General features: G+C 38.4%; 2 protein-coding genes across 2 annotated transcripts in view; both read right to left on the reverse strand.

The window, feature by feature from the left end:
• Positions 1 to 5209: 5209 nt before the first annotated feature.
• Fap (fibroblast activation protein alpha) lies at positions 5210 to 81377 on the reverse strand. The gene is made up of 27 exons (XM_059258840.1): positions 81293 to 81377; positions 81029 to 81179; positions 77875 to 77885; positions 60381 to 60479; positions 59395 to 59489; positions 58041 to 58115; positions 56159 to 56211; positions 52199 to 52271; positions 51400 to 51520; positions 50344 to 50498; positions 48088 to 48191; positions 45974 to 46109; positions 41225 to 41269; positions 37572 to 37676; positions 37403 to 37473; positions 35144 to 35197; positions 33346 to 33470; positions 29438 to 29485; positions 23788 to 23886; positions 23258 to 23327; positions 22310 to 22504; positions 17722 to 17776; positions 9191 to 9290; positions 8016 to 8080; positions 7443 to 7515; positions 7097 to 7170; positions 5210 to 5550 (listed from the first exon to the last, which is right to left on the reverse strand). The coding sequence occupies exons 1-27, from the start codon at positions 81375 to 81377 to the stop codon at positions 5446 to 5448; spliced, it is 2442 nt and encodes an 813-aa protein (XP_059114823.1). The 3' UTR covers positions 5210 to 5445.
• Positions 81378 to 107948: 26571 nt separating this feature from the next.
• The window catches only part of Ifih1 (interferon induced with helicase C domain 1), a 50899-nt gene continuing 14668 nt past the window's right edge, over positions 107949 to 144179 (reverse strand). Inside the window, exons 4-16 of the mRNA XM_059259159.1 lie at positions 133280 to 133384; positions 127146 to 127366; positions 121691 to 121901; positions 120410 to 120627; positions 119458 to 119574; positions 117802 to 117925; positions 117030 to 117305; positions 116277 to 116536; positions 113818 to 113967; positions 112076 to 112237; positions 109581 to 109771; positions 108970 to 109060; positions 107949 to 108874 (exon numbers count right to left, since the gene is read on the reverse strand). Coding sequence (XP_059115142.1) covers positions 108695 to 108874; positions 108970 to 109060; positions 109581 to 109771; positions 112076 to 112237; positions 113818 to 113967; positions 116277 to 116536; positions 117030 to 117305; positions 117802 to 117925; positions 119458 to 119574; positions 120410 to 120627; positions 121691 to 121901; positions 127146 to 127366; positions 133280 to 133384 — 2306 coding nt within the window. The 3' untranslated portion in view covers positions 107949 to 108694. The remainder of the gene's footprint in view (positions 108875 to 108969; positions 109061 to 109580; positions 109772 to 112075; positions 112238 to 113817; positions 113968 to 116276; positions 116537 to 117029; positions 117306 to 117801; positions 117926 to 119457; positions 119575 to 120409; positions 120628 to 121690; positions 121902 to 127145; positions 127367 to 133279; positions 133385 to 144179) is intronic.

A 144179-nucleotide genomic window follows, 5' to 3' on the forward strand; every position in this document is an offset into this window, starting at 1 on the left:
GGATTGATTCAGCAAATATTCATTGAGCTTTCTCTGCTTCATTTCAGGTACCGTATTGGTATGTGAGGTAGAGAGATAAGTAACAGATGAAGTTTCTGGTATTTGAAAGGACAGAATAACACACACACACACACACACACACACACACACACACACACATACACACACACATAAGTAAGATAACCTCTGTTATCTCTAAGTACTACCAAGAAAGTAAAAGTAGGGAACGTGGTGAACGGTTCTGACTGTGGTAAAGGCGACATTAAACTTGGTGGCCAGAGACATTCTTTCAATAGTGGTGACATCTAAGCTGAGACCTAGATAAGGACATAACCAAGGGCCAAGCAGATAAAAGATGTCCAAGTTCTAAACCAAAATAAGGTTGATGAACAAAACTCATAAAGGTCATCAAAGTGTGTCTCTCTAGTGTGTTGTGGACCACACAAGAAGTGGATGCATGGGCCTTCACCTGTATATTGCTCTGGCAGTTTGTGTTCCTCCAAGGTGATTATCACACATCAGACCTTAAAGGTGGTATCAAACATTAGGCTTTGCAGACAGATAGTGGCTGAGATAAAAGAGTAAATCACGTATTCAGGGTAAGTGCCAAGGCAGGTGAGCTTCCTGGAGACTTACAGCCTTAATGTTAGTCATTCTTAAATGGCCATTGTTCTAGAAGTATGTGGAGAATTCCATATAAATGAGTAAGGATTCTAACCCATATTAAACCTGTTGAGATGAGAAAGAAATTATTGACTATAGACTCAAGCTATCAATTTCCCAAGAGTTACATTTTTTAAAACAATGAAAAGTGGTTTTTTTTATGTGTTAAAAAAAACCACAAAATTTCCTATGAGCTAGACAGCATTAGTTCTACAAATAGTATCTATTTTAAGCTTCCAATAGAATGGGAAGTATGATTATGTCTGCTTCACTTTCAAGGAAAAGGAAACAGCGAGAATGTATTAAAGTTAATACATATAGCTAGTAACTGGGATTTAAACCAGGCATTCTAACTTTGGCTCCTATGACCTTATTGTCTATAGTGGACTTCTTCTAAAGTGAGCCTTTATGAACTGGTTGTATTAAAGGAATGGCATGTGATATATGCTATATTTAATTTGAAATAAAAGGATTTTTCTATAATGGAAAGCATATTGCTTTAATCTTCTAAAGGAAACAAGATAGCAATAATGTTTCCTATAGGTACAAAAAGCTGTATATATTGAAATCTGTATTTAGCCATCATTTCTTTTAAAATTTTTTATTAGTTCTTTGAGAGTTTATACAATGTATTTTAATAATCACTTCTTAACATTGGAAAAGTAACTTACTGTCAGCATGATATAAAACATTTATAACACATTCAAAGGCTATTTGAAAGCATTGTTCAATAGCAACTTAAATCATGTGTGAGTGGATTTTTTTATATATACTGATCAGTTTTATGCTCTATTATGTGTTTCATTAAGGCATATATTTCCAAAGTTTACTTTCTATTGTAGTGAAAAACATTCTTGTTTTCCAGCAATTAATGACTGGCACAGACATCTATGTCTTTTCAGATCAATGAACAGTAATTACCAAAGAAGGAAGCTGGGCTGTCAGGCCATTGTGCTGTGACCTCTGCTTGACTGTGTCTCTCTCTCATTCACAGAACACAGGCTGTCCAGAACCCATAGAGCAAAGAATGCCATGCTGTACCAACAAATATTTGTTAAAACGTAGGGTGTCAAAACAGTTCTTTAAAGAAAGTAGTCAGTAATGGAGTATTAATTAGAAGCCAATGAAATGGAATCATACCGCTCTGGCTTGCCAAAGACGTTACCTGTGTGTCAAAAGAAGTGTTTGTGAGCAGCATGCTGGGATTGCATGCCAATGATCCGAGCAGGTGGTCATTAGAGGCTTTTCCTGCAAGCCAGATCATTTTCTCCCTGAATAGCTTGGTGAGGTCCAGGCACTAATTTCTCCCTGAATTAAAAATTATCCCACATCAAATTGCCAAGGTACCTGTCCATTATGCCAAGGAAGTGTTGCTTTCTCAGGCTGCGAAGGGTTTACTGCACTCACAATCTTTCAATCTGTCTTATTGGGTAAACTCAGAATATCTGCCTTATTGATTCAATTTGAAATCTCTGTTAGGTACCTTCTTTCTTCCTTACAAACAGCATAATTGAAAGCATTGTTTTGGTACAATCTTCTAAGAAGACCACATAATCACCATTTAAATTAGTCCTAATTCATTTTACATTTGCTTATTTTACTTTCCCAGAACTAATTTTTTTTTAAACAATTAGAACATCTGAATTTTAATTACATTACCATCAAGAAGCTCATTAAAGTCACTTAATTGGCAACATTTCCAAAAAAACCTTAGCTGGGTTTAATATATTTTAAAGAGTTACTGTCAAAGTATAATTTCACCATTACAAACAGCTTGGCAACAACATTTGCATAAAGATCTGTCAGCTTCTGAAAAAATGCTTAAATGTTGGGAAAATCAGATTCGTTAAGTCGCCTTTCCTGAAACAGCCTACAAATGGAGAAATTGTCACATACATTCATCTTTGTAACCCCTGAAGTACACACACCATGCCAACACAGAGAGTCAGTACATGCTCCTTGAAGGAAATAAATAATACACTTTGTACTCCGAGGTAGATTTTTTTTTTTATTAAAACATCAGTAGAAAGTTCCTGCATTTGTGTTAAGTTTAACCAAATTTCTCATGCACCTGCTTCTGTTTCCTCACTCTCTCTAAGAAATATTACATTATCATTTAAAACTTTGAAATCTTTATAAGTGGTTGGAGGGCCAGTACCACAGTGGGGAAATTGAGATTATCTTTTTAAATACTTCTATGATTTCCTCTTATTGTGTATGAGTGTTTTGTTTTTCTTTTAGTCACCATAGTACATCAAATAGTGATTTGCATCTGTTAATGAATGAACTGATGAAACTCTTGGTTGTGTTAGGTGGGTACTTTGTAATGTGCACTTTGTAACACTGAGACATCCCTCTTCAAATACATCCCAGAGTAAAATGTGGATAAAAAAATAGAAGTATTACTGTGTTCCTTTTTTGAAAGAAAAGAGGTACAATGTTCTAGAAGTATCCATTTAATTGGGCATTTTCTACTTAAAATAGCTCCCATTGTCCTTTTCAGTCCTTCTACTCTTCCAAGCCCAAAGGATAATCTAGTGAGGCAGAATAAAATGTAAATATTAAAGAATTTCTAGTCAAATTCCTGCCTTTCGCTCCCCAGTGTATTGCAATGTCTGGTACACAGCCAGATTCAACAAATGTCTGTTGAATGAACCAGTCAATGAATGAACATATACAATAAAAGCCCCAGGGAAGACCTAGATGCTTCTACCTAGGGGGTCAGGCTAAGCTCCATTAAAAGTGATGCAGGAAACCTCTGTCTCCCATAAGTATAGAGGTGTAAATTTAATAAACTGCTGGTGAGCTTTCTCTGTTATAATACGTTGTAGGATTCAGGCCATGGACATGGCTCTAGGGTATGGTTGTTCATTACTGCTTCCTGTGCTGATGTAAGTAACTTGTGTCTACAGTGTCTCTCATGGTACTTACTACTCCACGTGGCGAGTATGGTTAAAGTGCTATATTTTAATGTCATCTCATTTTTAATCATTTAAATCAAGATAGCCACAAGTGGTTAGTGGCGACACTAAATTTTCACAGCGTGGTGAGATGTGAAGGAATATGGTATCTTAGGAGAAATTCAGGTCTTATGGAGACTGATGACCGGAGTAAGGTGAGGAAAAATCTGCATGGGAAAGACTGTCAAAGGCTCCATGTGTCCATGTGCCGTGCAGTTGAGGTTAAAGATTCTTTTGTAGACTGGGAGAATCCCTGGATATTTCTAAGTAGGGAAATGACCTGATTGCATTTGTCTTTTGGAAGTCACTTCTGTGAGCACAGAAGCAAAGGTCTGAGGCTCAAAGTTACTTTCTGTATGTTAATATAGAAACTGGTTTTTCAAATCCCACAAGAAGGTGAAACTTGTTGATGTAAGATTTCTGTTAGTCATCTTGTCTGTAACTCTTAGGCAGAGTACTGCTAGGAAATGCCTGCTGGTTATTCTCTTCTCCCAAGCTGGGAAACAATGAAGACCCTTCTGGGCTTGCTTCAGAGACTGTGCTGTGGAGGACTGAAACTCAGGGACTAGCATTCTCTGTGGCCCAGCACATCAGCCACTCTGTGTGCTGAGACACAGTCTTCTGGATGTGTAAAGTGCCTTCCAGCTCGTATCTACTCTGCAGTCCTGTCTCTGTGGGAGGAAAGACTGTGTGAAGGGAGAGGGTTTCAAGACTGGGTAGTAGAAAGGTTTTGGGGATGAGAAGTGTCTGAAAAATCTAGAAAATACTGTGACCTGTGAACCTTCAAGCACCTATTCCTCGCTTGGATTGTTTTTTTCAACTGTAAAAATGAGAAGAGGCTTTGAGGACACGGAACCTGTAACCAGAAAGGAAGACTTAAATTTGGGGTAGAGGTGGAGTACCCAGGGTATTTGCAATCCAAAACTGGGAAACATAAATGAAGTGCCCTCCAGACAGAGGCTTAGGGACTGCTTCCAATTCATTCCCATGTGTCTGCTAGTATCCTGGTATGGCTCTTTTTAATTTCCAAGGCAATCACAGAGATAGATGGTAAGCTACCCAAAGGTTCTAATTGACGATAGTCATTGTAGCTTTCTGGTCTTTGAAATGAACTTTAGAGTGTAAAACTTCAGAGAGCTCTTATAGATAAAAAAAATTCCTTGTTTAGAGATTGTTGTCCATTTTAGTTTTGTTAGTTTAACTTAGTAATCTAAGGTAGAGTTTATTACTAATTCTACAGAAATTCAAAGTAATATCACTCGCAGATTTAATGTATTTCTTAAAAGGAGCCTTGAACCAAAAGTCTTTATCCTTACCTAACACATTTGGCAATGTTGGGGAAAATCTTTGAAATTAAAGTTAATAAAGATTTCTTGGAGGGACAGCAGAAAGTGCAGACATCTCACTGTGCCTTTCTGTACTCTGTGCTATTTGTCCCAGTATTTGGGGTTCTCATTACAAAACCCCAAAACGGCATTAGTTTATCCTCATCTATGACCACCATACTAGTCATGTATTTTTCCTGTAGAAGCATTTTCCACAGTAGAGCACACAGCCCGAAATTAGTGCACACAAACGACATGACATAACTTGAGCTTCTGACTTTATTTCCCCCAAAGTGAACAAGAGATAAAACATTGTGTCCAAAGTGAGACACGTGGCTCCCTTTTCCTCTTCTTTCCCAGAGTATAAGAAAATGTAAACAATATTGAGCTTGAACTTCTGAGCCCTCTGTAGTTATCAGCAGCCTTTACAATATTCACAGTCCAAGTCATCCACGTGAAGCTTTCAGACTGGGGTATAGGCTAATACCCATGTTGATTCAGTCGGATAAAGAAAAGCATTGTTTGAGGAAGTGGGTCATGTGGATATATAAGTGGTTCGTGGATCCGCGAGATGATATGCCATGGTTCTGGTCAGAATACCACTGCAACAAAAGGAAAGAACCACGCTTCATTCCTGGAGCTACAAAACATGTCTAGCTTTGGCTTTCTTGTGCTCTAAAATCACAGTATGTTTCCTAATACTTTTGGAAGACTCTTTTAGGAACCCTTGAATAAATACAATCGTTTGCATGCAAACATTTGGAGCAGGAAAAAGTAGAGTTCTTATTAACATCCAGTACTGTTTTATATTCTTTAGTTGTAGGTTTAACATCTTAAAGGATGAGCTGTTTTAATGACCAGTATCCTGGGGATTAGAATTGAGAGTCTTGGGTCCCAAAACTGGTGCATTAGGTCTGTTACTTGGGTTCTCAGGTACTTTGATTTTTCATGTGAAATGTAAAAACACTATATTTAATTTTCCTTAGGATCATGGTAGCTCAAAAGTTCAATGAGGCTTTTGGCTTATAAATCTAATTCTCTGTTTCAGAAAAATCCATCATGTAATATATCACATATAACTATAAATACCTTTTTTTTATTTTTTGTTTTTTTTTTTTTGGTTTTTTGAGACAGGGTTTCTCTGTGTAGCTTTGCGCCTGTCCTGGAACTCACTTGGTAGCCCAGGCTGGCCTCGAACTCACAGAGATCCGCCTGACTCTGCCTCCCGAGTGCTGGGATTAAAGGCGTGCGCCACCACTGCCCGGCCCATAAATACCTTTTATAGGACTTTAACATATCATTGTAAAAGAAAAAAGAGGGGATGTAACATAACTTTATACTTTATTGTTGGAGAGATTCAAGTAGGATTACTGTTTTCATTGCATAAGGGTGGCAAAGGTTATGATGTAATGCTATAAATTTACTAAGTTCTTTTAGAAAGTCCCAATAAACAAAGGCCATAAAGACCTCATCTCACTTCTTGTAAATTATATTTTAAAAATATAAACTTCTAAAAGCTAAGGACCTCCCCTCCTGAAGTCCTGTCCAACAGAAGCAATTGAGGGAGAAAAAACATTTACTGAAGCCAGGAAACCGAGGCTACCAAGGACTGTTCTCACTCTGGGCCTTATTGCTCCTCTGATCCCATTCTGCATTCTTCTTGCAACCTGGAATGCATGTGCCAGGCACTGAGCACACACAGATCAACTGTTTCTCTAACTGAATGGAACTGTGGAAATTCACTGAGATTCTGGTAACATTTTGCAAATGCTTCTTCCTGAATAAACAGAACCTTTTAGCTGCTCTGTGACTCCTAGGTTCTATAGGAACTCTTGATGTACCTACACTTATGCACACAGGACTGCAGAACCATTAGATATTTGAGCTGTTTAATCTTGTAAATTACCTTATTTTATATGATTCCGGTCATTTTATATGACATAAGTGATTGGGCTTACCTCCGGCCCTTGAGAAGATTCAGAAAAAGTCCAGGATTCATTTACTAATATGCTCCTTTCTCTACTCACCAGCTGTGTTTTCAGGTTTTACCAAATAAATAACTATATATATATATATATATATGTAAGACCCCTTTCTTTTAGTTTGGTGGCCAAAGGCCATGAACAAGGATAAAACAGAATCATGTACCATGGCCTGGAAATCCACTTGTGCATTAACCAAAGCTTTAGCAATCTGTGCTGAGTTCTGAAAGTGCACATTATCTGCAACAAAGAGAGAGAGGGAGAGAGAGTTAAAGTGCTGCTAAACACCAGAAAGCCTAGAGTGACAATGTTCTGCCTGGAAATGAACACCAACAATTATCTAGTCATGCATCTGACATTGTCAGCAGCGAGCGATCACGCTCAGATATGGAAATGTCCCTGACTCTTAGGTACTGACCCTGAGCACAGGCATAGGAAGATGCTTAATGTTTCTTAAACAAAGTGATGCTGGCTCAGTATTTTTATGTGTAAGAGTCTTGCTTAAACCTCACCATCTGCTGTTCCGTGGATGAGAAGATAGTCTACATTTCTGAAATATTCTGCTCTTGCCATCACAGTTGAATTCTGGAAAAGAAGAAAAATTAACATTTTAGTTGCTGCAAGTTCTAATAGAAAACTAGCTAAATCATTGTGCAATGGACTTCGCACCAATACTGAAATTATGTATTGCTTTGGTTGATAAATATTTAAGAGTCAGAGCAACACATTTTCATCATCATTTGCATTACTTCCATCTGATTCTTAGTTTGAAAAACTGAAAGTTTATGTGTCATATGTTACATATGAGTGAGACCTTAGGCATAAATGATGCCCGCTCAAGCTGTGTAGGCATTGGGGGTGGGGAGGGGAGATGAGGAAAAGGAGGTTAGGGAAAGGAGGATGGTGACAGAATAGAATCCCCAAAGACTACAATTTCATTCTAGTGATGCTTTCCAGTTAACAAAAGATCATAATTTTTGCCTGGGGATCCAGAACTGAATCTGCAAAACTCTGAATCACTGTTTTAAAATTACTTAACACATTTGAAATAAATTAGTGACCTAGATGCAATGGGAAATGCTTACTTTATAGTGCTCAAGATTATCATCCTTTGTTGGGAGGCCCATGAATCGCTCTGTGTAGATAGATGCTATGAAAATACATCAGAATATGTTATTTCCACTTTATACATGTCATTTCACTACCTTACATAACTCCTCCATTAGTAATTGTGCCCCTGTCCTCCCATGTGGAGCTTTTGAGGCATGCTCTTGTTTTACTTGATATCATGGTTGGCCTCAGTGAAGGTGTCCTCTAGGTAACTCACCTCAGTGAGGCTGGAGAAACAATGTAGAAAATTATAGAAACATGAGTATCTAAGCATTTCCTTTCACAGGCTGCTCTTAAGCTTCTTCACATACTTTCCTTGGGGGAATGTTGAGATGGGAACGGCCTCATTATATTTTAAAATAAACTGCAAAATCCACCACCTCTGGTCCCTTCACTGGTATCTTGTTGCATCTGGGATGGAAATGTGTCTCCCATATTTACTCGGCTCAACATCATACACACATATTCAAACACACAAACACACACCTACCTTTCTGAATAAAGAAAGATTCCTTGTAAGGCATGAATATCTCATTTTTACCCCAGCATGGGAAAGAGAGTCTAGAAAAAGCTGTTTTTTTTAATTTTTTGCACAATTATTAGAGTTATTTTCAAATAATCATTCTGTATTGAGGTTAATCATGAAAACAGGCATACACAGAAATGCATACTTCCCAACTACACACACACACACACACACTCCACACACGTGTATTTTTTTCTGACTTGTGAAATAAAGGAGCTGTGCTCCACAACTGTAGTGTGAAGGTGAATTCCTTGGCCCCCAGCCTGATTTTGCAAAAGATATGCTTAAAAGCCATCATTGCTGGAGTTATGTGCCTTCAAAAACAGAGTTAGCTCTGGTGTTAAAGATTTCTTTCAACAGGGGCTCAAAGTTTCTGGGACAAAATAAGATATACTGGATTTCTGAAGAATCCTTCTCTTAAGATCTTGAAGAGATCTTAACCACTAAAGGTGGTTACAGCAAAATAATAATGGGTTACATGAACAACCTCGTTTATAGATGATGTTTTTCCCCAGTGATGCTGGGGTGAACTTTACCACATAATTTGTTTTCCTAGCAACCTCAAATATAGAGTAATTATGTGTTAAATGTTTTCATGGCAACATTTATGAAATGTTTCCATACCGTAATATTCCCAGCTGGAGACAGGAGCCACTGCTATTCCACATTTGAAAAGACCGGTTCCGGATGCAAGGGCCAGGGATGAAACATAACCTCCGTAGGACTGTGGAGACATTGTTATTGGTCAGCTCCGGACATGCTCAGAAGCTTCTCTGTGTTTTTAAAGCGAATCTACTCACAATAAAGATGGAGGAGAGCTGGGGGTATTTGTAGAGTAGCACCTCAGCGGCAAGCGCCAATAGTAATTTTATCTCTGATAAATCAGGAAAAAGTTAAGGTCCTGATCATAACAAACTCCCTGAAAACAGGGTAGGCAAAGTTTAAGAGATAAATGTAATTACATGGTTTCTATAAAAAACACAACCCCCCCCCCTTTTTTTTTAGATCTTTCTGACTAGGACTTTGTTAAAAAAACAAACAAACAAACAAACAAACAAACACCCCTCCCCCCCAAGCTTCTACTGGAAAGAGACGTACAGGAAAAGGAAACTGTTTCCAAATGCAAATGTATGATACTTTCTCAAGTTCACAAAAGTCCTGTGAGGCAGAATTGGTAGCTCCGTTTTTACTGCCTTCATTACCAGGGAGGGCATGGCTGGAGTTGGTGCTGTGTAGTTAGTTACACATGCTGTTTCGAGGCATTCTGACACAGCAGCTCAAAAGAAGGATAACTGTTGGTGTCTTTCACAACTTCACATTTCTTCTTTCCCATTTCACAAGAATGTAAAGAAACACTAATGGAGATAGATGGAAGGGCAGAGCTGGGAGTAGTCTGGGTCTTCACAGAGTTCTTTCCTCAAGGAATGGGGCAGGGGGTGTTTCACCCTGCACACAGAACTTCCACGTGACTTGGCTAGTGACTCTTTTCAAAAATGTGAAGAAACAAACAGGATATCACAAGGGGGTTTCATTTCCTCTGGGGAAGCAAATCTTGCCTGTACAGATATGCTTGGAAGAGATGCTCCCCTGGGAACATGGACTAAGTTGTCCCCTGGAATATGGACTAAAAGCAATGTTCACAGGAGATGAGTCTTTAGACAGGGATGGGGCGTGGTTGGAGCAAAGAGGGGCAAGTGGGCCCATTCTTAACCCGTGAAATATAAGGAGTTGGAAGGCTAGCTAAGAATCGTGTTGAATTCAACAGTTAAATGAAGAATCTTCTAAGTAGTTTGTGGTTTTATGTTTCCATCTCTGGGGAATTTTATTGAGGGCCTTTGGCTGCAAAACCCAGAATAAAATAGGCTACTCCAATTATACCATGGCCTCTTTTTATTATATTTGGAGGAGAACTAAACTAGGTTTTAATAGGGGAAAATATATTTCAAAAGCAGAAGGAACATTTGGGTTTTAAAATCACTTTGGTAAGTGAAATTCTCTATATGATTTGAAATTTCACTTATGAAAATAATTTGCTTTAATTAGTAGGACTGTAGGAACTGCTCCTAGATGAAAAGGGTCTCCTCCCTCTTTAATTTTAATTTCAAATGAGAGCAGAGTAAACCTGAGAGCTTCATTAAATACTATTGTTTATGATTTAATTGGAAAAGAGCATTTACTAAAATAATAACATTGGATATGACCTTTCCTCTCCACGTTCAAGAGCAGAGGATAAAGTGGCATGACATTGAAATTTCTACTACAAAAATCTTCTTGAACATTTGTGTTCAGAACCTTAGACATTATTAATATGTACTAACTCAGGATTAGGTTATAGGACCATGTTTAAATAGACTTTTTTCCATTTTAAGATAGAATACAAATATTGTCTAGGAATTAGTGATAGCAAAATCATACTGTATCTATAGTACCACATGAGAAATTCAGGCTGTAACTGCCTGGGTGGTTTGGAAAAGCTATTCCTATTGTAGAAATGAAGAGGGGAGAGAAAAAAAAACACATTGACTTTCTGTGCTCTCTCAGGAGTGCGGGCTCCTAGGCAAAGTGGGTGGCTGCTGTAAGAAAAGAACCCACAGAGCAGATTGGCCAAGAGAATTCTAGAATTGTGTCCTTTGCACTTAGATGCCTTGCCATTTTGTTTAAATGAAGGATGCTTTTAAAATCATTCCTGGAAGGGCACAGAATTTTAAACAGGGGTATGGATGTTCTTATTTAAGCTATCTTATGCATTGGGACATTTTTCCAACCAGCAATAACAATAACTAGCTAACGCTTATCTGGCCCAGGAGTTCACTGAGATGCTCTTTGAGGTCCCACACCCTCTGTCCCATCCTTACCCATCCAGTCCCCTCCCCCCATGCCCCTCCTTTCTCCCACTTTGTTCCTTGGATCTCTTGTTGTTCTTTGAGCTCTGGAAATGGGAGCTGGCCTCAGGACATTTGCAAATGCTGTTACTTTCTGCCTGGATAGCTCTTTCCCCAGGAAGTACCTGTCCTCACACCTTATTCTCTCTGCTTCAGGTCTTAACTCAAATGTAACTTCCAAAGAACTCTAATCATGCAGGTTAACTAGCCCTTCACTACCCTCCTTTTTTGTTTTATTTTGTACTTTTTAAATATCCTTTATCATCTCTCAACATTTTGTATTGTACTTATTTACTTTCTCTTCCACTATTCTCCAACTTTGTGAGTAGAGAGTTTTGTTTATTTTGTTTAAGGATCTATTCCCAACACTGAAAAAAGTGGCCTTATATACAGGAGGGATAAATATTTACTGAAAATAGGATTCCATTGTTATCTCCTGTGATCCCCTCAGTGACCATGGGAAGAAACTGCGGATGTATTTCATAATGGAGTAGCTGTAGCTCAGAGTAAATTTTCAGTGGCTGTGGAGTCAGTAAAAACCAGAACTGGGGCTCAAACCTGAAGGCCTGTCTCAGCAACCCATGACATTTCCTGTTTTCCCACACCAGGGCAAGCTCTTCTGGCAGAAATAATATAGTCTAACATGATCTCTCATTAGAAGTGTATTCATTCTACATTTACATCGTCCTCACATAGCAATTCAAATTGCTCATAATTAGTCACTGCAAGAACAAGGAACTAAGATTAAATAATGCACTGATGCCTATTCAACACCACCTGGCTAGGTCCTTCCTAACAAAGCAAATCCTGAAAATGTAGCTGCTTTTTCTAATAGTTTAGGCAAACCTCTCCTTGCTCCTGAACAATACGAATATTGCTTCAGTTTATCATTGCAGTCAAGATTTTTAGCACTATTGATGATATAAGTTTTCTGGAACAATGTTGAGCATTTCAACCTCACCCCATTCTCTGCCCCACATGTGAATAGCCTTTCTCTAGAGTAAAAACCTAAAATGTCTCTAAGTATTGCCAAATGTCCCAAGCACAAAATCATCCCCATCAGGAATCACTACAACGAACAGGAATTTCTTAAACACCATGATGGAGACATAGCAGATATTTAGCAACTGCCTAAAATGAGAGCTGTAAATCTTTGGTTATATGATTCAGTTAATGAAAAGGAGTGTTGAAAATGCCTCTTTCTCCTTTAAAAACAAAACAAAAACAAAAACCGTATCTTGGAAGAAAATGTAGGATTTTGAAGCTATTTACAAACCAATTGTAAATAGTATTTGTTGGATTGGGCATGACCTATTTGATGGGCCACAGAAATACTTAATATTACACAGGAGAAGATACCTTCCTTCCTGATACACAACAGTAACACCTGAGCAGCCATTATGGTCATTTTTAATGACTTCCTCCTTCTCATCTCCAGTTTCCAATAGGCTCTGACTTATTCGTCTGTAAGGGAAAAGACTATGGCCTCTTTCCAATGCCCGCCTCTCTGCTTTCCTGCAGGCCTTTGCAATCTGTGTCTAGTGTTAACATTCTAGCCCCCTTTCTATCCTCAGACCACCTTCTATTTTATGACATTGTCTTTCTAAGACACTAATACAGTAATATTATTAACAACAATAGCACTTCTCATAGAGATGTCCATGAAAATATCTGTTTTCATACTGTCAATAAGTGTTGAAGGAAAAAGAAGGAATAAATAATTGTGGAATAAAATATATTAGTGTTAAAGGTTTTTTTTTAACAGTTTCTTTACTAGTCTTCCATGGGGCCTAAACACACTATTGTAAATAAACATCTATTTCCCAAACTGTTAGACCATAGAATATTTTCCTGAAAAAAAAAATCCTCATATGAGTGGGACAAATTTTGGGGGAATGTTAAGGTATAGGATTAAATTCAGTTTAACCAAATATCAGAGATGCTTGACATGGCATCATATTTTATTAAACATTTGAGAAAAAAAGACTGAGGAAAAAAGATACAATCCATTCTCATAAATAACTTGAATACTTGTGGGAAAAACCAATAGCCTGATAAAGCATGCCAGTTACTATAAGAAGAGTACAAAGTGTTACCGCAACACAAAGGTTGTTACATTGAGCTGGGTCTTCAGGAACAAGTAGTTTTCCATTTTAGAGAGAGGAAAGGGTGAGTAATGGAAGAAGTGCGTGGAAGTGTTACCAGGAAGTTTGTAAAACCATAGGGACAGGAAAGTACAGCCATTGTTTGGCTACTTATAAAATCTGGAAGAAAAAAGATTGAAAAAGTAGCAGGAGTGAGGTTGCCAAGGGCCTTGTATACAAGACTACGTATTCTTTATTTATATTGTGGGCACAATGGGACCCTAAAGAATATGTAAGTAGAAATATAACATGTTAAAAATTGTTTTTCACTATAACAATGACCAGCTAGGTAATGCATTCCCTTTGTACAACAGAGGAATGACTATTACAGAATTAACAATCTTCTGATTTGATTTGAGGCTCATTCCACTCTCTAGGCCTGCTCAAGAGAATGTGACTAAGGTCAAAGGGTGGATTCTACAACTGTTGTCTTGCTAAATGGACATGTTATCTGACTTGGCTTTAAAAATGATATTTCTGCCCACAAATTTGCATGGCTCTCCATATTTTGTCATAGAAGCTTTCTTTTGGAGTGGGCAATAATTAATGTGGAGATTCACAAGTTCTGAGAATAAAGACAAATAAGTGCCATTTATATCACTTCCTTCAAGGCTCAGAGAACATTGTAGACTGGATGAGAAGACAGAAAAGATTTAAGAAACCAAGGATGGGGATAAATTGCTGACATGGACAGTGTGTTCATGGTCTCAAAGTAACTGTGGTGAACCCGAACAAGATCTGCACAGGACTGGGTCTGTCAACATTTCATCATACATGAAGAGGGATTCATGAAACCTAACCCTCTGTGGGATTTTCAGCAGTTAATAATTGCTGGGGGAGGGGAGTAATTTTATTTAGTGGTATAGCCACTGAAATATTGCCAGTGTTATATCCTAGTAAATACTTGCCCACAACTCATGCTCATGCAAGTAAACTTCATAAAAATCAGTGAGTCAAAAAACAAAACCAAAATTGCCCCAAAGGGCTTGCAAGCATGAGGTAGGCTTGTTGGGAAAAGGTTTTGGAGGAAGATGGTGGGAAATGAAAGAGGATGAAAATGACCAAAGTTTGTTGTATACATATATAAAATTGTAAAAGAATAAAAAACAAACAAAAAGCCTTAGAATGACAATATTTTAAACAACATTGGAGTTTGTGAGGCCTGACTAAAGTTGACAGTTAAGAAACAATTAAAATAACTTAATTAGAAACTGTCCAACCTGAGATCATAGACCCAAAGCACCAGTATTACCTAGAATCTGGTCAGAAATGCAAACTCTGAGCCTGAGCAGACTCTTTGGTTGTAAGGATCTGGAAACTGTTTTAACAAGCTTTTTGGGTGATACATACCTTACATTTGAGAAGTTCTGGTTTAATGACTCATGAAGAAATTGAAATCAAACAAGGTCATTGAGGATGGCAGTAGCTACTTAGCTGTTAGAAGTGGAAAAAGAACTCACTAATCAACAGAATGTTGGGCTCAGGGAGAGGTTAAAGTAAGAAGTAACTCTTTTGAGCTTTCTGATTTGGATGACTCAGTAGATGAAGGTCTTTAATAATGAGGAAGGCTTTTTTAAGGTTAGTTTGGAGTAAATAAAGCTCGAAGCCTATGAAAGTCATCTCCTGAAGGAGAGATGACTGGTAAGCAGCTGAAATATAAGACTTAGAAGAAAAGTGAATGTAAGTGGCCAACCATCACCATCTTCGAAACCACAGCGTTTGCTCAATGACCTACAGAGTGTTGATGGATGGGTTAAGGCCACACTCAGAAACATACTAACATTTAGAAAACTTATAGACTGCTATGATCACAGAGGCGCAGAATGCAAAAGCCACACACATTCCCCTTCATGTGGTCTAACAGGCTCTTGTTATCTGATGGCCTACTTCTCCTGACCTATCTCCAAACTTTTCTTCGTGATTCCTTAGACTTTCAAAGTTTTAATGTATTCTCAACCAACTCACACACGCTTCTTTGCTTAATCAAGACCAGGATAAATGTGGTCTTCACATTCTGGAATGCCCATTTACTAAGCTATTTTTGCCTATCAAAGATACTGACTCATTTCTGACATCACCATTAGCTCTCACAGCCACAATGAATGACTTTTCTTTCTGTTGTTCTGTACAATGAGTTATATCTCTTGATAAGCCATTGCTTTTGTATTCTCTTCCTCCATATGAGGGTCTAATCTATAACTTATTCACCCTTTGATCCATAAAGAACCTAGCATGAGGGCTGAGGATGTGGCTCTGTTGGTATAGTGCATGTTTAGCATGCGTGAATACCAAGTTAGATCTCTAATACCACATAAAACTGGGAAAAGTAGTGCATGTCTGTTATCTCAGCACTTGGGTGGTGGAGTCAGAAAGATCATAAGTTCCAGATCATTCTCGAATATATAGTAAGTTGAAAGTTAAGCCGAGATGCATGAGACTTTGTCTAAAAAAATAAAATAGATTGCTTAACACAGGATCTAGTTGAGATATAATGATAATTTACAAGGATGAAGGGATGGATGAGTCAGAGGTCAGACGTATGGGTTAATAAGAACGGAGTTGTCCAAAACTTGAAGAACCTATACAAAATGAGGCTTAATATTATGTCTCTTTGCATCTTGTTTCCTCCAGATGATTGGGATCTACTCAGGCATGGCAGGCATTGGCAATCCACTCATTGCTTTCTTCTTTCAAACATGCTCTCCCAGTCTGCTTCATGGTCACTGCCACATGAGAAAGTAAGCAGTGCAGGGAGACTAATATACTATTTCTTTTGATGGCATTTACAGAATCCGATATGGTAAGAGTCTCTTATTGAAGGATTCTGGGCTGACATGGATGTGATGTTGGGTGATGTGTGGGTTTTCAATCATCTCACGTAGAAGAGTCTCTACCAAACTAATACATAACCATATTCTATAAATGAAATGGAAAGTTCTAGCTTATGGTTACTCAGAGCCAAAGCAAAATCAAAGCATAACTCTAAGCAAAAGGTTAATGATTATATACATTATTTGTTTAAAATGAGACTCAGTCAAAAATTTGCTTTAGGAATCTCACAAAAATGGATGGTAGGAAAGGTCTTATCTGAACTATTCCCCTATAAAAGTATTTCACTTGTTTCTACCCATTTCAATCTCACTCTGTTTAGATACTTAACATTTGATAGTTTTAAGAAGGACCAAGTGGCTTGAAATAACAACTTTCTCCAAATTCCTAACAGCCCTTCATCTGGTCACTGAGCCGGGAGTCGAGTAGGGTCCTGCAGATTCCTTTCAATGCTGTGTTTCATTCTCTCCATCTTGTGCAGGCCTCTCTCAGAAAACAGCCAAGAAAAACAACCCAAGCACAACCAACTGCAAACTGACTTTCAAATGTACAAACTCAGACCAAAAAAAGGGAAGCAGGGAAACTTCTTTGAAAGGTAATTATCATAATTTATAATGGGCAAACCTAAACTCTCTTCAGTATCTCCCTAGATCATCTAGTGGCTTCATTGCCCACAGTTAGTAACTCCTGCCACTTAGTTTTGTGTTTATTTTCAATAAATACATCAGTCCTCAAATGTGGGAGAGTGTCATCTCCGTGACCAATAGCTAGGTAACCAAAGAACACTTTTCTTCAAATTAGCAGAAGTTCACATTGGGTCTACTAGGAGAATCTGATTGTCCTCAAAGAGAAATATCTAATAGCCCTGGTAGGGCTACACTGAGTTAGATACTAAGCAATTTCTACACTGAAAGTTCCTATCATTTCAAACCTTAGCTTAGCTTTTCATTAAAATGAAATATAAAACATACAATAAACATTAATCCCCAAATCGGAGAGGCAACCAAACCTTTGATAGGCATAGTTCAGTTTAGTATGCTATAATTTAGCACCAAAAATTAAGTAAAAATGTGTCGGTTATGAGTTCATTTGTTATACAAAGAATGAATTGAATTAAAGAAAGGAACAAACACTTAAAACCACCACTTCAGAGCTGCTATTATCCAAATTGACTGTTTCTATTGACAGATTAAATTATGTTGCAACACTGACATTTCATAAAAAACCTTCTAAGCGAACACTTCAGAAAATGAGGATTACCAAACCGAATAACAGGCAGGGAACTTATAAAACAACTCACCCAGCCCCATATGGCTATTCTTTTTTCATCAATGAAACCCATTTCTATGAATTTTCTAAAGTGAAAGAGAAAAAATTTTAGAATTTTAATTGTGTACACATGACATTTACTTCATTACACAAGCATATTTAATCCAAAGATTTAATAGAAACGCTCCATTTCTTTGTTTAAACACGTGCATAATAAGGCTACATTTACAAATAATTAAAATAATATTATCATGTTTTCTGCAGAGAATAAAAGGATCATCTTAGGCCCTGTTCTTCATCTGTAGTGATCTCAGGCCCCTCAGGCCCAGTGTTTGAATTGTGTTTTCAAAGCCTGTCCTCAGATTGCCCCATTGGAACACAATGACTCCACTGAGAAGTACCAAATTTCCAGATCCTTGGGTCTTGGAAAGGATTTTTGTTTCAATGCTGATTCAGTTTTTATTAAATTTGTATCACCTTATTTGCTTAGTTGTTGTTAACCATCATTTTGATTTTAAGTCCTATTCAGAGAAAAATCCATCCTTCTTGTCATTCATGAACAGGAGCCCCCCAATTTACCATGGTATGGACAATTATGTGTATCCTTTAAAATGTTGAAATGATTTGCTTGGCTCCATCACATTGTCAAAACCTTTTGGTAATACTCTTTTCTTTGGGAATAATGGATTATAAGAAAAATAACTTTTAAAAGTCCCAGGAAACCTCTAGACAGCACAAAGCAATGTATGCCTGTCACTTGTACCTCAATTCTCCAGTATTCCAGAGAAAATTAGACTTATTTGGAGAAATGGGTTGATAAAGCATCAAGAAAATTTTAGAAGCAGAGAGAAGAAGAAGCAAAAGAGAAAGAAGGTGTGATGGGAGTGGGCGGGCTCTAGAGAATACCACAGTAAGCAGGTGGAAGGGAGGGATCCAAGGTGAGAGCCCCAGAAAATACAGCGGTGTGGTCTCTGGTTTCTATGAATGGCTTTTTCATGAGTTCTTCGGAAGTAGAACACAAGCGTCTTCTGTTAGTTGAATAAATGAATTTCTCCTTCTCTTTTGTTGTGTTGGGGATTGAACCCAAGTCTTTAGGTAGACTATGCTTGCTCTCTACCTCTGAGCCCTTTTTGCCAGCTCCATAGAGTTACTTAAAAGAATTTTATAGCAACCATTTCTCTCATTACATCGACTCAGCATGCACGTTTCTGACGCATTGAGGAGTTGGGCAAATGCCCGGGACAAACAGATGGGAAGAGGCCCCGTTAGTCACAGCTTACCCGACACGAATTCTGAAGGACACTGAGTGTACAGGGAAGAAACGGAGGAGTAGCGAATGGAAAATTGCTACCTGTGTGAAAGCTGATCAAGGGAAAGCGAACAGATACGCAAAAATATGTGGCCCTTCACCCATTCTCCCACAAATTTCAAAACCCAAATGAGGGACAAGAAGGTTCACTTTCTTGTTTAAAAAAAAAAAAAAAAAAGGGAAAAAAGAAGTCTGGCTCCTGGTGTTGGAAGACGGTCCTGAGCCATAAAATTGCTCATGATTTTATGATCTCCCAGAAGCTAACAGTCATACTGCCTTGCATCTGGGGCACAAAGCAAACAACAGGTGATACATGGGAGCAGGAAATTCTTATCCACGCCCTTCCTAGGTGTCTTCTGAAAGGATGACATTTACAGGAAATGATAGTGTGGTGGTTGACATGGAAATGAAACATTAACACTTAATGTGGCAGGACTAGGTTAAAGGTTAGCTAGATAATATGGGCCTTTTGAGATCAACAAGGCTCTATAAATTTCACTTCCAAAATCTCCAAAGCTTCCTGGAAAGTTATCAGAAAGAATTGATAATATGGTTTAATCAACACAGACGTAGCAACAAACGAGTCAGATGTTTTTCTCATCTTAGAGGTTGAGCTGAACTTCACATTATTTTTTTCCACATTAAAATGACTCTCGGCTAAGTGTGTCTTGAATCCTAGTGATCAATTATACTATTTGAGAAATTTTCTTTTGACAACATCTGTAAGTGTGATAATATATTTTTTTCTCATGCAATTCTTCACCGTTAACCCTTAAATTACATAAAACTAGAACTGCGAGAATATAAACAATGTCGAATAGACTCTAAGTGTGTGGAGATGACCCTATAATCTCTAAAATTTTATGATTTTCTTAGATGTGGCATTTTTCCATGGAGCCTGAAGAAATCATGTTCCCTTTTCACCCGTGTTGGTGAACTCACAACCATCTGTCTCCTTAGAGACGTTCTCATGCACAGACAAGCTACGAGGTTGTATCAGCCTATTCTTCCTCCATTTTTCACGTTGTTTAAATTTGTTAGCTTGGCTCGACTTGTATTTTACTGCTGTTTCAGACACACATGTTACGGTTTTCTGTTCACATGTAGATAATTCACCTATGTCAAACTGTATAAGAGATTCCAGGGAAACAATTTCAGTTCTGGGGTGATTTGACAGTCACAGTCAAGAAACCCATTTCCTCGGGTCACGTGTGTGGTGTCTCATTCCTACAACACTTCTTAGAGAGACAGGGAGCTGAACCACCATCAGTATCATCATTATTCCCTCTTTTTTAGCTTTTTCGTTTTCTAGGGATCAGGTTCAAAGGCCTCTTTTATGTGTTGGTATTAATGCGAAATTGATAGAAGGTAAAAATTATAGCTCTGTGTTCTCTATAGTGAATGCTAGAAATAACAATTTTCATTAAGATCCATGTATGGGCTTCAGATCTGTGCTTTTACTTCCTTCAATAGAGGACATTAAGAACTCATTTCTTGCTGAGTACTGTATTTCTGATGCAATGCCTTAAGTACCATGACATATTTTGTTGGTGGTGGACTGTATGATTATGATCATTTTAAGCAAAAGCCAAAACAAACACCCTTCGAGGCCTATCAACCTTGGGAAAAACTTAATGAAGAAACAATGGTTTATAATTTTTATCTCCATGCCTTTGTGAAGTCTTTGGTTTATGTTTCTTTTGGTGTTTTGCATAGTTTTAAGTACTAATAATGAAGACTCAAGATGTACCTCTAACAAAACACCTGAAGAATTAAAGCTAGAAGGCTGACAAATGTGTTTATACTCTTGACAGGGCACATGAAAGCCTGGAAAAACTAAGCTGAGGATTTAGCTCAGTGGGTAAGTGATTGCTTAATACTTACAAGGTCCTGGACTTGGCTTCCAATACTGCAAAAATAAAAATAAAAACAAACATACAAAAGCAAAACACAAAGTTCTCTGCTACCCCAGTGGAGTTCATTTTGAACCATTTCTCCACTGGACAAAGTTCTTCCAAATAAATTAATAGTAAAAACGTCAAAAGTCTGGATCAGTGAGAATTGCACAGCCTCTGAGAAGTGAGGGGTTAATTATAGATTTTTATGCTGGTTAACAATTTAATCATTAATTTACTATGTTATATTACAATTGACTGCTTTAATTGAACACACTTCATCTCTACATAAATGACTATTCACTTAATGGAAGAAACATTGGAATACAATGAGTGATGATTGTCTTTCTATTCTTAAAATTGCTTACATAGGAATCTAAACTTTTCTGCTTTTATTAGAGTCAGAAATACAAAAAAAAGTGCTGTCTGGGGCCTACATCTTAGCTGTTAAATATAATCTCTTTTGTATATGTTGACCAATATTGCTAATAAAACTAGCACTAAGAGGATAAAAGATATATGCTAGTGAATTTTCTAAATTGCCCTTTCTTGTGAATCAATGGTCAATCATAAGTTGTTGCATGTAAAAAATCATTTGTATCTATGAATGCAACCAGCCAGATAGCCAGTAGTTTCCAGACTGATAAACTCTTATTCACCAGCTTCACCTACTCACACTATGGTAATGGGAGTCCAGGGAAATCCTGTAGCGTGTCCCTAGTACAGTAGCAGTTTTACTGACAACATTCTCTAAGATTCAAGAAAGACAATAGGACCGTAAATTGTGGTTAAAAATATAGCTGAGCGAGAAAAAAATTAGATCTGTCTTCCTTCTGAATATTTTCTTAATATTACTTCTATTATACAAAAGCAGGAGCTTTTTGTCAAATGAAAATTGGCATATACCTTCATGCTAGTACAGTAAAAAAATGACAGCAAGTTGAATCACAAATGAATTCCCAACACCTAGAACATGTAGTATGATGGAGGTATGAATTATAGAGTGTGACTGACAATGATTGAATACATTCAGATATTTGACTTATGGAAGATTATCACTAAAGTTATGCAATATTTTTCTTTTTGCTTTTCCAAATGTGAGCCATGGTAACAAATAAAAGTGCATTGGAATGTCTTGCCTCTACCCAGAATTTTTCTTCACTTTTATTAGCCCTTTTTCAAGAACAAATCTCCCCATATTCGGCCCAAAAGATCCCTTTATAACTAATAACAATGTTGTTCCTAGTCAGGAAACTAGACCCCAAAAGAACCAAGTCATTAGGAATTGAAAGCATGATTAGGCATATAGGTCAATGGTAGGACACACCTGCCATGCTCAGGGGTCCTGGGATGAACTTGTGCTGCGATTGTGCTACACTTGTTGTGTGGGGACAGTTTGATGAGAAGGTGCTCACCTGACTGCTGCTATCTGGTCCTCAACTTCATACACACCCAGCTTTCGATACACCGCATACAGGAATTTGTCACCTTGGAAAGCAGTGCCTCGACCATCCACCAAGGCAACGACTATCCCCTCCTTACTTGCAAGATAAGTTATCCAATGAACAGCAAATACAGAATTTACACTCTGGCTGCAGGGGCCACCATACCTAAAGGAAAATAAAAAATAATTTCTGGATTTTTTTTTTTTTTTTTTTATAAAACCCACTTTCCCACAGCAGCCTAGCACTGACTCTGACAATTCCCAGACCAATTATGTGATAAAAATTCCAATATCAATAGCATTAGAGCTGGCTCTAAATCAAGAAAAGACCAGGCTTCCCCAGAGGTTTGCTACAAGGAAGTTGTTTTGGGACACAGCCTCTCCTATTCCCCAAAACGGATACATCTAGGGTTGGCATTTCAAGGAATATGTGTGGGTTTTTCGTCATTTCTGCCACCTGCCACTTGCTAAAAGCAGACATAAGATATACTAAAAAAAATGCATGGTGTTTTAAGCAAATTGTGTGTAGGTCAGCACTGATTTTGGGTGTGATTCCACTAAATGTATTCCATTCCTTTATTTCATTTCTAACTCAATTACATAAGATGTTAAGATGATTTACACTATTTTTTTGGCTGCAATCTCTCTATCTCAAAGGTATTCTGACACATTCGGCAATTTGCCATCCCAAGGAAATTCAACACAACAAATGCAGGCAAGTCCATCTCAAATCTCAAAACTCCCTCGATCTATTTTAAATAACCATATTTTATTTACTCTGATTAGTTGGGGGAATATATAAAAACAGCATCAATAGGAACTGTTACCAAGGAGAATGGTTCTTTCTATTTCATAAATGTGTATTTCATCCAACATATTTTCAGTAAATAGTTTTTACACTAAAGAAAATATTACATACACTTGGATTAGCAAAGGGTACTTCTTTGATCTGTCAAATTGAGGAGGAAGAATCATCTTGTACCATAAAGCTTTGGAAACAGAAAAAGAGAATAATTATTTCATCACATGTATGCTATCATTTATTTTCTTTAACAATACTCATCATCAAAGCGACCCATAGCAAGTAAATCATTAAGAATTAAGAACATATTTTAAATTGATTTAGTTACATATTTCAGGTCTAATTTGCAAATGACTATAAATCTCAAAATAATTTTCATTTTAGAATCATATATTCTAAAATTAAAATTAGATAATGTCTGTTTTTAAATGTTACTGTTGGGAGGGCGCTATGAAAAAGTAGATGACCAACTGTATGTACAATCATATTATAATGTTTAACAAAACTAAATATTGTTACAGAAACGTTATTTTAAATGAGAGCTTATATCACATGGCTTGTACTATAACATTTACGCAGTAATTTTTTTAAGTGAAAGAAGTGTTCACTTTCACATCTATATGTGAGAAGTTCTTAAAAGATCTTACTAATTTCACCATCTTCAAGCTTCTTAATTTCCTCTGTAGGCAGCTGGATATTTTTCAAAGCATTCTCCAATTCCTTGTTTTCTTCCAGTATTTGTATTTCTTCAAAAAATATCATGTTCATCATTAGTTAATATTAGCTGCATAAATAATTTCTTAAATTCCTTCAGTGTATGGGTGACCCTGAAGTGACTAAGGGTCTTAAAGGAACCTCATGTTGGTAATCATAACGCAGCCATTAGTGCATATATCAGTGTATGATGACGTCACATTTCTATCAGTGTCCTTTAGTGATCCTTATAGCCCCTAACATTTCCAACATTTTCCTGCGTGGTGGTGGCGCACTCGAGAGCCAGAGGCAGGCAGATCTCTGTGAGTTCGAGGCCAGCCTGGTCTACAGAGTAAGTTTCAGGACAACCAGGGCTACACAGAAAAACCCTGTCTCAAAAAAACCAAACCAGCAAACAAAAGGCCCATTTCCAGCATTTTGAGCAGAAACATAAAAGCAACAATGCTAATTTGGTCACGTTTTCCCATATCCAACTGTACTTTTCAATTTGAAGCCATGTACCTGAATAGGTGATATTTCTTTAAAAGTTGACTAAAGGGATGGATCATTGACCCACCTAGGTGAAATGGTGATATGACTGTAAACCCAATGGATTCAGTATGAGGAGTTAAACATCATTTCTGAGATTTTTATATTTGTATCTTAACCTTTTCCTGTTATATTTGATTAACATAGAAATTTCCCTTTTTTGAAAACAAATTGCTGTGTTTCAAAAATCTTTTCCCCAAAATTGTCACATATCTTAGTGAAAAAACAATACACAGTGTTGTTCTGTCTCATATCTGAAAAACAACCTAAAAGATGCTGTTTATAGTCATAAGTGATGGATCCTGCCCATAATTTTAGTGATTTTTGAGGCTGAGAAAAAAGGATCTCTGTGAGTTCAAGGCAAGCTTGATCACACAGAAGTGAGTTCGAGATTAGCCTGGTCTATAGCCCAAGACCCTCCCTCAGAACAGAACAAAAGCTTCTGTTCATACTTGAGCTCAGTTACATTTCACATTTTAATATTAGTTTCAAATGGAATAAATCAGTCGATCCTCTGAATGTCATATATTGGCAATACATGTCAATGGGTTTATATTCAGAAAGCTTTTTAAAATAAGTTTTAATTTGATACTATCATCTTCATGAGAAAAATTAGTCTTTCATACAATATGTAGCTAGATTTCTTTTTAATGTGAAATGGAGAAGTGGATGACTTGTGAAATATGGTAATTGCCACAAAATAAGTCCTGAAGACTTTTGTTTATATTCATTTTTGAAAAGTGGTCACTGAAGACAGTGAACTGGAGACTTACAACCACCCTGTTTGCCAAACCACTTCCCGTATAGCTCTCTGTTTTCGTGTGCTCATGGCATTTTGCTCCAGATCGTGTTATATTTAATCTTAGCACACATAGAAATGTTTTGGATATGATTTACATAAAAGACATAATAAGTTTCACATTAGCTTTGGGTAATCCATCAAAAAAGAAATACTTGTGACATAATAGAAGTTAAAACTCACAAAAGTTAAATGCACAAATCTAAGTGAATCCAGCCCCCACCCCCTTTCCCTTGTGTGGAGTATGTATGTAGAGTTCTCCAGAAGAAGCGAACTCTGAGTGAGACAAGGTTATAGAGGGGGTGATGGACTCATTGATTCCTATTTTTGTTATCTGACTTACAGGTACAGGAAATAGAAGGTGTTATCATATCGTATGATTTTTAACTTTATTGCTATTCTGTTGTTAATTATTGAACCTTTAAATTTTATGACTTAATGAAGTATCAGGGTTGATTGAAAAGCTAATCAATACTTCTGTCATTAGATTGTATTCTTATGAATAGTGAACAAGAAGTTCTTCTACCTCTTAAAACACAAATAGAATTTCCTAGGCTATGGTAAGAGTGAGAAACGACATCTGGACTCTTCCATTGTCGTTGTACATTATAAGCCGTTGTATATTATAAGCCATCGATTTGTCAGGGGTGGTACAGTCTGGAACATATTCTTTCTTCCCTTCCCTTATCCTTGTGTACTTACTACTCATTGAGCTCACTGAGGGTCTGGTATCAGATATGGGGTCTGTACTCCATATGTTTGTAGAACTGTATTATGACGAAACCGAACTGATTTTTTAAAAGTGATAGATCTTGTATTTGATTTTTGTTTGTCATATAAAATGCTGTATTTCATATTAATTAAATTTTGTGAAGAATCTGTGGGAAAGCTGTAAGTGAGGTCATTCAGTTACTTCGTTTAATGAGAACCCAAAGCAACTGATTCTAAATAGGCCCTTAGTGTTAAGTGTTAGCTCTTCCGGGTTTCCATAGTATCTGATTCAAATATAATCTGCTGTTTTTACTTTCCTCTTGGCAAGGGAAATGAAGTCCATTGTTTTCCTGAAGGCTTTCAAACCTTCACAAACCTACCAGCAAGCTCTTCTTCCTTTCCCATGACAAGAGATTAAACTCTTCCTGTTGTTCTGGACCCCACCCCTTCCCAGTTTCTCAGGGACTTTCTTCTTCTATTTCTTGGGTCTTGTATGGTACAGGCTATGTATGTAGCCAAGGCTAGTCTGAAACTTCTGATCCCCCCACTTTCTCTCTCTCTCAAGTGTTGGGGTTACAGACACATGCCACGTGTTGTGCATAGCATTCTTTAACCCCCTTTAGCCTCATAATTTCTTCAATCAACCTTCAACAAATATTTATCGTCTTACAAAACATTAACTGTTCCCAGCTAGTATCCTACCTTTCTACTCTCTTCAAAGACATATGCCCTGGAAGTATTGGTAGCTTTGTCAAAGCAAACAAACAAACAAACAAACAGCCACTAATTTCCCATGCAGGTCCAACCTCTCTTTAATCTTGTTACCTCCTCCACTGTTCTCTAGAAAGGGCCTTAAAAGGTAGTTGTCATTGTATCTTTGCCATTTGTGTACTAGTGTCTTCTGGAGACCCTTTCTCTCCCTTCCCCATGCCCATTTCAAGGCTGTTTACCTCCTGTTTTTCTCTTTGATCTGTTTAACAGGCTTTGTTTCTTCACTTCTTGAGTAATGGCATTCTGAAAGGTTTTGCTCAAGGCTCACTTTTTATGAGCTTCCCATCTCATCCATTCCCAAGGCCCTAGACACCAAGTTCTCATAAACTAACAACACCTTAATGATCATCTTCAGTACAACTGCTGCTTTGATATTCAGATTCCCAAATCAAGTAAGTCACCATAGGCCAACCGGCTCGATTTGCATATCCTGTCAGTACTTTAAACTCAATATTCAAAACAAATTTCATCATCTCCTCAAAGATCTGTTCTCCACAGTCAGTACTTTGTGAGTAAAAAAGCAAACATTTCAATCCACCCACCAAACCAACCATCCAAAAATATCAATGCCTTTTGTATTCAAGAATCTCAGGTTTAATGGATACCATTAGGAAACATTTCCTACCTGAAGTAACCCAGACCCAGACTCTGCCTCTGTGCTTTCATGTTTCCTGCATGTCCTTTCTCTTAGCCCTACATTTTATTTTTTCACTGTTGTCTGCTCCCATATTTACATCACCCCCTAATCTCTAATCTCCTTGAGGGCAGGAGTAATGCCCAATCTGGCATCTGTTATTTTAAAGAAATAGTACCTCGTATAATACAAGACTTAATCTAGTAAGTGCTCAATATTTGCTGAATAAAGATTGCTGGTGTGAAATGAAAAGGTTAATGGTTTAAAAAAAGAAAAAAAGCTAAAAAAAATGTAGTGCACAGAATCTGCCATAAAATAGGTGTTAGATGTTTGTCAAAAGTATAGATTCAAAAGTATAGTTCCAACTCTACTGGACTGGAATCTCTGAGAACCTATATTTGTGATAAGCATATGATGCGGTATGGATGTGAAATGTTTCCCCCATAGGCTCATGTGTTTGGATATTTGCTCTCCACTGAGTGGCAACCTTGCACTGTTTTTGAAGGTCGTAGAACATTCAGGAAGTGGAAGCATTGTTGAAGAAGTGAGTCACTGGGAGCCTGGTCTAGCTCTTCCCCATTCTTGTCCTTTCTCTGCTCCCTGACTGCAGGTGTGACGTGACTGACCAGCTGCCCCAGGCTCCTGCCGCCATGCTTTCTTGCCACAGCAGACTATATCCCTCAAGCTGCTTCTTGGAGGGATTCGGTTGGAACAATGAGAACAATAAGCAATACAGGGCAAGAGAATGCTCTTCTCATTAGACAAGCTGGTGGGTCTGTTCTCCAAAAGAATTTGAGTGTTTTCTTGAATTAGAAAATATAAAAATATATATGATGTATACGGAGAGTGGTGTAATAAAACTTCAAAAGCATTAAAAAGATTAGTATCTGCCTGGAATATAACAAGAACATCAAGAAAAAATGCTAGAATATAGAAATTCATTTTATGGAGCAAAGGAAGTGGAGCTATATTTTAGAGTGATGATAAAATGAACTTTAAATATCTATGGAGATTTCCATTAAAACAAAAACTTCAGGACTTGAAAGTAGTATTGCTTTAAAATGTTGCTCCCTGAATGTTGAATATGCCTAATTAACAAATTTAAACTGTTGTTCATCAAATCATTTCATTATTATATACAAGGTTAAAATAACTTCAAAAAGAAACTAAACCCACTGTCCTTCATAATCCCTAGGCTTTTCCTCATGACTTCATTGTCGCCTGTTCTTGAGCCATTAAACTGACACAAAACAATTCCCCAAGTAGTGTCCTGACTTGTCAGCAAGGCTGCCCAGGGAGAGCTGCAGGCCTGAGTGCCGAGGGAAGAAGCATCTGCTTGTCCCACATCATCCCTACTCTCCAGCAACTCCAATCTTTCGGTGTTTAATGGCCAATCAGAGGATAACGGAGAGCCATCAGGAAGAATACCCGGCAATTTTATACTTGGAAAAGCCTACTGAGAGCAAAGAAAGGGCCATCTTTGAACTGTGAACTGCTTTAACTACTATCACAAATTCCAGGTAGAGGAGAACTCTGATGACAGCAGTTGAAAATGGAAAGTATCCCCAAATTCCAGGGTGTTCACACATGGCAACAATGTGATAGAGCCGTTAACACAAAGCAAAACAAGCGAAAGTGTTGGCATGATAATCACCCTCTGCTCTGAACCCGATCAGAGAAGTAATGTCTAGGATTTTTTTTTTTTTTTTGCCAGTATGAGATGATAGGAGGAGGAGGAGGACGAGGAGGAGGAGAAGGAGGAGGAGGAGGAGGAGGAGGAGGAAGAGGAGGAGGAAGAGGAGAAAATCTTTCTTGAAAAACAGGAATTCTTCTTTGTTTTTTGTGGAGAGAGAAAATGTGTAAATATTCTTTCTGATTCTTATCTTCTGTGGTTTTAGAAGGCCAGGGGAGAAGAGAGAATTGATCTCTATGGTACGATTTCTATCATGTCACATTCCCACTGCCAATAAGTACCAAGCTTCATGTGGTCGGGTTTAATCCAAGCAATATCTGAATCTGTGGAATAATAAGCTTTATGATGGTAACGTGGCATTACATTTCCTCCTGTCAAGGTGGGCCAACTATCCTGTCCTCTGTAATGGCTCATGACAGACAGCTCAGGATAGAAGCAAGAGAGTACCTTGGTCTGTCCGGCCGTCGTGGAGGGTGGAAATGGGGAGACCAGGGCCTGTGTGCAGGATGGAAACAAAAATGTGACTACTGTTAAAAATAACACTTCACTTTCAGCCAGGATTGCTTGTAGTATTTATGACTAGTGTCAAGCACAAGTACAGCTTTTAACTCTTCAGTGACTTTTTTTTTTCACCATGGAGAAGCAAACATTTTAAGTTACATTTAAACCACGTACATCAGATCAAAGCCCAAAGAACAGATGTGAGAAAAGGCTTACCTGTGCTGTAGCTTTTTCCAGGAGTGAGCCTGGAGAGTTCAAACCTAATTAATTTCACAGAGAGACCTTAGGAGCTGTGAATGGCCATCTGGGAAGCTGCCACACTGCATCAGACAGGTTTTAGTTGTGTATTATCAAGTAACCCTCATCAGTACCTAGACTGTATCTCATTTGTTGAACGTTCAGTTTGTTTTGGTGGGCAAAAGCTAACATGTTTTATCCTTGTGGTTATTACATGCAGAAATAATCTTTTATAGAATATCTTTCCTTTTCCAATATGCTGTTTTAGGTCATGTTTTGGGGGCTAATAATTTATGGTAGGAGGAAGGGTGGTATTGAGATTTTCCTTGAGGTGTTAAAGAAGGATGGGGTCATGAGGGAGGGTGGGCTTCAACGTCTGTCACAGAGACCCAAGCCAAGCCTCCAGCAAGCTATGGAATGTGCAGAACTGTCTCAATGGGGCAACATGACAGGTCTTTATCCCCTAGCACAGAGTGCAGTCATTGGATATGGCCGCAGCTGGATCAATCTCCAGACTTAGGGACTGGGGATGAAAACTGTCAGGTACCAGCATCGTTAGTAGTGACTGATAAATCCATTCTTAAGATGGAGGCTCTGTCCAGCACATCATTGTCTACCATGTACTGCAAAATTTAGCTTCTCTATGTAGAAACTGGCCATTCTAACAAGGTCCACATAAATAAATAAATAAGTAAACTAGCACTCATCTGAAGTATAGAATAAAATAATGCCCAGAGTAGACTTTTAAAGAGTGCATTTAATGAGGGACTCAATGGGTTAAAAAGTAACACAGGTGGTGGTTGGGGTAGATGCTCTTGTCATTCCTGATACTTCCTTCTACCTTAATTAAGGGAGCCCCATTAGAGTCGTGTCCTTGGCCTCAAATCAAGTGGAAGAGGGACTTCTCTGAGTTCTTAGGAGACCTGCTTATGAATGGGGCCTTCTGGCTTGCTCCTGGCAGCCTTCTCCCTGTGGAAAACATGCTTCTGATTTGTTCCTTAGAGTTTTCGGTGCCAAGCGTCATGGGCGAATCCTGGAACTCTACAACATTACCCGTGTTTGTACAACTGTAATTGTGGGGTACAGTGTTGGAAGGCACACAGGTTACTTTCGCCACATTTTCTTACTAGTTTTTATAAATAATGAAGCTAATATTTTGATTCCCTGCCTTACTTCCTAACAGAACTTGAGACTAGAAGAAAGAGATTTTTATTTGGCTTTCTACAAAAGCAGCAGTCCTTCTGTGACAGTTGAGAGTGTTGGAGAATGGAACTGAAAAGCTTTTCCTGAGACTCAGTGTTTCTTCAAAGTTCTCAAAAGGGACACACATGCATATTACATTTGGGGCCAGAATCTAGGGAGACAAGGCAGCTTAAATCTCTAGGCTTTAATGTATTAGCATCCATCATATGGAATTTTCACGGGCATATGTTTCTAGCAGTGAAAACCTGCATTTCTTTTTATCTTAAACTAAGAGACAAACCAATGACAGGCTGCCCATGACCCAGCAGGATGAGGACATGGCCCTAGAGACATGGCATCAATGCCTAAAATTCCTATCTGTACTGTTTTTGTGCCACATTACCGACATGACATGATTTTTACCTGCATTAATCCTGCCTTCCAGGGCTCAACGGTCCTTTGGAGAGTTTGAAAGTTACATAATGAGGCGTTACTCTTAGCCCTAAAGAGAAAGATTTCAAGGTTTTTCCTATGATGGTGCAGTGACTCATTTTACTGGAGCTTCAAAAACACCAGACGATGTGATGCTTCCCACACAGTATATTTTTTGCTAAATGGGAAATTACCATACTGCCGAGGAAGAGTGAGTGGTGGAAAAGTCAGGCAATTCAAGTTCTAGAAAGGACTCTGCCACCAACTTTTGATGAGGGCTTAGTCTTTGGTTCCTTATCTATACTTCAGTGAACATTTAGGTTCAAGTAGATACTAGAGAGAAGCGATAGAAAACGTGTTAGCATGCTTTTCTGGAGAGCTGTATTGCGTTATTCAAATACAGAGTGCATACCGGTATAAATGCATATATGTTAATGTGACAGTGCTGTCTTTATCAGCAAATGGAACAGCAAGAAGCAGCTATCTTGGTAGAGTTTGCAAAAGACAGTCATTCTTTTGATGCTCCACGATGCCTATGTGTAATGTATCAGACACTCCTCTCTTACAGTTATGAATAGAAAGACTAAAGAGATCAGCCCCACCCAGCCTTCCAGGAGAGAGAGATAAACAGATGCTCCAGTATCCTTAGTTCAAGGATGCTGTGTGCCTGACATGTAAGCTTTTGATACATGTTACATAAATATAGAGTTTGGGTTGGAAAATGTTGCATATAACTTGAGAGGGACATTTAATGTTTACCTTTAAATGCCATAATCACAATCAGCACATATGGCCATGAACAACAATCTCTTGACATTTCAAAGATGCCACTGACCAAACATTTTATGGAAGTGTTATTTCAAACTGACATCTTGTGACATCTTGAAGGGAGCATTCGGGTTAAAATGGTTATTTGTGTCTACATAGTCAAATGAGCCCTGGCTCGGGTTCTAGAGCCAGGTTGTTGGATTAAGGGAAATAGCATATCCCGAGGGTCTTAATTCTTGTTCATTTTACAGAAAACCCACAGGAGGCCTCTGCAGCTGAGTAGAGATCTCAGTTGATGAAAGGTTCCATTGTTCTCTAAGTCGCCTATCTGCACAGGAGTAATTGATATCAGGAACAGGAGGATGGCGTGCACTTTGTTAAATTTCCTGCTAAGTGTGCTACCCACTCCCTGAAACTCAGGTTAGCTAGGGTGACAGTGCAGCAGTTATAGAATTAGAGACTCTACTAAAGCCCCAGTAGTCACCATTTCCATTGGTTTGTAATGTTGTCTTAGCCTATATTTCTTATTGTTTATTCAAGATAACATGTGAATGAAATCAACTTATCTAGACAGCAAATTATTTGTAGAATGTAACCATGGTCTAAACAACCAGGAAATGCTTTCTGTACTGTGCTACAATGGTTCATTTGTTAATAATATTTGAATGGATTACTCAAAATATCTTCCAGTTTTTAAGAGGAAGGATTGAATGACAAAGATTTATTTTCTGTCTTTCATTTGATACTAGAATTGGAAGGCTAGTTTGTCTTCATTGCACAGACCTCAGGATTTTGGGCCTTTGTGCTTTGATACTTTTCCCACAAATGAGGCCAAAGCACGACGTTATCAGAAAAAAAAAAAAAAAAAACACTTCTGTTTTGACATTTCTCCTTCTGTGTCTATCTGGTAGATGGTGTCTGCACGCAATGCCATAGTGATGTGAAACATGGCGGCTAAAAGCGAGAAGATTAGAGGCAGCCAACTCTTGCTTCAGTCCTGACTATGGCCCAACAGTGGTACACACCTTAGCTGGTTACTCAGTTTCTTCCAACACACACAAGTGAGAATCATACCTTCCTAGGCTGTTCATTCCCCAAGCCTTAGGCATTTGATAAGATCCTTATATATAGCAGGTTCTCAAAAAGTGAAAAGCCTCGAGGTAATCAGATGGAGCGACAAGAATGAGGACAATGGTGAGGGGGATGGCGATGCTTGTGTTAGGTCCGTCACCTACCATAGCAAATGAGTGCATAGTACTTGGCGTCGTAGCTGAAACTTGCTGTGTAATATTGGCACCTTTCTTTCCTTAGATGGCAAGTAACACACTTCTTGCTCGGAGGAGAGTTTCCAATGCTAATTCTAGAGGGAAATGAAAATAAAGCTAAGCTGAAATTTTGAGATTGTATTTATCAAAATGTACTACTCCATGTAAAGTGACTAATTTACATATTGACATCAAACCCACTCTATTTTTCTGTTGCCAATATCATTTAAAGTAGAGGGGAATCACAGTGTTTTGATGTAGCTTGATTTTTGATCCATTTTTGCCTGAAGAGGCACAAGCTTTGAGGGAGAAGCCCTCTGTGGTTTTCCCAAAACGGGAGAGCTATAGAACACTTGCAATGGGAGTGAGCTAGTCATTTTTCATAGCCATTAATTACTTAGGAAGTAGTTGGAGGTTCCCCCGCCCCACCTCCTCACTTCTACTTCACATCAAAACATACAAAGAAACCTGATAACATTTCCAAGGAAGTGTCTCTATTCTTTTCTATATCTGGAAGAGGACTTTAGTAATGAACAAACTGGAAATAAGAAGCCACATCTTATTTGCCTCCTGCACCTTTCATCCTTTCAACAGGACATGTGGGCTTTTGGGAGCTCCATCTGAGGATGCTGCCTCCTCCATCCCACACAGGCCAAGGTGCACCTTTCCTTCCTCCGTGCCTCCACACTGTGGTTCAGGAACGGAGTGATGACTTTCAATAAATAATAGACTTCTGGACCTCTCGTTAAACTCTTCAGCAGAATCCCTTTCTGATGGTGTTATGCCAAGGTTCAGGCTGTGTCAGAGCCCGTTCTGGCTGCCAGGGTAAGCTTTCCCACCTCCCAAGTCTTTCTCTTCCTTCTCTCTGGGATGGCCTTGAGCATGGCAGTGGGGTTCTAGAGACATAGCTGTTTCCAGAGAAGGAGGATTCCTAACTGAAAAGTGAGTATGTATCTAGGCGTGATCAGAGGACTATGAATAAGAGGGTTTTGTTTTTGTTTGTTTGTTTGTTTTACCTCTTACAGATTCCATGCTTGAATTTTTGTGCGATCTTGGAAATGAAAGGAAGGGAGTTAACAGTAAGGGTTTAGAGGACAGCATACCCATGTTCAAATCTCAACTCCAACAATATTAACTACTTCATAAAGTTATCAAAATTAAATACAATTACAGGTGCACTAGCAATGTTAACCACTGTTTCTATTTTTATATATAGAAAAAAATATATATATTTAAATATAGAAAAAAATATATATATATTTATATATAGAAAGGAGTCTTTTGGTTACTATTCCAACCATCAACAGGACAATTGGATTGAACTTTAATAACTAATATAAGGATGAGCTGGCTATAACAAAAGGAGCCAGAATGAAGATTACACTACAAGAGTAAAAATGGTGTGACACATAGCCATCGCCCAATAAATGTGCATTAAGAGTAAGTGTGCTGGATTAACTCCAAGGTTTTGAAGTATCTACTACTATGCAAAAATATTTAGTATTTATATCATCGTTAGAATTTCCGATATTGTTCTTTTCAAAAGAAAACATTTTAAGTTGGCTCATATTTTGGGAGCATAGGACTTTCATATTGACATCATGTATGTTGTTTTCTGAATTATTTACCCTAACTTACAAGTAGATTTTATTACATTTCACACTTCAAAAGCATTCAATATCTACCTAGGATTATGATTCAATTTGACTCACATATCTATACATCTTTGTATCTAGCTATCAATATTATTTTGAATTGGCTTAAATACCTGTAGATGTTTCTTCTTCCAGGGTAACCTTCAAATTCATTGCTAGAATAAAACCTGAAATGGATTTAGGAAATATTAAATATTGATTATTAAGTGACAAAAGTATTGTCACTAATGTTAGTAAGTAACTTTGGCAAAAATCCCATTCATTTAATGAAACTATTAATTAATATTTACGTATAGGAGTCACTGCTATGCATAATTGAATTTTGGGCACTTACTGTAACTTACAGATCATCAGAGACAGGTAAAACTGAGCTGAGTACTCTTTTTATGATCAAAATATCTTATTCTGATTCATTAAGTGTATGAAAAAAATGACCTACTTAAACTAATATTATACTATTCCTGTTCCATTATGAGTGTTTACTGGTTTCTCAGAACTGTTATTTATTTTGTCTATGACTGAGAACACATTTTGAATGTATTCTACACTCCCAATAGTAGATAAATTTGGCATGCCAGGAAACTCGTCTGTAATGGATGATATGAACATACCATAGGCCATGTTAATCCACTAAGCTGCAGAAGAGGCCACAGGGGGAAATACTTGCTACCTAACTACCCAGGTGCAGGCTCCATTCTGTCTTAATGTAGCTATGAAGTGGAAAATCCAGTTTGGTGACATGATTTCCATTCCTCGGTGAATTTATTGGAATAGCTCAAGGTAGCTGCCTTTCTTTATTTTTACCCTCAAGAAGAGCATAATAGAGTGTGAAAAGTTTAGAATAAACAAGGTTTGTTTTAATTCTCAGGAGGGCTTAGCCGTTCAGGCATCCTCAATGTCATATATAAAAAAAAAGTTCCTTAAAGAAGAAAGAAACAACAGAACTCAATGCACTTCCCATATGACATTCATATTCAAAACCTGCGTACGTCTGGTTTATTTATGTCTGTACTAATGTCACAGGAGTCCAGTCATCACTTTCACCTGCCTTTCCCACACCCTTTCAGTGTGTGAATTAACTGCTCACTCCCCTCTCTCAAAGGCCCCTCACAGCTTTCCCAGGCTGTCAAAGTTTCCAGTATTGCCTTCACCTCTGTCACAGCAGCCCCGCCCACTTTCCCACTTGCCTCTCTCCTCTCCCTCATAGACAATAATAATTATTCCACCCCATCTTTCCTAAAAATCTACCCTTTCCTTTGATTCACTTAAGAAGTATGAACTGAACCCTGACTGGGTCAGGCCTCATGCTGAGGACACACAAGAAAGGAGGCGTAGCTTTGTCTTTCTAGCCCATTTTCATCATACCAGCTTAAGCCTCAGTCACCCCTGACCATCATTATAGCCATAGTAGGATCTTCAAGCCTTCAGTTTTTTTTCCATTTCCCAAACCTATCATGCCTGAAATCCATCTCCCATTCATTTTTATCTCATTACTTTTCTGACTTTAAGTCACTTTCATGGCTGTTCTGTATAAGGAGCAAACTCCTTTGGCTCCTATTCAAACAATTTCATAGAATGTCAATAGGTTCCTGATAATTTCTATATGGTAAGGATAGACTAATGATTCTCTTCCTTTGCTCCCCAAATTCCATTTAATGGCAGTCAGATTATGAGAACTAAGGGACTAGCCCTAATCTACACAGCATAAGAATTGACAAAGCAGGGTCTTCTGATTAGTAAATGCATCACGATTGACTATTCCAAGATAGCTTTATGAGACAGTGTGTAGAATGAACAGAAAGGAAAGAACTTAAAGAATTCCCTACTGAAGTTAATAGCAACAGTCTTGGATTCATAAGTTTTAGTTCTGAAGGTTCACCTCCCACTAATTAAATGGCCTTTAGCCAGGTCAACTACATGCTCTGAGTATCTGTTTTCTCATCTACAAACTCAGAACAATCATTCTCACCTCACAGTATCTGGCAGGCAGTAATCCTTCATGAAATCCAGATAACTCCGAATGACTACAAAAGGGTCTCCATATCTATGGGCCACTTCCTGCAGGGTTTTGAAACTTGTTCATTGCTTTAAGTGTTGGAGAATACAATTAACCTTCAGAATCAATTGTTATCTGAGAACTTTTATACTTTTCATAAAAGTACCTAATAAAATTCTTTCCAAAAGGAAATCTTGCTGACTAGTTATTAAAGAATGTGCACTCTTAATGAAATCCTAGCTGTTGGAATATAACCAGAAGCTAAAGAACGCTCCTTCAGTTAGCTGAGTAGACAGTACAGTCTATCTTTTGTACATCCATTGTTTGGTGCCAATTAAAACTTGAATGGTGCATCATGCCTGCATGAAATACTTACAGTGAATCCTGTGTCACTCTGAATATATATATGGCCTCCCACTTGCCACTTGTAATTTGAATAGCATTTTCCTATAAAAAGACAAACATTATGTTGTGTGAAGCTGAGCGTTACTTGAGCAACCTCAAATGAATGATCTTTGAGGAGATAAATCTTGGAAGGAACATACCACAGTGTCTTTGATATAGTGAATATGTTTGTAACCATCCTTGTCGCTAAATATTTTGTAGTATGAAATGGCATCATGGCTAAAAGCTGGTGTTGAGACAAATAACTGAAAGAAATGAACAGAGGTTATATTCAAAGGACAAACTAAAGCCACAGATATTTTTTTAAGCCATATATGGCTAAGGATCTTAATGCCTGGCCTCTCCTGTCACCTGTCACTCATGTTTGAAATTCCAGGTTTTTAGATGATAGGTTTTCCAGTGATTCTAATAGGCACTTGCATGTGCCAAGTAATGCTTATTTACCACTGCACCCCCACCCAAACCCCCAGGTTTACAACGTCTAATTTAACAAATTCCTGTTTTATGATGATGTGGTTTGGAATTGAGTTAAATGAGTATCAAACAAGTGTTGATACTTAATCAAACCAGACTTTAAAATGGGGTGTTTGATCAAAGTATGATTCTCACTAAAGCTTACAGTACTTTTAATTTTTGATTTATCTAATGCTAAGCTCCTAATGTCAATAATTTAATGACATTTGAAAGATTCTGATATTGTGGTGTAGCAGCCGCAGATTTTAGTAGTCCGGCAGGCCTAGCACACTTGGGAGAAGCCATGAAGCATGGTTAGTGGGTAGGGTGACCTTAGCTACCAGCTCAGAAGGCAGAATGGCCTTCTCATCTGAGTCTAAGGAATTCAGCATACCCTGCTGGGAGCCACCTAATTGCATTGGAACTAGCAAACACTCAAGTGTCTTGGGACAGAACTAATGGCAACTCAGTATCCTAAGAAGTACAGACAACTGAAATTCTGCAAATGTCTCATACCAAATGTCCATCAGCAGTGTCGTGCGCCTCCCATGGTAAAATTTTGATTTGCTCTATCAATCGTGTCATGTGTCTACCATTGTAAAACTTTTATGTGCCCTGCATTTATGGCTATTTTTACAGGTTGTCTTCTGGTGAAATGATCACACCTTTCTGGGAAAAAAAAAATCTCATGAGAGCAGAGCTCGTCCATATCATGCAAAAATGCCTTAAAACCTGGTCTTGGTGTAAGATCATGGAACAGTAGGCAAAGGTGTTCAGCTACTTTACACCCCAGGAAAACAATAAACACCAAAGCATACACCAGTATCTTCTAGCTACAGACATTTGTTCCTTTTTATATCTTTTCTGAGATCAAATTTTGAGCGAAGGGATTGTCGGAAGAGTCACCAAGGATTTATTTAATGATCACATTTGGATGACATCTGATGCTGTATATTTTTTGATAAAATTATTTCTCTTATATTGTAACCATGTGCCATTAAAATGCAACATATCTCTCATATATTTCCTGGGTAAATAATGTTTCTCCAAATTCATTTCCACTGGGATGGAAGCTTTACAGATGTAATTATGATAAAAATAGAAGATGTGGTCCTACCAAATTAGTGTTAGCCTTAGACCCAAGGACCACAGTCTTAATAAGAGAGAGAGAGAGGACCCAAGGCAACACAGAGAGACACAGGAAAGGATTCTATGTCCTGGAGGCTGCCTGATCCATGAATACGTCTTTGCTCAAGTAAATTTTGCTTTATGTAAATGTCTGATATGTCTTTAAATAAATTTGTAACAGAATGGAAAATTGAATAATGTGAGGCTGCTTTCTGCTTATATATTCATAATCATCATTCATCATAAGTTCTACTTTGTAGGATTTTGCATCTTGAGACAAATTACATTAAAGTGAATCAAGAAGTTAGGGGCTAGAAAATTAGCTTGCAATTTGGTGGATGCATTGCACTTCTATAGGCCTTTGACAAAGTTGTTCTTTCATTTCAGAAAGTGTTGCCCTCAACTACGTAATGACAGAATTACTTACAAGGACCTTCTTTACAACGACTCCTTCATACTCTGCAGTGGGAGAGACAAGTGGTTCCACCTTGTCTTAGTCACTAAAATGGAACCCGAGTCACAGGACATTTTCATATAACCTAGTGGAAGTTATTCCCCACATACCTCGTGAGCTACTTAAGGGCCTTTTAAAACGATTATATTCTGAGTAAAGCTTAAAATTTCATTTGTACTAAAAATTAAAAATTAACAGGGCAGAATGTTGTGTTTTAAGATATTAGGACCAGGCAAACAGGAAGGATCTTCGTGCTAGGCTAAGCCTGTTATCTCTGCCATTTCATTGCACACATGGAAGACAGTTGCTTCCGATGAGCAGGTAACTTAGGGGAGGTAAAGAGGGTGTGAAAAATTTCCGCTATCATGTTGTCAGAGCTAGGGCCATAATGCATTCTGAGTTAAGTGCTTCGTGCTGCAGGTCACACCTGGACCCTAGATAAGACATTCATCTGCGCTGCCCGCAGTTTTAACAAGGCCCTGCTCTGGTTTCTTTACCATGCTTAGATTTTCTGATAAGTCGCTTATCTCTGTGTGAAGTGCAAAGCCATTAAAATATCTCCCCTAGAAAGTAAGTTTACTTATCACAGGGCTATATTATGCCATCCTCCCTAAATGGCAAAAGATGATGCTTAAACCCGGGTAACAATTAGTCAGAAGTACAGGCTTTCAGATACCAAACACAAAAGTCATGTTTTGTTTTTCATCAAGAGGTTTTAGCATCAGGCCACAGATGTGTGGAGTATTGCTTAATTAGCTACTGATGGTTTTGCTGTAACTGCTGTCTAAGCATTATGATTTCAGAGCTTAATTCTAAACATGAAAACTAAAATTTAGGTTCTTTTATTTTGTATGTTTACAGGAAAATATTTCTAGTTAATTTCTTGTGACTTTTGCCATTTAAATCTCCCGGATAAATTCTAAAGAAACCACTTTTTAAAAATAACTTTATTGTATACTAGTACGGCTAGCCTTTGTAATTTGTCTAAAGACTCAATAAGTATTCATTGAACAAGGACTGGAGATGTAGCTTATGGTAGGGCACTTGCCTAAAACATGTGGCCCTTGTTGATCCCACGTACTAAACACACACACACACACACACACACACACACACACACACACACACACACCCTAAAAACCTAAATGAGTGTATGAATCACATACACTTACCTCGGTTTTCTCAGCTTAATTTCATTGCTACTAGTTTGACTACAGGTCAAGGAAAGCTATTCAATAAAGCAGGTACCTTCAGAGGATGGGAACTTATCCCCCAAATTAACACTACCAAAGTTTTCTGATAGTTCTTCTTCTGAAATTTAGAGGTTTCAATATTAAGTAAATTTCCAAAGACTAAAACTAATTCTCACGTTTCCCTTTTTGAACACCATGTCTACATCTCAGCAGAACAGCCACCCCAGAGCAAATGCCTGCTGAATGAAGTCATTGTGACATGCGGCAGCATCCACACAGCATTCATTCTCCATGTTGTTTTGTGCTCTTAATTAATATAGGATACAACATATGATTGATTTCCATAAAACATGATTATTTTTCATACTAAACAAGCCTCATCTATCACTGAATAACTCCATCAAAAGCGTCCAGACACAAGTAACCATAAATCATAATAAAACACATTTTCCTGTTTGATACCTAACCATAGCATACAAGGTAGAATGCATACATTGTGTAAAACTCAGTTCAGTGAATATGTTGGGTACCATTAAAAATAAAGGAAAAGATAGAAAAATCATACTCCACCAGCCCATCCAGTTCTGCTTTCTTCTATATGCTCCCAGGTCTAAAAAACAAAACAAACAAACAAACAAAAAAAGGTCATATTAAAGCATAAAAAGAACAGGTTTTCAAAAGTGTAAGCTGGACATTTTGAACTGTTAAGCTACCTCGTCAGCGTGTCCTACTGCCCAGCCTCCAGTTCAGGAGACTTTACTAAAGTCATTTCAGAGCAGCACTGCCCAGTCTCTATGGACAAATTAGTGCGGGACCCAATTTCAGAATTTTTTCTCAACCTATGGACACTCGGCAGGTATTAGAATTATTGCACCTCTGTGGAAGCTCAGCCCAAACCAAGGGCATGGCGTAAGAGAGAAAAGGGAATTCTGTTATGAAGTCGAGGTTGTATTCTTTCTTCTCTGATGGGGTAACTAGAAACCTAAACCCTTAATTTTAGGTTTTAGCAAAGTGCAGGAGCATCGCTTCTTTAATAAATATTTAGAAAACTTAAAAGGTAAATAGTACCTTTTTCTAGACAGATAAAAAGCATTCTGAGTTGAATTAATAGGTATAGATACTGTAGTAACTGCAGTGGATGGACAGGAAAGTGGCCACAGGGAATTTGGAAGAGAGGAAGACATAGACATCAGCAAGATCTCAAAGAAACTTCTATTCCATCCAGGAATGTTGAATGTCTGTGGATAAATTCTTTGAAGGACTTCACTTGCCAAATATGGAAAATATAATTGTAAACACTAGAGACAATGTGGATTTGGCGGGTGTGGTGGGATGAGGCCAAGGTGCCACCTAGAATGCTAATGTCTAGGAAATATTGATAAAGACCCAGATCAAGGGTACAGTAGTGGGGATAGAGTGCAGGAGTTATTAAAAGTTCAGATCATCAGAAATAATTTTTGAGAGTTATGGACAAATAGTTCTGCAAACCTGTGGTATGAATAGAGACCACCTGGAGGGAGTTAAGTGGACAGTTACGAAAGAACCAGCAAGATAATTAGCCATACTTTGGCAAAGGACTTTTTCTGTAGCTGAGCCACATTTCCCAGCTTCCCTTCTAATGGGATGTAGTCACGAGATAAGGTCTAGAAACAGTATGTGAACAGGAAGGGAAACAAGCTACTTGTAGCGCGTCCCATAAAAACATCCCATGCAGAACCCACCTCCCATTCGTTTTCCTTGCTGCAGATGAATGTTAATGACTTAGAACCACACAGTAAGATAACAGAAATGCCATCAGCTGGGGTTCTGAACTACATTATGGAGCAGAGGACCCATTCCACACCACCTCTCATTTTCTTGGGCTTGCTATTGGCTTTTATAAACGAACCATAAATTCCTACTGTATTAAGCCTTAAGCACTGGAATTTCCTCCTATAGGAGCGCTGTTGGCCTGCCTTGGAAATGTCTCACCTAGAGAATAAGGTTTCTAAGTAGGAGGTCAACGTGACCACCCAAACTTGAGCTCACCAAGGATGACACCAATGGACATGACAAAGCAGTTGGGGAAAAGTCCATGAGGCCTTCCCCCTACACACACACACACACACACACACACACACACACACACACACACACACACACTATAGGCAACTAAGGAAAGCTGGGAGCTGGAAAGGTGGTCTTCCCAAGGAAAGAGCACACTGATCGGTTTTCCAATGACAAAAAGCCTTGAAAACACACAAACAAGGGACATTATACAGGCTGACCAGGTTCTCTTGAGGAACATATGTGTATGTACATATGTGCATTCAATAACAAAGAAGAGGGAGGGCATGAGTTTGAAGGAAAGTGGGGAGGGGTATATGAAGTGTTTGGAGGGAAGAAAGAGAAGGGAGAGTTGTACATATATTAGAATTTCAAAAAGAAACAAAATTCTAGATAAGCGAGATTTATCTAGGCAAGAAAAGAACAGGGGCTGTGAGGATGACTTTTTGGAAAGGTGTTTGCCTTGCAAGCATGATGATCTGAGTCCCAGCCCCAGAATTCATTTTGAAAATGCTAGGAGGTGTGTTGGCATGCACCTGTAACCTCGGCACTGTTCCCTGGAGCCTGGTGGATGCTTGCTTTCGTACCCAGTTAGTCTAAATGCCAAATTCACGGGCATGAGAGATTCTGTACAAAGGAGATGGTCAGCATTCCCGAGGATGGCACCTGAGGTTGTCCTCGGGCTTCTACACTTGTGTATGAACACACACGTGTGCACCCCACCCGCCCAACACACACACACACACACACACACACACACACACACACACACACGCATGCACTCACACATTCAAGCGCACACAGTCAAAATTAAAAGAAGACCTTGAGAATATGTAGTCTTCAAACAAGGCATGAAGACAAAAACAATTTTAAGAGGAGTTTGGATTATCTCCTGTGGTGGTTGCTAATGCCTCACAGAGAAAAAGAAATGCAAAATTGGGAAATAAAAGATTTTGAGTATTTTCAGTAATGAAGATAAAAATTATTTTAGTCCATTTTTAGAGAGACAAGAGTAATATATAAGATAATTGTTCATTAAGCTATAACTTCCCTTTTTTGATACAGGGTTTCCTTGTGTAGCCCTGATTATCCTGGAACTCCCTCTGTAGACCAGGCTGCCTTGAACTCAGAGATCTGCCTGTCTCTGCTTCCCTTCTCTGCTTAATGTTGGGATTAAAGGTGTGTGCCATCACTGTCCAGCAAACAGTGAATTTCTTAATTAATCTCACCAATATTGTTATATAATAAATAACTATTACCAGTCCCTTTACCTCTTTCATGCCTTGCAACATGAATAAAACATAGATTGATTATCCTCAAACATTACTGGTTTTTAAAACACAAATACATTTTTCATTAGCATCACCGTTGGAAAACTATGAGTTAATTCTAACTCATAGTTAGATATTCTAAATGCAATTACTTCTCTAGCCATAAAGGTTATTTTCCAGGAACCTCTGTTCCTCATTGTGGGGACATTTTATATGTTCTATCCATTTAGGTTAAAATTGTGTCATATTTTGATAAACTATAATTTCTGATTAAAAATGAATCTGTTTTTGTTTGTCTGTGCTCATAGTTGCCAAGCTATGCTAAATTAAAGTGCAGCTCATAATGCTTACATTCAGGGAGTGGTGAAGATATGTCCAACCAGAGCCAGTCAATCAGATCAGTGTGTTCTAATTAACTAGTTTAATTAAGATCAGGTTTTGCCAGTGATACGACTTAAAACTTTTCTTTTTGCTTTGTTTATAAAGACATAAATGAGACAAACTCAGTGTCTAACAAATTTTCTTAGTTAGTCAAGACTCTTTCTGACAAGTTAATGACTGAAAAATATTTTTAGCTTAAGTAATGTTGACTACTATAGCCCTGATATATTTCCCAACAGAATAAAATGTTCTCCTTACAAATTAAAATGTTCTAATTTCTAGATGGAATTTAATGACTTACTTTGATTGATCTGGACTTTAACTTCATAAAATAAGTTTGTTGTACATTTGGTTTGATGAAATATTTCTTCAAATTTCTCAAAATGTACTCATCAATATTTCTTATTTAAAGAAAAAGTTAACTTTTTAGTCTCTAAAATGAGTACTTAAAACAGGTGTATTTTAATGATTTAGACTGGTGAAGTAGTTTTTGACTTACTAATTTCAGCCAGTTATGTTTGAAGTTGAACAGTAAAGCCATTGAAGCTCAGTGGTAAATTTGTATCTTATTTTCAAGCTCCCCATCTTGAGATTGGTACAGTAGGGGGCACTCTCTAAAGATAACTGGACAGCTGCATAATGTGCATAATAATTTTGGGGAATATTATTTTAAAGTGTGTTACTTTTGTTTATGTTGCATTTGTTTAACTCTGTGAAGCTGTGTTACCGTGCCTGTCTAAAACACCTGATGGTCTAATAAAGAACTGAACGGCCAATGGCAAGGCAGGAGAAAGGATAGGCGGGGCTGGCAGGCAGGAGAATATATAGAAGGAGAACTGTGGGAGGAGAGGAAGATCTAGGAGCCAGAGAAGGAGGAGGGCAAAACGGGCCAGCCACTCAGCTACACAACCAGCAAAGGAATAAGAAAGAAAGGTATACAAAAGTAGAGAAAGGTAAAAGCCCAGAGGCAAAAGACAGATGGGTTAAAATTAAGAAAAGCTGCAAAGAAACAAGCCAAGCTAAGGCTGGGCACTCATAATTAAGAATAAGCCTCTGCCTGTGATTTATTTGGGAGGTGGGTAGTGCCCCCCCCAAAAGACCAAAAACAAACAACAACATAATAATGTAATAGTTCATATCCTATTATCAGGGACCTACCTTTGATTTAAAAAATAGGTAATATTTGAATCCCTTTTATAATTTATTTTTCAATTTTGACAAGATACAACTCTAATTTTCATTTCTTCTCCATTTTTGTGTGAAACAGCTGTTTCCCTAATAGACCCATTCATTCTATGTCTTATCTTGTTTATTTTGCTTCTATTGACTGCTAACCTGACAATCTCAAACCGGAAGATCACCATCCTAATGTCACATTGTCTCATTTAGTATTTTTCTATATTCAAAGTAAAAGCAGTCTAAGAAAACAACTGCTAGGCTGTATATAATCAAAATGCTGGAATTGCTGTGAACACAGGATGTGTTGTTTTAAATAACACTTGGCAATTGAATGCACCAAATCCTACTTTACAATACAAAATGTGACCTACAAATAAGAAGCGCCTGTTGTATTTTCATCTTTAGAAATAGTTGCCAGTGGTTTTAATACACCTTACCTTTGGACAGTCCCATGAATGCCAGTCTTCCCTGAATTCACACACAGACAAGACCGAGACATTCTGCACTCTCTTTAGCCACTGCAAACATATTCGTTCGTCAGTCACCCATGTGAGCCAGCTGAAATAATAGTCACTGCCAACAAACAGAAACAGACAGCCCATTACCACATTTAAATAATAACTTCATTTATATTTTCTAGAAGACAGTTGTTATTATAGGATATATATTTAGTAAGTAAGGAAGACAAATTTTCTCTGAGAAGAATATTTAAATAGATCTGCTGGCTAAAATAAATAAGACCTTATTCATCTAAGCAAATTATTTCATACTTGAGTTTTCTCCCCATTTTTGGCAAAAAAAAAAAATAAGATGTAAGAGCAAAGCTATATATTTCCCTAAGAGGGATAAAAGTGTTAAATTTTCTATTATGTACCCATAATCTCATTTTTTTTTTCAGTTTTTAGTTGGTGCAGAAGGAGCAAATCTAGTGAAAAGACTATCTTTGTATCCAGGTGGGTTCACAGCCGAAGGCAAGTTTCAGCTGTCACCATGGTCAAGTGCTGAAACTTGGGTTAATATAATAATGAGATGATGTGAATAGCTTTGATGGTGTTCATAACATACTTGAGTGTTTAATTTTCCATAGAGCTAGAAGAGACTCAGGGCTCACATCTTGACCTCATAATATCCTACTTCACTGAAATTATTTAGCCATGTAGTTGTTTCTGTATAAATTTGAAATAATAATGTACTGATTTAAATATGTAAAGACGGGTCGAGAGTGCTTGAGATGTCTCTTGACTCCTGCTCTGTTTCTGCCATTACTTTTAGCACTAAAGGAGAATAATAATAATAAAAAGAATCACCTATTCAAGTTTCCATTGACCAGGTTGTTGTGAACAACCCTGTGACTCTGTTTGATTCTCCTTGGTGTAGCTGGAGAAGACCTAAGCCCTCTGTGCAAGTCAGATGAGGCTCTTGGAGACCTCTATTTATATATTATTATTATTATTATTATTATTATTATTATTATTATTATTATTATTATTTTACCAATTCAACCAGAAAGACACAGAGGACTGGCTTAGGCCTGGAAGGTTGCTATAATCAAGATTAATCAGACAGATGTATATCAGATATGCTAGAGAAGTTTCTTTTTCTGTCTGTCTTCCCTTTCTTTTTTTTGAAAGGATGTACTTTTTCATTAAGTGTGTATACATTACACATCTGGGTGTAGGTTTGTGCACATGAGCCCAGCACCAGAAGAAGCAAGAAGAGGGCATCAGACCTCCTGGAGCTGCCCTATAGGGATAGGGATACTGCGAGGTAAATTCCAGTCTTTGGCAAGAGCACTATACTTCTAAAGAGTCTTTCTAACCCAAATACTTCATTTTCCTGTCTGTCAATAAATAGTTCCTTCACATACAATTCTACAGCCAGATAATCAAAACCAGTAAATAATAGTAAGACAATTATTTGTAAGACAAAAAAATAGTAAGACAATGCTGATGCTTGAGAAGAGTTGCTTTATGTGGTTCATAACTCGGTGATGCACATAGATCCAGAAACCTTGGCTTGAGGGAAGTAGACCAGACTTTAACAGAGTCATGCTGAAGACATGATAAACTTTCCAATCTGCATGTTGGTCACAACTTTATATTACTACCTCCAAGAAAAACCCCAGAAAGCTTTCGAGTCATAACCATGGTCATCTTTAAACGAGTCTTTTAAATGAGTAAGAGGGTATTTTAAAAACTAGTTCAAGAAACTTATTTATGACTTTTAATTTGCATGCATCTTGCATGTTAATTTTCTGCTCTGGCACACGTATCTTTAACTTACTGGAAAAGAAGTCTAAACAATGATATAGGAAGTTCAACCTGTTAGAATTTGGTTAAAAACGAGAGGCAGAGCCAGGTAGTGGCTCACACCTTTAATCCCAGCACTCAGGAGGCAGAGGCAGGCAGATCTGCGAGTTTGGCCTGGTCTACAGAGCGAGTTCTAGGGCAGCCAGGGCTACACAGAGAAACCCTGTCTCAAATAAACAAACAAACAACAAACAAACAACACAAAGCAAAACAAGGTGAGAGAGGAATTTGAGATCACTGACCTCGAGGCTATCATTTCTGGAACTGGTACTTCTATGGGGCCCACATAGTGAGGGTAGGTAGCGTCAACAATAAAGACACGAACAACAGGATTCTTAGCTCCAGCCTACCAAGAACATGGAAATTTACAAGCTGATACAGTTTCATTTACCACCAATATTTTCAAAACTCTTTAGGACTCCAGGCATATTTTAATAAGTGAATAAAGCTAAGTGAAGCTCTTCGGCATAGAGACCAGGAACATCATCTCTATTTTACTTGCAAGGCAATTACCAGTGTTGTACCAATGGGAGTCAAATGTATTTCATGTGTTTAATGAGAGTCTAGATTTATGGGAGAAGTTATTGGAGATATGAAGTACATGTCTGCAGACTGTACTCTGTCCTGATTTTCGAGGCAACTGTATGTCATTATTTTTAAGATGATAAGCAATATACCTGCGTGCTCTGAAGAGTAGGGAGATCTGTTTGGAAGAGAATAGGAAGCAAAACTAAATAATAAAACTTACCTTTTCCGCTTTGGCCAAACAATTCGGATCGAATGACCAGATTGCTCATCCCCCACCAGGTGCTTCACAAGTCACTACCATTACTTCCTTTCCAAATGACAGCAGAAATCTCACTACCAAATAGTGTCCATGGGCTTTTACACCTTTTCTTGGTTTGTGCTTTTTGTGCTACTCTGTGCCTAAAATTTACATGACATTATATGCCTCATGCCCAGACAGTGTCTTCAAATTGATGTTGTTTTGCTTCATATAGAATCTAGCAGTTAAAACAAAATTTGAATCCGCAAAGTTTGGGAGCACAGTTTTCCATAACTCAATGCTGTTTCCCTTCATCTAAAGTGGTGGTTCTCAACCTTCCTCATCCTGTGACTCTTTAATACATACAGTTCCTTCTGTTGTGGTGGCCGTCAACCATAAAAATACTTTCATTGCTACTTCATAACTGTATTTTTGCTACTGTTAGGAATCATAATGTAAATATCTATGTTTTCCAATGGTCTTTGGTGACCCCTGTGCAAGGGTACCTTGACCCGCCACGCCTGCCCCCGCCCCCATGGGTCATGACCTACAGGTTGAGAATCACTTTTGTCTCTCCTGAGACTTCTTCAGTTTTTGGCATTTTCTAACCTCTCCATCTAGGACTAAAGGTTTTAGTGTCCCTAGTCTGTAAAGAAACATGAGGACTTAGGTACACACTTCCAGACAAGTGGCTGTCACTCCTCAGTTCTGAGTGTCTTCATCTCTTCTTGCTCACATTGATTCTCCAGAATATTCCAGTTTTGTTTTTTTTTTAAATTTTGGATTCTAAGTATCAGACTTTTCACTTTCAAGCATCTCTAGCTTTTACTTTGTCTACACAGTCCTTGAGGGGACTTCTATCTCAACACTCATTTTCTATCTCTTCCCTTTTCTTAAATGGCTTTTAACATAAACATTATAATTCTACTTTTCTCTTTGGGGCGTCTTTGGCTTGTTTCAAAAGCCACTTTTGCAAATGCCACATCCATCCTGTCACATATAGGGACCCACTGGAGTCATTCATGACTAGGGTTTGGCAAGTAAAAGCAGTAGGAGCTATGTATAAAAAAGCCACATTCCAAAAAATATCCAATTCTTTTACAAGAGGTAAATTCATTCCCTGATTTTCCTCTCTCATGTAGGTTACAATGCTTCTTCCCTGTCTCTTAGCCACTCTGCTGGACACTCAGGTCCTTGTCCTCCAGTCTTGGAACTGAATAAAAAGTGTGCATGATGTTTACTTCCATTAATTGCCTCACAGAAGAAGTGGAGGCTCATAAACTTACCTCTCCACAAATGGTCTTAGCATGTGCCTGATGCTACCTGACCAAGACATCAAATTTAACATTTGAATTTCCCTTTTGGGTTTGCGTTTACATGAGAATTCAAGAGGGAATTGTGAAACAGAACTTTATCCTGAATTTGGAACATAGAAAAAATATATATATATATAATTAAAACTAAGTTAAGCTTGTTTTTCCTCCATGATCTAGACCATATGTTTTTTTCAAAGATTCTGCAATAGATTTTGCAAAGACTACTTCTTCCAGCATAGCCAGATGTCCAAAGCAACAGATGTCCACATAAACAATAGAGCACAGTACAGTGTTTGCTTTACAACGACAAGGACAAGAGGCTTTCCAAATGTGTTGATCCCACCTCTATTCATGGTAATGATTGCTCATTCTGACATCAAGGGAATGAAGGCCTCAATGAAAAGTATCCAGCATACCTTTGGGTATGGAATGTTTATTGTTCTAGGATACTGTCCATCACCATAATAGGAGTAGGCAATAATGGGTATGTCCGAATCATTAAATTCTGCATAAGCCAAAAATTTTCCATTTGGAGACCACCAAAGAGCATATTTTGCAGCAAACATTTCCTCTGAAAAATAAGTATTAACATATTATTTACAACTATTGGTTATTCTTAAAACCATCGTCAATACTTCTAAACAAATATTTTTTGACTTAAATCATGTTTTTAATATAGATGTAACATATGCCTTACTTTGGTTGTTAAAAAAAATACTGTGATTTTAAGAAGAACAGTTTAAACTCCATTCTGTATTAAACGTCAATTAGTCTTGCTAATAATTGTTGTTAATCACAAACTTGACATTTAAAATAAATAATAAACACATCGATAATGATTAATTTTCCCTTTAGGGCAATTAAAAAAAAATAACCCAAAGTAGCCCAAATAGACTACTATGCTACAGACTTAGGTAGACAAGGTAGTCTAGTAAGTAGGCATTACCTACAGTAGACAAAGCAGGCTGTGATTTCACTTTGCCAGTGGACAGTGGAGGTTGAGTTTCATTCCTAAGAAGAGTTTTTTAAACCAGGGTTAATTTGTGTGTGTGTGTGTGTGTGTGTGTGTGTGTGTGTGTGTGTGTGTAAATATACATACACATACATTTTTTTAAAGAAAGAAATTAGAGGAATAGAGACTAGGAGACCTCTTAAAGTCCAATTAATTCCTGTGTACTGCATGTCCTAAAATAAGGATAAAATTCAAGAGGGTGTCAGCATCAAAAACTAAGAACATTTTCTTGCAAAATAGTGTAGCTATTTAGCTTGGGGTGAGGAGAGGGAGATTTCTTCTTTAAGCAAAACAAACATGGGATAACACATTAACTCAGTAACTAAGGACCATATACTTCTTAGCATATGTCTTGTGTACTTTATAATAAGATTCCATTCAGCTAATTCTTACTGAACACGTGAGAGCATTTTCAGTTTTAAACCTAATACAGCAACAGTAGGAAAGAAACACAGCTTACCTTCATAGACCCAGTCTGGAATTCCATTAAATATTTTATTTTCTCTTCCAGTGTAAGTTATTTGGAAAGGTGGATCTCCTGGTCTTCGTTTCAAATAAATATTGTTTTGATAGACATAGGCCTAGAAATGGCAGAAAATTAGTCAATAAGGGAAAGTTCTCTAACAAATATAGTAACAATGTATATCTAATTATTCACCTGTTGTCTTTTAAAGGGGTGGTAATTCAAATGCAAAAGAATTCACAACTAAAATAATTTAACAGGTTAAAAAATATAATCAACACACATTAACATTTTATGCTTTAAAAATCTGCATCAAATAAGAAATAATTTCTACTGCAAAATAGTTATTTTATTATCCAATGAGTAATTGTGCATATTGACAGGCAGTCAAATAAATCCCTGAATATTAATAGCTAGCCAGATCTAATCTTTATTTAGAGTCCTTAAAGAAGAGCTTGGACAAAATTTCATGTTGTCTGAAGCTAGTCTGGGAAACTTGTGAAAACCATATTTTTCCTGAGTTTTCTGGCACAACGCATTCTGGCTGAGTATAAGGATAAAGTTTTTGACTGCGATATTTAAAGAAGTCTATCCATGAGCTTGAGGTTTTGCGGAATTCTCAAACGGGTTTCAATTTATCCAAACTCTTCCCGTTTTTAGCCACTGAAATAGTCATGATGTATCTTTTTTTTTTTTTTTTTTTTTCCTTTTAGGCAGGGAAATTTAACAAAGGCCAAAATAAAATGGCTCCTCTTTTATTTAAATGATTAAACACTTCTATGATCTAAACACTTACTAATTTACTCCCAACCGGCGACCAGCATAGATACTGAATTGGGCGAGGAAGCTCATATCCTCTTACAAATTCCCTAGAAAGAAAGGAAGAAAAATAAACATATAAAAACACAACTCTTGGGATTCGATGCTTACTCTGCGTAAACAGAATAAGTAAAAAAACTATTAAAATTAAGGACATCTGTAGAAAATCTCTCCCCTTCTACCAGTGCAAAAGAGGAGTACATGGGAATGAGGCACTGAAGCCATGCACAGTGGCCGCCATCTTCTCATTGGTTGTTTAAAAGTCACCTAACTTCTCTGTTTTCAGACCTTCACAGTGAAGTAAAAGGACAGCACTCATGCAGACTGGGTCATCTGGAGATCATCTAATAGAGTCCCTCTGTTTCACAGAAGGCAACTGTGAAACAAGGAGAGATGATAAGGACTTTTAAAAATTGCCTTGCTAGTTCTTGGGCAGACCCCAAATAAAGCTCAAGTCATTTAACCCCTGAGACTGTAAAATTTGCACACACCAGACTAAGATGGTCGCTGACGTGCCTTCCAGCTCTGAGTTTCTATAATTGCACTCAAGTTTAATATGTGCTCTTCCACATTCTCATTCACAACCCCCATCTCTGTGAATGCATATGAATTTCAAATTTTTGAAAATAAGATGCCATTTGACAATCTCCCTGGGGATCTGACTTGAAATCAGAAAAGGAAAGGAACATCTGATCTCAAGCTAAACTGAAAAACAGATCGTATACTGGGCAGTGTGCCTTAAGCTTGCAAAGTTCTCCACCCATGGGGAAATTTCAGATATTCTATTGGCCCAAAACCCTCGCTTTGATGTTTAGCGTCCTTCTACAAGCTTCAGCTAAGTGAATTGCATTGTGGAGCTCTTGTAGCTTTTCAACGAGAACACATCAAATGTTTATGTACTAAAGAATCATAAGCTGCCATGCTGAAAGTTTGACTGCTTGAAAAGCATCTTAATAGTGTCATCAAGACTGTTTCTGTGGCACAGCAAAGCAATATCTACTCTTAAGACCAATTTGAAGACATTCAAAAAGACCCCATTCCTTTCTGCTAACAGTCTCTGTACCTTGGGCCTCACATTTGTCTGTCAGTTCGACCTTCACCTCTCCCTCATACCTGGACGATGGAGAAGACCTATAATGCACTTTATCTTGACTGAATTTATTATGTCACACAGAACAATAACTAACAATGAGGCAAATGCTTGGTAGGAAGAAGTGATGCTCTTGGAGGAAGATTTTGAATGCTGCATTGCTGTGAGACTTCTGGCAGCCAGAGGTCAACACGTGAACACCAGGCACATGATGACAATGGAGATGTTAGGATATAGCTAAGATAATGATCAGAAGCCATTCTTTCCCTGGTATACAATCTGTATCAAGTTAATGTTCATATTACATTTGACTGACATTGTAACACTACCTAAGTTACAATGTTACATTGTAACTGCCTATGTTACAGAAAACTGCCCAAGTCTTCTCTACAGGGTACTGTTTTTTAAGCTGGCAATGGCAGGAACAATGGCAAGCTGCAAATCCAATTGCATGTCTTTATGACTGGAAAGCCACCTGACCTGTCGATTTGTGTTTTTATGAGTCACTAATGCCACAAAAGATGGAGAAAGGGGATGTATTAGAAAAGATGTCACCTATGGATCCCACCTTGCTTAAACCACAACCATCTTCATTACTGTGCACTAGACTTTTTTCTTAAATTTATTTTTAAAATGTATTAATTCTTTTTCATACAATATATTTTGAGAATGTTTTTCCCCAGATCTCTCTCTCTCTCAAAAAGCACAAAAATGAAAATAAAAATGAACACATAAGATTTAAAAAGCCACTGGGTGGTGGTGGCGCACGCCTTTAATCCCAGCACTTAGAAGGCAGAGGCAGGCGGATCTCTGTGAGTTCGAGGCCAGCCTGGTCTACAGAGCGAGATCCACGAAAGGCGCAAAGCTACACAGAGAAACCCTGTCTTGAAAAACCAAAAAAAAAAAAAAAAAGCCAAAACAAAACAAAAAGTCCTCAACAGTAACAACAAAAACTATGGATCTTGTTTTGTGTCCATTAACTACTGCCAAAACAAAACAAAAAGTCCTCAACAGTAACAACAAAAACTATGGATCTTGTTTTGTGTCCATTAACTACTGCTGGGTAGGTGTGGTTGATATACCCAGTGACACCTCACTGGAGGAAAGTGATTTTTTTCTCTTGCCAGTGGGTAGCAATTACAAATAGGTTTTTGGTTAGAGGTTTTAGTAATCTTCAGAGGCAGAAGCATGAGATTAGTGGCATTGCCACTTGACTTTCAACCAATTTGCCACCTCCAACTAAAATGATATTATTTTGCCTGGCCAAAAATATCTGCAAAATTAAATAGTTGTGAAGAAAATAGAAGACACACACACACACACACACACACACACACACACACACACACAAATACACATATAAAAAACAAACAAACAAGCAAACCCAGTGAGTGGTTTGACTAGATATACTACAGACAAGCTAAGCAGGTAACACAGTTGCAGGACATAATCTTGTCTAAGCTGTTGCTAAGAAATTAGTAATCATCATTTTATTTGGGAATATTTTCATTTGGGTGCTTTTCAATTTGGTGAACTTCAACATCAAGAACTTTTAAATGATAATGGCATGATTAAAGCCTGAATAAAACTATTCTGCAAGGCTATGATTCACATCTTGCTAGACTGAGGGTTCTTAGGAGCAGGGTTGGTTCTTTCAGCTCATTTGCATTTTTCTATATATGCTTTTCAGGCTATAGAGCTCTGCAAATACTTCTTGCCTTTAGCAGTGATATTGAAACAGAAAGGAGACTCCAAATCCATTAGATCAACTGAGACTATGTTTTAAAAACCAGGTCTTGTTTTTTTCCCCTGAAATAAGGAGACACGTTAAAAAAATTATTTTGTTCCTTGTTTGACAAAAGGGAAAATAGCCCTGAAGAGCATTTTCAATACCTCTTCAAGACATACAATTATTCTTACTTTTTGTATAACAGTAAAGAGGGTATCATATGAAGATGAGTAACCAGAGTGATCTATTTCCTCAACTAGCCAGAGTGAGTTGTCTAAGGTACAAATCTGATTGTGTCATTTCCTATAAAATCCCTCAGTGGTTTCCTCTTGCCATCAGAAATAGATCTAAGCTCTTTTTAGTGGTTGCCTGGTTATTATTCACCAGGTTTCAGTCCCCAAATCCTTTCCAACTTTATAGAGCCTCCCCTAGCAGGCTGCTCTCCTCTAACCAGTGGACATGAGATACTGAAGTTTCGTTTTTCTTAACCTTTTGTGTTGTCTCTGGAAACCGTCATATACTCTTCTGTCTAGGATGCTGTCCCTTCATATTCCTGTACATTCATTTTGTTTTCCTTTTAAGTGTTAACTATTTCATGTAGTTGGAATGTACATAAAAATAAAGAAAATACATAAATGGCCATCTCTATTCCTTCTATAATTGAGAGATATTTAACACTTTGAGGATTAAAATAAGCGTTTTAAATATTTAAAAACAATCAGTTTTAAATCAGTGAGTGGGATGTGGATCCAGACAATGGCTATTGCCATACTTCCCTTCTCCAGCCTCTTTCTAATGTAGTGGGCTTCCTCCTTAAAATTGTCTCATTCCCATGCGTTTTAAAAAGTTTTATTACATGTGTTTATTTCCATAAGTCGCACATCTGTTATTTTCTTGTTGAAATTAGAAAAATCAAAGATATTTTGTATATAAAATGCACAATAGTAGTCAAATAAAGAGGAAACTATATCATAGGAGAGTCATCCTGTTTTGTGGGTTGATGTTTATTGCAAACTACATACGTAATATCAGTAACAAGATAATGTAGTCTTAAACTCAGATCAGAGCTAGAAGTCTTAAAAGTTAAGCTGCATTAATAGCTAGCCAAGGTGCTTTACCCATTCCAAAGGTCGTAGATGTAGTATGTCGCTGTGTATGAGTATCGCCAAAGCTGTTGGGAAGAGAGGCAGAGACAGAGGACAAAGTTATAAAGCTCAGAAAGCTCATTTGGATAATAATATGTAATGATGGATTCTCATTGGGCTGTAAGGGAGATGTGTTTCAATGCAAAGCAGGGTTTCCTTTACTTTTACTGTATGTATACTTTCATGCTACTTGTTCAGGTGCCAGAGGGCACCTCAGGATGATCTAACTTTTACTCCATAAAAAGCATGCCCAAAGTCATTTTACAGTATAAAAAAATCTTATCTTTGACACCCTTTGTCCTCAAAATGTTCCTCTAGATTGAAGGAGGACCCCTGTGATGTCCATAGCCTCTAGCATCTGCGTCAAACCTTGGTAAGAATAATACCCTTTAAAATTGGTTAGAAGGAATTTCCTGGACAGCTTGTTACAAAATGTCTTCCTTTCTTTGGGTGTATATATTTAAATCATAGAATTTGAAAAACAAATAGAAGAGTTTAACTTAATATTCCTTCTGAACTGAGCTGCTCTTCATCTACTTGAGTATATGCTGGGCTTAGTGAATAATGCAAACATTGTTTGGGATTCTGTTTCTTTCTTTTTTTTTTTTCTTGGTTTTTTCGAGACAAGGTTTCTCTGTGTAGCTTTGCGCCTTTCCTGGGACTCACTTGGTAGCCCAGGCTGGCCTCAAACTCACAGAGATCCGCCTGGCTCTGCCTCCCGAGTGCTGGGATTAAAGGCATGCGCCACCACCGCCTGGCCGGGATTCTGCTTCTTAAAGGGCTTTCAATCTCTTGACAAGCTCCATTAGGCTGAAATACATATTTCTGAGGATTTGGGTCACCATGGCCTGGACTACTGGAGAATAAGCCCCTGACTGAGCATCCTGGTAGTGGTCACAATGACTTCCCCATTGGAATAAGAAAGAAAGCCTAAAAGGGAACTTCAACTCAGGGAAGATCTGAAAAGTGTAGTCAAAGTAAAAGTTCGTTTGTTCGTTCGTTCGTTCCTTCCTTCCTTCTTTATCAAAAGATCTCAAAAGTACTACTAAAATTTTAGTTTGAAAGTAAGTTGCTTTATGCTTTGTCACATACGGAGAGAAGTGAGATAACCATCATCTATCTACCACTTATTCATTCAGGAAGAGAAAATTAAGTACCAGTAACACTAAAGGATTAGACTTTCAAATACACAAAATCTGAGCCTTCCTCTACAGTATATTGACTGCATACTCCTGTGTTGATATACAACTTCATATGCTACACCTTGATGCTTCTGTTTGGAATAACAGTATAGTTTTGTGAGAATAAACTGTACAAGAATTGCCGGGTGGTGGTGGCGCATGCCTTTAACCCAGCACTTGGGAGGCAGAGGCAGGCGGATCTCTGTGAGTTCAAGGCCAGCCTGGTCTACAAAGTGAGTTCCAGGAAAGGTGCAAAACTACACAGAGAAACCCTGTCTTGAAAAACAAACAAACAAACAAAAAGTTAAGCTGTACAAGAATTACCTAATATGTTATGATGATGAAGACTTCTAGAGATACCAGAATAATTACTCCCTTTTTGACAGATATCGGTATGCCCAAATGACATTTTCTTACCTCAGGAAAAAATTATTTTCTGCTACTTGATAATCAGACAACGAGACTTAAAAAATGTCAAATTATAAATTATTGTGTATGTTTTAGCTGTGCTTCATGGACTCACTGATTTCCTATATGTTTACAGAGAGATATAGACTCCTCCTGGTAGGTGCCTCCTCTCCTAGTTCCAATTAAATTTTCTTACTTTAAGACACTAAACAGAAGAAATAATTATCTCTATATATGCATATGTATCAAAATTAAGTAGTTAATACCTTTGAATAATCACTTTCTAGATATGCAAATTGCCGATCAGGTGACAAACCGTAATCTGAAGCACTCACACTTTTCTGAAATTATGAAGAAGTTGGTTAGAATACAGGAAAAATTACCTGTCATAAGCTTTTTTATTCTAAAGGAATATCACATCATCGATATACTCAGCTACAATTTGAATGCAATTTTAAAAAATGGATGCTATACCTAGTACAAATGAGAGAATTTACTAGACACTATGGGAAGATTTTAATATAAAAAAAACCCAGCAATTTCAAAAGCATATAATATTAAATCTTACAGAAGAGTGACAGTGCAAATTAGAAAGTTATAAAAGTGATTCAGTACAACATTGCAAAAGCATTAAGGGGAGAGTGCCAGAGTTGAATTGAGAGGGTAATTGGTTACACAGACTACAAGGATGTCCTTGGAGCTCAGTTTGAAAGACTAGGATGTCTTTGAGGGTAGAGATGGAGGAGGTTTGAATTCCCAGGAGGAAAGAACAGCATGAACCAAACATCATAGCTACCATTCCTTGAACATCTATTCTCTGTTAAGCAATGTCCTAAGCACATTTCAATGTTTTTTGGTTTAATTTTTATATTAACCTGCTGTGTGATGTATGGCAAATGTGTTACTGATTAATCAATAAAACACTGATTGGCCGTTGGCTAGGCAGGAAGTGTAGGCGGGGCAAGGAGGAGAATAAAGCTGGGAAGTGGAAGGCTGAGTCAGAGAGACACTGCCAGCCGCCACCATGACAACCAGCATGTGAAGATGCCGGTAAGCCACGAGCCATGTGGCAAGGCATAGATTAATGGAAATGGATTAATTTAAGCTGTAAGAACAGTTAGCAAGAAGCCTGCCACGGCCATACAGTTTGTAAGCAATATAAGTCTCTGTGTTTGCTTGGTTGGGTCTGAGTGGCTGTGGGACTGGCGGGTGACAGAGATTTGTCCTGACTGTGGGCCAGGCAGGAAAACTCAAGCTACATTAACCTAAAGAAGTATCATTGCCCTCACTCTACAGTAGAAGAAACTGAGGTATAGCAAGCTGGGGTAGTGTAGTAACTTATCCAACATTTCACCTTAGTGAAAGGAGTTGAATCTCAGCTCACTTGATTCTAGGTTCCTAATTCATATCTTACACCATATTACTTACACAGCAGGAAAAGACACTGTGGGACAGAGCAGAGGAGGAGGGCAGTGGTTCAGTGTGTCTAGAAAGCACTGGGGATGAAGGTAGGAAGACGGGTGGATTGTATCCAGATCACCACTAAGAATCTGAATTGGTCCTGAGTCAGCGGGGTGCTTGCAAAGGTTTCTGAGGGAGTCAAACAATGCTGATACATACCATGGTGGTATTACTCAAAATGACATAGGATTCTCTTGTTTCAATATTATAAAACACTATGTTGTCATCAGCAGATTGATGAAGATATTCCTGTGCTTTAAACACAAAAGAAAGCAAAACAAGAAATCATCACTCTTAAAGAAAATATTTATAACAAAAGACCCCCCTCCGCTCCACAAATACACCTTGCTTTCCTCCCTCCCAGCACATAGAGGCTGCAGATGGGAGGAACAGAACTCTGCTCTGTCTGCATCTCCTAAAGATGGCACATTTGCCAGCATCCTTCTTCTAACTGATTCAGGGTGCTCAGAGTGAAATGTCATCTTCTCTGAGCTACGAACAGGACACGCTAGTTTAGAATGGGTGTTTCTTTTGTAATAATGAAAATAAGTCTTATTTTGGCTTTGTTTTGATTTACTGTAACAGATACTTTACATGAATTTTCTAAAGAGAGAAATGTCAATGCTCTACCTTGGTAAATGACCCTTTATATACACAAGTAGAATGCCATTGATTTAACCTTACTGTTCCTTTGGTTAGACCTCTTTGACCACGTTGTCATCATAAAATCTAGGAATATCAATTCTGTAACCCTTAAAGGTCTATTTCTGTCAGGGAGGGAGCTGACTTCCTCTTAGATTGTCTAGATTAATGATAGACTCTCCCTTTGGGTAAAATTCTCATGACTCCTCCTAATTAGGGACCTGTTTCCTACTCCCAGAAGCAATGTCATTCACTGGCAATATTCCGAGACAGCATTCCTAACTTCTGCTTTCCTTCTAAGATTCAGGGTAGCTTCATAAAAATTGTGCAAGCCAGGAATGAATGGTGGTACAAAACGTTCCCTGAATATTCTGAATAATCCGTCTCTGTTAGTTTCTATTGGTGAGCAGTAACTCTGGCTATTATAAAAGAGCCTTGGCATGGACAACAAAAAAGAATATATATTTTACAAACTCCCAGAAGATAAGAAATGATCCATTTACCTGAAATCCAGTTTGGAAAAAATGTTTTATATGAGAATGTTCCATTTAAAATATCCTTCAGAGTGAGAGCTCTCCTTGTGTCTCTTTCAGGGTTGTGGACTTAGCGGGAAGAAGAAACATATTATTAGAAACAAGGTTAACAGCCCGACTAAATTCTAAAGTTGTCCTTCATCTGTTCTTTCTCAGGTACGGATAGGCTCTGCCATTGCAAAGTGCCTGTTTAGTCCTACACAGTGTGTTTGCTGACAGGCAATCCAGACTTCGGGAGTACTCTGGTAGCCTGGGAGGGATAGTTGGGGGTTGTGTAGAGGAAATTAAAGATTTCAGGGCATCTGGGACACTATCTTCCAGCAGTAAAAATAAAACCTGTCAAGGACTTCTAGGAAGGGAGGTGAAGTTCCAACAACTTCAGACCTCAGAGAACCAAGTCTAAAAGCCCACCTCTGAAGCAGGGCTGAACTTCCCACAGCCTTCTCCGTACACTTCCTCACTTGCAAAGCCTGGCTTGGTTTCCTATTCATTTTTCAATGACGCATTTTAGAATTCCACTTGGATGAGTGAGATCAGCCAGAATTCTTACCCTCTGAAATCCTAAGAAGGGCTGTAGTGAATACAGACAATCGTCTTAGCACTGATATATTCTTTTACAAAAAGAAACTGGACCAGGAGTACCACATTAAGTATCTTAAAAAAGTCATGTAAATTCATGGAAAAGCCAACCTCACACAGCTCACAAACAACAAGTAAATTTCTTCTATATGCGAATCCTTCTAAGCAGCTCTATTTTTTTAAAACATGTCTTTATTTCCTCGGAAGCTCATTAGACAGCCCCAGGACTGACAGGTTAAGCCAGATGGGCGATAAGGCAACACCCTCCCAATATCCCTTCATGGCCCCGCTTCCGCTCTCGCTCCCTCCCACCTGCTCCTTCTCCAGGCCGCCACTTAGAACCTCAAAGTTACAGGAAAGCCCAATACCTCAAAATAGCATTTATGAGTCTGGCATTCACCCAGGTGAAAATAAAGCTGTTAAAGATGAGAACCATAATATTATCCTTCTGCTAACAGTCTTGCATAGCTTGCCATGACGCTCATTATAAAGATAAAAATTCTAAACTTGGACTACAGGTCCGGGCAGGTCTAGGACAGCCTCTCCCACCAGTCTTTCCTGCTCCTCCCATCTTACGTTCTTGACCCTAAACATGCTGGGCTTTACTTCTATCCCATAAACACCTGGATAGGTCACTTTTCTGTTGCTGTGATAAACTGCTCTGACCAAGGCCATTTAAGGAGGAGTATTTAGTTTCATTGTTCCAGAGGGAGAGGAGTCCATCGTGGCAAGAAGGAATTTGGTAACAAGTTACAGGCATGGCCACAAGAGCAGGGGGCAGATACCCTACCTTTTAAAATGAAAGCATGAAGAAGAGAGACCAAACTAGAAGTGGCCTGAGGCTTTCATCTCAAAGCCTACCCCTAGTGACTCTAGTAAGGCTGCACCATCTAAACCTCCTCAGACAGTGCCACCGATCTGGGGACCGTAGGTTCAAAGGCAGGAGACTATGGAGAACTGGTCTCACTTAAAACAGCACAGCACCCCTGTCTCTTTCCAGGGCTTCTGTACCTCTCTCCACTCTCCTTTTATGCCTCATGGTTTCTGGTTAGGCTTCAATGTTTAATTTAAGTTTTCTACTTCTGAGAAACCCTTCCTGACCCTCTCCTTCAAGTCACATTTCCTTGTCACAATTCCAAAGCATATGCCATTTTATTTTAGAGAAATTATCTTTGAAATTATATGTGCATTTGTGTGACAATTGTATTAATGGCTCTCTAAGTCCTACTAATATGATGCAACGCAAGTGGTTGCCATAAGTCCAGAGACCCTGCTTTATTTTGATTGCCATCACATTTTTTTGGTGTCTAAATATATACAGACATTTAATAAGTGAGTGCTTATTAAATTACATTGAATGAATGTACACATGAAATGAAGAATGATTAGAGGCATGTAAGTATGAGTGGGTGGGTATGTATTCTTCCATTAATTCCTTATATTGCTTTGGCGGATCTCTGAACCCTAGTTTGCTCATCTAAAATACACAGGATCTGGTAGAAGATACTGACAATCCCATTCAGCCATACTAGACTACACTTGGAACTGTGGGGCTAAGTCTGCTTTATTTACCTTGAAGTAACATGTACGCCTGACCTATAATCACAGCTAAGTTGTTAATTGGACAGTAACATTCTAGGCTATTTTAACCTATTCCTACTGATGTGCATATGGTCCACACATTTGATTATGACCATGGGTTTGCTTACTGTGGTGGTTGAAAAGAAAAATATTCCCTAAAAGGCTCAAGTATTTGAATACTTGGTCCTCAGCTGCTGCTCCTGTTTAAGAGACTACAGATCAACCAGGATGTGGACCTTTGTGGGAGAAGGTGCTCTATTGGGGAGGCATTAAGAGTTTACAGCCCGCTCGGCCACAGATCTGTCCCTGGTGCGTGGGAAGGCTTCTGGGAATCCAGTGCCTGTGGTGTAACGCCTTGCACAGCCTTGGTGCAGTGGGAAGGGGCTTGGACCTGCCTAGGCTCAGTGTGCTGGGCTCCGCTGACTCCCCATGGGAGACCTTGACTTGGGGGATGTGGGGATGCTGGGTGGCTTGGGAGAGAGGGCTGGGGGGTGGGAGGAGGGAAGAGGGGGGAATCTGTGGGTGGAATGTGAAGTGAGTAGAAAATTTCTTAATAAAGAAAAATGAAAACAAAACAAAACAAAACAAAAACCAAAAACAAACAAACAAACAAATGAAAGCGTTTGCAGCCTCACCCTGCTTCCAATTCCAGCTCCTCCTCCACTTCCTGTACATGGATGCATGTGACTAGTCAGATGTTGAGCGGTCCTGCTGTTCCCCTCTCTCCTGGACTACTTTGAAACAGGATGTCTCTCTAAAACTGAAGCTAAGCTGTCCACCAAAAAGGTCCAGCAACCCTCTTGTCTCGACTCTCTACAACTCTACTCCTGTCTCCACTCTGCAACACTGGGTCACACACACAGGATTATACTCAGCTTTTTTTTTTTTTAATGTGAAACTTGAGGATTTGAGCTCAGGTCTCCATGATTACACAGCAAGTACCCTTACCCGCTGAACTGTCTTTTCAGCCCAGAAGTATTCTTTAAATACCCTCCATGTGTGTGTGTGTGTGTGTGTGTGTGTGTGTGTGTGTGTGTGTGCACAAGTGGAAGTCAGAAGTTAATGGTGGTGTTTCCCTTTATTCTCTGTCTTATTTACTGAGGAAATGGTTCTCAGGGAACTTGGAGATTGCTGCTCTGGCTAGGCTGGTCCCCAATATCCTTCTGCCTCTGCACTATAACACTGGGGTTGCAAATGCTTGCCACCAGTGCCCAGCCTTCACGTGGGTGCTTGGGAACCAGACTTGGTCCTCATCTTTGTAAAGTCATTTATAAATGGTTTATATCAATGTTTCCCAAGTAGTTTGATCCTTGAACATTTTTGTTTGTGTTATTGCTGAATATGAACTAAATCACAGTTTTATCAACACAGAGATAGCTGAGGCTATTACGCAAACAGTGAAAGCACTCTTTTATTCTAACTTATCAAAATCCATCAATTACTCTTGGAATGCTTTGGCTATTGTGTAGCTCCTTAACTAGCATGTTGCAGTTACTGTTATAAATAAAATTAGTACCAATATTGCACATATGGCCAATTTTTCAAATTATTTTAAAAACCTAGTCATTTTCTCATTTATATGATTATTGGTCGCCTGGTATTTATTGGATTTCTCAGGAAGATGCCCAGGGTTTGCTATTTTCTTTTGCAATCTCCAAATTACACGATGCAGAACGATTGTACTTGATAGAATATTTCATATGATTTCCTAGTTAGTCACTTATTTATATGGGCACATAGTAGTTACAAATGCCAACAATCTATTTATAGAAGCTAGCATATGTCATATTATGGATCAAAATACCAGTAAAGTATTTAAATAGTATTAATCATACTACTCATTGCCATAATGAGAATAGTACTTAACCTCCAACCAATCATGATGCACAACATATGTATGCAGATAAAGGATAAGTCTCATAACACAGACTTGAGGTAGGAAGATCATTCCTAACTTCATGGTATAGTACCTTTGTAGACTAGGGGCATAGGAAGTGTAGCTATGTTGTTATTAAGCTGGGCACAGGAACATCCATCCCTGTTAAAACAGGGAGAATTTAAATTGGGTTTTCTTTTTCTGCTGGAATTCACCAATGTCTGTAACTCTGTGGATGCTGCATCTCTATGCTAGGATGTTGCATCAAATTACATTAAAGTGGAAATAAAACCACCAAGATTGTGAGTGTAACACTGGGTCACTACACCATTCACTGGCAGTTGTCACGTAACACATCCTTGGTGCAGTTGTGCTACCACACCACTTCAGTATTGAACACATGTATTTTTCATGTCTGGCTAAGAGTTCCATAAGGTATAGAGCTCCAACCATGAAGACAGAAGTCATGTTTGATTTTTATTACTAACATGTACCCTACAAAAAAGCAGAAACACAAAGAATAGCTTGGGTTGGAAAAAAACAAAAACTAAGTTTACAGATACTGTGTTACCTTGTTTTGCTAATTCTCCCTCAAAGATATACTCAGCCTTATTTTTTATGCTCTAGACTGTACTGTAATTATATATATTAATATGTAATATATAGTATGTTATATATATATATATATATATAAAATCTTTCACTTATATGTGCCTTCATTTAAATATTTACCCAAATTTGGTCCTTGAAGCCATGTGAAATACTACTTACAAGATAGATTTCTATGCCAGGTGGCACAGGTCTATAATCCTAGCTATTCTGGAGGCTGAGGTAAGAGAATCGAAAGCTCAAGACATGTCTAGGCTACTGAATTTGTTCATGGTCAGCCTAGGTGACTTAGTGAGACACTGTGTCTAAATAAAAACACAAAAAGGAAAGGGCCATGGATGTAACTCAGAGGTTCAGCTTTTGCCTAACATAACAATGTACTGAGTTCATGCATCGGTATTGCAACACACAAAGAAATTGGTTTCTAAAGCTCAGCATGGCCACTTCCACCTATCATCCCAGCACCAGGAAGGCTCAGGGAGGGGAATTTTTATGAAACTATGCTTAGCCTGGCCTACAAAGTGAGTTCCAGGCCAGCTTGAGTTAGTATGGAACCTTGACCTCAAGTTCTACTGTGGAGCTATAGTAATAAAAACAGCTTGGTATTGGCATAAAAAGCGACATGTGTACCAATGGAATCGAATTGAAGACCCTGACATTAATTCACACACCTATGAACATCTGACTTTTGACAAAAGCCAAAAACACACAATGGAAAAAAGAAAGCATCTTCAACAAATGTTGTGGGCATAACTAGATGTCAACATGTAGAAGACTGCAAATAGATCCATATCTATCACCCTGCACAAAACTCAAGTCCAAGTGGGTCATAGACCTCAACATAAATCCAGTTACACTGAACCTGATAGAAGAGAAAATAGGAAGTAACATTGAACACAAGAGACTACTTCCTAAATATAATATCAGTAGCACAAACACTGAGAACAACAATAAATGGGACCTTTGAAACTGAGAAGCTTCTTTAAGGTAAAGGACACAATAAATAAGAAAAAACAACAGCCTACAGAATGGGAAAATATCTTCACCAACCCCACATCTGTCAGAGGGCTAATCTCCAAAATATATAAAGAACTCAAGAAACTAGACATCAAAATACCTAACAATCCAATTAAAAAATGGACTACAGAGTTAAATAGAGATTTCTGAACAAAAAAATTCTCAAATGGCCAAAAGACATTTAAGGAATTGCTCAGCATCCTTAGTCATCAGGGAAATGCAAATCAAAATGACTCTGAGATACCATCTTATACCTGTCAAAATGATTAAGATAAAAAACACTGATGACAGCTTATGTTGGAGAGGATGTGGAGCAAGGGGAACACTCCTCCACTGTTGGTGGGAGTGCAAACTTGTACAGCCACTTTGGAAATCAGTATGGTGGTTTCTTAGAAAATTGGGATCAATCTACCTCAAGACCTAGCAATACCACTCTTGGGCATATACCCAAGGCATGTTCAATCATACCGCAAGGATACATGCTCAACTATGTTCATAGCAGCATTATTCATAATAGCTAGAATCTGGAAACAACCTAGATGCCCCTCAATTGAAGAATGGATAAAGAAAATGTGGTACATATATACAATAGAGTACTACTCAGCAGTTAAAAAAAATGACATCATGAAATTTGCAGGCAAATGGATGGAACTAGAAAATGTCATCCTGAGTGAGGTAACCCAGACTCAGAAAGACAAACATGGTATATACTCACTCAAAAGTGGATACTATATATAAAGCAAAGGATAACCAGACTACAAACCACAGCTCCAGCGAAGCTAGTTAACAAGGAGGACCCTAAGAGGGACATATGGATCGCCCTGGGAAGGGAAAATAGATGAGATCTCCATGAGCAAACTGGGGGTTAGGGGGGCAATGGAGGGTAGGGGATAGAGGATGAGAATATAAGGAATGAGATGATTGAGCTGGAACAGGGACAGAGTGGGAAAGCAAGGAGAGAGATACCATGATAGAGGGAGACATTATGGTAATAGGGAGAACAGGGGGACTAAGACAGTTCCCTGGAATCCACAAGGATGACTCACCTTAGACTACTAGCAATAGTGGAGAGGGTACCAGAACTGGCCTATGCCAGTAATCAGATTGGTGAATACCCTAACTGTCATCATAGAGCCTCCATCCAGCAACTGATGGAAGCAGATGCAAAGATCCACAACCAAGCACCAGGCCGAGCTCCAGGAGTGTAGTCAAAGAGAAGGAAGAGGGATTCTATGAGCAAGGGGCATCAAGATCATGATGGGGAACTATGCAGAGACAACCAAACCAAACTAGTGGGAACTCATGAACTATGGACCAATAGCTGTGGAGCCTCCATGGGACTGGACTAGGCCCTCTGCATAGGTGAGACAGTTGTTTAGAATGACCTGCTCAAGGGGCCTCCTGGCAGTGGGATCAGGGTCCATCCCTGGTGCATGAGCTGGCTTTGTGGAGCCCAGTGCTTATGGTGGGACACCTTGTACAGCCTGGGTGAAGGGGAAGGGACTTGGACCTGCCTCATCTGAATGTACCAGGCTCTGCTGACTCCTCATGGGAGGCCTTGCCTTGGAAGAGGTGGGAATAGGGGGATGGCCTGGGGGGGGGGTGTTGGGGAATGGGAGGAGGGAGAGGAGAGGTATCTGTGGTTGGTAAGTAAAATGAATAGAAAATTTCTTAGTAATAAAGAAAAGAAAAAAAAACTGTGGCTAGCCTGGCTACAAAGTGAGTTCGAGGCCAGCTTGACTTAATGTGGAACCCTGTCTCAAAAAATTAAATAAATAAATAAGTAAATAAGCAAGTAAACCCAAAAACCGCAAGCAAGCCAACACAATTTTAAAAAATATTTTTAGTTTTTCTCACATTCAAACTCACTTGAAGCAGAGTCTCTGGCTGAGGTCTGGTAGCTGGTAATTTTCCCCATGCTTCTGGATGATTCCTCCTCCTTCACTGAATCTGTTCTGTTCAATGTATCCCTTTACCCATCATTAGATCTGCTTTCTGACTATGAATTCCTGGAAGACTGTAAGGCTGTATAGCAATTTTCATGTTGTGGAGATTAGCCACCACCACACTAAGCAGTGAGCATGGCTCTCAGGACCCGTGGGTGATCTCTTTCAATGTTTATGCTCCTGGGCAATTATTCTGTGTATCACCTGCAGTGGGTCTTCCTTCAGTTATACTCACTTAGGGACCCCAAAGAAAGGGGGGAAAGGCAAGCTGACTGATTCTGCTCCGGGTTAGATTTTACAGGGAAAGCATTCTGGTCATTGTTTGATTGTGGAGTGTGTGTGTGTGTGTGTGTGTGTGTGTGTGTGTGTGTGTATGTATGTGTATAAAAAGTATAAAGTAGGTATGAGAATAATAAAACATACTAAACAAATTTGAATAATTATTCCATTAAAATATTTCACTATTCAAATTCTTGGATGAATAAATGGATTTCCTAATCATTTTCTGAACAATGATTGGTGCTAGAATATAATCAGTGGGTGATTTTAGAATGGTGGCTTTATATTTGTGGTTCCAAACTCTGAAGGCTTAAAAGAAATTATAACTGTCAAAGCATATTTGTCTGTTCCGCACGACTGACACTTGCCCATTTAACACTTCATCCTTGGCTGTGCCCTTAAATTCAATTTGGCCCATCTTTAGCATAGTTACTCATACAGCACTTAAATGCCCTAATTAGCCATGCTTTAATTATTTGAGTTTTCAACATATTAAGCAAAGCTGAAAGTTAGCTCAATTATTTACTCGAGAAATTACAGCTCTTGAAATGATTCACAAGAAGTAATGAGCCACTGTAATCCTAATTCTTTCTGAAAACTTTGTGTCTTTATGAGGCTGTGTCTGCCATTTAATTGACTAGTCCTAAAAGATTGAGAGTGTGTATCAGAGTAGAAACATCCAGTAATCATGCTCACATTTGTCAGGAAGCACATGAAGAGGGGTGCCATCTTAAGTGGGCACACAATGACAGGCAGGGCTTTTTGTTCTTATTTCTGTGAAGGCGTTGAGATTGCTTCCACAAGGCCACTCCACGGAAGACAAATGGCCCCAGAACACTGTGTCCATCCTCCTGCTGGCTTTGCAAAGAGCCTACCTAAGAGGATCCCCATTCTAACCAGCAGATTGGGTCTTGCTGGTTTCCAGAGGAAGTCCAAAGGAACAAGTGCAGGAAATGTCTGGGTGAAAAGTACACTTAAAGCTGCTTAAAATCAAATATGAGTCAAGCCTTACAACTTTAGCGGGGAAAGGGTCTGAAGTAATAAATTTCTGTCAGCAACAGGATGTGTTACAGCTTACTGAGGTCTTACAAGTTGGAAGCACTCTCACGCATGCACCTGCTAAGTCTTCACAGTGCTCCTCTGAAGTGTGTACTGTTGTGAACACCATTTGCAAGTTAGGACATGGAAACTAGAGGCCAACTAACATGCTTAATGCATCACAAGCTTGGATTTAACATCTATCTTATTATAGAGGCAGAGTCCTTTGCCATTATGGTTTAACATAGAAGCACACTTGCCGTAAAACAACAACAAATATAAAAAATTAGAACAAGAACCAAACAGCATACAAGAGAGAGAGTAATTATACTCCAAAAAAAAACCACATAGATGCAAAGAAAATAAAGAGATCTGAGCTGACTTCCAGCAAAGAGATTCCTAGCTTAGAGCACTTACTGTGTGGCTAAAGAGGGCAGTAGCTCATCTCAGAAGGTAGCAACATGCTGAATAACAAATCATTCAAAGGAAGTGTCAAGTTTTTCCATAGTAAATTTTCAAAGATCACAGGACATGGTCAGTATCATGCACAAGACATGCAAGCACCATTTGGGGATTTATAAACATGAAACCTATCCTTGTCTATTTAAGACTCAATCTCCTATGGCAGCACATCTTCTAACTCCTGTTTGAAATTGTGAGGTAGCTCCTTTATTGGTACTGCATATGACTTGATGAAGAGCCACTTCCTAAAGTCGTTTCATCCTTTCAGGACCATTTTTGGGGACCCACCTACAGGACCAGTACCACACTCAAACCCCACTTCTATACACTCCAGACCTCTGTGTATAACTTAGCATCTTCATTTGTACTTCAGAATCAGTACAGCTAGAGGTGTGACTCAATGGTGGAATAGTTAACTCATATACACACATATACATAGAGAAATAGATGGAGGTGGAAGGAGGAAAAGAAGAGAAAATAACAAAAAAGAAAGGAATAATAAGAAAGAATAAATAAAATAGAACAATTCCCATGCTCTTTATCCAGATTCCTCTCCATAAACGGCACTACCCACCCTCCACACATTCCTCCACTGAAATGATTGGGAAAGATCATCGACCTCCCTCTTCCCCTGAGTCTTTGTTTAGCAGCCAGATCTGAAAACTTGTCTACTCCATCTCTTTCTACTCTGGCTGTTTTTCTCCATTTCCTCTGCATGCCACATTACAGCAGATGAGTCATTTCCTTTCCTGGCATTTTATTGTGGTTTTGATTTGCAGGTGTCTAATGATGAATGATGTTGAGCACCATCCACAAGCTTATTAGTACTTGTTAACTTTCTCTGTATATCCTTCAGAAGACTGTTGATTTGTGTATTTCACTCTTTACTGTGAGCTGTTACAGGTCTTTACATCTTTACATACTTGTATCACTTGCTTATTGGATACACTTTTTACAAATACGTCTTCCCATTTTGTGAACACTCTTTTCACTTTTGTGATGTTATTCTATGCAACTCAAAAGCATTAACTTTTGAAAAGTTTCAGTTTACCTATTTTGTCTTTTGTGGTTTGTACTTTTGGTCATAGTTTAGAAATTATCCACCCAAGGACCTAGAGATTTTCCCTGGGTGTGAAAGTTTGAATACGTTGGTCCTTTATTTGGGTCTTTGGCCCACTCTGAATTAATTTTTTCAGGATGTGAGGGCAGAGTCCATTCTTTAGCATAGGGACATCTGATTGCTCCAGCTGAAGTTGCTGTTAATATTTTTCTCCACTGATTTGTCAAGGTAACGATAAAAGTTAATGAACCTTTATTGCAGAACTTTCTTTTAGAAAAAAAATCCTTTAACTATTTGTGTGTGTGTGTGTGTGTGTGTGTGAGAGAGAGAGAGAGAGAGAGAGAGAGAGAGAGAGACAGACAGACAGACAGACAGACAGACAGAGGTCATGATGTGTTTGTAGAAGTATAACTTTGTAGAAAACAACTTCTGAGTGTGAGCTCTTGACTTCCACCTTCTTGAGACAGAATTTCTCTTGTTGTTTGTTCTGCAGTGAGATATTTGGCCAGCGTGTACTCAGTTTTGATCCCCCTGTATCCTTGTGGGAGTGCTGGGATTACAGATAAATACTATGACACCCTATTTCTTATGTGGGATCCTGCACCCGGGTACCAAACGCAGGTTGTCAGGATGCACTGCATGATAGGAGGTTCTAACCACTGAGCCACCACTCCATCCTAAAGCCTTATTCTGCACCACCTCATGCTATAGTTCCATATACCTTCTCTTCTGCTGGCAGCACAGCATCCTGACTGCATAGCTTTCATAGTAATTTCTGAATGTATGAAGTACAAGGCCCTCTGGTTTACTTTTCAATAATGTTCAGCTATTTTATAGGCTCGAGGACCAACTTATCAATTTCTGTTAAAACTATGTAGAATGTAAATGGAAACTGTATTCAATGCATATACATATTTAGAGATTTTTGCCATGTTAAAATACTGTCTTCTGATTATTGAACTGGGATAGCTTTCCATTTAATTATATCTTCTTTCCGGATTATTCACTGCTAATATATATATGATGGTTAGCCATGGTTGTCGAAATTGATTGATCTAGAATGAACTAAGAAAATACCTTTGGGCCTATCTGTGAGGGTGTTTATGGGAAGGATTAACCGAGGTGGGAAAACCTTCCCCTAAAATAGTCAGCAGTGCCCTCTAGGGAGCTCCAAATACAAAGAAGTCTGAGGGAAAAGCAGTTCTCCATTTTGCCTGCCCACCTCTACTCCTTGCTAGTGAATGCATCTACTATACTGCTACTGCTATCATCACCATCATCCTTTGCTGTCATTGAACCCAGCTTCTCCAGCCTTCCAACATGGGCTGAAAACTAGCAGTTCTACAGAAATCAGATTGGGAGTGCTGTCACATCCAGCCTTGTGAACTCAACAGCTATCAAATTCTCAGCCTCTGCCAAACAGAGAGCTATTGCTGGACTGTCAAGACCATGTCATGCGATCATAAATCCCCCTCATAAACATACCTTTCATCTGTCGAGTCTGTTGTTGCTTTCTTGTTCTGGGTTCTGAGAGTGGGTCCCCTACATGGCTAGCCTAGAACTGGCTAAGTAGACGAGGCTAGCTTCAAGCTTGCAGCTATTTTTCTGCCTCTGTATTTCCAGTGCTATGATTGCATCGTGAAAATAGTCAAGTTTTTCTCAGATCCTTTCTCTGTACTTGTTTTAATGATAACGTGGGTTTTGTTCTTTTTCTTTATTTAAGGTTTATTATATTCATTTAAAAATGTTAAAAACAACCTTAAAGTCTTGGGAGAAATCCCATAGTTCTGATGCACAATCTTTAAAAATATCACTGAATTTGATTTACTATAATATTTTGTTGAGAATTTAAAAATTTATAGTCATAAAGAATATTGGTCTACATTTTTCTCTTTCTTGTCTTCTTTTGTTCACTTGTTGTAATATCAGCCAACAGTGGCCTCTAGCGTGAGTTGGGAAGTTCTCTCTCTCTCTCTCTCTCTCTCTCTCTCTCTCTCTCTCTCTCTGTTGAAGCCATCTGGGCTTAGTATTTTGTTTTGGGGGAGAGTTTTAAAAGTGCTAACTCAATCTCTTGTTCTTTCAGTTTTCACGTTTTGGATTTCTGAGATAGGATCACATCTTACAGCACAGGCAGGTATTGAACTTCAAACTCACGGCCGGGATCCTGTGGTCTGAGTGCTGGGAATACACACATGTAACAGACAACACATGAACTCTCACACAGTCTCTTTAGAATTGTAGCATTACTCCAGTTTTCTATTTTTGACTTGTGAGTTTTGGTATCTGAAACTGTTGGAGGAACTTGTCTCATCTAACTTGCCCGGATGCTGGTTTGTTTGCGGTTGCCTTTGGCCATGCAGGTTATATGGATCTGTTCCTTTCAAAAGTACTCGGCACATTGATCTTTCTGCCAAATATAAAATCACAGTCTGCATATAATCAATTCAGATCTTAATGCTATTCCTGTAATTGTTAACAGGAATAAAGGTGAATAAAGATTATGAGCTACTCTATTTTGCTATACCATTTTAATCAGTTTGCAAGGATATAAAAATAAGCAATATGCTCTTTCCTTTGAGTATAATGGGAGCCAAGGAAAAGGGAGATTTTATACTAGATTGGCTGCTCTGTAAAGAAACTCTTTCACTTTGTACCTACTGTGTTGATTACTGCCATTACTCCCAGTCGGATCTTCTGTGGTTTTGAAAAAGAAACCAGGCTTGCTTTTCCAAACCCTCAACTTGAACTTTGGAACCTGTTTTGTGTTTTTCTCAGGGTATGCCTCTGGTGAGATGTCCCTGTAGAGGGCGTAGCACAATTTTCTTTGGAAATCTGAGACAAATAAGCTTCTTTGTATTACAGGATTATCAGAAAGCTTTTGACTATTTTTGTAATTATTGAGAATTTGGCAATATTCAAAGGGAGTTAGTTTGTTAAAATTAAATTTCTATTGTGGAGTAACAATCACAGAAATATAATATACACATTTGATCTGCTTATTTTCCACCCAGAAGCTCTTTTATGCCCATGACCTTTTTGGTTCCTTCTCTCAACCTTTCAGAATTCCCACATATTCCCTTCAAAATAACAGTGAATAAATAAGCTTAAAATTCTTCATAAATATTAGAGAGTTTGTTTCATAGTTGTAAATGTTAATACTGTGCAAATCTTAAAAACGTTCTCATCTCATTCAAAATGATTGCATTTCACAAAATTTATTTTCACAAAAAGTAACTGCTGAGTTATAAGTTATAGTTACCAGAATAATAACTATTTCTGCCTAACCTAAGCATTGAAATGGTTTTTCTTCTTAGATGGTATTAATCACTGTTCTATTTAAATTAGTTATAAATTCAAAAACCTTCTAAAATACACTACATTTAAGGTATGAGTAGCTATTATTAATGAGTATTAACAAATGTTAATAGTGATGTGTGCTTATATGATATCATAGGAGAATGTGTAGTTATGTTTTCTTTGCTAATCATTGAAATAGTTCTGGAGTCATGACTCTTTCTGGTTTCATGAACTTTCTAAAAACATTCCTGAGTCAGAGGCCTTGTCCTTGATCTCGCCCTATAGGGAGGGCTTGTCATGAGCTTTTACCCTTTTTGTTCTTAAAGTCCTAGTTTAGATATCATCTCAAAGAAAGTGTTATTGATCACTCTTGTTATCTTGTTATGGGAGAGAGAGAGAGAGAGAGAGAGAGAGAGAGAGAGAGAGAGAGAGAGAGAAATGAATAAAAACATATAAATATGTAAAAAAAATAAAGGTTACAAGTTGAATGGCAACCCCAATGTGATTGTATTTAGAAGTTAAAGATGTAATTAAAGTTAAACGACATCGTAGTGGCAGAGCTCTAATCCAGGCAGATCCATGTCATTATAAGAAGAGGAAGCAACACCAGGGACATCCATACATAAGGGAGAGTAAGGATACAGTAGTCTGCAAGTCAAAGGAAGTCTGGAGAAAGGAGCAAGCTGGCGCCTTGGTCTCCGACTTCCAGACCCCAGAACTGTGTGAAAAGAAAGCTCTGTTTAAATGCTCCTGGCGGCCAGAGCAGACTACTTCCGGTACTGAGGGCTGGGGAGCTGCTTTAACAAATACTTAAGCATTCGTAAAGAAGCCCAAGACTTCATTTCTTATGGGTAATCTAATTTCAAAATTGACGTCCAGTACAAATTTCTATAAAACATATTAGGTTAAATCAACAGCAATAACCAATGGAGGAAAAAGTGTCAAGGCAGGTAAGAGGCTGTTCGTGTGGTCACAGGCCAAAACAACAGTGTCCCCCTTTCCTCAGAACCGATGAAGTCATGCTTCAAAGAACCTGTGATTCCCACACAGTGTGACTCCCTCTGCTTTCTCTCACTCAGCTTTATATCCCCAATTCCCTTTATCTTTCTACATTTTTTTTTCATTTTAGGACTGCCACACACACAACTGTTTCTGAAATATTTGTTGTTTTAGTCCAAACAGGTGGACTATAGAAGCAAGGATGATGACACTCAGGGATAAAGGTTCCTACTATCAGAATTAAGTAGAAATTTTTGAAAAAGTTAAATACATCAAACAGAAAAGTCTATGAATCATCTTTTATCACATATATATGCCCATATTAGAATGGAAGAGAAAACAGAGTTGTAGACACATTTTTTTCCAGTATATAGCACATGCTATAAATCTTGGAATAAAAAAAAAAATCATAGTTGGGATGGTGAGATGGCCCAGCAGTTAAAGGTGATTATCGCCAAGCCTGAACCCCTGAGTTTGGTTTCAGGAACTCATAGGGTAAAAGGAGAGATCCAACTTGCACAAGTTGTCCTCTGACAACCATATAAACACACCCACACACATACACATAGAGATAAATATGTAAAATAAATAAATGTCAAAAATCGCAGCTCACATGTATTGAGTGCTTGGGTATCACCACATGGAGTAATGTACTATCCAAAGAACCGGAGGAGGAAAGGGTGAAATTCAGAAGACATAAATCATGACCCAAGGAAGGCCATAGAGATTTTAAAGAATTCTAAGACCTTTGCAACTTTCTAATTCTGGTTTTAGTTTTTATCGTATTTCTAAATTTCTTGCAACAAGAAAGTGTGTGGTGGTGGTCATCAGCCTATATAAAGGGAAACTGAGGAGCGCTGTGCTGACTTTTCCCTTGGATGCATTGCCACGGGGGTATAAGGGTGATGCCAGGGAAGAAATCCTTAAGAGAGAGAATAAATGGAGATAGGATAAAAAGGAGAGTGAAATGAAGATCCAGAAGGATCCAGCCAAGGATCACATGGGACTGCAGGGTAGAAATGCATGTTTGTCTTCAGTTTGGAATAAAATTAAAATGAAATCTTTGAGGAGTTTCATAAAGAGCTGTAACACAGTTGTTTTTAAAATGTAAGTGAGCTAAACAGAGCACACTTATTCACTACCACATTTCTACTTATTCCTACGATCTGCTCTCTTTCCTCCAAAACCCTTTGAAGCTGGAAGCTGATCCTTTGTGGACGTCTGCCCTGGAAGGAAAAGCCCCTTTTGTCCTGACTCTATTTCTTTCTCTTATACTTGTGGAGAGTGACAGAAACCTTCTTCTGTAGTGGTGGTGATGGCCATGTGTTTTGAGGTGTGCAGAGTGAAGAATTATTCTATGTTTGCCTACGGGAAAACTGAGACGACTGACCACCTCCACAACAGCACAATGATGGGAGGTACTTTGGGGGACCCAGCGCATTAGTGCGTAAATAAAGGAATGGATGGCTGGTTCTTGACTTCTGCTACAGTGTCCCGCAGCACCTGGACGAGGAACCAAAGGCCCAGAGGACAAATGTGTGGTGGTGGTGGTTCTGACGAAGTGCATGTACAGGCTTATGTAGCCTTTAGTTCTCTTTCCTCTTCCCTTCCTGCTTTCCCCTGATTTCCCACCTCAAATTCTGTTCTCTCAGGCACTGGAGAAATGTGAGCTAGCGTGGGACCTGATACTCAGCCTGGACATGGTGAAGGTGTGGGACGTGGGAAAAAAGAAGGGAGGTCAAAAGGAGGAGGTCATTCCACCAGACCCCAGACCTGCTGTAGAGGTGAGGAACGATTAGTCTCACTCAGAAACTATTCAGGTGACATTCCGAGAAGTTCTTTAGTATAAAAAGACAATGATGTTATACACCAAAAAGTAGTTCTAAGCATTTTTTACTTCTCCATTAGACTAAATGAGTGCTAAAATTTTGTCTTGAGGTTAATTTGATTATTCCACAATAACAGGAAATTACTTAGAGAATTATCTTTTCCATTGAAAATAGAAATCTGTGTTATAAAAAAAACACAGGACTTTTATGTTATATATAGTTTATAACATATTTTTGAGTATGCTATTCATAAAAAACTTGGAAAGAAGATAAAGATTGGGATTATATGTAATTACACAAATGTCTATATCTATAAATGTAAGTATAGACCCAAATATCTATCCTTATATGCTATGTGCATTGGATAAATATGCTTCTCATTGGAAATATATTTCAAAGTCCAGAGTGCAACACTTGTGAACATGAAAGGTTGTCTCAACAAAGTCCATATACTTTTATTCTAAAGACTGTTAATTTTTTGAGGGAGCAGATTATCCATTTCAAGCTCCGGTGAGTGCAAAATTCAGAGGATAATTTTTAATAGATTGGATTAAATGGGTCAGAGACCTAGCTCAGGACTCAATAGATCTGGATTGAAGGAAATGTGTCCTCTAAAACACTGAGGTGATAGTCTGGCTTAAAATAAATTTGAACTTGAACTTATTTTGAAAAAAGTGATCATAAGGGCATACATTTTAATAGCCCAGGAAAAATCTTGCGCTGTGGGGAGTGGAAATACAAGCTAAACATTAAAATGTCGACACAAGAACACTGCCTTCATCAGGTTCATCTGTATTTGCTTTCTAATTCTGTGAAAGTCCCACGAATATTTTGAACTCTTCAATTTTTTGTGTGTTTCCATTTTAAAGGCAACAGATAATTCAGGACTCACATGCTCTTCGGCTGAAGGTGTGTCATTAGCCCCCTTAGGGTCAGTCACTTTTAACCACAGGTACTTCCCAACTCTTGTGTCCAGAGCCTACAGTACAAGATCTGTTATTGTTACATCATGTGTCCAGAGCCTACAGTACAGGATCTGTTATTGTTACATCATGTGTCCAGAGCCTACAGTACAGGATCTGTTATTGTTACATCATCTGTCCCAGAGCCTACAGTACAGGATCTGTTATTGTTACATCATGTGTCCAGATCCTACAGTACAGGATCTGTTAGTTATTGTTGCATCATGTTTCTGCTTTAGAAGCTCAAGTTGCTATTCATAAGAATTTTCATAATAAGAAAGGGTTCATTATCCATTGATAATATTAAAATTGAAACTAGTTTCAAAATCAGTGCATAAAGTCCTTCAGGTCTCTGTCAAGTGCCACCTCTGCCAGCCCGAGTCTTTCTGCACACACACGCACCAAACCAGTTTATCTTGATAATGCTTGCTTAACTACACCAAGCCTCCTAACTTAATCGTTAATTGCTACCACATATAGAACAAGAATTTTACTTTTTCCTATATGGCTATTCCTGAGATTTCTATTCTGAATGTCTTCCTTAAATTTTTGGAAGCACTATTTAGTGATTTCAAAGCCTCCGTAGGTTCTTTTTTTAACTTTTCTATTCTTACTCATTATTTTTACTTGCCACTAGGCAAATCTAGTAATAGAAAACAATGCAAGTTAAAAATGTTGTCTTGAAAGGCCTATCAAAGCTTGTCTTCTGCATGTATTTTTGGGGGTGGTGGGAGTGATGCAGAATAGCTCCTAGGTTTTTCTGTTGCTGAAATAACACTGTAAATCTCTTCCTACCCTTAACTCTTCAGTATTTCTGGTCTTGCACATAACACAACTGTGAACTTATCCGTCTTCTTAGAAATAACAGGCTTCCTTTGGAAAATAAGCACTTCGGAAATGTTCACCCATTTGAGTTCACACATTGGTGCATTTTCCAGGCGACGCTAGGCAGACTGAGTGAATCGGGAAATTTCTTACCTCTTGAGGGACGTAAGACAATGCATATCACCAGTAAAGCAAGCGCAGCCAAGGTGACAACTCCAAAGACAGTTTTCAGCCACGTCTACACAGAATACAGAAAATTAGACGCGGGCTTAGTTCCTACTAAGAAATGGTAAGGTTTCTGTTGAGCCCTAGCTTCTACTCCTCCTTCCCTTCAAAGCTTGTGATTGTGTTCCACTGATCTGGCGGTAATTGCTGGAACCCTTCCAGTTCTGCTAAAACAAATGTTTCTACAGTATATTTAGAGCCACCTTCCAATCCTAACACACCCCAGGAAGCGGTACTCACACACAAATCCTCACCTTCTCTAAACAATAGAAAACTCGGACAATCCTCAGCCCGTGCTGCCTCGACTTTGTGGTAATCCCCGAGACCACACGCACTAACCTTCATTTTTCCAGATGTTTTTCAAAGTTAGCTGATTCTCACTGCACAGCGTGGGTCACTGCATCTGTGAAAACTGTTGAAAAGAAGCAAGTCTGTCTTCCAGTTGGAAGCTGAAGTCGGGACGTGAGGGTTTTTTTTTTTTTTTCCTTTCCATGGACTTTTGACTACTGTGCCAAATTTCAAGAAAGATTTCTGTAAAATTAGAAACAGATTTTGGGGGCGTTCTTGGCCTTTAAATGAACTATGAGTGGCTCAAGGGAGGCTTTATAGCCCTCCCATCCTTATAAATTCTACACCAACATCTGCTTATGTTGTCTTACAGAGGTTGTTTCATTTCACTTTTTTTGGGGGGGGGGTGTTCAGGTTTGTGTTTCATTTTCTCCTAGAAATCACTCGATTCACTTGGGTTGTGAGCCTAGCCTTTAACGGCTGAGCCATGTCTCCAGCCCTCGAGTCACTTTGGTAACAATCTTTTCTATACGCCTCCCATTTGCAGCTGAAAGGAGGAATTTCAAATAAAGAAACTTTCTGATACGTGCATCACACATATCTAATTTTTAGGAAGGGAAGAACATTGGAGCCAAATACGGCTTTGTGAGAAGTACATGGTGTAACTGCACACTTTTCTCCTAGGAGCCTAGGAGGTGCAGCAGACAGAAATGTTTTTCTTTCAGCACAATTTCTTTGTCCATATAGCACCATATGCACTTTCAGTAAATACAGAAGTTTAAAAATTCAACTGTCTAAACCCACGGCTGCTTTCCTTTAAAGAAATGAAGCGCCATCTGTTGAAATGTAGTATGGGTTAGGTGTGTTTGCACAGGCTAGAAAGACGGAAAGATCAGTGGGAATAATTTACCAGCAGACCTTTGGAAGAATGGAAATGGCTTTACAAGAGTGATATTTTTGCTTTGCTCTCAGAATATCTTCTGAGAAAGGAGAACATTTAGTAATTATAAAGACCTTAAAATAAATTTTAAAAAGGCAAGTGGAGAGTAGTCATGTGTACTTCATTTTGGCTAAGTCCATGTATTTCAAAGTGATTGGTCATCTTGGCAGATCAGTAAAATGACTGATGAAATTCACACAGACACACAGACACACACACAAACACAGACAGACAGACAGACAGATACACACACAAACACACACACAACACATACACACACACACACTTTTTTGTTTTTTGGACTTTCTCTCTGGACCAGAGCAATTCACTACGGTAGACTCTCTGTTTCCACATGGATACAGTTGCTAAAACATGCTGCCTTCAGCTTTCCACCGATGACTTTCTTCAGAAGTTTGTAATGTCCTTTGCCTGACTATGCTAAACTTCATGCCTTCATGCTGGTCTTTCATGAACTGTTTATGGAAAGCACTGAGGAAGCATGTCTGGAATATGTTGCTGTTTGCCCTAGCTGACTGCTCTGGTTAGCACAGGAAGCTTTCTTCACCATAAACCAGGACAGTGGCTTGGGAACTTCCTCTCAGACATTCTCCAGACAGCCATCCCCAAATTCCAGCCTCATGAAAGTTCTATTAAGGAAAGTGAGTCATTAGCAAGTACTGGCAGAGAAATGTACTCAGAGTCCACAGCAGCTTTGGGATGAGTCCCAATCCCTCTGCAGTTAGTGAGTCCTCACTAACAAATGGGAGCAGTCACTGAGAGTGATCTTAGGTGTGCTGTGCACTTACCGATATCTCCATGAGTCTTGATGGTGAGCCCTCAATCCAAGATAAAACCGCCAGCCTGGTCCCAAATGAAGTGCCTTCAAGGGGATCTTCTCAGACAGGCTGTTGTCTTTGGAACGTCCACATAATACTTTCTCAGAAATTCTGTTCCAGCCTGCCAAATCCCCAAAAGTCAACAAGTGCTTGGTAGTGAATGATTCCCAAGACCTCCTTTTCTGGATAGAAACTGTCTGCAATAAATGATTAAGGTATAATTAAAATACATACTGCTAGCTTTAGCAATTACGAACACTGTCATGTGACTGGTATGAGTAGCACTTAGAGCTCTGGAGGTGAGTGGAGGAGTCCCCATTCGGACCCCAGAGACTCAGTGAGCAGGCTTTATGAAGAACTGAGAGAGCCTTAGGAAGGAACATTTACGTTGAAAGTGTTAGTGTGTGGGGAAAGTAAAAAGATGAGTAAACTTTTTTTTGTTTGTGTTTTCTTATCAGACTATAACATCTGGAAGCTATTAACTATTTGAACTGTTTAACATAGAATGTGACTGGTACAAAACAGAGACAGGCTCTTGCACATAATTTCATAAGTTAGGAATATATTTCTTATAGCAGAGTTACAGATAGGTATGTGATCTAGCTTGTATCCAAGCAAAGGTTTCCAAATACTTGGACATTTAACCATTTCAACAGCTTTACCTTGTTTCTCTTTGGGGATCAAGATAAAAATACTTTTGATAAGGTGTTTTGTTCTTCATTTTTTCCCAACTAAGGAAATTGACTTTATAAAAAAAATTGTGTAGTTATCATCTAGTCAAATCTTGTTGTTGGGAAAACAGGCAAAGATAATTGAGAGCAGGTCTGTTTCCTCGGGGAACATACTCTCACACAAGTATAGAAGGTACATTTCTATTTCTTTTTCCTTTCAGGAGATCTTGCTAAGTATTGAAGACTGGAGCTGTGCTTGGTAGGAGTACCCTGATAGATTGGTAATTTCTGCATGGACTTGTGAGAGGGGACAGAAGGGACACCCGACATCCTTAAATGAAATTTAAATGAAATTGTGCCATTTGTCAACATGAGACCTTTTCTCATCAAATGACTCCAGGTCTATTGAAATTATATAGAAACAGGTAGAATGACATTGGTCCATTAAAACTCAAGGGTAGGAATTGGGATAATAGAGGCTATGAACCACCTCTTTCAAAGCAGAGGCCATGTAAGGCTTAGTTTGAAATATGATGACATTATGGTAAGCACGTTGGGTAAATGGGCAATAATTCATCTCAAGCCTACAAACACACCTTGCTAGAGCTATTTACTAACCAGATATTGGTTGTTTTCCTAAATGACTCTGCTGTAGTTTGGAGCTCAAGTGGCCTCTAGATACTCTTATATTGAAGGGGTGGTCCCTAGCTGTTGGAACTGATGGGAGGTGTTGAAAACTCTAGAAGCTTAAGCTGAACTGAAGAAGCTAGGTCACCAGGAATGTGTTCTTGAAGGTATATGGGGACCTTGGCCCATTCCTGTCTCTTTTTGCTTCCCAGTTATTATGAGGTGAGCAGGTTTGCAGTACCACCCTTCTGCCATAAAGCTTGTCCACCACTTTGGGTCTTCAGATGTAATGAACACTTGTTCCTTATTCTAAGCACAGTACTTTAACATATAATTTCATTTTTATCTCTGTCCAAACTCATTTATTGATTATAAAACAGACTCCAGATAAAAAGTTAGATAAGTTGCCCATGATTCTAACAGTGCATAGTTTGAAAATATTACATTGATTTTTTCTGGTAATTCCTTAATTGCTTCTAAAGTAATAATGATTATTTACATTAATGAATATCCCACTGCTTTTTAGGGGATACAACTGGTAGCGCCATGGCATTTTAAAAACTAAAACATATCCAATATTTCAAATATTAAAATTATATTTTAGTTTTAAACCACATGCTTGGTCTGTATCAGCATTGTGCATTTCTTAAAAGAACACAGTCTCACTCTACAAAGACCATGGCCATAGTTTTGTTAGAACTGGAGCCTAGTAATCAGAGAAATGTATGTTTTCTGGGGGCTATGAGATCTCTCTTCAAATATGTGAGTAATTTAAGGAATTTGTCAGATTATCATCAAAGAGATTTCTCAGATCCAAGCAAGAATGTGTCCTGACATCTTGAGAGCATATAATAGCTGTCACACAGTTATAGATCTGGAAGCAGTGGTGTGACATAGTGTCGATGGGAGAGGATATCGCTTAAACTACTTTTAAAATCTAATCTAATTTCTAAAATTGTGATTTTGATGTACGGAAGAATATGAAGAAACATGTCTTTCAGTTTATAATCGCTACCCACCACCTTTACAAATGTCGTAATTAAATGCTAGGGGTTCATTATCCTCTCAAAATTAGAAAGAGTTCTGGAAGTAGAGGGGGTTATCTGTTAAATGAAAACTAGAAAGAAAATAAATAATCCATTTCCTTCTATGCTATGGACAAGGAGACCCAGAGGATTAACCCAATGCTTCAATGAAATTTTTGCTGTATTTTGTTTTTATTTTCTATTTTTTGGTTTGGACTCACCCTGTAGCTCAGGCTAACCTCCAATACCTGATCTTTCATACTCTGCTTCCTGAAGGAACTGGGACCACAGGAATTTACCATGACTGTCTTCAATGGTATTTCAAACACAACTCCTTTTAAGTGGTTCATTAATGGGAAGATTAATCAAATGGTATAAATTTATACCTTAGGTACTTTAGCACATAAAATAAACAATTTCACTAGTTTGTAAAGTTAGGGAATACCATGATGAATAGTCAGTGTTCACTGAGAACCTTTCCTGAGCCTGACATTTTTATAAGCACTGGACTATTGCCATCTCAGCTCATCCTCAGAATTTAGGGGAGAGCACAGATGTGCAGGAAATTTAAGCAGCTTTCAAAAGTTACACAGCTTTTGATTGGTGTAGACGGGACACAAAACTAAATAGTCTATAAGGCAATTTGACTGATCCGCACTCAGGTTCTAACTGGCAAATCTTTGGGGTACATCACTGGGTTGTATAACTAAGACTAGAACTGGAAGATGAATACAAACAAAAGGAAGGCTTTGGATGAGCTAATAAACCGGAAATTTTCATTAACTGAAACGTACATGCCCTCATGTGATCAAAAGGAAAAGAAAGAGCATTCACTGAACAGCCATAGGTTTCAGCTAAGAAATAAGTCCTCACTGACAAGGACAAGGGTAGACTCAAAGAAATGAGTGGGTAAGAGTCAAAATACTGCCAATACTTGGAGGCAGAGGAACACTATCTTGAGTCACATTGAAAATTCTTTACAAAAGAGTTGGAGAAATGGAAGTTCAAATTGGCAAGCTCTACATATGCACTGGTATTTTGTCCATTAGAGTATAATACAGAGGAAAGGGTATCAGTTAAGCAGCCATGAAGAAAGCAGAGAAGGTATCATTGGAAAGCTGTGCGGAGGATAAACATCTATCAGAGACACATTTAGAAAAGGACCGCTTTGCCTGGAAGAAATGGGGGATGCCAGAACTGACCTGGCATTTACAACAGAGGTGAGATGGAGCTGAAAAGAGACTAATTGGATAATAATATGTGGACATCTTCGCTTTTGTCTTCAGAGGAATATGCAGTTGGGCGTTAATGCTAGCTCAAAGTAGATTTACTTCTCAATGGCATCAAGGTGTTCCTTGAGGAGGGGTGTCAAGGTGCCAGCACACCAAAGCCAACCCATCCTCCAGCTTTATGACTTCATCAGTATCCTTAAATTTGCCATCCCCAGCCGGGCAGTGGCGGTGCACGCTTTTAATCCCAGCACTCGGGAGGCAGAGCCAGTCTGATCTCTATGAGTTCGAGGCCAGCCTGGGCTACAGAGTGAGATCCAGGGAAAGGCACCAAAGCTCACAGAGAAACCCTGTCTCGAAAAACAAAAAACAAACAAAAAATTGCCATCCCCATACATGTGTGTTTTCTTCCTAATTTTCATATCTACTCTAAGATATCTAGGTAAGAAAGATAATTTTATTAAAACAAGACAAATTAAATTTCTAAAGCATGAAAGAAAAAAGTAAATAAAACAAAGTTGAATATGTGGGGGAAAATACATCCAAAGTGGGTAAAAACAACAACAAACAACTGTCAGATGATCCTAGGAACTGAAGCAGGCATTTTTTAACCTTATTTTTTTTATGAAACTTTGATGAATTAATCTCCTCAGTTATAGAAAGCTCAATCATTACCCTCATTTATATGCAAGGTTATGAGAAAATAATCTTAAGGGATTATAAAAATCTTCATGATGGATAATTTTGTGTATCAGTGAAATTGTTCTAAGGGATGTTGGAATAGCTGGTAAAACACTGCTTCTGTGTTCCTCCAGAAAAGTTAGTAGCTGAATCCACAGTGTGAACAACAATAAAAATCAGTCCTTACCAAAGTGGGCAAAAAAAAAAATCTCATCTCTTAAGAGTCTGAAAAAAAATCAAAAGAAGAACAACTCTATCATTTATCTGTCTATCTATTATCTATCTATCCATCCACCAACCTATCATCTGTCTGTCTGTCTATCTTATATTCATCTACCTATCAATCATCTATCATTTATCCATCTATCTATTAATCATCTATCATCTATCTTTCTTTTCTCTACCTATTATCTACCTTTGCATGTATTTATAAAACTATCCCTTGTCTATTTACCTATTTATTATCTATATATCTATCATACAGCTCTACCTATCTGTCAATCTGTTATCTATCTATGCCTGTTGCTATCCATATATAGCAAAGAAGGACAGTGTAACAAAGCCCTCCATGATGAAAGTGCCATTCAGGCTGTAAAACTCAGCATGTAGACAGCACCGCAAGATAAAATGAAAGCAAAGACCTAATCCTTCAAAGTCGATAATTCTGGAAACGTATCTAAATTTGATAACTTTGCCTTTCGGCTTCTGTATTTCTGCTTCTGGCTAATTTTTCTTGTTAACGGAAATATTTCAACCCAGAATATGGTTTGTGTGTGTGTGTGTGTGTGTGTGTGTGTGTGTGTGTGTGTGTGTGCTTAGAACTTCACATTGAGAAAGACTTAGGATTACACTGGGATCCTGAAAACCCAGTGTGGTTGAACACCAAGTGTAGTCACCTTCTGGCTAACAAAGAATTTCTATTTGCTTAAACCCATATCAGAGCAGTCTTCTCTGGTAGATACTCTACACCAACTATCATAATAGAAAAGATAAGTAACATAGAATAAAAACACAGAGAGTTCAAGGACTAAAAGTCAAAAGAAAGGATTTCAAGAAGTAATTCTAAGATGTGAGATATATATATATATATACATATATATATATATATATATATGTATATATATATATATATATAAAATCAACTAGTCCTGATCTTAAATTACATGCACTGTCCAGTAGGCTTCAGGAAAGAGAGAGAAACAGGAATGTATAATTTATGAATAAGGAAACAGTAAATGTGCTGACGTCCTTGTTCAAATGTCCTGTTTTTAATGATGCCTTATTACACATTTAAATGATGCCTTATTACACACACAGACCTAATTCTGGATGAGATAATCTGTTTTAGCATTGGGAAAGAAGGCAGAGGCAGAAAAATTACCAGATTTAGGCCAGTTTGGGCTGCCTAGAAAGTCCCAGGCCAGAGTGAGCTGCATAGCACAACTATATCAAAAACATTAAACAAACAAATATCCCCCCAATCCCAAATGATGACAAGGATGATGTTGATGATAAAATACTTGCATAAGTAATTTAAACTAAGTAAAATATAATGTAATTGACCACTCTTAGGGGCTCAAGCGCAACTTAGTAGTAGTGTGCTTACCTCATATGCCCAAGGCCTGGGTTCAATCTTCATTACTGCAAAAACAAATGGATATATAAATAAATGAGTAAATACAAATAAAGCTGACCCCTTTTAGCTCTTACATTTTCCTATTCTTTCTAGCCTCCACAGAACTCATCACTTGCCAACATTCTGTAATATTCTGACTTACTATCTTTATTGCTTCTTGACTCTTTCCCTTAAACAGCTCCATCAGACAAATGTTTATTTTTACTCACATGCCCGGGGTTTAGGGACAACACTTAGCTTAAAATATGTACTTAATAAACACTGATGGCCAAATAAATGAGGGAAGGGAGTCAGAGAGGCAAAGCTCTGCCCTGGTTTCCAGTGGGTCCTGCTTTGACAACACTAAAGGGGGCACTTCCAGGAGTGGTTAGTAAATGGTCAAGTTTGTTTCTGAGATGCAATCAGATATCAGCCATTGTTGTCCCACAATGGTTGTGTAATCCTGTGCTATTGCATCAGGGTGTCTTTCAATGTGGATTGCAGGGTTTAGATTCTAAGTGGAGCATTAGTAAGAGGAGACTTTACTGCAGCTATTCGGGTATTTCCTCCCTAAGAACAGAGGAAAGATTACCAGCTATTTATTGGAAGTATCTCTTTTATGGATTAGTAAAGTGAGAACTATCCAAATTCGGTGTCTCCTTCTTATGACATTTTAATTAGTGAAATTTTGGTAAATGCACAATCTAACAAACAACACTATGATTCTAGCAACTAGGGCACTTAAAGATGGCTAACTGTACTAGAATATCATTTCATCATAAAAACAAGTTTTTGATTGAATTTTTAGAAAGGGTAGAAACCTGGAAAATCATTGTGTAGCTCAACATGCTTACAAGGATGGTTTTTTTAGGGGGTGATTTACCTTGATTGTAGTGGACAACTTGGCTGCTGAGCTGACGTTATGGTGTTGTGAAGGGCACCTCAGAACTCTGTAGAGTTTCTGGGGCCATTGGGACCTAGTGGCTGTGGAGGGGTTGGGCTTTCTTCCTTTCCACTCAAACTCTGATATAGCTAAGGGATTCCTTTCTCTATATCTCCTCTTCCAGACTCATCCTGGTAAAAGCATTCCTGATGGGGGCCCAGTTGTGAGAAAGGACAGAGAAGCAGTAGGGCGGAGAAAGGGAAAGTGAGAGATCCTGTTCTCCATGGCCGACACAACTCTGGCGTTGTTTTTGGTGTATTATGCTGGGACAGGAACTCCTGTGGGAAAAAAATCTATGGTTAGCAGAATAAAACCAAGCTTTAAGATAAAGGGTATCTTTATATCTCCACTCAGCTCCCTGAAAGGCCTGTCTGTCAACCTAAGGCTGTCAGGAGTCCTGTAGTGAACAGAGTGTTCCAGAAAGGGAAGTCAGAGAGCCACAACCAACAGTGTTGTGATAAAAATAGAGTGTCTGGAAAGGTAGAGCTCTGATGGGGGAAAAATAGGTGAGGATTGTGTTAGAGGATGTGGCACTAACACTAACGAGTAAATCTGGTGCAAACCATGGAGCCACGACGCGTCTCCACCCCAGTAGATAAGCTGCAAAGGGCCAGAAAAAGGGAGGCAGGGCGTATTGTTGTTAGTAAATGTCCAGACCAAACATCTGACAAAAAAGGAAACTCAGAAGGGAAAGGATTTATTTTGTCTAATGGTTGAAGAGAAAATACAGTCCAGCACAGACAGAAGGCACAATGGCCAGAGTGTGAAGTAGGTGAGCACATTGTGTCCCTCTGTAGGAAGCAGGTGGGGAGAAATGCTAGCATTCAGGTTGCTTTCTCTTTATTCTTTTAGTCAGTCTGGACTCTAGCCCATGGGACAGTGCTATGTACATTTGTGGTGGATTTTTTCCTCTTTAGTTAAAACTCTCAGGATATGCTCTCAGAAACAGAACCCAAGCTGCACCTTGTTAGGTGACTCTAAGTCCTGTCAAGCTAAATAGAGTTTAACAATCGCTCAATTCTGTTAATGACCAATTAGTCTGGTGATAATTGTCTTACACTTCAGCCCAATGCTGTAACTGAATGTTTTGAACCAGCCTTCAGCAGCTCAGAAATTGAGGGGGAACCACGGAGTCAGCAAACTAATCACTCAATTGGACTTTGCTATCTGAGAGAGTGAAACAGTTCTCTGGGGCCAGCCAGTAGGGCAAAACTTAACTCTCTAGGACCGTTGAAAAAGGGTAGCACACACACATACAGACACAGAGAGAGAGAGAGAGAGAGAGAGAGAGAGAGAGAGAGAGAGAGAGAGACACACACACACATACACACACTGACACACATACAGACACATGGACACGTACATGCATGCATGCATGCACATACACCCCTTTAGGGTCTGTCTATCATCTCTCTGATCTCCTTTATTTCTTTGTTACCTGTATCCAGATGTATCCCTTCTGCATCTTCATTTTTTCCCCTTAGATTTTATATACCCCAGTAGAATCTTTCAAGCAATATAAAAATTACAGTGTGGATGTATTCCATTTTTTAAATGAATGATTACAATGAATGCAACAACATGTCTTCCTTATCCCTTACATGATTAAACACTTTACACATTACAGGTGAAAAACAAATTAGTCCCAAGAACCCAATACATTCATGACCAAGCAACTTGTTATAGATTAACAGAGTGTAAGTAAGCAAGGTGTTTTTCTCAGCCAGTTCTTTTACTGGCAGTCTGCAATTTGAAGTTACAAAGAAAGGATCAATCACTTTATTATTTATCTCAAAAGGTAATCTCATAAAAAAATCTTTAAAGAATCACAAATCCAAACTTTCATATACAAAAAACAATCAGCCAACTCTACTTTAAATCTTTAGGGTGCACACTCATTCATCAACAGTTTTTTATATCAGGAAGCTGAGGGCAGAAATGGGTACAAGGAATTAATCATCACCTTTGATTACCAGCCCATCCTAGTAAGAAGGTTTGTCAGCCAGCAATAGATGTTTTCTTGTTTTGTTTCTTGATCTCAATGAGTCCCTCACTCAACTATTAAAAGTCTGCTTTTCTAAATTTTAAATTGTTCCCCAAGATTTGCTACCTCAACAACATTAGCAAAAATATCTTAACCTAACCTTAAGTCATTATTTAAAGCTTTGTTTTTAGCTATGATGTATACTGAAACCTGTGAACACAACTCCCAGCAGTAAGATTAAAAGAACTTGAGCTAGCCTGTTTTCTGGGAGTTGATTGTTTTCCTAAACCATTAACCTAAGCCACAGTCCATACAACTCCTCAAGAGAAACTCCTAGCTAGCATGACACTTCCTTGTTCTTATTTGCTGTTGTCTGCAGCCCCTGCTTTATCCTGGGCAGGAGCAACACTACATCCTGTTTTTACCTATATTAATTTTCCCACTAAACTAATCTCTATCATAATCCCTTACTATATTTATTAAAAACCCTCAATCAACAAAATCTTATTTAAACTAACACTATTATTGTATAAAATCATTACTTCACTTAAGCAGTACAGCTTAGGAAGAAATCATCTTCATAATAATCCACAAGTAAAAATGACCACTAGAACAAGATATTTCCATGAGATAATCACACTACATTAAAGGCAGTGGGTATCACCCTGCACACCCCCCGCCCCTCACTACATTCCAGAGAAAAATGGCAGTGGTAAACATGTTAAGGCACAGTAGTAGCAAGAAACATTCTGGAGACAAATCCCTCGGGGCCTTGCCTATCTGAGATTCACCCATCAGTGTTTTGCATTCTAGTGGGCCAAACTCCTAAAGTCAATTGCCACCTGCTGATTCCCTGACATGGCCACCCACATGCACTATTTCTTCCATTGTTATTGTAGCATTTGGGTAAGTGAATATACAGAAAAAGAAAAGCAATAAAAGTAAAGGGGCATGAAGAGGAAGGGTCAGAAGGAGCTGTGGTCTTACCTATATGTGGAGAAGTTTAATTACAAGACACAGAAATGAGAAAAAGTCTAGGTCTTTCTTCCCCCAACTCCACACTGCTTATTCTCTTGCCTCAGATACAGAGAGAGACAGTATTCTTTCTTAAGCAGAGGTCTTTGTACGCAGACCCTAAGACGGAGCAATGTAAGCAGGGTTTAATTGTTTATTGAAAGGGGAGCATTGTTCTCAGTTCCCTGGAGAGAAGGAGCATAAGGACATCAGGACATAATGGAGTAGAAGGAAATATAGACTGTAGAACAATCTCAGAGAAAACCGCATTCAGCCCCACTAGGATTTCAGGAGCTGGGATGTCCTTTCACAGTTTCCAGAAATGGAGTGAATGAACAGACTTGTGAGACTCATCACTCATCACTTACTTGGCTTCAAACCACCCCCAAAGGGGCATGATGCTGGTTGAAGCATTCAAAAAAGCCTAGGACAGTACCTACAGCGTGGCAGCTGTGAACTGCCAGGTTCAAGTACTGGTGTCTTGGTCCTGCAGAGAGAATCTGGGCAGAGAGCTTGTCTATGTCTGTTGGCACTGTTCTAACAAATACATAAGACGGGGACATTTATGAGCAATAGGAGTTTATTTCTCAAAATTCTAGAGGCCTTACGTTTAAGATAAAGGCATTTGCTGCGGGGTGGATGCCTTGTTTCTGTAGCATCCCATGGCAGAAAATAGAAGGGCAGAGAGATCTACTTACAGTCCCCCAAGCCATTCTCAGGGTCACAAATCCCATCTGTGAAGGCAAAGCTCTTGGGGCCTCTGCCCTGTCTCAGTATGTATATACTAGGTTTTAGATCCCAACATGAATTTTAGGGAAGACACATTTAAACCACAGGAGACTTGCACTACCCATTCCAAACTATTTTTCAGTGTTTGCTGGAAAAAAAATTATACATAACTGGAATAAGAAAGCTAGCAAGAAGAGAAAAATAAAAAGGCTTTTGAGTTAAATACCTCTATAAGGAGTGATTGAAAAGTTCACATTTAAACCAAACTCTATCTATCTCTTTCTTTTGAAAAGTAAAGTGTCTAGAACTGCAATATTCACTGTCATGGCCACCAGCCACACATGCCTACTGAGCACTTGCAGTATAGACTGTATCAAATGAGTTGTGTTAAGTATAAAATATAAACTGTCTTTTGAAAACTCCAACAGTTCAATCAATGAGAGAGAGGAGGGATTCCATGAACAAGGGACACAGAGATCACGATGGGAAAACACACAGAGATGGCCAACCAAACTAGTGGAAACTCATGAACTGTGGACCATCAAGCTGTGGAGTCTCCATGGGACTGGACTAGGCCCTCTGGATAGGAAAGACAGTTGTTTAACTTGAACTGTTTAGGGGGCCCCCAGGCAGTGGGATTGGGATCCATCCCTGGTGCATGAGCCAGCTTTTTGGAGCCCAGTGCCTAAGGTATGATATCTTGCACAGCCTTGGTGCGGGGGTGGAGGAGGGGGCTTGGACCTGCCTCAACTGAATGTACCAGGCTCTGCTGACTCCCCATGGGAGACCTTGCCTTGGAGGAGGTGGGAATAGGGCGTGGGTTTTGGCGGGGAAGGCTTAGGGATGGGAGGAGAGAGGAGGGGGATCTGTGGTTGGCATGTAAAATGAATAGAAAGTTTCTTAATAATAAAAATAATTTTTTAAAAGAATACATTATTTTAATAATCTTCACCTTGATAGTGTGCTAGTGAGTTCAATAAACAAGTTTTTTAATTTTATCTATTTAATTTTAAAATGTAGTTATTAAAAAAATAGCCACTATAGCCGGGTGGTGGGTGGTAGCACAGGTATTTAATCCCAGCACTTGGGAGGCAGAGGCAGGTGGGTCTCTGAGTTCGAGGCCAGCCTGGTCTACAGAGCAAATTCCAGGACAGTCAGGGATACACAGAAATATTCTGTCTCAAAAAGTCAAAGAAAAAAATCAAAAAAGAAAGAAAAGCAAACTATAAATTTGTTCTAGATGATTTCTTTTCCTTCTTTCCTTTCTTCCTTTCTTCTTTCCTATCTCCCTTTACTATTATTATTTTTTCAGTGTAAGGGATCAAAGCCAGGGTTTCAAAAATGCTGAGCAAGTATCCTACCACTGAGCTGCATCCTTAGCCCTAAAAGAGTCTGAAAGTCATAATGGTGCCATTATCCCAGGCCACAGCTTAAGATATACAAAAAAAAAAAAAAAAAAAAAAAAACCTTTAAAAAATATATAGAAACTTACTTCTGGAGTTTTGGAATGTTATCCCCAAACTCTTTGCATGACTGTTGAGAGACTGCATTAGTCAACGTCTGCTGCCATAACAAAACACTGCACACTGGGTAGCCTAAGTGATAGAAATGTATCCCCCAATATATATACAGTTCTGGAGGCTATAAGTCAAACACCAAGGTACAGATACGACTGGGTTCTGAGGAGGGTTCTCGTCCTGCCTACAGATGGCTGGCTTTCTGCTCTCTACCTAATGGCAGGAAGCTCCAGCTCATTTCCTTGCTAGACTGGAAATGGACACAGGGAGTAGCCACGGTTCACTGGCCACTCCTCCAGGGAAGCCGAGTCCTTAGGAAACCAATGGGTTGGCCTCAATGACAACTAAAAGAGATTCTGACTCACATTAAAGCTTTTCCTCAAGGCAAGAGAATTGTATGTACCATAAGCCAGGCATCAGTGTGCCTAGACGAGGAAACAGCTGTAGCTCATCGAGTAAGTTCTCGGGTGCAATGAAATAGTGATTCCATATGCCAGCAACATGAGGACACATGGCAGCAGATGACAGCCAAACAGAACTATGAGTCACGTTTAGGGCAAAAATAAGGTAATGCAAATAAATTACTTGTATTTGTTTCTATCACCAACTGTGCTGCACTTTTGTATTTATTTTGTGTATTGCCATCAATTTCATGCCAGCAGTATTTCCCTTAGCTAGTGATTTTATTACGGAAGCATCCAGAACCACTCATTCCTTCCAGTTCCACTGCCAATGACCAAGTCCAGATTTCTGTTACCTCAGCCAGAATGATTCCTTCCAGCTCCTCTCAATCTTTTTCTTTCCAATTTTTTTCCCTCTCTTCAATCTATGATTTAGCCTGTTAACTCCTTGTAGGTCATCATTTCCAAAACATGTCATTTTCCTGCTCAAGAAACTAGAATAACAAGAAACATGTCATTTTCTTTTCCTAAAACATGTCATTTCCTTGCTTAAGAAACTAGAATGACATCATATTGTCCAGACAGTATGGCAAGCCCAGACACAGTATGGCACTCCATCAAATCCAGACACAGCATGGCATTCCAATAGACGTGTAAAATATGTTAGTCTTTCTTCTTCTGTCTTTCTCATTTAGAACATACTTCCTACCCCAAATCTACTCTTGAAATTGTATTAAATTAATATAGATGGAACATTAAATATATATATGGTATTACTCAAATTGCTTACTCCTAATCCAGAAGCATTTCTCAAATAATCCAGAGCATTTTTCAGTGGATTGCTGGCTTTTCTGAGCTCCATGATACCCATACTGGATGTTAACACTCTCCTGTATGCTCATCTTTTATCTGATACATTCATGCTCCTAATTAGCGAACTCTTAAACAACTTGCCAACTCCTTGAGGTCAGAGATGCTGGCTCATACCTCAAGTAAGAAAAAGAAATTCACATTTCTTAACTACTTCCTCCATGCCACTCGCTGTACAGTGTATTTAGCGTTTGTTATTCAGAATTCTCTCCGATGCTTTCCTATATGTGTGTGTGTGTGTGATGTCTCTGCATCATTTTCATATTGCCCTGCCAGACAGGCCTGATGGCTAATGCCAAACATCACCAACTCAAGTCGTCAGCAGCAGAGTTACGACAATAGCATCTCCACCAGTCAGCTCTTCCCCTTGGGCTACAGCCTCCTCGCCTTGCTTCTGGAACACCCTCCCCACCGTTCTTCATCAACATTTCCCATCTTTCTAGGTTACTCCTGAGTGATCCCATTGTTTGCAAGGCAGTTTAGCTATCTTTTTGTACCCATTCCCAATAAAGCCACAACAAGGCTTCATTTTAATAGAAGAATACACGCATGAAAGAGTTCTTAAAACAAAGAGACTCTGCTTTCTGGTTGAGATATTTTCTTCATGTAGTGAGTACTTCATTTTCCATGCCGCACACATTTTCTCATTTGATCCTCTCACTAATCCACTTCACAGCAGCTAGCAATAAACATTCCCTGGGTGTTTACTTTGCACCAGGATTGCCCTGGCTGTGCTATCTATTATCTGATTAAGGCTGAACTATAAACACAATTACTCTTCCTCACATTTTACAGATTTGAGAGTGAACGTCAGCAACTGTATCAGAAAACCTGAAGAATAATCAAAAGTGTCCTAATTAAAAACCAAGGTGGTTTGATCCCAGAGCACAAACACTGGATGTTGCTATCCTTACTCAGAGAGGGGAAGTAAGACCTGTGAGGTCACAAGATCTACTGTGGTCACAGAAATGGCAACTGCTGTTCTGGAGATCCTTGCCCTCTCCACAAGAACCAGGCATTGATCTCATCCCTGAAAGCCTATACTTAGTCACATGAGATTAACGCCACAGCAATGCACTGGAAGGTCTCTCCTCTTAGAATTCTTGATTTTTCTTTTCTTTGATTCTCCATATTCTGGTATCAACAAATCCCCCATCAAAATACCTCCATTCCAGACCTGGCAGCCATGGCGCACACCTTTGATCCCAGTACACGGGAGGCAAAGCCAGGAGGATCTCTGTGAGTTTGAAGCCAGCCTGGTCTACAGAGCGAGATCCAGGACAGGCACCAAAACTACACAGAGAAATCCTGTCTCAAAAAACAAAAACAAACAAACAAAAGAAAACAAAAAAGCAACCTCCATTCCATTTTCTTCATGCTGATCCACACCGGTACACTAGCTCTACACCACTCAACTGGTCTCTATGCATCTATGTTGCCCATCCCTACTAATTCATCAGAGCAGCTGCAGAGAAAATCAATTCCTGCCACTGTCCTGATGAAAATCTCCAGTGGCTTCTGACCACTTTGGATTTAAATGCCACCCTAGTCAGTAGTCATCATCAGGGTCCCTGCAACCCTAGACAGTAGTCATCAGGGTCCAGCCTCTCTTCTACTTCAGCTCCAATAGCTACAGACCATTCTTAGTTGTCCTACTTAGCCACACTGACCTTTTCACCCGGTTCTTTGAATAGAATGCATTTTCTCCATTTGGGACTCAGCTCCTGTTGGTTTTATGTGGGATACCCCTTTCTCTCTTTTATGTAATTATCTGGCTTTGCAGGGCACCTTGTTAATATCACTTCCACTTAGTCCTTTTCTGAATGTTCCTTTCTCTCAGCTCACACTTGTTTTCTGCATAATATCTAAATGGTTAAATGGCTAGTAAATCCAGTGGAGACTGGATAATGCAGTAGACCAATCCTGAGCTGATGAATAGGTGAAGTAACTAGCTTCACTGGAGACAGAAAGCAAAATACATAAAAGAACTAGAAAGCTGGTTTAAGATACTAAGTAAGAAATGTTCACCGCATGTACAGGTTAAAACCATGGTGTGTGAGGAAGGCTAGTATGAATGAGGAAAATTAACATAGAGGGATCACCAGAGATAACCACATAGAGCAGTAAATATTTGCTGTGTAATGTTGCATATTTAGGAGAAATTGCTATATGAAATTTAACTTGGTGGGAACAGAGAGGTCATACTGGACAGTAGTAATAATAGTGAGGGATCAGGTTGTGAAGGACACAGAAGTGGCGTGTTCACATACCAATTTGAAATTCATAGTAGTAATTGATTTTTAAATGTAACAGGAGCTAGACGTGACAGCTCTGGCTTAAAATTTTAGACACTTCTGAGGCTGAGGCTGAGCATGGAGAATTCAAGACTCTCAAAGCTACAGAGAAAGTTTTAGGTCAGCCTGGGCAACTTAGTGAAATCCTTTCTCAAAATAAAAGTACAGGAAGTTTGGAGATGTAGATCAGGGGTTGCCTAAATCCTGTTTCCTAGCATGCAAAAGAGGCTGGGTTCAATCATCAGTATCGCTTAAAAGAAAGAAGAGAAATTTAGTAGAAATTACACTCTTTAACACCACTACTACCTTTCCAAACATTTAAAAACATTTCCTGTGAAATGACACAGAGTGAAACACACATTTTTTTGTCTATCAGTAGTCTATCAAATGTTTGAAGTTGTATTGTCATTTTTGAAGGAAGAAAAAAACCATTTCTTTCAGCTAGGCCTAGAAGACTAACTGTAATAAACTGCTGTTAATATCTAGCATCAAATATAACCTCTCTAATGATCAACACTCTTATCTGTCTACATCTGCTATATATCTTTTCATACACGTACCTATATTTGTCTACATACCTGTCATATATATATAGATAGATATAGATAGATATATACATCACTGCATGTTCTAAAGGTCATATCATTGGAAGTATCACAAACCTCATGGGTTGTCCTGTACAGCAAGAGCTAGAATATGGACTTCTCAATCTCACTATTTGCTCAACAATCTCGTTCACAGACATGAATTCTAAGGCTATCTTGAAAAATAAACTGGGCTGTTAGTTTAACTTTGATCATAACATTCTAAATATGTCTGTTCCATTTAAATAGGCAAATTTTATAAATTTCATAAATGAAAGAAAAACTTTCATTTTTAAAACTTGGCCATTTTGACTAAGTAAGTACTCCATGGAGGAATTCTATGCTTAAACTAGAATTCTATATAAAAAGAAAAAAATATGCCCTTATTTGCTTTAGGGTCTTAACAGGACATTAACATTTCTTTCTTTCTTTCTTTCTTTCTTTCTTTCTTTCTTTCTTTCTTTCTTTCTTTCTTTCTTTTTTTTACTTTTTATTGACTCTTTGTAGATATCACATCATGTATCTCCAGCCCCCTCATCTCTCTGCCCTCTGCCCTTGCAACCAGCCCCCAAGATAAAACAAAATAAAATTTAAAAGCAAAGAAAAGAGGACAAAAAAAGAAAGAGAAGAGAGGAAGGAAGGAAGGAGGAAGGAAGGAGTTACACAGCTATAGTGAGGCACAGTGAGGCACGCAGTAAACCCTTTAGCCCACACATCTTTACTTGTAAGTGTTCATTGCAATGAGTCATTGGTCTGGTTTGAGGCCTCGAGGCCTCTGACTTCTGTTATGCTATTGACACTGGCCCTCACTGGGACTCTTGGATGTCTTGTTGTTCTGTGTCATGGAGGTCCTGTAGCTTAGGATCTGCAGGGCCCATCCCTACACATGCTCCAGCAGATCATAGATTGGGTGGATGTTGGGATAGACCAATTCATAACCCTGGTTCTGGGCCTGGGTGGTTGCTGGGTTGGTCAGCCTGCTGGCTCTTCCTCATCCTCAACACTAGGGTGAGTTCTCCAGGACTGCCCAGGCTAGCTCACCCTGTGCAGCAAGCAGCAAGGACCTGTTCTCCTGCCCTCATGCCTGGCTCACTCACATCTACACCACCAGGGTTAGGTCTACTGTGTTGCCTAGGTGAGGTGCAGAGCTCATTCTCCCAAGTACTGCAGTTGGTAAGGGGCAGGATCAGCTCTTTTGACTGCTGCAGGGGGATATGGGAGAGGGGGAAGGGCATTTTCCCTCACCCCCACTACCACATGGTGGACAAGGGGTGCAGGGCCAGCTCTCTACTCTCTCGACCTCAGGGCAGGCTCACAAACAGGGTCAGCACTACTGTGCTGCCCAGGCAAGGTGCTGTGCCTGCTCTCCTGAGTGCTGCAGCCAGCAAAGGGCAGGGCCAGCTCTTCTACTCTCAGGGCCCAGGGTCCTGCTCTCTGTCTGCTGCATGCGGCAGTAGGCAACAGGCAGCAGGGGGTGAGGGGACGTCTCTGCCTTACCTACACCACAGCATGACAGATGACTAGTGGGGCCAGCTCTCCTACCTTCATGCCCTTGGGACCACTTGCCTATTGGAAAAGTAAAGAATCCTTAAATAGTTTGTGTCTAGCACTGAGAACAGAGCTTTGCAGTTAAGCTACATTCAGTAAATGCTGATTACCTTTATATTCATCATATTCTGAGAGACCAATATCCTCGATATTTTTATTTTACCTTCATCCATACATTTTAAACTCACAGAAGCAGTGGAGAGATGGTAGGTATGTATAGAGGGGTTCAGGAATAAGGTCTTTCATAAAAGATAAGCTTTGTCTCTTCAGTCACTGAGATGATGACACAACCTTTTTTATGAAGTAAATAAAATTGTCTAGTTATAAAGTACATTCTGTTCACTTTCTAAATTATTTGGGTAGTTAATTGGTCAGATGCATTGAGTCATTTCCTATGTGAAACGTAATGCTGTAAGAGTAATGCATAAGAGTAACTGGCTATGTGGAACTTAGATCTTCTTCCAAACTAAATCTCTTATTTTCTTAGTGGTGATTGTCACAGTCCAAATCAATCTAGAAGAGGAAACCACACAGTAATTTAAACAGGTAAAGTTTAAAATAAATCTAACCTCTGATGAGACTGGAGTAATATCAAATACTAATAGCTAAAGCAAGCTGAAGGATACACAAACTGCCAAGAGAGAATGACTACCACTCTTTAAACTATGACAGAACACAAGAGACCAAGATCCAGATGTTCTAGAGAAGGTAGTGGGGGCCACTGAATAACAAAGATTCTGTGAAGTCTCTGGAGTTTCTTAGAAGGTGCCCTATAAGGCACCAGAAAAAAAAATTCCACAGAAGGTATCTCACCAGAGACACTAAACACAACTGCCTGAGCAGGTGCCAGGAGAGCTGCCCATTGCAAAGTACTGCCCGTAGAAGGCGCCATCTGAGCACTGGGTGCTGAAGTTACCTATAGGGAAAGCACACAGGAACCAAGAGGCAAAACTTTATCTGTCTACAGTCTCTTTCCCACACTTGCTACTTCAAAGCAAAAAATAAAATTTAAAGGGCCAGGATGTATGTTCAGGGAGGTTCCAAAGGTTGCCTTTGAGGTAAAGAAGCAATACATTGGTTGCTGGCATATTTTTGGAAATTCTATTATTATAACATGAATGGTCACAAACATTACCTCCTTCCCAAGCTCTACTTCTAAGTAAGAAAAGCCATCTATGGCTTGATCATCTATCAAGCTTCAGATGGCAAACAGGCAGAGGCAAAGAACTGCACATAGAATCCCTGTTTTTAAAAAGCCTGGAAGAAAGGGTCAGGGAGAAAGAAATGATGCCAGGTGATTTGAGAGAGGTAATCTCAAAGACTTTTGAGAAAAATAGAAGTGGTATAACAGCTCATGAAATAGTGAATGGTTCTTTTGGAAAAACAATTCAAAGGAATTAAGAGATTTGTGTAATATGTAACTATCTTTTTCTGCATACCAGAAGTAAACCTTTAAGTTAGTTTTTAAATTAGTGTGGTTGTTGATATTGAGTTCTCCCAAACACAATTGCATACCAAGATAGACTCAGCCTCATTGGGTCAAACTTGGCCCAATTGACTATAGCATTAAAAATGGTTTTTATTCTGTTTTATTGTTATTGTTTTGTTTGTTTTTGTCTTTGTTTTTTAGAGAGAGAGAGAGAGAGATCCCTGGCTGAGTTTAATTTTATTCAAGATGGCCTTCCTGTCTGTGATTACAGGCAGAAGTTACCATGCCCATCTTTTAAAAATTTCTTGAGTACACAAATACAACAGAATTCAGCCTAATATACTGTATGTGTTTACTAAATAATTACTTCTACATTTGCTATTTCTGATTCAGCTAACCACAATTCTCTGTAATAGTCGTTTCTGAGGAGCTATTTATGAATTCATCAAAGCAGATTTAAAAAACATTACTGATTCCCTTATGTCTCCACATTCATCTTCTAATCTTAGCAGACAGCCTCATGGCTGATGACAACAGAATTAATCCCTGCTACTGCTGGATTAGTACCTCAATTTTAAGGTGTATCTTTCATTCGTTTTTACATTTCTATTTTTGCTTCCTAAACACAGAGATAGCTCCCTCTTCGTCCAGCCTTAGACTGTCTCTTCATTTAGACATTCTTCCTTTTACATCTCCCAAGACATCTCTTTCCTTCTGTGCTCTAAATATTTCATTGCTTCCTGACTCATTTCTCAGTCTGAAAACAGCTTAAGTTTTGAACCAGTTGTTAAAACTCTCCCTTCATCTCTCTTTTTCTCTTTCATGAAAACCTTTCTGACAGTCATCTATGCTTATTATATCAATTACCTCACCCTCCTGTTCACTTTCACTGAAGAGTATCTACTAGGCTCAATTGCATGATTTAACCAAGCTGAGAATGCATTATAAAACATACCTAAATTTTAAAGCATTTTTTGATACTAATCACTGCATTTTGTGGACAAAGAGCTCATGAAGATGTACATGCCACCAACCCTAAATCTTCCCATCTGCCTCTCTGGCTTCAGAGTGAATTCTGACACTCTGAGCATTCATTTCTCTAGAATGGGTCTACAGTAATGACTTTAACCTGGGCAGATGACTCTAATGAGCTTGTTGCTAAGGCTTTTGTCTAGAAGAACTTGAGGGAAATAGAATTGTTCTCAAGGCATTTTTGAAACAGGAGGGGTGTGGTCAAAACAGAGACATGTGGTTTTCTCCCACTTTTGGCTCCATTCAGAGAATCCTGACCTCTGATATATCAGAAGTCTATATCCTCAATCATTAGGTTTTTTTTTTCTCAACCACTTCTAGAGAGTTGAATCACATTAATATTAGCTCAATGTATATGTAGTTATTAATATAAGTAAAGTCTAGTAATATTCTTTCAACAAACATTTTTAGCTACGCATTACTGACTAACAAGCCTATCAGCAATCACACTCTTGAAAGCTGAAAGGCTTTTGCCTTTATGTGTTCCGAATGAAATTTTGGTTTTCCAAGGCATAATGATAACTAATAGCAAATTATCTTTTGGTGGGTTGCTACAGTTCTCTCCTTATTTGCAAGGCATCACTCCCTGACACTTCTACCCTCAAATGTGGTTACAACTTTGAGGACATTGAAGAATCTCCCCAACACCCCAAACTCTAAGGTAGTTCTCTTTTCTCCATCTTTCTTTAGTATAAACTTTGTTATTGCATTGTTAAATCTGGTCTTTATTGACTCTTAAATACTTGCCAAATCTCTAAGCAAATTCTAAAAGCCACAGAGGAAATGTTCTTTTTTTATTCTTTATTCTTTGTGTCTATAAATGTCCCTTAACGGTATTTCATTCATTAAGTATATTTGCTGACTAGATGCAGTAAGAACTAGTCATTAGGTATGTCTTCCTCAGCTAAATTTGTGTTCCTTTCTTTCTCACTTCTTTGCACTGGTCTTAAAGTGAATATATTTTTATCTTTTTGCTAACATTTTATTTTGTTTATGTTTATTCTCTTCTTAGCTTATTTTTTTCTCTTAGGTATGAAAGCATAACCAACTCTTTCCTTGGAGTAAAACATTTTAAAATATTTAATTTTGATTATTCCAGTTTTACATTTTATCTTAAATAAATCATAAGAATGAAACACAGAAGATATTTGTTGAGAAACTTACAAGATATTACATGAATTTTTCCCCATGAGGTAGTAACAATTTATAGTCTGTGTATGTGTGTGTGTGTGTGTGTGTGTGTGTGTGTGTGTGTGTGTAAATCTGCTTGGCATAATTTAACATAGAATATTAACATTTTAGAGAGATTTAGAATTCACTTACCAAGTGAGGTATATTCTATAAAACAAGTTAAGTTATAATTTTAAACTCAACACAAATTTACCACAAATTATGAAAGAAAAGTCATACAAATACAAAACAGAGTCAAATTCTAAGGAAGAAAGTAATCCAGTCCTATAAGCCTTAACTTGGTGTGACACTAGATTGACATTAGTGTGAGAAAATACTTAAGGTAACTCTAAATCAAATATTGGAGTCATTTTAGTATTATAAAAATCTTTGGAGTTTGATAAATATAATGTAGTCTTCCTAGCTTGTTTAGTTGTTCATAATGAAAGAACTAGCCATCCAGAAACCTAGTCACTCAAGCGGGAGGACATGCAAGCTCACAAAGGACAGCAGGAGATGATGGCAAAGGAGTCATTGATGCTGACAGAATGGTCATCTTTGGTTAAGTATTTTTAAATTTGTTTAATCAAATGAATCAGTTGAACCTGTCTCCATGCTTATCAAAGAAATTCTATTTTTTTTTTTTTTTTTTTTGGTTTTTCGAGACAGGGTTTCTCTGTGTAGCTTTGCGCCTTTCCTGGAACTCACTTGGTAGTCCAGGCTGGCCTCGAACTCACAGAGATCCGCCTGGCTCTGCCTCCCGAGTGCTGGGATTAAAGGCGTGCGCCACCACCGCCCGGCTCGAACATTTGCATAAGATAACTAAGATAACAAAACATATTCAAGTAATAATATAGCCCAAGTGTATTATTAGATACATGGTTAAATATTACTTCCTATGATCAGTCTTCTTCTAATGCTCCTACTTAGGACCTGGGCTTTAACTGTATTTAAGACTTATGAAGTAATAAATAGAGCTAACATCTACCCATATTTCATCTTCAAATGAAGTGCCAATGGAATTAATTTCATGTAAAGAAAGATTTGGTATTATGTGTTGGAATTTTTCTAAATATTACAAAGAATACAACACTTCCATATTTCATATTTTTAATAATTTTTTATTATGAGATTATGATATCATTATATCTCCATTCCTCTCTCCTCCAACCACTCCCACATCATCATCATTCTCTTTGAAATTCATGGTCTCTTTTTTTCTTAAATTGCTGTTATGTTTATGTGTATTCTTAAATATATAAATTCAACCTGTTCAATCTGTGTAATTTTACTTGTAGGTGTATTTCTTCAGGACTGACCATTTGGTATTGGAATCCTGGTCAAATTTGAAACAGATGTGAGAAGAGGGGAGAACCAGTCAACTCACCAGGCTAAACCCTGGAGAAGAATCCATATTTCATATTTTGTATTTTAGGATCTGAGAAAACATTTAAGGACTTAGAAACAAACAGAAAGCAACTATAAATTTGCTATACAAAGATTACTAATGATAACTCAGTTTCTCTTTCTCATGTAGTTCCTAACTCAATCATTGATACAGCATTACTATCAATTCTTTAGCTGAAGACAGAACATAATTAAAATCATTCTTAGATAGACCTAGTTAAGTCTGAAAGCCATTGAATGAATACAATGATACTTATATTTACATTGATTTTTGTATTTTGCTCATAAAGGCTAAATCCTCCCCTTAGCCAGCCTGAATGGCATATTAATGACAGTCATGTTTGTTACCACTACTTCTTGGGATGACCTTTCTATGATAAGTGTTGATATGACAGACTTCAGGATTGTATGTGTTTTACTTAAAGATGAAATGCAGATATGAGATGGACTATTCCTATGCTCTTTCTCCATCTTTGTCTGCTATGGATGCTTCAGCTCTTCCAGCAACTCCTACTGTGCTCTGGGGTTATTTCTTGTACATGTTAACTGCTGGCATTGTTCAGTTCAGTGCCTATGTTTCCAGCATGGCTCCTCAAGGTAGTTACTATTTCCTTCAGCCTCAAAGAGATTAGTGGCTTAGTCTCAAAGTCCTCAAACTAGTAATGATCCACTTCTGGGTTTATCTTATTCCATAGTCCATGTACAAAAACAAAGACATATCTAGCAAGACTAAATATAGGCAAAAAATAAGTTTCTAATTAACATCATAATTCTTAGAATTATGGATTCCATGGAACGGCATTAAGTCTGTTTCTTGTTTTTGTGCTTATTGCTCTGACTCACATACTTGTTTACAGATTTCATGAGTATTTTATGGAAGAGTGAGTGAGCAATGTTTTCCTTAATACAAGCTCTCTCCATTTCTGTTCTGGAAATATAAATGCAGCTGAATTCTGGGAAGTGACATCTGGGTTTTGTTTTTGAAGAATAATAAAAGATATCTGCTGAAGAAGTGACAAAGAATGACTTCATATTTGAGGAAAGATCAGAGTGAACAGAAGACTATTGTAGAAGGAGCATTAGGTAAGGGACAAAATGTCAAAGGTACCCAGTGGGTGATTTAACTTGAGCTATGTAAATATTTACTTTTCTCTTTATTACTCTTCTCTAACTTCTCCTAAATATGTTTGGGACTCCTACATCTTAAAAGCTGTAATAGCAAGAGGAACTCTGACTCTTCCTCAGTTCCTTCTGTTGAGTTGTCAACAACAACATCTGGGACCTGTTTTCTCCAAGGCAGTACTTTCTGCTGTAGTGGCTACTGAACTGCAGAGAAGATATCTACTTCTTTTATAGCATATTTCACTTTGAACACTCACTTGTGACACGTACTAATAGCTTTTGAGAAACCGTTTCATATTCACGGACTATGCTTTAGAATAAAAGTACAGACAGGGAGTCAGAAGCACAAACCATGAAAATGTTAGGATAGTTAGGAATCTTCAACCCAACCACTGATTCAGGAGAAGAAACACAGATGTGTGGTCTGAAGTTGCTGAAAGCCATTCAAACAACTGAAGGACTAAAACTAAGGCATTCTAAAGCCAAGACTAAGGACTTTGTCTCACAGGTACATCCGGCTAATCAATGTAGAGATGTTAAGGATTCTACACTATTCAGTAATAATCAAGACACAACAATAGTTATAGTTGCTTTTAAAGTAAAATATGTCTTCTTATAGTTCAAGTCACCAAGTGTCATCACACATTAAATTATGTAGTATCTGAAATATACACCTCTAACTTTAAAGAACAAACAACTCTTTTATTGAAAAAAAAGGATAAAACATTGACCACAAAAATCAATTTGTTGATATCTAAAAAACAGAATACATGTGTTACAGTGATCCATTTAGATATCTTAGATATCTGGTTTCTTGCATAGTTTCCAAAACATTTTAGAGGAATACTTCAAAGAGAGTCAGATGGAATTTTTAAGGTATTTAAAAAACTCCAACTCTTCTTTTGTGCATTTATATTCCCAAGAGATCTGGTTAGTATATTCATCTTGGCTCAGGTCTCATTAATAAAAGTTTCAAAGTATCTTAATAGGGCATTAAACTAATAGAGCAAAACCACAAAAGAATTCTGTCTTCATTCCCTTCATAATTGTTTCTGTGGAGCAAGCCACCCATGAGACTTGGTGTCAGTTCAAATGGCTGAAGTTATGGTCTTCAGTCATGGCTCTTCTGTGACAAATGGAGAGGCTCCATGGTGCTATAGTGAATACAACTGACCCTGTTTCCATCTCCAAATGACATATTTATTGTATCACCATCCAGGGTTGTCACTCTGATTCAGCTAGAATGTGGAGAGCTTTTGCTCTTCATTCCCTACTAAGCCTTCAACATCTGTTCCCTGCTAAGTCCCATGTAAAGGCTGGACAGACTGGCAAGCTGCTCTGTCCATGGACACTGGCAATCTTACATGCATTAGAACTGCTCTCAATTTAGCCACCACTGTGTGATTAGGTCGTATTCCAGGATGGTACTGTGTTTGCAGAACTGAATGCTGGGGAAGCAAGCTGGACACTGCTTGATGCTGCATTTAATAACACTGTCTACTTTATGATGCTTCCTGTCTGTCCAAGTACTCGCCTATGGATACACATTATATTAGCACCAAAAAAAAAAAAAATGAACAAAGGGTTTGATGGTAAAATTCTAAAATGACCTCCAAGATTCCTTCCCAAATCATGTCAGTTCATGTATGATACCCTAAATCATCTCCTTGCTTTGAGTGTCAGCATGGCCTATTGGCCAAATGGTATAGATAGGCGTGCCCAGAGGACCTTATCCCAGATGACTGTAGATGTTATCAAAGTTGACAAGTGAGATCACCTATCCCACCTGCCTATCAATATGATGCCTAATTCAAAACATAATGTAATGTGTTCCTGTTACTCTAGCTCAGTTACATGAGATTCCTTAGCAGCTGTGAGAGTTTCTCCTGCTGGTCCTGAAGAAACATAACATGATATGTGCTGGGGTGGGTTCCCGAAGAGGCCACAGAATAAAGCATTCCTAGGATATGAGAGCAATTCCTGGTGGAAATGTAGCAAGAAAGCAGACATCCTAGCCAGACAGCTGCAAGGAAACACATCCTGAGTGAGCATGGAAGTAGATTCTTTTTTCAAGGCCTACGGATGAGAACAATGTGGCTGAAGCCTTGATTTGGGCCTTGTATGAGAACTCTATCTAGATGTTTGACCGACAAAGCTGCTGCTATAATAAACAGGTGTATTTAAAACCACGAACCACGTCCACGTGCTGCACAAGAACAGCAAGCTAATAAAAGCGAAGAAGATAATGTCATCAACATTTCACTCACAGGGAGGCTGCTGAAGAAGGATGAGCTGAGGAGGCTAAATTGATTGTGAAAATCAGTGACAGAGGCTGGAGAGATGCTTGGTAGTTAAGAGTCGTTGCTCATGCGAAAGACAGTGTTTGATTCCTACCACTCACATGGTGGCTCACAAGTTTCAGGGGATCTGGTACCTTCTTACTTCCAGAGGCACCAGGCATGCATATGGTACACATACATACATGCATGCCAAACACACCAACACATAAATAAATCTGAAAAAATTGAAAATCAGTTGTACCAGGCTTTTTCTTGTGGGTCACCAATCAGCTCCCCAATCATGACACAGAGACTTCTTATCAGCTTTGATTGCTCGCCTTAGCTTAGTTCTTTTCTGGCTAGCTCTTTTAAATTAACCTGCTTCACTTTATCTACTTTTTGCCTTGGGGCTTATTACCTTTCTTATTTCTGTGCATCTTACTCTCACTGCTTCTCTATGTCTGGCTAGCTAGGGTGGCTGCCTGGCTTCTTGCCCCGGGGAATGTCCCTCTTTGTCTCCTCTTTCTTCTCTTGTTCTTCCTTCTCCAGAGCCTAGATTTCTCCTCCTATTTATCCTCTCTGTCGGCTAGCTATTCTTTCTCTTGCCTAGCTATTGACTATTCAGCTCTTTATTAGACCAATCAGGTGCTTTAGGCAGGCAAGGTGAAACAAATGCAACACATCTTTACATAATTAAACAAATGCAGCATAGACAGAAGTAACACACCTTGACACAGTTAAAGTTTATTCCACAGCATAAACAAATGTAACACATCTTTGCCTAGTTAAAATAATATTCCACAACAATCAGTGACAGAACTGGCTGAGATTGGTATCTTAGATTCTCATTTATATTCCAGTACTTTCCACAATACTGTAACACTATACACTAAGGAATATTACTGGTAGATTTTCTTTATCCTTACTGTTTTAGTTACCTTTCTGTTGCTGTGATAAAATGCCCTGACCAAAGCAATGTGGGATGGAAGGATTTCTTGTAGCTCCCAGTTTGAGGTTATAATCCATTACTGTGGGGTCATCACAGTGGCAGGAGCTTGGGGTAGCTTGACACATTACATTCCACAGTCAAGAAGCAGAATTGTGAGTGCAAATGTGTGCTTAGCTAGTTTTCTCAATTTTATACAGTCCAGGAACCAAGCCTGGATAATGGGACTGCCCACAGTGGGCAGGTCTTTCTACCTTAGTTAACTTAAGACAATCCCTTAAGGGCATTCCCAGCGGCCCAACTCCCAGGTGATCCTAGGTCTCATCAAATCGACTATTCAGATTAACAATTACATTTAGAACCAGTAAGAAGTATGTATTGCGTTGTTTCTTTACATGATTTAGAACAAAACAGAACCATCATTTATATATTCTGGCATTAGTTCAATGGTATAATGAAAACATCAATCAAAATCATACTAAATTTTGATTTGGCAATACAACTTTAAATAATCAAGAGCTAGTCTTCATCACTATACAAGCAATGTTCTGAGCAGTCAAGATCAGGAAATCTGATAGGCAATTCTACCCACTTCTTATATTGTTTCTTTGATGAGTTGTTTTTGAAATTCACTACAAAATTCCTTATTTTGAGACAAGGCAAGTCTAAACCTTTGTGTACCATCATTGTTCCCCAAGCCTAGAAAACAAAAGAGGGAGGAGAAATTAAATGCCCATGCAATTTATCATTCCTTTTGGCCAAAGTTAAAACTGAACCCACTAGAGTTTCCTCACCTGGCCACATTTGCAGATAATCTCCCCATTTGTTTGATAATCAGCAAATTTCTTTTGCAGTGCTTTGTTTTCTCTTACAATGTAGAGTCTCCTAAAGTGATCAGAGAGGAAGGATCATCAGTGACACTTGACAAAATGACAACATGCACCTATGGGTTCATCATGTTGGACTTGATGGTCACCCACGTGGCTGGGTTATCTTGTACCTTGTCCTTTCTCGTCTTCTGCTCCCCAGGATTTTTGTGACAAATCAGATGAATGTCCCCCATCCTACGCGTACCACACAAGTGTCATACTGTCTCTGGGTCTCCCTTGAAGTCTGCTGTTATTTTAACTTTTTAGTCATTCAAAATAATTGAGAACAGATATGGACACCCGTAAATTAAGTGTCTTGTATCAACATGGCTTTGTGTCTTAGCTTTACTCCGTGTCTCAAGGGAGATTACTTTCAAAACGGAGACAAGAGATGAGATTATATTTGAGGGACTACAAAAGGGAAAGCTGTGAAGAGAAAGAAAATCTCACTTTCACTGTAAGCAGAATATTTACAATGCCACTAACCTCACCTCTAGTAAAGAAACTCAAACATGGATCGATCTTGCTGTACTCACTTGAATTCCGGTGTCATATTGACATGGTGCATCTTCTCAATTACGTGGATGTTTTCTCCTGAGCAGACTAGCATGCTACAATTTTTGCAGAGTAGAGTTATTAATGATGGATTGTTATTGTAATGCTTTGCAATACTTCTTTTGACTTTCATTCTCTTTTCCAAGATACTTTGTACCTGTAACTTTAAAATCTATATGGAGAAAAGAATAGTGAATTAAATATTTTTCATAGTTTTATGGAAGTAAATGAGCTGAAATTTACATGTCTTAGATTGTATTCTAGAAAATAAGAATGAAGAGATGACAGCACCAGATGAATTTAGCATACAGTTTTCTACCCTAGTCATTGTCAAGTCCAAATACAGTGGAAGGATGGAGTAGAAGGTGTTGGGTCAAGTGGTGGGTGATGTTTGGGTTTATTCTAGATGTTTGATATAATTTTAACTTTTCAGGAAGACTGACATTGTATGGCATGCAAAAGAGACTTTGTCTTTTGTGTCAACTCTCACTTTTTGTCGATGATTGTCTAAACACTGTGGGAAGGCATTTAAAACTAGGAGAGTGAAGTAGCTCTCTCAGTAACTGATAGGCAGCAGTTCTTTGTGGGAGCTTTCAGTATAAGGGCAGTGTACAGGGTCCACTTCGTTGTTGTTCTTTCTCTTTCATCCATCTGAGAAGTCTTGAGAGGGCAGATCTCTTGTTCTAGGGAGACTGAGAAGGGTAGTCCATTCTGGAGTCCCTAAACGGATCATTTGTTATGATTTGAATACCGCTTGCACCTCGATATTCATGCATGAACTGAATCCACAAAGTCTTGTGTTAATAGCATTAGGAGAAGTGAAACTTAACCTAGTTGTGTGCTTCGAAATGGGGCCCTTGAGAAAAGATTATCTCAGGATTTAGGGGTGGAACCCACAATATTGAATTATGGTGGCTTTGTAAGGACGGAGAGAGCACAAAGAAGTTTAGATACATATGCATTTCTGCTATAATGTGATAGCAGTCAGGAGGTGAGGCCTCACAGAGCCTTTCATGTTCTTAGACCTTATGGCTTTAACTATGAGTCCAACTCATAAACTTCTTTTCATTAAAAATCAGCCTACCTTGGGCATTTCATGAAAACAATGAAAGGCTAACTAATACAATGTTTTAGTCTACAGATTGGGAGAATCTGACCTGTGGACTACACAGGTTCCTGTAATTGTCCTACACAACTTAGTCTTAGAGCATCAGCTTTTATAAGGATCTCACTGAGTCATTCTTTAGTCATAAATATGAGGCAATAACCTTATAGTAGGATTATTTAGTGAAAATGTTTGGTTTGCTTTATATTTAAGGGGGTTTAAAATGTAAGTTTGTATGAAAACCTGGCCAGGAAACCTTGGAGTTGGTTATATACTTTGCACACCAATTTGAAAGCATCCCTTCCCTAAAACTCTATTTAGGGTAGAGCCAATTCTAATGTTAAGAAACTAACATTCACACCCATATGCAAGGGTGTGAATTTTCTTCTAAATGGATTGTTTGCTATTATAGGAGTTACAGTCTTTACTTCAGTGGTATGAGAGTTTCCTGAAATGTTGTATAAATATATTCTTTTTCCCCACTGTATTCCTTTACCCAATTCAAATAACGTTATTAAATGAGATTCAGCTATATGACTTATTATATACATTTTAATCATTCAGAACTAGCCCCAGTGTCAGTCTCTAAGTGGAACTTCTCAAAAGTAGCTGCGTAGTCAAGTGTTTTACATCATACTCTACTACGCTGAGTTTTTGTTTTGTTTTGTATGTTTTTGAGATAGGATTCACTCTGTAGCCTAGGCTGGCCTTGAACATAGTATGTAGTCCAAGATGGCCTCAAACTCATGGGGTAAACCTCTTGCCTTAGCCTTCTAAATGCTGGAATTTCAGACACACGCCACCAAGCCTGGCTACACAATCCTATTCTAATTCCATAGTGCCCATTGTTGTATGATACGCACAATGCTGTGAAATCTGTGTTTACTCTTTGCCTTCCCCCATCCTCACTAAGTACACACCAGAATCTCTACTTCACATAGCAAGGGTTTATGTTTTATTTGTCACCATGTTCTCTAATTAGAATACTGTCTCTGGCAGACAATAGCCGTTTTATAACTATTTTTGTAATAAAGATACTCTCTTTGTACATATGGGTTGGATCAAATTGAAACTACCAGGTAGGTTTAGATGAGTAAGTTGCACAAGTCTTTCTGGAAAAGGGCAGCCTAAATTCATACTACCAAAGTTGATGTTTGGTTTCCCTGCAATGATCAAAATTCCCTCACCATTTTCTGCCCTCCCACAGATCTTGGGGCTTTGTGTGAATCTGGACTAAGAACAAATCTTCAGACAGCAGCTGGTAACTCAGTACAATTTCTGTCTGGGGAAGTAGCCACCCAGACATCAGTGGCAAACAAATGTAGCCAATTTCAGATGAAAACTAAACTCAACAGTGGCCAAGAACAATACCTCATGTGCATACTCCTCTGGTTTCATATTTTGAACACGGTTTATAGCTTTATACATCATCTTCTCTCGGAAGTCATTAACGATCTCACGTTCGGTAACTCCTGAGCCACTGCTCGTAACCAGGACATAGGTGCTTTCGTCAGCTCTGGCTCGACCACGGGCCTAAAAACATGAACAAAGAAAGGAAGTGCTGTATCTTGCTCTGAGCTGTCCCAGTTTGGGCCTGGGAGATAGTCTTCGCTGGGTACCACAGCCTTCAAATAATCTCTCTATTCTTAGTAAAGGTAGTTATTACCCATGGCTTGTAGATAAACTTTTTCAAACTTAAATGTTCTTTAATGCAATGTTCTAGGATGATTTTGGCAACTCTATGAAGCCAAAATAATATACCACCCATATAGCCCTGTTGCACCCTGAGCAACTATCATAAACCACGGAAACCCTGAGCAGTGGCTTGGACCAGCGAAGCCATCTATTTGGAAAGAAGATGAATGAGGACAAGGCATATGTCTGGCCTTAGCACCAGGGCTTCTGAGCACACAGAACTGTTCTCAGCAGCCTACTTTGGACTTTAAACACGGTTGTCCAGGAAAATATGCACATTAAAGAGTCAAATTTCTGTAAGCTGTGTAAGAAGGTGAAAGGCACATCAATTCTTTTTTGTTCTTTAAATTTTTCACGTGTGTAAACAACAAAATATGATAATATCTACTTCCCATTTGCCCCCTCCAACTTCTCACAGGTCTCAACCCCGCCCCAACATCCACTTCCATGTCCTCTTCTTGATTGTTAATGACCACTAAGGCCATTCATTTAGTGCTGTCCATATGTGCATGGGTATCAGGCCATCCAATGGACCATAAACAGCCTAGCCCTGATGGGGTGAAATTCACTAGATCTGACCTGTCACTGGGGGTGATATGGACACAATTTTATTAGTAGAAGCTTGATTGCCTAGCTCAAGAGCTTAACTATCAACTATAATACTATTTTTAGGGCAAACTGCATTCATATTGTAGTCAGAACATTCTGACTTACAGATCACTCCCTGAATTAATCTTGCTTTCCAGAAAGATAGCTGCCTAATGAACTTCACCTTCAATACCTTGTCATGCACCAAAGGATGAAATAACACCCCTTTCTTGTTTAAAGAATAATGTCCTGTATTTTCTTCATCATAACTCTTTAAATACCATGACATTGTTAATATAGGTGAGTAAGAGAGCTGTGAAGTTTGAATGCAAACTGACAACTATTCATTTATTTATTGACCTCACTCACTCTTTTATAGAAAACTAAATATGTAGAAAAGTTGAGTGGCTGGAGGGGAAAAAGACAACCGCTGGGCTCCCTGAGGTCTGAATGGGTTACTTTGTCAGACACTTCTGGACAATAGGTTCATATTCTTGATCCCACTAGGGCTCACTGACATCTGAAGACGGAGGAGGCCTCTTTTGAGCCTTGTCATCGGGCCAGTATCAAGCATAGTCTTGGAAAATCTCAAGACAGAAATAGCAACCAAAATAGGGTTGTTAGGTAAATTATGAGGTTGCCCTAGTAGTTCAACAAACAGCAGTCATATAAAAGCCTTTCCCTTGTAGTTCTTTAAGATGGGTCTTTTAGCAGTAACACAGATGGATGCTTAAAGCTAAAGAGTTTTTGTGTTGTTTTAGTAAAAAGGAGGAATCCACATAGGAGCACAGGAAAGAGAATCCACATTAGACACAGAACTCTGGGCATACCTGGACCATGGCTATCTCATTAGTGACGAGGCCATAACGGATAACGATATTGCATTCTTTGATATCCAGGCCTTCCTCTGCCACTGTGGTAGCGATAAGCAGATTTATTTTTCCAGTGCGAAATTTACTAATGACTTCTTTTTGTTCATTCTGTGGAAACATTTTAATAAATTAAATTTTGTGATGCTAAACACATTCAGATCTTCTAATTAGGAGAAGAAAATAATAAATTGCAACTGGTCAGTGTAAATCAGAGGATTAGCTCATAGATGGATCTGCTGCCATCTGTTTTTGGCAACGAACAAAGACACGATAGTGAGACAACATTTGATTTCCAATCTGGGATTACCACACAATAACAAAAATATTTCCATCCTGCAGTCTGGAGGTGGGAAGAACATTCTTTATGCCAAGGAAATAAATTGATGGGCGATTTGGGAGGAAGAAAAGGGAGAGGTGTTGCTGGCTGAGAAAAGGCTTTGGCAAGGACAGGCTAAAATAGGGTTTACCTTTCAATACATTAACACTAGGGTCTGATATTTAGGGAATAAAATTCACTGAACCATTTACATCAGTTTTGAAACAGAAAATTTCCCATACATATTATAATTGGTTACTTTAAGAATCATCCAGGAAAAAAATAAAACAAAACAAAACATACAGAACATTCCAGAAAGGATACAGGAGAAAGTCAAAGTACTGAGTGCTTCCAGGGAGGGGAGCTGGGACAGTAGTAGAAAGCGGTGCTACTCTTCAATTTTACTTTGAGCAAGATTTAACTTTAACCAGGGTAAACATAAGGTCTAGTCAAAAGACAATATAAATCAAAAGTGGATGACTATGTGATTAAAGCCTAATCACAGCAAGGATTTTTTTTTCAAATGTGAACTTTAAAAGTTAATATAAGTGTATTGAAATCTGACCTCTGGCTTTTGCATTGGAAAAACAGCTGAACATAAGTCCCATCTGATATGGATAGTCTGTGGTACTTTATCTCCTCCAAACTCTCACCAAAGCTGCTAGCCACTGTGGCATTCAGGACACACTTATGTTCTTTTAAATTAAGCAAAATTAACCTTCTTGACCAGAGGTATGTTCTTTCCTGCCCTTTCCTTTCTTTGTAAACGTAACATGAGTTTTTATTTGTCTTATCACTGCAGAAGAACATGATAGAAATGTCCCTGACAAATCTTTGGCAACTTCTACCTTATTCATTGACATCCATTGATTGAAAAAAAAATCATATCTTTGATTTTAAGATATACCTGTACCTTCATTTCAAAGAGTACTTGAATACAAGTTTCCAGGATCAGTGCTGGGCCCTCAGGTCAAGTATGTACTTAACTGTTATTAGGATGGATGAGTCCACTCCAGCTCACTGGACTCGATGTAGAGCTATTGAGTGTTCAAGTGGGAAATTTCAAGTTTTTTTCTCTTAAACACTAAATGGAATTGGTTTGTTCCATTGTGTGGAACAGCGATGGTTATCACAGGACTGAAGCAACTCCTCCCTGAACAAGACTCAAGGGAAATTTAGCTTTCAGGAGAATACCTAAACATTTTACATGTTTAGATATTTAAAACAATTTACAAGTGTCTTTTTTCTCTCAAAAGTGTTTTTTACTGTGCACACAATAAATAATATAATTTTAAAAAACTAGTAAAGGAGCAGAAACCTTTTCAAAACCCTGTCCTTAACACATCCAGTACATCAACTCTTCCAGGTTCTCATAGACTTCATTTTATAAGTATTTGTTGTACAGTTTTGATTGTCATCTACATATCCTGTGCAGTTTTGAATTCCCACTTGATTTTATATTGTAAATATGTCTTTGTGATGTTGCTAACATAAAAGTTATTCATTTTCACAAGAGGTACTGAACTTGAGAAGTTCCCATAAGTATGGAAAAAGAAAAGGGAATTCTGAGATGACACTGACCTCATTAAGTACTGCTGTGGAATAATGCTTTCATATATACTGGTTTAATAAAACTCTGACTGGTCAGTAGCCCGACAGGAAGTATAGGTGGGATAAACAGATAAGGAGAATTTTGGGAAGAGGAAGGCTGAGTCAGGAGATGCCAGGCCACCATCCAGGGAGCAGCATGTAATGGCACACAGGTAAAGCCATGGAACACATGGCAACATATAGATGAACAGAAATGGGCTGAGTTAGGTGTAAGAGCTAGTCAATAGTTAGCCTGAGCTAATGGCCGAGCAGTTTTAATAATATAAGCCTCTGTGTGTTTACTTGGGTCTGAGTGGCTGCCGACCAGGCAGGACACAGGAAAATTTCAATGACAAAGTACCACCTATTGGCCTGTCATTAACTCAAAATGTCAAAAACAAGAGCCTCCTGTGAATCTGGTTGTGAGAGAGTGAAAGAATTGAGAAACATTACAAGCAATTAGAGAAGCCTCGTTGAAGTGTAAGAAATGAACTCCCAAAGGACAGTGTACCTGTGTCATGGGCTTGACTTCGCTGCTGTGTCCTGCCCCGATCAGATGATGTGCTTTGACTCCAACTTCAGCAAACTTTTCATTTTCCATAATCCACTGGGAAAGTGCATAGGTGCTCTGCCGCGTCTTTGTGAAAATAATTCCTCGAGATGATTCCTCAGACCTTGTGAATTGTTCCAATATGGTGTTTCTTAATTTAGCGAGCTTTTCGTTTTCATATTTTGGGTTTTCAGCTAGCTTTTTCAACATTTTCTTGTTATCTTTAAAAATAATTATTAATGTTATTAGCTTGATTTAGCTATCCCCACCAAACACACTCATACATGCACACCCTACTATGCACCACAAATATGTCCAATTTCTATTGGTTAGTTAAAGAAGAAGTTAACTTAAAAATTATTAAAAATAAAATTAGTTTGCATCAGAAAGTTAAACAAAATATTTACACTGGCAGTTTTTACGTAATGGGGCACTAAGACATGACTCATCTGTAGGTAATCCTGTGATATATTTTGCGCTCAGACTATTTAATTAATTAATTGCAGTGGTCATCGCAATTAAACTGGATGATCAAATGATTATGATTACACAATTAAAAGTTAACCTCTGCCATCAACTATAAATCACAGTCTTTGTGGGATTCTTTAAAGATGAAGTTTGAAGGCGTTCTGGAAGTCTCAAAGAAAGCAGTGAGTCCCTGTCTGAGAGGTCAGTGCAGGAACACAGGCTCTGTGTTGTTATACTGAGTCTTACCAAAGAATAAATTCATGAGAAATTCATCGGTTTCGTCCAGTTTCAGAGATTTCTTTCCACTGCCCTTCAGTTCATCATCGCAGCTGCTGGCATCATCTTCACTGTCTTCACTTTCCTCGAGGACCGCGAACTTCTTTGCTTTCTCATCGCTGTAGAACGTCTCCAGGTGGCTGTATGCGTCAATCATGCGGATCGTGTCGTTGATTTGTAGGGCTTCGTTGTACTTCCTCAAATGTTCTGCACAGACACGGTCTTTGCGATTTCCGTCTTTGGCAGCTGTGGAAGAATAAACTCTGTGGGTGAGGCAAAGGGCAGAGAACCGTCCTACAACTGTTGTACGCTTGAATAGGTTATGGCTCAGCAGCCAACTTCACTGTGGTGTCGGAAAGAGCAAGGCTCCATATGTGCCATGGGTTCTAAAGAGGGTGGTTTTCAATGCCAAAGCCTGCTACTTGAGCTCAGTGTGAGCAGAAACGTGGCCCTGAACCATATCCGAACAGCTTGAAAACCACGTCAGTAAAATTGCCTTTGGAGACAGAGCTGTTGATAGCTGCCTTAATACTTTATATATAATAAATGAAAGTGAAAACTGGATGAATTGACACCTCTTTCCTTAGATGAGGAGTCAGAACATGTGTGGGCTTGCCCTACACACAAAACAGAAATTCTACTTGATGTTCCATTTGCTTTCAGATTGCTTCTGAATCTGAGAGGATCATCTAAAATCTTGGTGTAAACAAGGAAAAAACTGTTAGATCAAAACCCAAATTACCTTTTTTTTCCATTTGAATGGCCCATTGCTCATAAGGCTGAGTTCCAAAATCTGACATTGGACTCATTTGGCAGTAAGCTTGGATGCTTGTCATAATTTCCAGAAGTTTCTCTTTAAATGGATTCTAAAAACAATTATACATATATTACTAAAGTTGTTTGAAATAGCATTATCTTTGTTAGAGTAATTTACATATTATAATTGGTTCAGAATCATTAACTAGACCATGCAACAGAATAATCTCTGATCATTTCTTTGTTCACTACATTTGTTTTTTACCGTTTTACCGCTACCATCAGGACACACCAATCCTGACACCATAAACCTCTATCATCAAATTGCCAATCTAAATTTTTTGAAAAATAAAGCCAGTGAGTATTACAGTCCTTGAAAGTTAAAGGTAATGACAAATATTTATTGAATTAATGTCACAATTACTTAGAAAATATTTAATTATATTTAGGTAACACTCCTATGTGAATACCAGGTTTCACTACTATTATTTCCAAAATAAAAGCAATTGACGTCATTTGGGAAAAAATCCAGGTATGAAAGAATGTGTGTTACATGATTCAACTTGGATAAAGTTCAAAATCAGTCAAAACTAATAGTTTCCCTTGCCATGAGGATAGGCAGCAGAAGGAGTTTTGAGGGCCTTGTCATGCGCTGTCTCTTGACCTGAATATTTTGCATAAGTTTGGTCAATTTATGAAAGTTCACACACACACATACACACACACACACACACACACACACACACACACACACATTTTGTGCTTTTCCCCATGCATCAAACATTACTAAAGAGTAATTGAAAAAGACAAGTAAAAAAGAGTGGGAATTCTTCTCAAAAGATTATTCAAAGAATAGAGGCAGTGACAAAAATGTATCAGTGAGTACAGTCTACCCAACAGCTCTATTTCAGAATGAAAAGAGGTACACTGTGGAGGTTGGCCACTAACACTGGCTTGGTGCCTACAACTTTATAACTTACTGCACACATATCCCATCATTTAGTCCCAATAACCTTATGAGGTGGATTCTCAATAGGATTAAACTTATTATACATAGCTAAAATTTATCAAGTTTTCAACCCTACAAAAGAAAGAATTGGAATAGTCTACTAAACATAACATCCAAACTGGCTATAAGCTGATTATTTTAGTTAGTGAAAATATTCACCAGAAAAGCATCAATACATTCGATATTTCACTTTTTACAATCGGTGTTTTCCAGAGAAAGAAAATAGACCAATGAGAATTTCTGTTGTCACTGCCAACTGCAACACAATGGCTCCCTGGAATGTCAGAAAAGCAATCGTGCAAAACATCAAAACAGTAAGAGGGTATTAACTCCTACAATCCCTCCAGATTAGCCATTCGTGTTCCCCAGCCCAATACTTCCACTCTTCCAAGAATCAGACATAACTAAGCACTGAGCTGCGTTCCCTGTAAGCAAGAAGAAGGAAGATGGTGGAGACAATTCGTAGCAGTCTTTGCTGCCTTGTATCAATTTTTAAAAGTATAGAATGATGGCTTTTTGATTAAAAAAATGTTAAATGGGAATATTCAGTTGGTGAATGTAAAATAGCTCCTGCCACCTTTCAATTGAATATGGCTTTGCCAGACAAATACATATGAAATGTTTAGAACATACTTCTTTGGTGTCATCAGCAATCACAAACTTCTTGCATGGTTCCTTTATTTGGTGTTTAAGTTGACCAAGATTCTCTTTCACTGTTTTAATGGTAGATGCATCAAGATTGGCACATATCTGGAAAAGAGACACTTTAAGTATTCTTTTCTTACAACCGAATGTACACTTTTCTTACAAGTGAATGTCAGCAAAGTGTAATATAAAGTTTTTAGCATAAATACACTTGAGATCAACAGCAACACTCTAAATGGCACCCCTCATGGGGAAGTTGATGAGTGCATCTTTAACAAAAGAGCCTCGTATTTCTATTTCCCATTCCCCCACTCGCATCCCCAAACCCTTATTTAGAGACAGGGTCTCACTCAGCAGCCCTAGCTGGCCTGGAACTCACTATGTAAATTCCAGCAAGCTGCTTGGCTCTGCTTCCCAAGTGCCAGCATTAAAGGCAGGAACCACCAGCTTTGCCTCTTTTCTCTTTTAATTGGAGTAACCCGTATCCTAGACTGATGCAGAGTGGGAAAAGACAAGAGAGCATGCTGTTTTGAAAGTCATGGGGTTACAAGCCATCAGGAATGAGCACTATCAACTATGTTTCTGTATCAGTGTAGAAGTACAATAGTTGCAAAGGCATTCTACCCAACCCGTCCTTCTCGTTAATTTTGGTTGTGAGCCTAGCCTTTCATGGCTGAGCCATCTCTACAGCCCTTCTCATGAATTGTATCCAGCTTCATAACAATTATGTGATTGCTCTGTATCACTTGTATTTATGAAGGCTGTCCCCGTGTTTTAGAAGATTGAGGCTATTTTCTAGAGGCAAATCAAACAGCCTTCATTTCACTGATGAAGTGAAATGAAGAAAACCGACACTTGAGTTTTCCACACAATTTAAAATCCCAAGAAACCCAGGCATTTGACACAGCCTGTCCAGTTGTCCACAAACGCAGTGACTTACATTTAAAATATGTTTTTCAGCCTCCGCTTGCTTTTTGGCTCCTCCCACACCAGGTGATGCAGTCAGTCCTAGAATCTGAGGCAGGGGAATTACCGGTTGGTTTTGTTTCTTGAGGGTATTGTTCTTCAGCTTCTGCTTTAAATACCGCCGCATGATGTTGTTGTAGACAGCCTCCTTGTTGGTGTGATGGCATTCATCAATGATAATGAGGGAAAAATCTGAACAGAAAAGGCAGAAGGTCTGTTTACCTAAAATGCCCGGTACAGTGAGACAAGCACCAGGAAGCTAAAGCAATGAGCTGCCGCTGCCTGTCTTCCATTGGGCGAAATATAGGGACAGCCCTATTGGATCTGCTCGTATGACGTTATCCATGAATATGACTTTACCCATGATTACCATATATGAATAAAATAACCAGGAATGGTAATCATGGCTCCACTCCTATTAGCTGTTATCTCTGTCTCAAGATAAGATTCAGAAAGTGTTAGTGAAATTCATATCTTTCTTCCAAATAAACAACAACAACAAAAATAAAATCTTCCCAGGGCTCCACTCTTGTTCTTGAATAAAGTTGTAATTTTAGGTTGATAAATCCTATTTTTGTTATGCCAAGTGAAGAGTGTACTATTTAGAGAAGGATGGTCTTGTGTCGTCTTGACTTCACATTTAATTATTGTGATTACTTTGACTTTTCTCTGTCTTTCTCCTAATCATTTAACCATTCCAAATAATGTAGGCGGAACTGTAGTCTTATTTTACAGTGAAGAATGTAATTCTAGTAGGATCTATCACCAAATTTAAAAATTATATATGTAATATTATACATATATGATATATATATATATATATATAACAATGTAATTATTCTCTCCAAGAGACACAAGGAGAATGATAGCACAAAAGAAAAAAAAATTGACCTCTCAAAGGAAGGGTTTAGAGGAACTTTGGTAAGCTGTGGGTCAGTCAAAATTTAAGTTGAAAGTGTGTGTGTGTGTGTGTGTGTGTGTGTGTAGTAACAGAAGAACATAGTGCTTAATGCTTGATTTAGTAACCATATACTCAAGCAAAAGCAAGCCATCAAGTTAAACATTTTTCTGTTTTTGTTCATTTTTTCCAGGAAGAAGAGCAATTCAGTGATGTTTTATAAAATAAAAAATAACTTGGATAAACTAAGGTTAATTTTCAGCATATAAAAAAGATGATTTAAGGAGCAGTCTCTGTTTCTATGTTTAATATTTCTATCAGTCTTTTTTTTTTCTAAAATTAGTCATTCCAACCAACCTGACAGCTGTACACCATCATCTTCTCCACTCTCCAGATTTAAGAGGGAATTTTCCAGGATTTGAGCTGTGCTGATGATAACGTCATAAGATTTGACAACTTCTGGGAATGATATTTTCAGCTGGGTATCACCACTTAATCCAATAATGCGATACCACTTCTTCAAAAATGGATTGAACTCTTTGCGGAAAAGTTGTTCAGCTAACATTACCTTTAAAAATGAGAGCACACAGAACTTTTAAAAATTCAGAAGAAAGAGAGAGGAAAGCAAAGCGAAAGACACAGAGGAACATCAGTCAAAGGACTGTGTGGGGACGAGTAAGGGGAATGTTTACACTGAATCCGTTAATTTGCTATTACCATCTATATTTCATTCAATCTATCCATCTGACATTAAATACCCATGGTGTTTGTATTAGATGTAGACACTGCACCTAGAACACAAAGATATGTAAGATAAGGCTGATAACTGAGAGGAACTCAGTCTAGCTGAGCACATATTCTAGAGATCATTTATTCTCAGTGCCTGGGATCCTGCTAGAGACCATTTGACTACAACAGTGGAAAGAGCAGGGAACCCGGACAGCAGCATCAACACTTCGTGAGGACAATGTGTGGGATAGGAAAGAATGAACTCCAAGAATGGCTTTGGTCAGCCGGGCGGCGGTGGCGCACGCCTTTAATCCCAGCACTCGGGAGGCAGAGGCAGGTGGATCTTTGTGAGTTTGAGGCCAGCCTGGGTTACAGAGTGAGTTCCAGGAAAGGCACAAAGCTACACAGAGAAACCCTGTCTGGAAAAACAAACAAACAAAAAACAAAAGAATGGTTTTGGTGTCTGCATAAAAACAAAGTAGCAAGCAAGGGTGAGAGAGGTACAAATTTTGCTTCCTTTCCAGCCAACTCTGTATGTTGCAATATCTGGTAACAGCAACAGTTGAAACCCCAGTGACACCTCCATATTTCAAGTCACTCAATATCTCCAGAACAGAGGGAAAGATGACCTAGTCTATCTTATTTTTAAATTCTGTTTTCTTTTGTTTGAGAACGGGTGTTATCACTTAGTGCAGGCAGGTCTTGAACTCCCTTTGTAGCTTGGGATGACCTTGAACTCCTGATCCCTCTGTCTCTACCTCTTCAGTGCTGGAATTACAAGCATGTACCACCAAGCATGATTTGTGCTTGTGTGCTGTGCTGAGGATTGACCCCCAGGCTTCCTGTATGTTAGGCAAGAACTCTTAACACCTGAGCTATATGGCCAGCCCCAGTCAGGCTACTTTGAGGGTTTCTATTGTGGAATATTTAACTATGTAAAGATGTGTTACATTTATTTATGCTGTGGAATATTACTTTAACTGTGTAAAGGTATGTTACATTTGTTTCTGCTGCATTTTTTTTAACAGTGTAAGGATGTGTTACATTTGTTTATGCTGTATTTGTTTAGTTGTGAAGAGATGTGTTGCTGTTTCACCTTGCCTGCCTAAGGCATCTGATTGGTCTAATAAAAATCTGAATGACCAATAGCTAGGCAGGAGAGGGATAGATGGGACTGACAGGCAGAGAGAACAAGTAGGAAAAGGAGTCTATGTTCAAAAGAGGAGAGGAAGAAGAAGAGAAAGGAGAAAGAGAGAGAGAGACACCCAGCACCAGCCAGCCAGACAGGGAAGAAGCAGGAAAAGTAGGACATACAGAAAGAAAAGGTAAAAAGCCCCAAGGCAAAATGTAGATGAAGAGAAACAAGGTTAAGTTATAAGAGGATAAGATAAGGCCTAGCATTCATAACTAATAAGAAGTCTCCGTGTCATGATTTGGGAGCTGGTTGGTAACCCAAAAGAAAAAGCCTGCTCCAGGTTCCATTCTAGGAGGATGTAAAAATGAAAGTCCAGGAGTATACAGTATAGCAAACAGAAAATTGGCAGGAAGAATGTCATGGCCAGGCTTCAGCACATACACATTGTATTTCTCATAATTATCGTATTACCTGATAATTCAGTCACTGTTGGATAATCCTGAAACTCACTCTGGGTGGCATTGACTTCCTACTGAAGGACACAGGGAAAGCCAGATGCAAGTCTGACATGGCTAATTGGGAGGTGTGTGGTCCTCTTGGAGCCTTTTCCTGAGATGTGACATGGTGCTTGCCAAGACTAATCAAGCCCAACTGCTACCCACTTCTGCTGAATCATATGGGGCTGCATCACAGCATCTGAAGGAACCTGGGATTTATCCCTTGTGATGGTGAAGCCCTAGATAGGAAATGGAAAGTCTGGGAGCACAGGTGGTGTTTGCGTTTCTCTCTGCACTCGAAGGCTATAACTTTGGAAAGGATGGAAACGAAAGGAAATGGTATTAGAGACCAGGATTTCTGTATTCTAGATTAAAAACTATAATACATTGCTATTGGGCTAAACAAGAATATGCTGTCTTACTAAGTCAGATATTTCCTGACAGACACACCAGTAGTTAAAGCTGAAGCTACTTTAATTAAAACAAAACAACAACAACAAAAAGAACTTACAGTAAGCAATTATGATGTAAATAGAGAGCTAGTGGGAAGACTTTTAGTAATCTCAGGGAAAACAAGAATGAGGCAGAAAAGGACTGAGTGATGCTCTCAATGCTCATTCAGTGGGGAAATGCCATTTGAAAATTCAGATTTTGTGTGTACAATTCAAAAGTTTGTATGTTTAATGGGAAATTTTTAGTTACTCTACAAAATATTCCACAAATATCTATAAATATTGGAATATTTTTGTTTAGTCTCATAGCTTTTGAAAACATCCAGGAAGTATTTGGACCTTAAATACCTAGCTCACAGTCTATGCCAAGTACTTGGACCTTGAGTACTTACCCCACAGCCTATGCTAATAAGTACTTGGATCTTAAGCACCTAGCTCACAGCTTATGCTAAGTACATGGGTCTTAAGTACCTAGCTCACAGCCTGTGCTAAAGCTGATGCAGGATTCATTCACACAAACCACATAGAACGAATAAAATCTGCTTTGATTCTTAAAAGAATCCAAATGGATATGAATAATGAAAATTATAAACATTAAATGCACCAACATTTATGGAAATATGCATGTGTATGAATTACCTACATTTTGTGGGTTGAAAGATTCCCAATTAGAATAAATCATCAAGCAGAAGAATGTTTGTGCAAGTGAAAGTACAGTAGACCATTACAAAATTAGATCGAGGGCCGGAGAGGTAGCTCAGTAGTGAAGAATGCTTACTACTCTTTCAGAGGATGCAGGTTCAATTCCCAGCACTCACAGGGCAGCTTACAACTATCTGTAACTCCAGTTTCAGAGGATCCAACACCCTTTGATGGCCTCCATGGGCATCAGGCATGCATGTGTTGTGCAGACACATAGGCAAAACACTCATACACATAAAAGCAGATGAAAAATGATCACTTAACATGAATAAGAAAAATATTGAGTGCTTACGCTGAAGCTTGTAAATTAGTTGCAGAAAAAGAAATTAAAGAGGTTTTAGCTTGGTATGTATTCAAAGGTATTCAAATGAAAAGGAACCAAGGATTTCAAGCTGATAGCAAGATGTAGCTAATGTCAAAGTCTATGATGTACAAATATACTCAGCCCTGGGTTGAATGTCTACCTCATCTCTCCTCCACTCCACATTCCCAAGACTGGATCTACAATACTTTGTCTAACATTGTGTCTGAGAGAACTCCAAATCTTGAGGGGCCTGTGAATCATGTTACATGAATAATGAAAGGATGGTGCCTTTTCTTTGTAAAGATCTGTTGCAAAGAAGGAGAATTAGGTTTATGTTCCAGAATGACAGGAAAGAATGACTGTGTGTTCCATAGGACACATAAGTTTGGGTGAATGAGTGTCTGGATTTCCTTAAGTGGCAAGTGTGGAGAAGATGCCTGTGGTTATTTTGAAAGATTGGAGGTACCTCTGGTACCAGGTATTAACCAGCAGAAGTGATATGCCCCTCTGCAAAGGAAGAAAACTACATTACAGAGGCCCTCTCAACTCTTACTGCCTATGATCCTATGACCAGATAATGGAAATTACGGAAGGAAATAAATGAAAAATAATAACTGGGCTTTGAAGGTTCATCGTTTGGATGGGGTGGTAAAAATAACAGAGACAGGAAAATAGGGGAGAGAAACTTTGAGAGGAGAGGGGATGAAGTTGAGATTCAGAAAAAGGCAGAACTTCCCCCAAAGAAACAAAGGCATCAGTTTACATGCCTTTAAGTGCCTGGATTCATTTAACAGCATTATTTTTTTCTATGGACCTAGGACTCAATCCTGTCCTATATGCAAAGTATTTGATTTCATTAGGTTCCATGTAAGAAAGAAAGATAGGAAAATTTAATGAGTCATTATTAAACTCTTTTTAATATGTGAGCACATGTGTGTTTGTACGTTTGTGAGTACTGGATTTTAAACCCAGAGCCTTGCATGTTCTAAGCAAGAGCTCAACCACTGAGCCACATTCCCAGTTCCAGGAGAGCACTTTGGACTCAGAAATTGCACACAAGTCAATCTCACACATTGTGATGGAAATCACTAAGGCCTAGATTCTGCATGTATTTATTAGTATGGCAAATAAGATTTCAATCAAAAATTTTAGAATAACCTAAATCTTAAAAAATATAGTCTTAAACGTCTATTGATATATTTTCTGTAAATAAATATATAATAATAAGAAAAAAGTTATTATTGGTTATGAAAAGCACACTAAATTTTATTTTATAGAATAGGAAAAATTAATATTCCCAATCTAGAAATGTATAAATTCTCATGTATTTAAATAAAATTCAAGTAAATAAATTTTATTTGTAATGTTAATATGAAGATGGTTTTGGGGTCCTCAGAAGACACACATTTTCAAAGTAAAGTTCAATAACATTTAATGTAATATATATTTGCATAAATTATTTAACCATCATTTGACTATTTAACTCAAAATAGACAAAATATTTACTTGATTTTCTCTTTGGCTTTGAGTCACATTCTGCATGTTCTGGATAAAGAACCCAGAGCCTTGCATGTTCTAGGCAAGAGCTCAACTACTGAGCCACATTCCCAGTTCCAGGAGAGCGCTTGCAAGGTTAAGGGTTAGTGGCTAAAGGGACTTTAAAGGAAGGTATTTGATCCTAGATTCCAGGGACACACACGCTCACGTTCATCGGCCTTATACTGTGTGTTGGAAAATTTAGTTTTTATATATAAGTTAGAACGATTTGATTTAATGTTGTAGTTTTATGAAAAAAAATCAATCTTAAAGTTAATCTTTTAAATTTTAGGTATATAACTTAAAGATGAAAATTAAAATAAATGGTTTATTTGCCATCACACCTAATTAAACAAAATCTGTGGGATTTGTTGCTACAAATGTTATCGTCTAAAAGCTTCAGAATAATGAAGCAAAAATGAGAATATTGAAGCAAAGGCGAGCACAGGAGACGTACCTTATTGACAAGGACTATAACCTTCCCCGGCTCAGACGACTGCTGCTTCTTGTCTAAGTGATCTTTGGTGATGTAAACAGCCACCCTGGTTTTCCCACTCCCCGTGGGAAGGCAGATAATAATATTCTTCCCCTCCAAAGCTGGTTGGGCCACTTCCATTTGGTAAGGCCTGAGCTGCAGTTCCGGCTCAGGGGATGCTCTTTGTGTCTCTGTTCTCTCATCTGGAGGAAGCAAACATGAAAAAGCAACGTAAGATCAAGGGCAAGGAAGACCCTAAGCCGGACAGCCGCAAACTGGACACACGCTTCTGGTGGGTTAAGTCCCTTTCCTCTGCAAGCCAAGCCAGCCCAATTCCTGTTTTCTGGACCAGAGTAAATCAGGTTTGTCTTCAGGACATCACCCAAGTTCCCTACCACGGAGTGAATTAACAGCATGTGGGCCTTGGGAGGAGAGGACACACTTCCCTTGGCTCTCAGAAAGACTGTAACATAGGCTTGTCGGTTCCCACTGCTAACCAGGTTGAGAACCAGGTTTCTCAGGTCTTTGTTCAGCCCTTTGTCCTTCTGGTTTCTCTTAGCCCTTCCGCCTGTAAACCAAGAGGAGCTGGAACGGCAGGAGTGATTAGCTGTCACTGCTGTCACTTGTATTTTTAAATTTTATTAAAAAGAAAGAAAAGTAACAGCTGGAACTACTTCCTTAATTTGCTAAAATGTCATCTGACAACTAAATGCCACAGAGCCCACACCTGATGTCATCTACTGGTTTCTGTGGGGCTTTTGGCACTCAAGACCTGCATATAAACTGGACCATTGCTTGAATATAATGTGCATATATATCTTCTTACAAATGATCTCTACTTAACAAACCTGATATAATGTAAATGCTTTATAAACAGCCTTTTTTATTGTCTAAGAAGTAATGACAAAATATTTCTGTGTGTTCAGTGCAAATTTAAAAATATAGTTTGGATACACTGTTGACAGAATCTGTATATGTGGCACTTGTGGACATAGAGGGCTGCCTCTGTGTGTGTGTGTGTGTGTGTGTGTGTGTGTGTGAGAGAGAGAGAGAGAGAGAGAGAGAGAGAGAGAGAGAGAGAGAGAGATGAGGAAGAGACACAAAGAGACAGAGACAGAGTGAGAGAGACACAGAGAGCAAGCACACACATAGAGAGAGAAACAGACAAAGACAGAGAGGGAGCATGGAGAGAGAGAAAGAGAAAGAGAGAGAGAGAGAGAGAGAGAGAGAGAGAGAGAGAGAGAGAGAGAGAGAGATTGATTCATACACAGAGAGAACAGGGAGATCTTTTGCATTTGATGCAACTAGGTTGTACAGCATATTTAGGAAACAGTAGGACAGTATTTTCTATACTGGCCTTTAATTGATGTTTCCACCAAAAGATAAAACATAATTGTGTAGCTTTAAATTAAATTGTCATGAATTTTGCCATGTAGTTTTAAAATTGCCATTCATTTTGTTACTCCCTGTTATACAAATCCCCATGCATTTGTTCTGAAACCCAAAGCAAAATATATTACAAGTATATTTCCATAACACACATTTTTAAATAAAAAATACCGACAAAGTAAATGCTAACTAATAGTGATTTTATAAATGCTAGAATAATCTTATTATAACATGTCTTGGTTTAAACATGTTTTGTTCAGAGGTGACCGTGTTTTTCCATCTTATTAGCCGAGAGGAAAGGCTCTAAAAAGGCGTTCCTTGCAGCATGGAATGTAGTAAAACAAATATTTTTCCCACTTAAATGTCCACCTGTGCTTTAAAGCGTTGGAAAAGATGAAATGACAGTGCTTATCAGTTTTTGACCACACAGGAGATGAACGCTCACTCCCTTATCAACGATCACAATAAAACTAAACTAACACCATCCCATTAACTTTAAAAACTTGCTGACAACTCCATTTCCACAAACCGTTGATCCTCTGTACGTGGGTTTTAAATTGCTGAGAGAGGACTAACTGAACAGGTAGGAAAATTCACACCGGAATGCCACTTAGTGAGAATCATCCACACAGCAAGCGGGACATTTGCCTTCTACGCGTGAATGAGGACAGATGTAATACATTTAAGCTATGGTTGGATCATCTGCTGAGTCATTTAACAGTTTTTTTATGAAAAAAAATCACACAGATCATCAGCATTTTAAGTTCACTTCCCATTATATTTCTATAAGGTTCGGGTTATTTAACAATAATATTTCATTTCCAGCAAGTGGCTTTTGTAGGTAGTGAAAATCGTCATATTTCTTCTCTACTAAGAGTATTTATTACCCAACTTTTCCCCCAAAGCACTAGAATATTTATAATGAAAGATAATTGAAGTAGTATCAAAATCAAGACATGGAAATTTATATCAATAAATTCTCTGTTAATTTTACTCTATCAAAATTTTGGTATAGATTTAAAAACAATAAAATATCGTGTTCCTCATAGTAATTGTATATATTTTTTAGTAATAATTTTCTCCTTTTTGTTGTTATGTTTTCTATTATATCCTTTGGCAACAAAACTTAAAAAGCAAAGCACAAGGATTTTCTAGGTCTCTTTTCTAGAGACCCAAAACCCAAGTAAAATGAATGAACTCTCTGTCGCTTGTGCATATGTTAGAGGTTGAAAGTGAAGTGGTCCCACAGTCTCCTTGTTTCCTCCGCTGCAGGTAGCCCTGCTTTGGGAGGAAGCTTTGAAAGGTTGGGTCTAGCTGGAGGAAGTGAGTAACTGGACTGAGGCAAGGGGAGTCCTTGAGAGTTATGGCCTGGACAACTTGCTTCCTGCTAGGCTGCCAGAGAAATAAGCAAGACAATTGACTCTCTATCTTCTACAGCCAGGAGCTCCACTCCTCACCATGCCCTGCTCCACCATGATGGATTGTATCCTCTGAACCACAGGCTAGAGTAATTCTTTCTTCCCCTAAGTTGTTTCTTGTTAACAATGTGGTTAAGGGATGAGAAAAGTAACCAATACAACATCGTGGGATTTTATGGTATTACTGTAACTCAGAAGGATGAGAAGAGTCGAGCTATTATTTTAAAGATTTAACTCCAAAACCAAAGTTCTGAGGCTTCGTTGCTACTGAACTGGTCACGTGCCACTAATTCATTCTGTAGGCACCTATTATATACTACATCCTGCCAAGGTAAATTTGTTTCTCAAAGGACCTCAATATAGGAAACTCTACTGCTCGAATCTTATGTATCAGGTTAGATAAATAGATAATCCTATTTATTTTTGACTCAGGACTAGGAGATCCAATGGGCAGCCCAGAGATTTAAAACAGAAAAACAGAGTGGATTCGGGGGGAAAAAATAGAGTTGGATTCAATGTTAGAACAGCATCCAAAGAAAAATGTTGGGTTAGTGCTAAATATTCTCCCTGATTCTTGCCTTATCACATCTTCTGACACAGGGGTGGAAAATGTATCCATATAAGCAATGAAAACAGTTTCATCTTCTCTGTCACCAGAAGGAGAAAACTAGGCTGGAATCAATGAGCTACACGCTAGTATCAAATAAAAATGAAATGTTTGGTTTTGGTTTGTTTATTTATTCTATTTATTTATATTTATTTATTCTCTCTGATATAATCAATATAACCCAATTATATAATCAATAGAATCCAAATTATAATCCATTAAAACTAATTATATAATCCATATAATCCAAGTTACAATCAATTAAACCCAATAATAAAAATGATATTAAAAACAGTGACAGGCTTTGAGCTACATTGCATATTCCCTTTAAAATAAAAGCCGGTTGAAGGTCTTTAAATTACATTACAAAATGTAAATGGTCAAAAATGAAATGAAATAGGGTTTAAATAATAATATTCTATTGAAACTACACCATGTGGCAAATTTCATTCTCACATGGATTTTGACAGCTGAGTTATTCTTGGAGAGAAAAGGTCTGCCACTGCATGTGTTTGAAATCGACAAAGCATCCTTTTACCTATAGTGTGTAACCACAGGGAAAAAACACTCCTATTGGACAAATATTAATAGACATCTTCTCAAAATAGCAGGAGGTACATTCTCCATATCAGGTCAATATGGACTGACAAAGAGTGTCACTGCTTTGAGAAGCAATATATCTTCCTAAAAATGGGGAAAGAGAAATCTTGCAACCTACTTAGACTATTTAAACTTGAAAAGTGCTAGCAGTCATATTCTCCTATAGTAGGATACTTCTATGAAGATCATAATACAATTGCCTTGGTTCTCCTTATGTTACTTTTGAAGGGGGATTAAGGATATGTGATTTAAGGTGCTTTATGATGTCAGCCTAGACGGTGAAAACAATTTCAGCTCTTACAGTATTAAACTATGCAATATGCATTTAACCTTTCACCAATTTACCAAAAGCTTTTATTAAATGACTTCTATACAGCTTTAGGATGCACTCAGGGGTCAAATATTTCATAAATGTTATCATTTCAGAATTTTACTGCCCACTATACAAAATCCTTCTTTGCTTTTAAACACTGATCCATCTAGACCTTGAAGGGCATCCCTGGAAAATGTGCTTGCCTTTAAAAAATGTTATTTGCTTTTGAAAATGTATTTGCTTTTTAAAAGTAGGCTGTGCTCAGATTTATCATGTCTTTCATGCCACATTGAAGACTAAAAATCAGCAAATACATTTGCTAACAGCTCTAAGTAGGCAAAATGCCCTGCAAATAGAGGATGCGTTTTAGATATTTATTGAATGAATGAATATTGTTGAAAAGCCCTTCCTTAGGCAAATACAAATTAGGATAGGGCAAAGCAGCTTAAAACAACCCATATGGACCGCAACTATCAGCTAGAGTATATTTAGAGTTCTAGCTTCAGTGACTTACAGTAGAAGTGGTAAGTATTAAATTTAACTCTTTCATAACAAAGACAGAAATTTGATCCGTGTGGGGAACTTAACACTGACCGCACTGAACAGAAAACAAACTGACCCCCTTTAACGACCAAGTCATGACTGACATTTGGTGAGCTAGCTTTCCTCACACTAACTTGTGAAGGATGCAGTAGTGCCACTGGGAGGGGGAAAAACATGCATAAATAGAAGCACGGTGTAATTCGACTTCAAAAGCTTTTAAGGCAGATAACCATCTTTACGCAAAAATCTTTTCCCTTGTTGTTGATTTATATTTCCATAAATCTGACAGTGCAAAACAATGGGAATCACACAGTACTTTCTAGTAGAAACCCAATCACAAAGAATAAGCTAACTTATTTCTTCATTTGTCAGTTTTCCTTTGGTCCCCAGCTGGCTCATTGCCAAGTGGTTTTATTTATTAATTTTTGCAATGCATGCATTTTTTTCCAAACTTTTAGGCAAACACAGAAAGGTGAATCATAGACATCAGTAACTCATCGGCTGCAGTCGAAAGATGTGAACCCTCTAGCTCTTTGTAGTCACACATTCAAGAGATAGAATGGGATCATTTGGATCAATCAAACTGACAAGTTAGGAAGTCTGATTAGAGGAAGCACCTCTAATCAGTGGGGGGATGCTGGAGGCAGGCATTCTCACTTCCTGCAGGTGGGAGAGGCAGCCGAGACAGAGAGCAGTGTGGGACACACCTAGTCAAGCTTTCATTTAGTGATCAAAACACCATCTATGTTCTGCTGTGATTACATCCAAGTCAGAACTAACTTAGCTCTATGTGCGATTTCTAGACTCTCGTTTTAAGAGGCACCCTATTTATTATCTGTAGTCACATTACATCTGTTGGAAGTATTAATTTTCTGTCTTAGTACATTTTAAAATAAAACCTAATCTGGGAAGGGGTAAATATACCAAACTCTACTAAGAATTTAAGCACAGTTAAATTAACTGAAATAGATCTCATGAAAGAATAGAAGACATGATTATATGAAATGTGACTTATGCCTGACCAAAAAGGCACATACTAGATCAAAATTAGAGTTTTCTTGTAAGACTTGAGCAAGTTATACTGTTAAAGAAAGTAAATGGCAAAGTTCCAACATGACTCGCTGTTGAAAAAAATTTGCTTTAATTGCATAAATCCATTAGGGAGGCTATGAACAGCCCCCGTGCATTCCACTATATGGTGTCTTATTTCACACTTTTTCAGGTTTACACAACAGTTAGGCAGTACCTGAATCACTTCCCATGATGCCTGAATCACTGCCCATGTTGCTGTTATGTCCAAGACTTTCATCTAAGCAGCTGACACTTCCTTCTGCCAAACTTGTGTCTGATTCTGCAAAGGAAAACATTTTAAAATATTGAAAAAATATTTCTGAGAATAAACGTATTTTAGCTGCACACCTCTACAGCACACAGTACATACAGTTCAGTGCAAGTGGGGAAGGTACACCCAAGCAAGGATGAATAAAAGGTAAGAGTTTCACGCAGGCTACTCTAAACACATTCCGCTCTGGATGAGCAGCTGCTGGGAATGACTCAAACTCGCATTACCTGCCTACAGTAACACCCAACAAGAAAGTAAATGCGAATTCCTGCACATTTGTGGTTTGAATTATGTATCTTACCTGCACACATAAATTTTGTCTCCTGGAAAGAATTTCTAAGCTTAATAGCGGCTTTTAAACAAAATTATTTTGGAAACCATTGGTTTTTTTGGTTTTTTGTTTTGCGTATAATGACAGTGGAATGCGCAAAGGAAAAAAATTAATGGAGCATACAGACCTACTGACCAGTTATGAAATTAACATTTCAGAGATTAAATAAACATGAATTTAAAATCTCTAAAAGAATCTTCCCAAAGAGAATGTGACTGACGTTTGGCATTACATTTGCTAGAGCCTGAGAGTCTGGAAGTGTTTCTCTTTACTATAATTATATGAAGCCGCCATCAACCGAGGGTATGCACGGCAAGTGTCTGCCCTTCACTGGATCCCAGTGTTGCTTTCCGTAGTCAGGGTCATTCTTTTTCGACAACCTTCTTTTTTACTGTTTATCTCCAAAGATGTATGCAGTCTCATCGTCAAGGGTCAGAACTAGCATTAAACTGGGAAATGTCAGGGAACAGGAGCTCCTGAAGCTGACTTGGAATCAGAAAGATTTGTGAAACTTGCTGTTCAGGTTGGTCTGACCCTAGGTACCTTTTACGTCAACTGGCTGTAGTGTCATTTACCTTTTTTGATTTGATAACCACTGTGCAATACCAGACACAGTGACCTGCTGGCAGAAGAGCTTAATTGAAATGAGAATCAAACGATTCTTGCATTACTAGGGCAGGCATCCCATTTCATAATGTTCTTATAATTAATTCTATTTCATCATATTTATAACTTGTTAGGCAGTTTTCATTTCTTCTTAAAGCTCTCAGAACACTAATAAATCATATTAAGATACCTGTCAGTTATTTAAAACTACTATCAGTGCCACATTTTATAGCACTGAAATAAAACAAGCACATTCTGTGTTACCAGTACAACTTGAGGAGGAGAAGATGTTGTCAGTATGTTCTTTGTGTTAAGTGGTTCATCATCCTGAGCCAGACGAACATAGGCTTCATTATGAAGATCACCCTTTTGTGGTTACTGAGTTTGACCAGTGTTTTCAATTCTGCATGTAACCACTGCTCCAGTGAAGATGTCTCTGTCACCTTATAGGTCCCCTCAGTCTTTTTTCTCAGTGCCTTCCCGCTGTACCCTGGCAATCACCGATCTGGTTTCTGGCCTCACGGATTTACCCTTTCCAGAGCGCCATGTAAGTGGATTCATGCAGTGTGCATTAGAGTCCGGGATCTGAGAGGCATCCGTGCTTTGTGTGCACCCGTAATTCCTTGCTTTTTTGTTATGGACTCTTGTCCCTATGGAATATTTTCTTGACAGGTAAAGGCATCTCCCCACAATTTGATTAAGTCATTTAGGTTGGACAATGTCATGGAATTTCAGCCCATGCCATCTATCAAACATGTAAGACACCGCCCTTAAAAAATCAGAAGCTGAGAAAGAAGTTGTACAAAAACTCTCAACGGACATACATACTGTTTTAGTATATTAGCACAACATAAATACACTAATGTGAAAATACTGTGCTTATCAGTTGTCATAGATTAGCTCTGGAACTCGGAATCGAGGAATCCCTCATGATCACACGGGAAAACCTGTATCTCTCACAGAGAGATTTTAAATATGGCACTTTGCAATTCCCAGAGGTACGTCTTGTTAGAAGCTCAGAGGCGAGTGTGGGATAGAACTGTCAAGTCGGAGAGCGTTTTGGGCAGATGTACTGATGAAAAGAGAATATGATTTGTAAGGAAAAGGCAAGGTGTAAAATGAGATGGGAAAATGTCATTGCGAAGATAATTCCAGTTCTAGACATATAGGCCAAGATTTCTGTGGCAAAAAGTGAATTTCGACATACTCTCCATTTGTTATTTTAAATGTAGAATTGAGAGCTGAAGAGTGCACTAAAGTGGCTGGAAAAATGCCAGTAAATACAATCTAGAAATTGAATATTGTTACCAACAAATTTTCCAGTGAGTTTAGTTGAAATTGAAATAATATTTGATTTCCCACTTCATTTTCTAATCATTAGCGATTAAACCATAATCTTAAACTGACTCTTAGTGTATGTAAAGTCAGGAGTTCCCCCAGTTTTGTTCTAGTATACTAAGTTTGAGGTGGAGGATTTATACAGCATGTACAAATAATGTACTGATAATAGTATTGCTACGAAATACAGTGTGATTGATTGATTTCAGTATTTGGGTTATGTAGATTTCACAATCAAATCTGCATTGTGTCAGAAGAACACTAAGATCAGAGCTTTTCCAGATATAATTCAAATTATGATATAGCATCATGTTCTACAGTAGCTACACCCATTAACAACTCAATTTTATAGGTGAGAAACCAATATTCAGAGAGGTTAAATGACTTCTCCACGTCACCCAGCATTTCAGTGCTTTTTTTTTTTTTTTTTTTTTTTTTACCAACATCAAGCATGGATAATGATTTGTGGGAAGCTTTGAAAGCTCTGTATTCTTGGTGCTAAAGGAAATGAAACTCACTTTAAAAAATCATTTTCCTTGTAATATCAAATTTTCCATAAAAATTAAACATTTTATCTTCCAAGAAACAAGTTAGAGAGATGTTTGCACTTTGCTAATATTTCTGACTCACGGATGGACACCAACTTTCTATTCACTGGTCCACACTCCTTTTGCACACATCTTGAGAAGGGACGCTTCTGTCTTCACGGGCACAAAGTAAGTTATAGTAACTCTGTTAGAGATCACTGTAACAGTAACAAGGAGGGTAGAGAGCCAGACTGCTTTGTTATTTAAAATGGATCTTTAAATGACAAATCTTCACCTCCTCACAATGAAAATATAGTTCCCTACGCAGCAAATTTTTGTGCACTTATATTTGTTCTGATTCAGTAGAAATAGAGGTATTAAAAGAAATAAATTTAATGATAAAGAAAATAGTATATCTCCAATAACACCGAAACTGCCTTCCCTGAAGGTTGTCTGTCTGAACTAAAAAAAAAATCTCAAACATGAGTGCGTCTACACACACACACACACACACACACACACACACACACACACTCCGGAAAAGCAATATCAAGAAATGTGTTGTGTTAAAGAAAAAACAAAACAAAACAAACACTGTTTTGAGTTTATGTACCAAACATTGACTTGCTGCAACTGGCTTTCTGAGGATTCTCCTCTTTTGTCTTCGTACTTTTCAAGAAGTGGCAGTCTGGAAGGTTCTAATATCTAGTCATGTGTGTATCCTCTTAAAGAAGACATAGGAAACAGAGGGGCTGGAGGAGGCAGGACTTTGCCATGAAGAGAACATGTGCCTTGGAGCCCAGCGAGGCTCCCAAATCTGAATTCAGACACTACTCCAAGGTGGCTTGCTCTTATTTAGAAATATAGATAGTATCTTCTATAGTTTTAAAGTTTATTGTAAGAACTATCCTTTTATATTGGGGGAATGAGTTTTGAAGATAAATAAATCCAAACTCTTGTGGAGCTGCATTGGACACTGGACTCATAGTGTATAATGCATTTAATTAACTTTTACACATGTCATTTTTTTCCTAAGGGAATTATTAAAGCCAGCTATGAAATAAATTTGAAAATGGCAGTCACTTCTATTAACATAATTGTCTATATCAAACTTATTGGAATCAAAGAAAATTACACTTGTTCAATTAAGAGATAGGATGGATTTTCAAAATAAAAAGTTAAAGAGTAAAAACGTCACAAATAAGATTTAAAAAAACAATAGCTTTACTTTCATTAACCGTAAATCTCTAAGAGAAGGCTGTAAATCATGGGGGCAAAAATCTCTTAATTTTGGAAACACGTTTTGAATATTTTGGTGATAGTCAAAAATATTAACTAAGATCTAAGAAATTTTGTATTTAACGTATTCTATATCTTAAATACTTTAAAAAATATTTTTAAAATCGTTTAGAAACCAGACAATTTATAATAAAATATTGAAAGCGAAAACAGGGAAGGGGGTTGGCGAGTTTAGATTCATTTTAATGTAACGTCTGCCCTCTGCTGGAATGTAGTGGTATAGCAAGCAGTGAACAATACTGGGTTTTCTTCAGGGAGCTGGGCTTCCTTAGGTAAAACACAACTTTGCTTCCTTCTTTCCCCCCAGGTAGACTTTCTCCTAGCTTAGAAACTTACACTCTACAGACTCTATCTTTACATCCTCGCCGCAGTCCTTCACAGCTTCTCCTTGATGAAAAGTGGATTTACATTCTAGCAGGAAACAGCAGCGAAAAGGACTTCCATGTACCTTGGTGAAGAACAATACTCCCTATTCTCTTCTTCCGGGAACTGGTGGGGACAGGGTCTGCACCTTCCTGAATTTCGCCTTCCATGGTAGTGTTAATTATGACCTCGCTGTGTACTTGAGCATCAGACCTACTTCCCTCCAGTTTCAGAATCCTCATGTCAAAGATTATCCCGAAAGCTTGAAGCATGCCCTCATGTTGGCACTCGCTCAAGGCTGCACGGACCCCTAAAATGTGCTTACTTTCATACTACTAATAATATATATTTTCTTTTCTTTAGAAATAACAATCTTTTCTTTGAGAGGAAATAGATTACTTTTATTTTCGGCTCTATGTATATGGATCTACACACACGCTCACATTTTGGTCTGTCATAGTTCGCTCTGTGTGCCAGGGAACATGTGTTCCCGCAGAATGGAGAGAAGCCACCTCCACCCACCTTGCATATTCTCTCCTGGATCCAAGCTTCTAGGAAATGAGTTCCCCAAAGAGAAAAAAAAATCTCTCTTAGAACCACAGGCCCACATGGCCATCCGTGGAGCTCCTCTGCTCCTGTTTATAGAATTTTTTTGTGCTGAAATATTTCAGCTCGAATTAAATTTGAATCATGCGTAATGATGTTGGCTTAAATTGTATTGTCTCAGCCTGTTACCCTTTGCTCTGGGGTCTGCACACAGAGAGAAAGTTATTAAAATACAGAGTTGGAGTGTGACTTACACCCACCAGAAAGGCTTATTTCTTCACTGTCACTAAATGATGCCCATGGCAGAATGTTCTAGAGTGGAGTCAATCATGACTGATGGCCTTGATAATCATACTACAAGTCTCGACAGGAGCAAGGACTAGGGACTGCAAGGACATCTTCTCCTCATGGGCAATGTCAAGCGGACAGTATGACACCCCTGAGCAATTCCTTATGACCACTCTCGGAAAAGGTCACGCATATATTTTGGTGGTTTTTTATAAATATCCAGACAAGGAATTTTTAATGTTAAGGGAGTTTTTGCCGTGGGAGAAGCAACTGGAGAAATTACTTAAGACAAACACATTAGTTCTCTTTGTCTTCGAGGTCTTAACTTCTGTTGCTATCCTCTGCAATCCCTTCTCATCACATGTTCTGACACACTTTGAAATTTCTGGTAACTCCTTTTACTGGTGATGTTCACTCAGCTGGCAATGTTATCAGTAACCCCTGTCCACGAGTCTTCTGCTAAACCCTCTAAAACTAGATCTTATGGCTTTTCTTTCTTTTATATTGATTTTCTGTGGATTACTGTCTCTGTTGGAGCATGTAACTTACACTTTTTAATCTAAATCATATAATTCTAAAATGAAATGAAACAGCTTGGTGCTTGGCTCCTCAACAACGTGACCTCACCAACTCACTACTTTCTTCCTGCTCTCCTGGCTTTTAGTCCTTGCTCCCGTCTCAGAATAGAGAAGGCAAGGTCTAATAATCAAACTAAAATGCAAAATCGTCACTTCGTTACAACACTGCTAAAATTTTGTATTTGTAGTTTTAAACTGTCATGGAAATAAACCCAGGCTGTGCTAACTATACACTAGAAATGCACTGCACACTTGTCTTTCTGACAAAATAGCCATGGCCTTGTCCTTGCAATATGAGTGACTGGCCGACGGCCCTTTCAGGAATGCTGTGCAATTGTGAGTCACATAACATGCTGAATTTGAAAAGAACATAAGATCCTTTATAAGCATCAATTTCAACATATTCAGATTTCTTCCTTTCCCCTCCCTCTCCCTTCAAATTCCTATCTACCCTTAAATGACCTCAGTAGTACTGCAAGTTCTTAGCAGTCAATGATAACTAAATTTTGGAAAATATAAAGGATAGCTCACTTAATTTGAGCCAATTCTGAAAAAATAATATAGCGTTACAGTAATGATCTTCCTTTAGCTTCAAATGCTGTGGCATTTATTTCTAGAGAACCTAAAAATCACTAGATTTTCTACAGGATAGTGATATGGAGCATTATTTTGATCCTTAAGTGCAAGGATAAATTTTGTGATACTTTCACAGAAATAAGTATAGACCAAACCTAAGATTGGACTTTTGTCTATAAAAAGGAAAAACAAAACAATAACAACAACAACAAAAAAGTGTTGTGACAGATTGGACCAGGGAGAAAGAGGCTGTTTTATAAAGGTCAATTTTTAAACCCCTCCTACAGAACATGATCTATGCAAAATATATCCACAATATATTCCAAAGCATAATGTCACCGGATAAACCTAAGGAGTTGAACATATGGGGGAATGAAAAAGAAGGTATTACAGTCTGAAAACAAGCAGGTTGGTGAGCTCATTAGCTGGGGTGGAATTTTAAAATCTTCACGTGAACGAATATATAAATCAAAATATACACATGCGTCCTGGGTCATGCGCACTGTGTATTCACACATGGCACGCTAGTTGCATTATAATTTTCCACACTGGAACAGAGAAATCCTTTCTCTTTATAAATGTCAAAGCGCCCTCTGCTGACCATCCTGAGGTACTTGCATTTCTAGGGTCCAAACAAGGCTCTCTAATAGATCCATAAGAGAAGCTTCAGGATTTGTTGATAGTGTTCAGTGCTACATAAGTGTTTCTTCCAAACTCAATAGCGTTTCCTTAGTTTGAAATCTCACTTACTATACTTTTATTTTTACCATAGTACTTTACTTCCTAAAATACAATAATAAAAAACTCTATGTAAAAAGTAAGTACGCACTCGTTTTGACAAAGCAGTAACATATTTAGAAACGACTCCTTATTTTCTCTGTAAGTGTACAGAATTAAAACAATCCAGGGAATGGGTTAAGTCCCTTTGGAATCTTCCATGTAAGTATGGTCTAAGGAAACGTCAAAATTCTGTGATATTTTCTTGCTCTAAAATGGCCGGCGGCTTCAGAGAGTGGAAGTACCATACCCATCGTTACAACCACACTGACTGTCCCCAAATGCAGTGCAGCTGCTGTGTTAATTTAGGAAAAATGCAACTTTAAAAAAAACTTCGGTTTATTTTAATTAATAACTGCATTTCAAGGAGGGGGAGACCCTCTCTCTTAAACATGCTTCTTTATTTGTGAGAATGTCACACATGTACACAATACGATTATTCCCCATTTCTTCCTCATGCTTCTGCTGAATCCTCATGTCTTCCTCAATGTGTCTTCTCCCCTACTTCATGTGAGGTGTGTGTGTGTGTGTGTGTGTGTGTGTGTGTGTGTGTGTGCGCGCGCGCGCGCGCGCATGATTCCATTCAGTGCTATCCATTTTAAGCTGGAAGCAGACTACTCTGAACAGTGAATGAGTAGAAAACTGGAAATGCCAACTGCAGTAGAAGTTTTCACCAACCCCCCAAAAATGTCAAGAAGGTGAAAGAAACTACCTTCTAGAACTTTCCATTAGAGAATTCCAGTCTTTCACCCTTATAAGGAAGGATAAATGTCATTAAAATTGGTCTGGTATGAGACACTGTTGCTGACTGGTGAGGTGTAAAAGCTACTCCAAAAGAATCTTCATGTAAAAGCTACTTAGTTGATAGACTTACATGCAACAAACTACCATGAACTGAAAAGAAGGAAGAAAGGAAGGAAGGAAGGAAGGAAGGAAGGAAGGAAGGAAGGAAAGAAAGAAAGAAAGAAAGAAAGAAAGAAAGAAAGAAAGAAAGCCAGCAAGCTGGTTCAGAAAGATAAGAAATATCCTGATCCAAAATTACGAACTTCTCTTATCTTTTGTCTGCACATAAAAAAAAATCTACATTTACAGAAATTGTGCAGCTTAAGAAACAATTTTTATGTTACTTTAGCTACTACTGGACATATTAACCCATCAAGTTAGAACTCAAAATAAATACACAATGTCAACGTCTTTATCCATAAGCTGCACATACCTTTATGCAAGTATATATCAGAAACTGTGGCATGCTTTTGCAAATATTTTAACTTTTACTTCTTAGAATGACTAGATAGGCAAAATCCTCTATTAAATTTAGCAATAAATCTTGTGATCAAAATAACTCCATGAGTGGGATACGGAGCTTAGTGGCAGAGCATTTGCCCAGCATGAGAGAGGCCGTAAATCTAATCATCAGCAACACAAAATGAAAAACCAAACTTTAAGTCACTTCTCTGGGCTAATGGCCCTTCACAAGTTGTTTTGGCTTGTTTGTCTGTTGGTAATTCTTGGTTCGTAAGAGCAAGAACATGAGCAGAAACCAGGAATAACTCCGAGCCACTTATCAGCTGCTCTGTCTAAAGCAAAGCTCTGGAGTCAAGGTGTCATGTCTTCATAAGCAAATCACCCCTTGGCATTGCTTTAGATAGACCCAGCAGGTTAAGACTGATCTATTCACAGATGTAGGCACCAGCAGGGCCTTCAGGGGAGAAGACCCTGGCTGGAGTTCGAGATGCCCATCCAGCTTACTGTACCACCACAGGCTGTCTTACTAACACAAATGCAAATATTCTGCCCTTGCCCTTCCATTGCACCTGCTGTAGGCTTAGCCCTGGGGTGAATTGTGTGACTGACATCATCACAGAGTGAGAAGCTTTTCCAGGGCTGTGATCTATTCCGCTGTGTTCCTCACTGTGTGCACGAGATTGAATAGGAGGTCTGGTACATAGAGGAAGTCTGTGAGTTCTTCTTAAGTAGAAGAAGTGAAGGAAGGGAAGAGAGGCAGAGGGGTCAATGTGAAGGAAGGGCAGGAAGGCAAGGCTATCAAAAGGTAAAAGGAAAAACAACCCAACAGGAAAATACAACCCAGCCTTTCCATTCACTAAGGCCATAACACCTTCCATCCGTAAGACCCATATTTTCTAACAGGGTTCATGTCAAACTTAAGAAAATTAATCCTTATATTAAAGAATAACAGAGAAATTTTAAGTTCTGGTCTTGATGTTGCCTACTTGGGAACACAGGCTAGACAACCGCAAGCTGATGGGTGCTGTGTGAGACGCAGGCTTATCTCCCAGCCTCAGCTCAGACGTCTTCAGCTCTTACCAATGTGGATTTCTAAGGCTGCCTGTGATGCCCAGTTATGTCAGGTGGCACACAGAGACTGTTTGGTAACTCCTGGGGTCCCCACATCTGGATTTGGCTTTCCTGTAGAACCAGGGCTTCTGACGGAAGGCATAGGCACTCACTCAGTGGAGAAGACAAAGCCTGCAGATCTAAATGCTTCACTAGTCTAGGCCTTAAAACCTCGCTGTTGCATGTGTGGCTGGGACCGCGTGCAGCAGGGGCCTGTGAGCTTGTGACAAAAGAGGGATCTCGAGCCGTAAGACCCCCTCCACCAGTGGTTCATTTGACCATGAAAACCTCCCAGCTATGAACTATCGCATTGCAAAAACCCAAGACACATTGCTATAATGACACAGAAAGAAAAGTATGCAGGTTCTTTTCTATACAGGAAAACTGAATAAGAAAACAAGTCACCCCCAAAAAAGGAATTTCTAGGGACTAGAAAGGGACAAGAACACACAGTGTGCACACACATAGAAATTTCACAATGAATCCCATTAACTTGTACAATTAATATGCATTAATAATTATAAGTTTAAAAGCTAAATACTACAAACAGGGTTAAAAAAGCATACAAGCCATAAAAATGATATTGATGAGACCAATAATATATATATATATATATATATATATATATATATATATATATATGTAGTTCATACGAACCAGGAGAAAAATACAAATGTCTCAACATAGAAGATAACATGTACTCAAAGAGGAGGGATCTGAAAAAAAAAAGTGCAAATCAGAAAAAAATTCAAATCCGTATTCAAATATCAAAATATCGAATTTTATTGTAGCCTAATTGGCCGAGGCTGGAAATGATGTCAGCACACCTACAGAAAGGGCTTGGGGGAAATAGGCACTCCTTGAGGGGGGAAAAACATGTAAGTCAGTGTAAATTCCTACAGTGAGAGCTGACACTAAGTATCAAATGTGCTAAAACTGTATAAATCATTTGACCCAGAAATTCCAATTATATATGTTTTTAATGAGTCAAGTGTGACATCAGTGCAGAGGACTCTAAAGGCATTGTTCGTGATGTAGTAATTTGGGAACACGCTCTGTGTCAACACTTGTTTAATTGAGTCCAAGTGGTGTTACTATTATTATTCAGTCAGTAAAAACCCCGAGAAACCCCAAAAATGAATACAGGAGACATTACAGTCCTGCACACAGGTATGCAGAAAGACTGGCCGGAGGCGTCCCAAATGTTACCCATAATGCAT

Source organism: Peromyscus eremicus, chromosome 4 (genome assembly GCF_949786415.1).
Source record: "Peromyscus eremicus chromosome 4, PerEre_H2_v1, whole genome shotgun sequence".
In the NCBI taxonomy this organism is placed as follows: Eukaryota; Metazoa; Chordata; class Mammalia; order Rodentia; family Cricetidae; genus Peromyscus; species Peromyscus eremicus.

Bases quoted from the DNA above. Each gene is read 5' to 3' on its own strand.
- Fap (XM_059258840.1), bottom strand. From the start codon at position 81,377: ATGGGGACTCCTCCACTCACCTCCAGAGCTCTAAGTGCTACTCATACC. The intron at 58,116-59,394 runs GTATGTATCAGC...TCATAATTTCAG, and splicing joins TTTTGAGTAATACCACCATG to AAAAGTGTGAGTGCTTCAGA. The intron at 7,171-7,442 runs GTGAGGTTTAAG...TCTTTGTTGCAG, and splicing joins CATCCACGGAACAGCAGATG to ATAATGTGCACTTTCAGAAC.